Source organism: Rhinopithecus roxellana, chromosome 4, assembly GCF_007565055.1.
Source record: "Rhinopithecus roxellana isolate Shanxi Qingling chromosome 4, ASM756505v1, whole genome shotgun sequence".
NCBI lineage: Eukaryota > Metazoa > Chordata > Mammalia > Primates > Cercopithecidae > Rhinopithecus > Rhinopithecus roxellana.
In genome coordinates this window covers 66,583,613-66,727,791 of record NC_044552.1, presented here as the reverse complement: position 1 = coordinate 66,727,791, position 144,179 = coordinate 66,583,613, and the positions used below count along the sequence as shown (strand labels likewise).

At 42.6% G+C, this 144,179-nt stretch overlaps 1 protein-coding gene across 2 annotated transcripts; it reads left to right on the top strand.

Annotated features, from left to right (window-relative positions):
- The first annotated feature begins 36,222 nt into the window (after nt 1-36,222).
- On the top strand, nt 36,223-142,372 carry CNKSR3 (CNKSR family member 3). 2 transcript variants are annotated; one of them, XM_010357553.2, is made up of 13 exons: nt 36,223-36,394; nt 96,546-96,709; nt 104,511-104,713; nt 105,711-105,798; nt 113,764-113,805; nt 116,635-116,754; nt 119,046-119,105; nt 124,561-124,629; nt 124,890-125,036; nt 133,252-133,376; nt 136,812-137,020; nt 137,515-137,604; nt 141,520-142,372. In XM_010357553.2, the coding sequence occupies exons 1-13, from the start codon at nt 36,343-36,345 to the stop codon at nt 141,816-141,818; spliced, it is 1,668 nt and encodes a 555-aa protein (XP_010355855.1). In that variant the 5' UTR covers nt 36,223-36,342; the 3' UTR covers nt 141,819-142,372. The 2 variants fall into 2 exon arrangements, with proteins under 2 accessions (XP_010355855.1, XP_030784199.1); XM_030928339.1 differs by lacking the exon at nt 36,223-36,394 and adding an exon at nt 36,523-36,592.
- The last annotated feature ends 1,807 nt before the right edge of the window (nt 142,373-144,179 follow it).

The following is a 144,179-nucleotide window of genomic DNA, read 5'->3' as shown; positions in this document are numbered from 1 at the left end:
TGGCAGTGAAGATGCTGGGCAGTGGTAGAGCTGAGGACGGTTTGTGAGTGGAATTCCATCAGGACTTGATGGGTTTGGATGTGGCATTAAAGGGGAGCCTGGTTCAGAATAAAAGTGAAGTTGCAAGAGGACTGAATGATTGATAAAGAAGTCCCCAGAAAAGGAGGGAAAATGGGATTCAGCATTGGGGTGTGTGTGTGTGTGTGTGTGTGTGTGTATGTGTGTGTGTAGGGAGGTTAAGACTTGATCAAAGCCTGGGCAACAAAGCAAGACCTTGTCTCTGCAAAACATTTTTAAAATATTAGCTTGGCGCAGTGGTGTGCTCCTATAGTCCCAGCTACAGGAGGCTGAGGCAGGAGGATTGCTTGAGCCCACGAGTTCAAGGTTGCACTGAGCTGTGATCGTGCCACTGAACTCTGGCCTGGGCAGTAGAGCAAGATCCTGTCCCCTTCCTGAAAAAAAAAATAAAAAGAAAAAGTGAAGTTGCTAGAGGACTGAATGACCGATAAAGAAGTCCCCAGAAAAGGTGAGAAAATGGGATTCAGCATTGGGGTGTGTGTGTGTGTGTAGGGAGGTTAAGATTTGATCTGATTGGGATGCTTCTTTTTAGGCCCAGACAAGAAGGAATGGAACTTGTAAACAGAGAAACAGTCTATGACTTTGACAAATTCCAGGATCTCTCTGAGCCTTTTCTGTAAAACAGAGGCTTGGTGTTGGGATTCACACAGCTCATAAGTGCCCAGGGCCTGGCATGATGCCTGGCACGATAGCAGGTAGGGAGAGAAAAAGAGCTTTGCAATGGGGACAGAGGAAGCTTGAGGGAGCCCCTTTCTCTGGATGACGTTCTCTTGGTGAACTAGGAGAGGAAATGATCTGAGGGCAGGGGCCTGGGGCAGGAGTGGCTTTGGAGGCAGGAGAGTGATAATATTTAGAAAGCTGCTGCCGAGGAGGTTGAGGAAGATCAAGGGCTATGACTTCTGAGATCCTTGCTGCGATTCAGTTATGTTTTTTTTCCCCTTGAAGTATTTTTTTAAGCCAACTGTTTCATTGAAAACTGAAAGTCTCTCTGTACAGAGTCCAAAAACAACAAAAGTCATATTACAATGATAAGACTTGACAGGAAAACAGCACTCAAGGGAGCTATTCCCGGGACACCCCGGGTAGGAGGCTTCTTTAGTGACACTGTCTTTCCCCGTCCACTGCAAAGACCGACGTGAGCCTGGTCCAGGCTGGGGACTCTGAATTGACTGTGCTGTGTGAAAGGGACAGAAGGGTTCTGATGCCAATTTACTTCCAATCCATATGTAGGTTTCCTTTACAGAGAGCCATGGGGCTAGGTCACATCCAATAAGAGGGAGTGAGGAATAGGCTGGCATGCAGTATTTTGATATACAATTTATATGGCAGCTGGACACAGTGGTTCAAGTCTACAATCCCGCCCATTTGGGAGGCCAAGGCAGGAGGATCGCTTGAGTCCAGGAATTCAGGACTAGCCTGGGTGACATAGTGAGACCCCATCTCTGTAGAAAAATAAAATAATTATCTGGATATGGTAGCATGTGCCTGTATTCCAAGTTACTTGGGAGTCTTAGGAGGGAGAATCGATTGAACCCAGGAAGTCAAAGTTGCAGTGAGCCATGATTGGGTCACTATACTCTAGTGTGTGTGACAGAGCAAGATCCTGTCTCAAAATAAATGAATGAACGAATGAATTTATAGGCACTGGGTCCCAGTTAGGATTTATTTTGATAGATTTAGTTACCCAGTTCATTCTTTTTCTACCTATTAAGAAAACATATATTGACAGCATTTAGTATGCATAAAATATTCCTGTCCTAAAGAACTGCTTAAAAATCCTAAAGAACTACTTACAAATTTCACTTCTAGGTAGTTTCCTTTGCACAACTAGTATGCATAATAGCACCATTGAAATACTGTGCTTTTATTTTCTCAAAGTCCATGACTTTTGGATGATGTAATTCAGTGAATTAAACATATTTTGTACTTCTTAGTTTCTTTCTACAAGACAACAAAATGGCTGGGAGCCAATTTACTTCCAATCCATATGTAGGTTTCCTTTACAGAGAGCCATGGGGCTAGGTCACATCCAATAAGAGGGAGTGAGGAATACGCTGGCATGCAGTATTTTGATATACAATTTATATGGCAGCTGGGCACAGTGGTTCATGTCTATAATCCCGCCCATTTGGGAGGCCAAGGCAGGAGGATTGCTTGAGTCCTAATGGCTCATGCCTGTAATCCCAACACTTTGGGAGGCTGAGATGGGAGGACTGCTTGAGCTCGGGAGTTCAAGACCAGTCTGGTTAACATAGTGAGACCCCATCTCTATTAAAAAATGATAATAATAAGTAAAAGAAAAGAAAATGTATAGCGTTTTCATGTAGATATTAACAAAAGAAGCTAATATAACCCATTGTGATACTGATTTCAGTTTTTCTTTTCTATAAGTCACTATAGCTTATTTTAATGAAGCAACTTGTGGAATTTCCTGAAGTACTGTTAGTTTCCTTCCCTTTGTTAATTTCACATATTTTCAAATTTAATTTAGAAACTCGAGACTTCATTAACTTATTTCTGTATCTGTTAAAGTTTTTTATCCTTAAAAAAGGTTTGGGCCAGGGGCAGTGGCTCACACCTGTAATCCCAACAGTTTGGAAGGCTGAGGGGGGCAGATCATGAGGTCAGGAGATCGAGACCATCCTGGCCAACATGGTGAAACCCCGTCTCTACTAAAAATACAAAAGTTAGCTGGGTGTGGTGGTGCGTGCCTGTAATCCCAGCTACTCGGGAGGCTGAGGCAGGAGAATCACTTGAACCAGGGAGTCAGAAGTTGCAGTGAGCCAAGATGGCGCCACTGCACTCCAATCTGGCAACAGAGTGAGACACCATCTCAAAAAAACGAAACAAAACAAAACAAAACAAAAAAAGGGTTTGTTCCACAGAAATGAGATATTCAGAATGAATTTATGACTTTAGACTTGTGTTTCAGTTAGGAAGTAATGTCTCTGCTGACAAGTAGAAAAATACATCTTCAACAACACAGCTCTTTTTGGCCTATCTTGGAAAGTGTCCTTTTCCTACTAATAGCAGTTATCAGAAGACTCAGAAGAGGAGATGGAAAGATATTGTGTGAGAGTTTATTAGTGACACTGTCTCCCTGATTTAAGATACAAGAAATGTATCCACAATCCAACTGTTCATGTTCTATCCAGATTCTCGGTTTGAAAATATGATCAGAGAGCAACGTGATTGCAATCCTTGGAATGTATAGTCTTCTCTAACTGTGTTGCTGTGACTCTCTTTGGCAGTCCAGGTGATACTGTTTTCTGTATTATTCCTCTTCAGTTAAAGTGAAGATGTAAGTTATGTAGATGTCACTGACACCTCTGTATTGAGTTCTATGTCTATCAATAAATGATGCCACACAAGCAAGCTGGAAAGCAGCAGACTTTGCCAATTGCCAATGTTTTAACCTATATTAGGACACTATTTGCTTTAAGTGATTAAAAATAATTTCTTGCTGTTTCTTGGACTGTGGTCAAATCCACAGAGTAAACTCTGAGTATATTAATTCAGATCGAACCTCCAAGTATGTTAAATTTCCATTCTTGAGGAAGTTAAAATGTTTATTTTTTGGCAATCTTTATCTCTTGATTAATTTTATGATTCCTTCTTTAAATTCTGCCTTCATAATCACAGCCATATTATGGTTTGACATTTGAAAAACGGTAGCACATCAGCCATTGTATAGAGCATAGGCTGGGGATGGAGAAAAAGTGGGAAAGAAAAGCATTAGGAATCCAGATGTTCCAGTCACCGGAAAATGGACTTATAGTCTCTGACATGGTGACAATGAGAAAACTTGTTTAGCAGTCAGGCTTGGGGAAAATTGAAATTTCTGAGCTCTAGATATTTTTAAAATTTGCATACTGTACAATCTAATACATCTGTTCTATGTTCATAGACGATGTAAGAAGAGGGAGGTGGTGTTGTGGTTAGAGACAGAACCAGAATGGAATCCTCCAGGGTTCAATTCAATACTCTGTTTACTATACAACAAATCCTGTAAATAAAAAGAACTGGGGCAGGATTTTGCAAACAAGTATCACCCAGTTCTCTTTGCTGATTCTCGTTTTGTTTGGAACTTGGAAACTCTGAACCAGGTATGGCTGCTCAGGTAGGGTCAAAGCGGGGAAGGAGTTGAGATTTTCTTTGATGTATTTCACAGTGGTAGAGTCTGCACGCTGGAACTAATTGAAGTTAAGAGACTTGGAATCTAATCCCAATTTTGACGTTAACAATTTTAGGCAAATCACTAACCTGTCAGGGGTTTAGATGCTTCCATTGTAAATGAGTGATTTGGCCTAAATCGGCGGTTCTCAAACTTTCTGGCGTGCATCAGAATCACCTGGAGGCTTGTTAGAAACGACTTGGCTGTGCCCGATGTCCCCTAAGTTTCTGGTTCACCAGATTCAGGTGGGACCTGAGAATTTGCCTTCCTTGTCAGTTTGCGTTTTGTCTGAGCACCCCATGTTGAGAACCAGTGGTCTACATATCATCTCAAAAGTCTTTTCCTGTGTGAAAAATTATTAATCTTTTTACCTCAACCTTTTCAGCAAAGGGAAGTTTATACTTTCATGGTGCTTGGAGTGGGTAGGGCAGGGAGGTGTTTATTTTTATTTTTTTTTTGGTGAGACAGAGTCTCACTCCTTCACCCAGGCTGGAGTGTAGTGGCGCAGTCTCGGCTCACTGCAACCTTGCCTCCCGGGTTCAAGTGATTCTTGTGCCTAAGCCTCCCGAGTAGCTGGGATTACTAGGTATGTGCCACCACACCCGGCTAACTTTTGTATTTTTAGTAGAGTTTTGTGAGATCTTCCAATGAAAGGCACAAGTTATTTGAAGTATTATTTTAATACAGTGTTATGTAGAAAGCCACAAGGTTGTTGTAAGGGGAATGTGAGATATTCTACATATCTGGCGAAAAGAAAATGTGGAGGAACTCTATCATACTGAGTGCATTATCGACTTTAAAGTAGTGTCTTACCATGGAAACTCATCTCAAAACAAATTTTATTTATTTAAGTTGGAGTCAGTGGGAGTTGCCAACAAGAAAAAATAGTTGTGAATCAGAACATTAAGTGAAAAAACATAAAACAAGAATTTGATGTTACTGCTAGCTAAAGAATTCTTCAAGTAAGAATTTTTCAGTTATGTTTTATTGATTGATGTTCTTTCATAGTTAAAATAGCATGAAGCCATGGTTTTAATCCCGCCTTACTCCTTTTTTGACCTTGAATGCAAATATGCTTGGCTTTTTTTTTTTTTTTAATTGCATTAAAGGCAATACTTTAATCATAACAAAGTAAAATGGGGAGTCCAAAGGTATAGTCAGTTCTTTGTTCCTATTAGAGATTAGTTTGGCTTGTAGCAATCTCTCTTCAGGAGTATGTATTGGCTGAGGTTAGCTGTGTATACTGGGAGTTTTAGGGATTACAGTTACTTTATGTACTATATGGTAACTTAGTTGCTAAGTGGACGTACCCCTTGCTTTTTACATACTGCTTATTTGTTTTAGGACCCGTTTTTAATAACAAATATTCCCAAGAGTTGGAAATCATCTTGTAAAACGTAAAAATTGTATTTGAGATAGAAAAAATTCCCTGATATAAAATAATGTATGTTACATTTATTTAATCTAAAAATAACCATAAATCTTATGCAGGTCACTTAAAAAGATATGACTTTTTTCTGGTCAAAGTTCAATGCACTGGTGATCTACCTCTGTCTTAATGAGATATGACCCTTGTAAAATGTAAATTTATAGAAAAGAAAGAAAATGAGCATACACCTCTCAGAGGCTGTCTGTGGGCTGATAACAAAGCTAGTGTTTTACCTTGTTTTCACTGACGCAGCAGGGGGGAAGCCATGGGAGGAAGGGTCTTGCCATGAAAAGGAGCCTGGTTGATCATTTAAAGACCATCTGGGAAACTTGTTTGCAAAGAGCTGGTGGGTGCCCTGGACATGAAGTGCCTGGTAGGGCACAACCATTGTCCTCACAGAAACACAAAGAGGAGCTCTGCAGCCTGCGTCGAGGTTCATCAGAGCTTCAAGTTAAGACTTTCTCTTTTGTTTTAAGTCAGCTCGATTTGACATGATTTGATGGTTTTGTTTTAGAAATAATCGTATCAGAAATTTAAAATGCATCTCATCATGGCTACAACCAAAATATCAGAGAAGTGTTGTCAAGGATGTAGAGAAATTGCACCCCACACACTTGGTTGGTGAAATACAAAATGGTGCAGCTGCTTTTGGGAAACAGCCTCGCACTTCCTCAAATGGTTCAATACAGAGTTCCCATAGAGTGGATCGGCCGTTCCACTCCGCTTTCTTCCTCTCTCCCTCTTCCCACATACTTTCGGACCAGAGTGTAGGCTCTGTGAGAACCAGGTCTGGTCCTTTGCGTCACTGTCTCTCTCCAACACCTGGAATGAGTTCAGCACACAGCAGTGACTCAACATATTTTTAATGGAATAAATCAATAAGGAAGAGGCATCCAAGTGAGGTCATTAAGAGCATGGGCTCAGCCAAGCGCGGTGGCTCACGCTTGTAATCCCAGCACTTTGGGAGGCCAAGGCGGGCGGAACACCTGAGGTCAGGAGTTCAAGACCAGCCTGGTCAACATGGTGAAACTCCATCTCTACTAACAATACAAAAATTAGCCAGACGTTGTGGCACATGCCTGTAATCCCAGCTACTCAGGAGGCTAAAGGAGGAGAATTGCTTGAACCCAGGAGGCAAAGGATGCAGTGAGTTGAGATCCCGCAACTGCACTCCAGCTTGGGCAACACAGAGACTCTGTCTCCAAAAAAAAAAAAAAAAAAAAAAGAGTATGGGCTCTGGAGTTACCCTGCCTCAGTATGAATTCCGGCTCAACTTTTAACTGCAGGGCCTTGCATTAGTTTACTAGGCCTCTTTGAGCCTCAGTTTGTTCATCTGTGAAATGGAATGCAAACAACACTTGGATTTTTGAATGACAAGCACTCAGCAAAAGCTTATTAAAAGTAAAGAAAATTCATTTCACAAAGGGTTAATAAGAATTGACTGCATGACCCTTTTTACCATGTAATATGGGGCATCATCTCTATAGATGAATAAGATGTGGTCCCTGGCTACAAGATTATAAGAAACTTTCACCCTAGTAGGAGAGAAATCTATAAAAACCAAAACGACCTAGGTTTGTGAAGAATACACCAAGGCAAATGTACCACATTAGAAATCACACATTCCAATGTTCCCAAAAATGAACCCAAAGGGAGACATAGTAATTTTGAAATAAATTTCTCTCTCAAAAATATTGTGTCACCAGTGAAAATGTTGATTTCTGTAAGTTTCAAGTGGATAGGGTTTGGTCATCATGAAAATTTTATTTCATGCCTGCCTAATGTATCTCATTAAAAAACAATAAAAATTAGTACGTTGAACTTAATGTGTCAGAATGAATTCAAAAATACAATGCATTTTTGTCTTCCACTCTTCCTTTACAATGCATTCAGTGGGAGTATTTCCCCCCACCACCGCCATCCCTAGATCATAACTTGGGCCGGTCCTATGATTATGGGGTTCACTGTTAGATAATTGCAGTCCTAGTAGATTGCGACTCCAGCATCTCTACTAGGTTGTCTTGTTCCTCCTAGACTTAGGCTATAGAAAACACTATAGTGGGCTGGGCAAGAGTGGCTCATGCCTGTAATTCCAGCACTTTGGGAGGCCGAGGTGGGTGGATCACAAGGTTAGGAGTTTGAGACAGCCTGGCCAGCATGGTAAAACCCCGTCTCTACTGAAAAAATACAAAAAATTAGCTGGGCGTGGTGGAGGGCGCCTGTAATCCCAGCTATTCAGGAGGCTGAGGCAGGAGAATCACTTGAACTCGGGAGGCGGAGGTTGCAGTGAGCCACGACCATGCCACTGCACTCCAGCCCAGGCAACAGAGTGAGACTCCGTCTTGAAAAAAGAAAAGAAAAGAAAACACTACAGTAAAGAATTCACAGCTAAGAAACTTAACACCGTATGGGAAAACAAAATACGGATGGGAGACTGGGGCTATGACTTAATATATTGTATCCTTAGATTTACTAACTGTAGCTAATGACAACCAAATTAGGAAGAGTAGTTGGTACGAAAACTTCACAAGCTTCTGCAGGAGTTGAAAGATCAGTTATAGTTTGAGAATTGCAAAGTTTCTCAGAAGATTCTGAAACTCTACAGATGTTTTTGAATATGTGGAAAATGGAATCATTGCGAGATTTGCTAGTTAGGATGCTCCTGATGTGGCTGTCTAACCACAGAGAAGTGTATCACCAACATCCTTAAAGGAGAGGAGATTCCCATGGGAAGAAGGGGTGGAGGCATGGGAGGTGGCGTATTCTAACTCTCAAAAGATTGATATAGGAACTTTTGTAAGGAAATCATGGCTATATCTTTACAAATAGTTTTAAATATTTTAATTTTTTTTTTTGGGACAGAGTCTCACTGTGTCCCCCAGGCTGGAGTGCAGTGGTGCGATCTCAGCTCACTGCAACCTCTGCCTCCCAGGTTCAAGTAATTCTCGTGCCTCAGCCTCCTGAGTGGCGGGGATTACAGGCGTGCATTACCACACCCGGCAAATTTTTTGTAATTCTAGTAGAGACCGAGTTTCACCATGTTGCCTCCTGAGCTCAGGAGGTTGGTCTCAAACTCCTGAGCTCAGGTGATCCTCCCATCCTCGGCCTCCCAAAGTGCTTGGATTACAGGTGTGAGTCACCGTCCCCAGCCACCAACAATTTTTAAAAGATCCTTTGAACGAAATAGCTAAAGCAAAAGTTGACTGTTGTTAAGAAAATCACTATAACCATAGGCTGTCTAAATAATGGTTTACTGTTGTCATGATCAAAGTATATATATATATGTGGCTCCTTTGTGTGTATGTGTGTATATATATATGGTGTATGTGTGTGTGCGTGCTTATCTTTCTATAGTCCTAATATTGGGCAAAGGAGCCAATTATCAACATTCTTCTCTCCACTTAAATAGTGGAGGTATTTTCACCACTCTTCTGTTAAGACTGGAATTTCAATGCTTGCCTTCTCTATAAAAGAGGCTGATAAGAGGTTTTTCTGTATAAAGCAAGTCTAATTCTGTGCAAATCCAAGAGAGATTCAGTTAAGTAAAAACCTTTGTGTGATAAAAAGTTATTTAGTATTTATATAAAACATCTCTTTACATATTTTTACATTTAATAAGAGTACACCAAATAAAAACGTTTTTGTTAACATCTTATCCATTTTCAACTAATAAAGAGTAATGAACCATTTCTTGCCATCAGATGCACTTTCTCTCCTCCTTTCCTAAGATCTCAAATAAATTAGTTTTACTTAATTTAAAAAAATAGATCCTATAGTATTTTTTCCCCTTTCTGGTCCTCCCTGCATTTGTTCAATTGCCTCTCTGGCTTCATGACCCAGAGCTGTTACGGTCTCTTAGATTTCCAGCATGGTCCCCGGAGAGGCAGACCTGAATGCCTGAGATGGAAAAAGTTCTGAGAAATATTTACTTCAGCTATTTCATACAGTTAGGCATTGCTCAGTTTCCCAATCCCTGTGTTTAGCTGCTCCCAGGACACAAGGTTGTGTAGCCTTAGCTCTGCCCGTGATACCTTCATGCCAGCATGCACAAAGCTCTGTAGTCCATCTCAGTTCCTGCCCTCCTAACATGCAGAAAGACAGCTTTCAGTATTAGGTTTGCTTTCCCGTGTTCTCTAACATTATGTCCATGATCTATACAAGGCTTTATTACAAAAACCTCAGCTTCTGTTTTATCTATGTTTTCTCTCCCTAACTCACAATATCTATTTTTCCAATTATTCCCCAAAAGATGTTTTATAATTCTTGTGCAGTGCACCCATGTTTTTTGCCACCATATAAAAGTAAATCCACTGTACCAGAATCTAGCATAAAGAAACTTGTGGTTGGGGAAAGAATTTAATATTTAAAAGCTAAAAGCAAACAAACAAACATACAAAACCAAACAAAGAACTCTTATTTCACTGATGAGCTTCTGAAATGTAGGATTTGCTATTTTAAAATTATTAGTGGTTATGGCTAAATCTGTTCAGCAGAATTTAATAACATATGATATAAGCATTCTCTGTCCTCCTTTCCTTTTTTAACCTAAAATTTTAATGAAAATACAAAACTTTTTGTTCTGCAATGTCACAGTGCGTTGTTAAACGGGCAAAGGCCCTAACATCTCCTTATATCACAGCTACAGTGCTTGCGCTGCCTGACCCTTGGACTATGTTGTAATGCCTTTGAAATCTGGGCTGGATTTTATTTATTTTTGTATTTCCCCCAGCTTTTAACTTGTCATAAAATGTATTAGGGGGAAAAAAAACCCTTTCTTATTGCTTCTGTAGTTTTCCCCTGCTGGAAGATGATTTATAAAAGTAGTAAGGTCATTGTCTGCATATACTCCAAAAAGAAATAAAATTTAATTTGTGCCATTAGTTGTTTATTTCAATAACATGTAAGATTGGGAAAAATAAGAAATGTGGTACCAAGACGGTCTTTCTAGACCCCTTTGTTACTAAAAATCACACAAAGGCCCTTTTGTTTAAATGGTTTAGTTTGCTGCTGATGTTAAAAGAACTCTGAAATCACTACTCCAGATGCAGTTACTGTGGGCAAGTATTCAACACCCACCAACCTTTGGTCTTCTTTTAACTGCAGCAGCTCAATAAAAGGGGGAGATAGAAGACACAGAGAAGGGGAAACACACATGCACTCACACACCTCCCAAACACATTAACACAGGCTGTGCGGCCTCTGTGAGCCTTGCAGGCTCAGCTGGGGTTTTATAGCCTTTGCTGGTCTTGCTGGGGACAGGGAACCGATGAGCACGGGTAAGAGGAGCATGCAGATGCAGCTCTTTGCTATTGTTGTCAAAGAAAACAATACGGTTGAGCTCACGCATCTCTAGTGAGCAGCATAATCATCACAGGGACACATGGTCATTAGGCATCTATGTTTAACATTTCATGTAAATTGCTGTAATTAATACCATTGTAAAAAAATCTCACACACACAGGTTCTTGCTTTGGCATATTTGTAACCAGTCCAGAATGTTCCCTGTGAAACCTACCATTCCTTTCTGTCATTATCATCACCACCAGTACCATCTCCCCCATGTCACATGATCTAACTGCATTTACTCACAGAAGATTCGAGATCCCCTTGCCTTCTGTGGCATGCCCAAGCTTAAATTCTGCCCATGAGCTCCTCCCACAGTTTGCCTCCCCCATCCTCCCGCACTGCCCTGGCCACCGGAGCCCTTACACTGTGCTCTGGTCCCCAGAACTACAGAATGGAAGGCTGCTGGCTGCAGAAATTCGAAGTGTTGGGCTGTAGAACTCAACACTGTGTAGGTAAGAGGATAACAATTCAATGGTGAAAAAGGGAAGGGAAGTCAAAGTTCAAGGACGGTCCTACAGGAATAAGAGGATCTATGTAGATAAAGGGCTGGCTCCCCTAGTCCTTGAGTGGTGATCAGGTATGTTGACGAAGACGAGTGAGGAAGAAAGAAGAGCCTGGCAAAGCCCAGAATAACCCTCTGGCCCGGCTTTTTCACCCACCCACACAAAGCCACTGGGCTTCTGAACTGGTTCCCTTTCAGGACATCCAGGATGCCAGGGGCATTTCTGACACCATCTCCTAGTGTGGGGTCTGCCTCACATAAATATTCTATGTGGATATAAATGTTAGGGGGTTAATAATTTGACAGTTTTGTCTGGAGCTATATACTTTACAAAAAGTGTTTTCATTTAATCCTAATAACCTGGGGTGGCAGGCAGATTATCATTCCCATCTTAAAAATGAGTAAACTGAGGCTCAGGGGAGATGTGGCATGGCTTAGGTCCTGCCGACAGCCAGTGGTTAAGACAGAACCCAACTCAGGTCAAGAAAGCAGAGACTGCTAGGGATTAGGAAGGTGGTGAACTCAGGGATAGAAACAGGGTGGCAATGGAAGGAGGAGCTGCTGAAGGTGAGGGAAAGGGAAAGGAAAGACAGGAAACCCCCGAGACAAACCTGCATCCTTCCCCATTTTGTTGCGTTAGACAGTTTATCTCCATCTCTGCAGTCAGTGAAAAGCTATGCACCAAGGTAATGTGGGCTCTTTGAGTGACTACTTCTTCATCTCAGCAAGAATTACTAGCTGCAAATTTTAAAACCTGGAAATAAAAAGTCTATCCTATTTTTGGGAACCCTTTCCTTTGGTTTCATTCTAGTCATATCATCAATTTCTGTTTATAAATGAATTTGAAGGGATCACGTAAATCCTTCAACTGCACGAACATCTGGCGTCCAATGTTGCTTCTCTGGGAAATCTTGGAAGACTCTCTTTCTCTTGGAATAGCTGAGTTCTGTTGTTCTTATATTAAATCATCTATAAAATATTCTGCCATAAATTATTAAATATTGGACTGCTTTTCTGTTAATCTTGCTCTTTTCTAATTTTAAAATAAAAAAAGTTCATTTAAAAATAGGATAAAACAATCTGTTGTTTTTAGCTAATAAAAGCTTCTTGCCCTACTCTTAGCAGTTAGAGAATAGTTGTTCTTCTTTGGGACTTTTTTCTTGCTTCTTGCTCTTCCCTTGTGACTGCCAAGTTTAGATCATTCTTCTATAAGTAGGGCCAAGATTATGCTATTTATAATGTATAAACTAGACCTCTAAGTCACTACATCAGTGGTCCTCAAACTTTTTAGTCTTAGAATCTCATTACACTCTTGAAAAATATCAAGGACTCCAAAGAGCCCTTATGTGGGTTTATGCGGGTTACATCTACCAATATCTACCCATAATAGAAATTAAAACTGAGAGAGTTGTGAAATATTTATTTATAATTCATTTCCAATAGCAGTAATAATGTCAACTGAAATAACATATGTTTTAAAATAAAAGGTACTATACTAAACAAAAAGAATGTATGAGAAGAATGGCATTGTTTTGCATGTTTGCAAATGTCTTCTGTCAGGCTTAATGGAAACAGCTGAATTCTCATATCTGTTTTACATTCAGTCTGTTGCAACATCACACGTCATGTAGGCTCTGGAAAACTCCATTGCAAAAAAGACAAATACCATCTTAGTATTATTATGAAAATAGTTTTTACCTTATTGCTCCTGAGAAGGGCTTGGGAACCATCATGAGCCTCCAAACTATATACCCTTTGATAATTGCTACATTAAATCATGATAAGACTCAAAGGAACCTGAAGAGAGCACTCTAATAGTATGAAATAGTGTCAGTATTAAATCAGGTTTTGATTTTGTGTGTATTCTTGTACTGAATGTATCACTCACTTCCTCCTTAGCCTAATATCCATATGATTATTTGCTGCCTGCTTTCTGTCCCATTGTTCAGGTTTGATCCTTGTGGTCATCTCAGAGGTATTCATCTCAGCTTCAACTGAGAAAGTAGAATAATATATTGTTCCTGGCCCACAGAAGCACATGTTTTACTTATTATTATTTCTTTTTTTTTTTTGAGACGGAGTCTCGCTCTGTCGCCCAGGCTGGAGTGCAGTGGCTGGATCTCAGCTCACTGCAAGCTCCGCCTCCCGGGTTTACGCCATTTTCCTGCCTCAGCCTCCCAAGTAGCTGGGACTACAGGCGCCCGCCACCTCGCCCGGCTAGTTTTTTGTATTTTTTTAGTAGAGACGGGGTTTCACCATGTTAGTCAGGATGGTCTCGACCTCCTGACCTCATGATCCGCCCGTCTCGGCCTCCCTTATTATTATTTCTAATTATAATTATCATTACTTTATAAATCAAAGGTTTATTTTGAAAGTCAATAATTTTTAAATTTTCCTTTTAGTGGGTGATTATGAATGTTCATTAGAGTATTCAATTACAATCATGATCTGCTTGTTGAAGGTCATTCAAACAGTCTAGACTACTCTACCAGTTTTTGACTGCATTTTCTGTTCACTCTGATGATAGTTTTTGCAATTGCTTTTGATGTTTTTGTCATGAAATCTTTGCCTGTGCCTATGTCCCAAATGGTATTGACTAGATTTTCTTCTAGGGTTTCTATAGTTTTGGGTTTTACATTTAAGTCTTTAATCCATCTTGAGTTAATTTTTGTATAAGGTGTAAGGAAGGGGTTCAGTTTCAATTTTCTGCATATGGCTAGTCCGTTTCCCAGTACCATTTATTAAATAGGAGATCCTTTCCCCATTGCTTGTTTTTGTCAGGTTTGTCAAAGATCAGATGGTTGTAGACGTGTGGTCTTATTTCCGAGATCTCTGTTCTGTTCCATTGGTCTATGTGTTTGACTGTGTCTTCTTATTTTTCTGCCTAATGTTGTTTGTGCTAGACTTCTACAATCACACTTCTCCACCTTGCACCTGTCCACAGTCAGCCTTAACACGGGGTCTGGCTCCTAAATCTGTGGTTTCTTTGCCACGAGGCAGGATACCTAGCTCAAGGTCAGCCAGTTTGAATTGGCCATGTGCCTTATCTTTTTATGCTTGATCCATCTGCCCTGTCATTCCTATACCAGATTCGGAATCATCTGTTTTTATGAAACTTCTTATCTCTTGATTCTTCTGCTCAGCTGGGATAATGGTGTAAGTTCTGATCCCCCTGGTTTTGATTTTGTGTATTTTCTTGTACTGAATGTATCACTTACTTCCTCTTTAACCTAATATCCATATGATTATTTGCTGCCTGCTTTCTGTCCCGTTGTTCAGGTTTGATCCTTGTGGTCATCTCAGAGGCATTCGTCTCAGCTTCAACTATTTATTCTTGGTGCCTAACAAATCTAAAAATTCTCACGTCAATAACGTATAGGTTTATATAAGAAGCCACTGATGGCTAGGTGCAGTGGCTCATGCCTGTAATCCAAGCACTTTAGGTGGCCAAGGTGGAAAGATCAACTGAGGTCAGTTTTAAGACTAGCCTGGTCAACATGGTGAAACCCTGTCTCTACTAAAAACACAAAAATTAGCTGGGTGTGGTGGCAGGCACCTGTAATCCCAGCTACTTGGGAGGCTGAGGCAGGAGAATCACTTGAACCCTGGAGGTGGAGGTTGCCGTAAGCCGAGATTGCACCACTGCACTCCAGCCTGGGCGACAGAGTGAGACTCTGTCTCAGGGGGAAAAAAAAAAAAAACAAAAAAAAACCATTGATGAACAATGGAGAACATAGAAACATCAGTCTCTGACATATGTGAAATGTATAGTGTACTCTAGCAGAAATGGGTCTGGTTAAGGCAGCATTATATAAAGGTATTGTTAATTAGATTTTCCAGGATCTTGATAGCGATCGTCATGAGTTCACTTAGTACAGATATCAGTGTAAGATAATGGCTATGACATTATTCAGAAGACTAAAGGATTTGTTGAGTATGGAATGAGAAATAAGTGTACTTTTCTACAGACCTGCAGTAAACAAATTCTAGTGGATTTACAGTGGTTTAGATATCAAGCTTCAAGTCCTTTTCAATAAGGAAGTGGTGATAAAACTAAGGAGTACAGTTTAAAAAATGCCTCTATTTAGTCTAGTTCAGTGTAACCTGGGCACTATTGACATTCTGAGTGGATAATTCTACATTGCTGAGTTTGTCTTGTTTATTGTAGGATAGTTAGTAGTATCTCTGGCCTCTACCTGCTAGATAGCACTCCCTTCGACAATCACAAATGTCTCCAGACTTTGCCAGATGTTTTCTTGGGGGCAAAATCTCCCCTATTAAGAACTACTGGTCTAATCTTTATACATTTATTACAGTGTAGCCTAATTTTTGATTTATTTGTGAAATGGCTACAAGGACATTGCACTTAATTTTATTTTTTTCATTTTTATGAAAATATTTTATTACTGTAACTTATTTTCATTCTTTTATTTTTTCATCCCCTTTACCAGAATATGAACTTATCATATTTGCTATATATTCTTGTGTAGTTATTTTATTGTTATTAATTATTAATGTTAATGAGTATCCATTTTTCCCAGTAGACTTTTTTTTAATTTAAAAAAATTTTTTTTTGAGACAGAGTCTTACTCTCACCCAGGATGGAGTGCAGTATTGTGATCTTGGCTCACTGCAACCTCCGCCTCCTGGGTTCAAGCAATTCTTCTGCCTCAGCCTCCCGAATAGCTGGGATTACAGACGCCTGCCACCATGCCTGGCTAATTTTTGTATTTTTAGTAGAGACGAGCTTTCACCATGTTGGCCAGGCTGGTCTCAAACTCCTGACCTCAGGTGATCTGTTCGCCTCGGCTTCCCAAAGTGCTGGGATTACAGGTGTGAACCACTGCGCTTGGCCGTTCCCCAGTAGATTCTAAGTACCATGAAGGAAAAAAACTTTTTCCAGACCAATGTATCTCTTTGTCTATATTAGTGACTGCCAACTGGTGAATATTTAATGCATATTTGTAAAGAGAGTGAAAGAATTAATTTTTATGCTTGGATCAAGAGGCAATCAATATGTTATTGTTTATGGAAAACTGGAATAAGAGTCAGGTCTGGATTCAAGTGTTGGCTGTACTGTGAGGACTTTGGCAAATCTTTTTACTTCACTGGCTGTTTTTGTTTGTTTTTGTGTTTGAGACAGGGTCTTGCTCTGCCACCCAGGCTGGAGTGCAGTGGTGCAGTCATGGCTTACTTCAGCCTTGATCTCCCAGGTTCAAGTGATCCTCCCACCTCAGCCTCCTGAGTAGCTGGGACTACAGACTTGCGCCACCATGCTCAGCTAATTTTTTAGAAATTTTTATAAAGATGGGGTCTCTCTATATTGCCCAGGTTGGTCTCAAACTATTAGGCTCAAGCTGTCCTCCTGCTTTGGCCTCCTAAAGCACTGGGATTACAGGTGTGAGCCACTGGCCAGCTTCACTGGCTCTTGATCCTCTCATAGGTAAAATTAGGACCCATTAAAGGTACCGTCTTAGTTTCCTAGGGCTGCTGTAACAAAGTACCAAAGTACTGGATGGCTTAAAACAGGAGTGTACTGTCTCACAGTTCTGGAGGCTGGAAGTTTGAAATTAAAGTGTCTGCAGGGTCACACTCTCTCTGAAGGCTGCAGGGGAGAATTTTTCCTGGCCTCTTCCAGCTCCAGGTGTTTGCCAGCAATCCCTGGAGTTCCTTAGTTACAGATGCATCACTCCAAGCTCTGCTTCCAATATCGCATGACCATCTTCCCCTTGTGTGTCTGTCTCCTCGTCTAAAGACATCAGTCATATTGGATTAGCATCCACCCTAATGATCTCATTTTAGTTTGGTTACATCTGCAATCTGTTCCCAAATAAGGTCACATTCACAGATACTGGGAGTTAGGACTTCAACATATCTTTTGGGGGGACACAATTCAACCCATAACAGCTCTCATTCAGCCTTTTTTTTTTTTTTTTTTTTTTTTTTTTGAGATCGAGTCTCCCTCTGTCACCCAGTCTGGAGTGCAATGGCGCAATCTCGGCTCACTGCAAGCTCCGCCTCCTAGGTTCACGCCATTCTCCTGCCTCAGCCTCCTAAGTGGCTGGGATTACAGGCGCCCACGACCACGCCTGGCTAATTTTTTGTATTTTTAGTAGAGACGGGGTTTCACCATGTTAACTAGGATGGTCTTGATCTCCTGACCTCGTGGTCCGCCCGCCTCAGCCTCCCAAAGTGCTGGGATTACAGATGTGAGCCACCACGCTGGGCTTCATTCAGCCTTTGACTGTTTGAATATTGCTATTATGATTTTCTGTCTTTGCTCATTGTTCTTAAGTTATAGACCACCATCAATGTGTAGAACAGAATAATAGTTTAAATCTAGTTTAGTATTTAGGTTCCTGTGAAATGAACAGCTCAAATCTAATGGTGCTAGGGGAATGTCTGGAGACTGACTTTGTTGAACTGTCACCTACACTTCAACGCTGTGTATGCCACATTGCTTTGCCTCTGTATATGGCCAACACCAAACCATGACCATCCATAAAACTTCTTCTGACAGTGATTCTGGCCAGTGGCAAAATCTATGCTCATTGCCTGACTGCACTACAGTCTGCAACAAGTTCACTTAAACATTAATTACAAAAGAAGATTGCATGGTTAATTTTATGTGTCAGTTTGACTGAGTAACAAAGTCCTAGATATTGGTTAAACATTCTGCGTGTGTCTGTGAGAGTATTTCTGGAAAAAATTGGTTTAAAGCCTGAATAGTACAAAAGGCAGGATAAGGAAGAATGTGCTCTCTCTGCCTGACTGCCTGGGTTAGAACATTGGTCTTTTCCTCTTCTCAGACTGGAACTTACACCATCAGTGTTCCTGGTTGCCAGGCCTTTGGACTCAGACTGGAACTGTACCACTGGCTTTCTTGGGCATCCAGCTTGCCAGCTGCAGAGATTAGACTATTCAGTTTTGATATGGTTTGGATGTGTCTCCACCCAAATATCATCTTGAATTGTAGTTGCCATACTCCCCACGTGTCATAGGAGGGCCCTGGCAGAAGGCAGTTGAATCATGGGGGCAGTTACCACCTTGCTGTTCTCGTGATAGTGCGTGAGTTCTCATGAGATCTGATGGTTTTATAAGGGACTTCTCCCTTTTGCTTGGTACTTCTCCTTGCTGCTGCCATATGAAGAAGGATCTGTTTGCTTTCCCTTCTGCCATGATTGTAAGTTTCCTGAGGCCTCTGCAGCCATGCAAAACTGTGAGTCAATTAAACCTCTTTCCTTTACAAATTACCCAGTCTCAGATATGTCTTTATTAGCAGAGTGAGAATGGGCTAACACAAGCCTTCATCCCACAAGTTAATCCTTTTTTTTTTTTTTTTTTGAGACGGAGTCTCGCTCTGTCGCCCAGCCTGGAGTGCAGTGGCCGGATCTCAGCTCACTGCAAGCTCCGCCTCCCGGGTTTACGCCATTCTCCTGCCTCAGCCTCCCGAGTAGCTGGGACTACAGGCGCCCGCCACCTCGCCCGGCTAGCTTTTTGTATTTTTTAGTAGAGACGGGGTTTCACCGTGTTAGCCAGGATGGTCTCGATCTCCTGACCTCGTGATTCGCCCGTCTCGGCCTCCCAAAGTGCTGGGATTACAGGCTTGAGCCACCGCGCCTGGCCAAGTTAATCCTTATAGTAAATTTCTCTCTCTCTTTCTCTCCACACACACACACACATACACACACACACACACACACACACACACACACACACAAATTATATATAGATGTAAAAATATTATCTCCTATTCATTCTGTTTCTCTGGAGAACCCAAACCAATACAAGCATATATGTAATATTATCTGACACAGTTAAGACTTGTAAAGCTAAAGCTGGACGTATTCTTGTCAATAGTGAGTTATCGTAGTGTTGAAGAGGTCAAGTTTTGTAAAAAAGCTGCCTAGACTTTAATTCCATTTCCATCATTTACTGTGTAGCTGTGGGCAAAGCACTTAACTGCAGTAAACCCACCTGTAAAATGGAGATAAAAATATCTACATCAAAGAATTGCTTTGAGGATTAAATGGCACAGACACAATGTCAAATAGGACTTGGCGAGACAATCTGAAGCTCTCACTGGCCAAAGATGGGAAAATTTGAACTTCTATAAGCATAAGAATTTCAATGGATTGAAACCTATCAAATATGTTTAAAACCATAACTTTGAAAATGAGTATAATGAATATAAAAAGTAAGAAACTCATCACCTTCTAAGGATAATAAAGACCCAACTTATTATCATGAAAACCACATTAAGGGGAACACTTGTCCTGCTTTTCCCATGTGAACTACACCACTGGTAACCAAATAGGTGACAGGAAGAATCATCTTATAAAATTATTCCATTGCATAAATAAAAACAAAGTAGTAGAATTAGAACATTACTAGTATGCAAACCTAATTAATTGATGGATCTAGGCATTGAGCACCAGTAACTGCTACCATAAAAAAAACAGTGAAAACCAGATATTGCTGCTGATAGGAAACCAATACACCCGTATAGATTTCCAAAGAGCTCCTACCTGCCTCTGAGGCTTCCTAGGGCTGCCATGACAAAGTACCACAAGCTGGGCCGCTTAAACCATGGAAGTTGACTGTTGCACCGTTCTGGAGGTGAAAGTCCAAACCAAGATACCAGCAGGGTTGGTTTCTTCTGAATGCGATGAGGACTCCTTCCTCATTTCGTGGATGGCCATCTTCTCCTGTGTCTCTTCACACAATCTTCCCACATCTGTCTCCACGTCCAATTTCTCCTTTTTATGAGGACACTGGTCATATTGGATTCGGGCCCACCCTAATGAGCTCATTTAAAATTTTTTTTCTTTCCTTCTTTTTTTTTTTGAGACAGGGTCTCACTCTCTCACCCAGGTTGGAGTGCAGTCACAGCTCACTGCAGCCTTGAACTCCTGGGCTCAAGTGAGTCTCCCGCTGCAGCCTCTTGATTAGCTGGGAACACAGGCGTGCATCACCAGGTCTGGCTAAATTTTTTTGTATTTTTTTGTAGAGACGGGATTTTGCCATGTCATCCAGGCTGGTCTCGAAATCCTAAGCTCAAATGATCCACCTATCTTGGCCTCCCAAAGTGCTGGGATTACAGGCATGAGTCACAGTGCCCAGCCTTAATGTTTTTTTCTTTTTCTTTCTTTCTTTTTTTTTTTCTGAGACAAGGTCTTGCTTTCTCACCCAGGCTGGAGTGCAGTGGTATGATCACAGCTCACTGCAGTCTCTAACTCCCTGGGCTCAAGTTAGCCTCCCACCTCAGCCTCCTGAGTAGCTGGAACCACAGATGAGCACCACTGTGCCCAGCTAACTTATTTTTAATTTTTTTGTAGAGATAGAGTCTTGCTGTGTTGTCCAAGTTGGTCTTGAGCTCCTGGACTCAAGTGATCCTTCTGCCTTGGCCTCCCAAAGTACTGGGATTGCAGGCATGAGCCACCATGCCCAGTCTTATTTTTAACTTGATTATGTCTGTAAAGATCCTATTTCCAAATAAGGTCACATTCTGAGCTACTAGGGGTTGGACTCCAATGTATTTTCTGCTGGGGGAAAAAATTCAACCCTTAACAGGAAGGAATTTTGGGATTCCAGCTCCTTGAAGCATGGTCTAGAAGGGGTTGCATGGGATCCAGGTGGCCATGTCCTCTTACCTCCCCTGTAGGGAGGGCCATGGCAGAGGAAAGCCATAGGCACCGTCGCTAGTGTGCCTGTGGATAAGGCACTCTGTAACGTAGCATGTATAATTATAAACTGTGGCAAACTCTGCCCAGTCCTTTCCTCTGAGCCCTCACCATTTGAGAGCAAGCTGGCTCTATAACCTACTGCTGAGGCTACAACCCTTTGCCTGAGGGCTTTCTCTGGCCAAAACAGTTGCTCTAATTCAGGAAATTAACAATTCCCTGGAAGCAACTCTCAATCAATGACTGTAGGGAGTTGATGCATAAATACCCCAGCTTCCTCACTCCTTGAAAAGGATAATTCTGAGGAAAGGCAAACATGTGGACCAGTATCAAAGGCTTTCCCCTGTCCTTTTAAAGTTTCATTAGAAGATATTTGTTTAATGTGAGAAAAATTAATGTTGAGCTGCTATAGATAAACTCAACATTAATTTTATGTGTGTATATATACACATATATCTATAAGTATGTGTATATACACATATATCTATATGTATATACACATATATGTATATATACATATTTGCACACATGTATGTATATATACATATACACACACATATGTATATATAAAAAACAACTCCTGGACCTTGCTTTTTAAGGTGGTAGAGGCAGACAATAAATGAAATACATGAAGAAGGGGAATATCCATGAGGACAGCGATTCTTGCCTGTTTGGTGCACCACTGTGTCCCCCAGCCAACACAAGGCCTGGTGCATGTGTGCATGAGTGATGCCTATTGAAGATGTTAACAGTAACAGAGCAGGGAACTGCAGCACCCATGGGGTGGGAAGGGGGATGAGGTGGTGCTGTGGTTTGGCTATTTTTCCCCTCCAAATCTCATGTTGAAATGTGATCCCCAATGTTGGAGGTGGAACTTGGTGGGAGGTGTTTTGGTCATGGGGATGGGTCCCTCCTGAATAGCTTGGTGCTTTCCCCATGGTCATGAGTGAATTCTCACTCAGTGTTCAAGTGAGTGCTGGTTGTTTAAAAAAGCCTGGCACCTCCTTCTCCTCTCTCTCTCTCCCTTCCTCTCTCCCCATGTCATCACATGCTGGCTTCCTGTCCATCCTGCCATGACTAAAAGCTTCCTGAGGCCTCACCAGAAGCTGAGCAGATGCTAGTGAAATGCTTGTACAGCCTGCAGATTTGTGAGACAAATAAACCTCTTTTCCTTTATAAATTACCTAGTCTTGAGTATTCCTTTATAGCAACACAAAACGGACTAACACAGGCAGCAGAGTCAAGATTACTTATGATGCTGTACTTCATTATCTTATTTTGTTCTTACCATGATTTTCCTTTCTCTCAATATTATGATTCTTTGAAAGCTGTCTATACCTGGCACGTGATGTTTCTCTGCATTTATTTTTTAAAACAACTGAGCAAGGGAGAAAAGTGAATGTCACCTGACTAGACCCAGGCCAGTGACAACATATCTCACAAGCTCCAGCTTGCCATTGCCTCTTAAACAGAAGAGTGTCAGACAATTATTATTTTCATTGTGCCAGGCATCAATAATTCATAAAACATTCAACTGTCATTTTTTCTATTAAAGGTGGAATCCCATTATTAAGTTAGTTATTATGTCCCTGATTTATTCATGCACTATTATTTTCTCTGTTCATTCTCTTTTTCTCTTTTTATTTTCTGGGATTGCTTTCTTTAGGACATGGAAGTCAATCTGCTTTTAGCTCAAGCAACCCATACAGACCTGGTGTTAACTTTGCTTCTGAAATCTTTACCTATTTCTGATTTCACTGAACTTCCATAGTTTCCATCTCTGGGACACAATTCAGCCAGGAAGCTGAACTCATACATAGTTTTACCAATTGCCTAATATAAGACTAGTGTGATAATCTTGTTCACTACAGTGCCATCTTTTTGTGGTGAATTATATTTTCTTTTGGAAAAGATTATCTAATTTTCAAAAATGTTATCTCATTTACATCACCTAGAATAGTAGGAGCTGGTGGTAGACATTCAACTCCTTGTTGGATTGATCAGGAGATAACTACAGGCTTTTTAAGGGTGTTTTAGACCTGAATGGTAAAATACAGAATAGCCATTTACTAGGCACTTCTTTAATGTCCAGTGAATGCAAAGAAAGTAAAAGATACAATGACGACCGTGGAAGAACACAGAGGAAATTGTACAGCTTGAATAAAGAAGCAATTTAGTAGAGAAGGATTCAATTGGACATGGTGGAAAATAATTAGATTGATTAGATGGGTCTTTAGATGCAAATAGGAACGCTACTGAAAGAAAGAAAATGTACTGACCTGTCTGCTCCATGGCACACATAGGAAAGCAACAGCTTTGTGAGTGTTGAAAATGAACACTGCACTATTTATTTTGGCTCGTAGAAGACTTACCACATTGTACTCATGTTACAGCTCCTTAGCATTTTGAAGTTGTTGATAGAGTTCATCACGTAGAGACCTTATAGTACGCTTCCACACCAGACTCTGGGGTGTTTGTGTGTGTGTGTTACGTGTGTGCGCTTGGTAATTGTTTTTCTATAGTACTTTCTCTTCTCATACTTGTTTGTTAAACACTATGTGTAGAAATTGTAGAATTTTATCTACACTCGAACCTTTTCCTTTTGTCAACAAATAGATTTCACTGGTACTGTATCTAAATAATAAAATCAACAGTAGAAAAGTTATTCCAGCTTTCAACTATAAATATGATGACCTTTTAACCCCTTTGCTGAAGTTTATTTAGCTTACCACTGATGAAGCACTAGTTCAAAAAGTTTTTCATTCTCCACTTTTTAATCTGATACAAAGTAGGCTGAACTCATCGAGTGATTCATACATTCAAGAAATATTTGATTTATCAACACTGTAAGTCTATGGCACTGAACAAAACAAACTTTCTGCTTTCATGCAGCTTACATTCTAATGGGATGGGATTGACAATGAATATATTAACACATAGTGTTTGATAAATACAGTATTGTATATTTATGTGACAGAAATCTTCATTTAGGGCCGGGAGCGGTGGCTCACGTCTGTAATCCCAGCACTTTGGAAGGCTGAGGCGGGCAGATCACGAGGTCAGGAGATTGAGACCATCCTGATTAACATGGTGAAACCCCATCTCTACTAAAAAAAAATACAAAAAAATTAGCTGGGCGTGGTGGCGGGCGTCTGTAGTCCCAGCTACTCAGGAGGCTGAGGCAGGAGAATGGCGTGAACCTGGGAGGCGGAGGTTGCAGTGAGCTGAGATCACACCACTGCACTCCAGCCTGGGTGACAGAGTGAGACTCTGTCTCCAAAAAAGGAAAAGAAATCTTCATGTAGAAATGAGTGAAATATTCTATATTAGTTATCTCTTGCTGTGTAACATACTCCCAAACTTAATAGATTGAAACAATAAATGTTACTTATCTCACCCCATTTCTGTGAGCCAGGAGTGGCTTAGCTGGACAGTTCTGCTCAGGGTTGTTCATAGGTTGCAGTCAAGATGTTGGCCAGGGCTGCAGTCATCTGAGTGCTTGACTGGGGATGAAGCATTGCTTCCAAGGTAGCTGACTCCCATGGCTAGCAAGTTAGCATGAGTCATCGGCCAGGAGGCCTCAATTCCTCACCATGTGGACCTCCAGGAAGGGCTGCTTGAGTGTCCTCACAACATGGAGGATGTCTTTCTCCACTGGGGTGTGATCCAGAAGAAAGACAGGCAGAAGCCACAATGTCCTTCATGACATAGTCTCATAGTCACATAGCTTTACTTCTCCCATATTCTGTTGAAGCAAGTCACAGCTTCACGGGGAGGGGAATTAGGCTTTACCTCTGAAAAGGGAAATATCAAAGAATTTGTGGACATATTCAAAAATTACCATAATTACCCTAATGCATTAAAAAACAAATGGTGTGCTTCAGAGACCTTTAAATTAGCCATGCCTTGTTTTATTCATATTGTTTGTTAGCATAAAATACCTTGTTATGCCTTGTTTTACATCTATTGCTTATTATTGATTAATATTATTGTTGGACAAAGAACTATTGACAATTTCAATTTCTTGAGCCTCATTCTTCTTACTACTTTGGTCACTTCTAAGCTGCCACTATCATTTAACATCTCCTTAATAAAAACATTTGAGATTTTTCTTTTTCATTTCTGAAATTGTGGATGAATTTAAGATCACTTGTTATTACTTTACATTTGTATCAAAGACTATTTGCCTAAATGACAGCTATACTGGAATTACATGGTCAAGGGTAAAATAAAATCCCCTCTTAGTTTGATTTAGCCATTCCACAATGTGTGCATATATCAAAATATCATATTGTACACCATAATATTTACAACTTTCATTTGTCAATTTGAAAAAATCTCCTGATCCCAAATAAGTTAATTTTGTGGTGCATATATTATCTGTAGAAGTGCAGCTCCTATGTGGAGACCACTCAGGATTGTTTGTACAAAAATACTGTAAGATGAAATGAAAGTTTCCATTTTTAGTCAGCTACATTTTAGCCCAAAAACCTGGTGGGAGGTTGTGCATGGTTGTTCTGAGGATATCAATAACATCTAAAGAAATGTGGGTGAAGGAGTAATTTTTTGGCTACTTGGCTATAATATTTGCATACTTGACCGGAAAAAATAAGAGACTCTTCTTTTGTGGCCCGTATGTGATGACAGTTACAAGGTTTATCTCTAAGTGACTGAAATGCTGAATTTGGAATTCATCAAGCTCGACTTTTCTCCATGACTGGACTTCTTCTTTGAGCAGTCTTCCATGAGAAGCCCTTAGGGAGTCTTTAAAAGTATGGCAGCTCTACTGGAGGTTGACAATGATTAAGCCTTTGGACATTTTAGGATAAAGGACTTTTGTTAACTACATAAGGCTCCCTTTCCCCAGAAGGGAATGCTTTTAAGTTTCTTAGTGGATTAATTAGTAACTGAAGAAAACACCATTCCTTGAATTGTTGCCACTTTTCCAACAAATAAAACAGCAGAAAAAAATGCTATCAGAAGAAGAAATTTTAAAAACCATATAAAAGATAATCAGTCAAATTTCAGACCTTGTCAATTATGTAGAGATTTCATTTGTACTAGATTCCACACTCAATAGAAGAAGCTGCTGATGGAGCCAGATGTTAAAGAGAGGAGGAGTAGGAAAAGCACTGGTGAGGGAATTAGCATCCTAGTTTTACAGTGACATAGATTGAAGAGGATGGAAGCTCTTTGTCTTAGAAACATCTAATATTTTACACAAAGAACCTTAAATAAACAAAGGCCAAGTGCTGATTAAAGCAATACTTACATTTGAGAATCCTTTTGGGTGAGAGGATGCATACCTAAGATGTATTTATGTTGATGTTAAGCAGCATTGCATTGGTTAAATTTATGATGACAGGGCTGAGAAAGACATCGTAGATGATTTAATTATAGATGAAATGATTTGGTGGATCATTACTTGATGAAGGGATATGGGAGAGCTAGTAGAACCTTCCAGTACACCATTCTGGGGGGGGGGGGGGGGGAAGCCTCCACTGGTTTTGGATATTCAGTCTTTGTAAAATAATAACTTCATTAGAGGTCATTTTGTAGTTGTGTTTTCATTATGAGAAAAAAAGAAATGAGAACCACAGAACTAAACAGAATACAAACTGTAAAAATCCAGTGAAATTAAAGCTCAAACTACATTTGCCTGTGAGGTTTGTAGGGAAGACAGAGCAAAGGGGGCCGGAGACCGATAGTGTTTTGGTCCTAAGTGAAATTGGAGCCCCTCTGTTAACACCAGGTATATTAGGGGTCTTCAGAGAAAAAAAAACAATAGGATACATATATACATATATGTATGTGTGTGTGTATATATATGTATGCGTGTATATATATGTATGTGTATATATATGTATGTGTGTGTATATATATGTGTGTGTGTATATATATAAACACTGTGCAAAATATTAGGTGTTTCTGAGACAAACAGCTTCCAACATATTCAGTCTGTGTCACTGTAAAACTAGAGATGTCTCAAATATCCAAGATGCTAACTCTTCCCTATATATATACACACACGTATCACACATATACATACATATATATACACACATACATACATATACACACATATACATACATGTACACACACAGACATATATAAGTATATATTAGTATGCTTAATAATTTTTTAATTTGTTATGGGAATTGGCTCACACGATTATGAAGGGTGAGAAGTCCCACCATCTGTCCTCTGCAAGTTGGAAAAGCAGAAAGACCAACGGTGTAATTTAGTCTGAATGCCTGAGAACCTGTGTGTGTGGAGGTGGAGGGGGTGGTGGGGGATGGGGGTGTGGGCTACTAGTGTAAGTACTGGAGTCTGAATGCCAGAGAACCAGGAGCGTTGATGTCTAGGATGGGATTTGACAGGTGCTCTGGCTCAAGGAGACAGAGACAAAATCTACCCCTTTCTCTGCCTTTGGTTTTATTTGGGCCCTCAGTGGTTGAACGATGGTAGCCCACATTAGTACAGGTGATCTTTACTCAGTCTACTGATTCAAATGCTGATTTCATCCAGAAACACTCTCACAGACACACCCAGAAATAACGTGTTACCGGCTCTCTGGGCATCCCTTAGCCCAGTCAAACTGACACATAAAATTAAACCATCACACCAGATGGTGTCTCTTTCTTGGGGAGCCAGACCCTCAAGTGGAGCCTAAGTTGGCATCTGATGACCAATAATGGCAACAAGTATTTCTCTGTGGATGTAATATTTTTATTTTAATACTGACAGAAATGCCTCAGTTTGACATGCAAAGTATGATTTGCTATCATTGCATTATTGATAGCTTTTGATAAATTGCATATCTTCATTCTCTATTAAAATATACAAACTATATACAGAACCCTGAATCTCCTTTCTATCCCATTGTCACCATGCCCTCCCTCCCTCCCTCCCTCCCTTTCTCCCCTTCCCTCCTTCCTCTCTCTCTCTTTTTTTTTTGGAGTCTCACTCTGTCACCCAGGCTGGAGTGCAGTGGTGCAATCTCAGCTCACTGCAACCTCTGCCTCCTGGGTTCAAGTGATTCTCTTGTCTCAGTCTCCCAAATAGCCGGGACTACAGGCACCCGCCACCATGTCCAGCTATTTTTTTTTTTTTAATTTTTTTTCTTAGTAGAGATGGGATTTCACTATATGTTGGCCAGGCTGGTCTCGAACTCCTGACTTTGTGATCCGCCCACCTTGGCCTTCCAAAGTGCTGGGATTACAGGTGTGAGCCACTGCGCCCGGTTTGCATCTCTTCCCTCCTCCCCTCCTGCCACCTCCCTCCTCTCCCCTCCCCTCCCTCCCTCCCTCCCTCCCTCCCTTCCTTCCCTGTTTTCTTTTCTTTTCATTTCTCTCTTCTCTTCTCTTCTCTTCTCTTCTCTTCTCTTCTCTTCTCTTCTCTTCTCTTCTCTTCTCTTTCTTTTTGGAGAACAAGGTCTCACTCTGTTACCCAGGCTGGAGTACAGTGGCACAATCACGGCTCACCACAGCCTCAACCTCCTGAGCTCAAGTGAGCCTCCTGCCTCAGCCTCCTGAGTAGCTGGGACCACAGGCACACACCACCACATCTGGCTCATTATATTTGTTTGTTTGTTTGTTTATTTTGTAGAGACAGGGTTCCACCATGTTGACTCAGCTTGTCTCGAACTCCTGGCTCCAGTGATCCACCTGCCTCAGCCTCCCAAATTGCTAGGATTACAAGCATGAGCCACCACACCTGACCATTTCCAATTTTCAAACCTAATGTCTCCAAAACCAGTTCAGCAAGTGAGTTTATACAACCACAGTAAGCCATGTGAACTCACGGCAGACAGGAAGGGATTCATTCGTTCTCTCATTCAAAAATGCCTTCTTGGTCAGGCAGGGTGGCTCACACCTCCCAGCACTTTGGGAGGTCAAGGCAGGAGTATTGTTTGAATTTAGGAGTCTGCGACCAGCCTGGGCAACATAGTAAGACTCTGTCTCTATAAAAACAAAACAAAAAAGCTTAGCCAGGCATGGTAGCACGTGCCTAAAGTCCCAGCTACTCAGGAGGTGGAGGTGGGAGGATTGCTTGATGCCAGGAGTTTGAGACTGCAGTGAGCCGTGATCATGCCACTGCACTCCAGCCTGGGTGACAGAGCCCTCTCGAAAAAATGAAAAAATAAAAGCCCCTTCCTTAGCTGCCCTCAACAACTGATATCTCAATATTAGAAAAGAGAATGTTACAGCTAGAAGGATCCTTAATGTTCCTTTCCACCCAAAGAAGCTAGCTTGCTCAAGGTTACAGGGCCAGTTATGGACTGGGTAAGAGATCAGGGTAATAAAGTTAGTTGGGAATCTCAAAGTGTTCCTCTTGGAAACATGAATTTTCCAAGAAAAGGGAAATCTTTAGGCCAGCACTTTAGTGGAAATAAAGTTATCTCACAAGAAGACATGGACGCAAAGGCAGAGGAGGTGATTCTGGAAAAGAAGTGACACAGTCGGCACACTTGGCCCCCTCGATGGCACTGCCTGGTCCTCCCTGGTGAGACCAGCATTGCATTTGTATTCCTGTCCTTCAGTGACACTGCCTGGTCCTCCCAGGTGAGACCAGCATTGCATTTGTATTCCTGTCCTTCAATGACACTGCCTGGTCCTCCCAGGTGAGACCAGCATTGCATTTGTATTCCTGTCCTTCAATGACACTGCCTGGTCCTCCCAGGTGAGACCAGCATTGCATTTGTATTCCTATCCTTCTTAAACCTTAAGAAGGCGTTTTATGAAGTGGGTCCTATTTCTCTTGTCCTTTCGTACTAGGAGAAATATTAAATAGACAGAAACCCCATACCCCATCTGGCTGGTCACTGAGTGGCACACCCAGGGGATGTAACTTGGAGCAGGACAGAAGCGAAGGCTGTGGCCTTCACTTCCCGGTGTTATTCAGGTTCTCCCTTGGGTTCTCGCCACTAGCAGCAGAGATTTCCTCCGACTCAGGTAGAACTGGTTTAACCACCCAAGGGTTTTCTGTGGCTCCCTAAACTGAGGTTCCTCCAGCTCCTGAAATCCCTCCCGCCACCTGCCCATTACCCCACCTGCCGTTTCTCTAGGACTAGGCCCAGGAGAAGGGGAAAATTAGTGGAAAAGAATGGATAGAAGCCCATTCCTCTGTAACCAAAAGCGAAAGTTCTATGGAACTCAAAAGGAAAAAAAGATTTGATCTGGGAGTTTTCCCAGAATGGAATGCGAATGTATTAAAACAATTACTGTAAAACAATGACTGTCGCTATCATTTGTGAGCTGGTTGTGGATTTCAATAATCGTTTTGCTGACTTTTTGGCAGCAAGTGTGAGTCTTCCTGTTCTATGAGACCTTTGGGAGTGCTCTCAAAATCCTACGGAATCACCTGACTGCCTACAGGAAACCCTGATGGGTATTAATTTTCATCCTTTTCCTTTTGATGTCGAAGTAGACTGAAACACTTCCTGCTTTTCTACGTTCTTTTTCTTTCCACTGCTCTCCCATCCCAAATGGTTATAGGATTTCCAAATGCAAGGAGCTAGTTGTGGAAAATTAAGGCATAGTCTCCTGTTACAGGCTCAAATGTCTAAGGATCCCAAAGGGGAAACATGTATGTGCCTCTAGTAAAAATCTGGATGTGTTGATTAGCAGTGGCTGCAGAATTTAAATACCTTTGGTAGGTTGAAACTAGAAGAAAGTCTCCTCCTCTGTATGGAATGGTAGTTAAGTAATGGAAGAGCAGACAACTTTTAGACTGAGTTCAAAGTTAATTGAAGTTGCTTAATTATAGTCTGGGGCATTTGCGTATATATTTCTATTTTATTTGAAAGAGGATTATTAAATATTTGTTATGCCAAACTGAAGTTAGAAAAATACAAAACAAAACGTTTTTAATTTTTTATTTTTTTTACTAGAAGTGTCTTGCCTACATAAAACAATACATAAACAATTATTTTTATGTTCTTCTTGTTAACATTGTAGAGATTTTTTGAAATTTTAGCTTAGTGTGTTTAGGATACTCAAATCTACATCTCCTTCCTCCCTCCCTCCCTCCCTCCCTCTCCCTTTTTCTGTCTTTCAACAGTTTCACTCGTCACCCAGGCTGGAGTGCAGTGGCATGATCTCGACTCACTGCAACTTCTGCCTCCTGAGTTCAAGGGATTCTCCTGCCTCAGATTCCCAGGTAGCTGGGACTACAGGTGCCTGCCACCACACCCGGCTAATTTTTGTATTTTTAATAGAGATGTGGTTTCACCATGTTGGTCAGGCTGGTCTCGAACACCGGGCCTCAAGTTATCCACCTGCCTCGGCCTCCCAAAGTGCTAGGATTACAAGCGTGAGCCACGGCACCAGGCCAAATCTGTGTTTTATTTCCAAATGTTACATTTTTACATTGCCTAACTTAATTATTGGTTTATTTTTAGGTTTAGAGTGATGTTCATTAATCTTTTTTCACCCTGAGACTTTGTCCTTATCAACATAAAAATTATGATTGAAACAAAAATCATTCAGTCTGAAACTCTTGGTATTATATTGACTTCTTCTGAGATTATGAGTCCATAAAGTTAAATTGGAACTGTAAGAATAGCTGGTGCAAATGGCATTCTGTTCTTTTGGGATACTCCGCAACTTCATAGGGGGTACAAAAAGTAACAAAAATCCACAGGAAAAAAATGTAGGCTTGATTGTTCCCTCTTTGTTTGTAGCACCCTCCTTTGTTAGTAGCTTCTGCACTTCAGGGCAAGGACATCCAGTTCTTTTGTGGGTACTGGCTCATCTATCAACTCTTCCAAGGTACAACGATAAGGCCTTGAAAATAGAATTCAGTAACGTCAATGTTTCTCTTTTTATTAGAAAAGATTAATCAACTTTTCCAAGTATGATTTAAAGTAGGTGATGTTTTTGAATATTTATCTAATTGACATTGATCTTTGAGTTAGAGATAGGGCTCAGTAAAAGAAAGCCAAATACCAGCTTTCCAACTGTAGAATGACTTAATGTTCCTGAATGATCAGAAGAATTTGAATAAATAAGGCAGCACTTGAAAAATAAAAAATAATAAAGCTTGAAGTCTTTACTACCTGAATTACCTGATAGGGAACCTGGCATGTTTAGGAAGATAACTACATTACTATGGTGTGAAGAATTCAGACCAAATGGAATTAAATGAAAGACAAGAACATGAGCAGTCTGGATAATTTAGTTAACCAGTGATGACTTCGTAGTGATGTAATGTCATAGATAAGAATGCTTAGCTCTGACTGTAGGATATTTTCCAGGCAGAAAACTACAGGTTTTTTTGGTATCTCTCAAGATAAAAGATAACTTAAGAACATACACGAGACCATTATATGTGAAAAAATTAAATAATTTTGAATATTCTGAAAATAGTTAAAAAGAAATGTGAGGGAAAGAAAATAAGAGAAGAACCTCAGATTGTGAAATAATGTTGAATATTTAGAGCAATTTGATTTTTTTTTCTTTTATTCTGGAAAACATTGTTTTTAACTGGGGAAGGAGACTGGCTTTTTACAGATTAATAATTTGCTTAAAAGTTTGCTTAATTTGCTCCTCTGTGTTTATCAAATTATAGTTATAACCACTAATCCAAAATACTCTATCCCTTGTTCTCACATAAAGAAGTAATAAATTTTGAACAAGCTTAAAATGTTAATATCACATTGGTCCTCGAACTCCCTTGTTTGGGTTTATTTACCAGGTCACTTTCCTTGGATGAAAGACTACAGAAGAAATCCACCCTTACAAAGTCAAATGGTGTTTTTGATCTAAAAGGTTACTCATCATTTCTGAATCCTCCTGGTGCTTAGTTTAGTGCCTAATAAGTACCTAATACGTGTTTCATCAACTGAATAAATGACTTAAACATGCAAGAAGGAGAAGAGTCTGAAAAATGAAAGAGCTGGAAAGAAATCTAGAAGATCTGGGTTCTAGTATCAGTTCTACATATTAATTCAATTTTAAAAAGGCTTATTATGTATGTGTGAGGAATTGTAGTAAACATCAAGGCACAAATGAAGAGTTCTTATCTGGAAGATGGCATAGCTGCAGTTTGGTGTCGTCTGTGAACATATGGTGTAATAGCTACAGATTTTAGCTAGCAGAGAAGAAAAGTTAGCAAATTTACAAATTATCCTTTTATATGTACTTAATTTTTAAAGCCATTTACTTAAGGTTCTGCCTTTATTAGCTTTGTATGCCATTAATAGCTTTGTATGTCCTCAAGTTTGCATTTCAGCTAGGAAGGCAGGCCTCCCTGAAACTTTCACAGGCTAACAGCTGTAATTAAGGTAGAAGGCTTTATTTAAATAGTAATTAGCCTCCAGGTGTTGAAGTGTAAACAGAATGCTAATTCATTTAGATAGTTAATTGGTCTTCCGGGTTAGAGATCTTAGCGTGGCCTTCCTCTTTAGCTATGCTGTATTTATGTACCAAGTGTAGATAGTATGTTGGCTCCATGGGATGTTTTGCAAACTCTTGCTTGACTCGCAGAATTTTAGTGTTTTAGCTCTTCTGGTAAAGACTACTGCCAATGAATCTGAAGACGTGAAAACATCAAGTAAAATTCCATGGCAAAATCATTAATATTTGACCTTTCTTTATAATTGTGCGGACCATATGGCCCAGTTTATTCCTGTTATTCCAATGGAATTCTTGATAGTCTCTTCTTTCATGCTCAAGAATATTTTGATTTGGAGGTAAGTTATGTGGTCACCCTAATCATAATCAGAAATGACACAACAGGCAGTGATTGCTGAAACCAAAGGTGTGCATCACGTTGGTGTCATTTTCCAGTGAACCAATGTCAAGGTCCTTCTCCCTGCTGACTGCTGTAAAGATGGTTAATGCCAGATGTCATTAAGTTTAAAGGTCATTTTTTTTGTTGTTGTTTCCACAGGACAACTACTGTATCGGGAATTTTGTCATTGCCTTTGCCAACTTTCGTGGTCTCCCAGTCACTTTCGCTAGATGAAAAAAAAAAATCACTATATTTGATAGTTGTGTGTCTCTGTGTTGCCCAGTCCTTTAGGGGAGTTGAATGGGAGTGGGTCTGATGTTTTGCTGTTTAAAAATGTTTCTTTTGCTTGGTTGCTCCAGCTCATCAGATGCTAGGCTGGCTGCTAGCCATTTTTCCACATGTGCGTCCAACCAGACCTGTGTAAGCAGCACATATCACACGACTTCAACAAATACTGAATACAGTGGCTGGCACATAGGAAGCAGTCCCAGATATTTATTGAATGAATACATACCAACCTTGCCTTTGGTCCCGTGCTGGGTGCTACAAGTTAGGTGGTAGGAAGAAAGGGAGGAAAGAAAATTCTATATGAGATCAAGTAGGTTCTGCCCTCAAGGGGTTAATAGTCTCCAAGAGGAAGATGTAAATAAATAACCGTAATTGAAAGTAAGAATCATTCAGTGCCAAAAAGAGTGGGAAGTAGAGGTTGCGGGGGGGGGGCGGGGGGGTTGGGGTGGGGTGTTGGGGGGTGAGGGGAGGGGTGGTGGCGAGGGTGGCAGGGGTGGGGGGGGGGGCGGGGGGGCGGTTAGGATGCAGGGAGAACTGGAAGGACAGGCAGGCATTCAAATTAGATTTTCCCCCAGTTTAGCGTTAACTGTGGCCCCAGTTGGAGCCATGAATATGGAAGGGCCCTCCCCCTGCCAGGCGCTGAAATTGTGCACGAGCTATTTTTTTGTTGTTGTTGGCTAACAACTTTCCTCTCACGGTTAATGACTAATCCAAAGGAGCATTAGCTCACGCTGCAAATATGAAATTATAATATAGCAAAATATAACGCTAAAAGCCATCAATCTAATTTTAGTCGCAAAGTTGAAATTTCATAGCAATAGCATTAAAAGAGTTACATTGTTACGATTTCAGTCAACATATAAATGAAAAAAAATTGTTCTGGCCTGGCGCGGTGGCTCAGGCCTGTAATCTCAGCACTTCGGGAGGCCGATGCGGGCGGATCACCTCAGGTCAGGATTTCGAGACCAGTCTGGCCAACATGGTGAAACCCCGTCTCTACTAAAAATACAAAAATTAGCCGGGCGTGGTGGCGGGGGCCTGTAATCCCAGCTACTCGGGATGCTGAGGCGGGAGAATCGCTGGAACCTGGGAGGCAGAGGCTGCAGTGAGCCGAGATCGTGCCACTGCACTCCAGCCTGGGCGACAGAGGGAGACTCCATCTAAAAAAAAAATTGTTCTACTTTAATAAATTTAGAATGACGGCTTAATGGCAGAGTAGTATTACGACATAAAGCATTTGAAATGAACAGAACATGCAGATCTTACTTTTTTTTTTTTTTTTTTTAGTGTATTGTTGCTCACAGCGAGACAGAGTGTTCTGCTACCCACAGGGCCAGGGCCTCACACAAGCCAGCGGGCTCTCCAGGGTGCGCGCGCGATCTACAACCCGCCCCTTGAAAAGGAAAGCAGGGCCCAGGACGCTGCGGGTGTGAGCCAGACCGGCTTAGAGAGGGAAAGTAACCGGAGTCGGCCGCTTTGGGCGGACCCGCCCCCTCCCACGAGTTTCCCTGGCCCCTGGGCCCCGCCCTCTCTTTTATTCGGTTTGCAGTGACCGGAGCTGAAACTTTGCAACCCCAGCGCGCACGCTCTGCGCTCTTCCCTGCCAGTGCGGCACGGGAGGGCGGCGCAGGAGGTGGGACCTGCGCCGGGAAGGCTCGGGGACGCCAGCGCACGCGGAGCGGGGACCCCGGGGAACCAGCCGGCGAGAAGACGGGCCGAGGGAGAGACGATCGCGCCTCAGGAGAACTAAGGAAGTGGTCACGGGCCGGGAGGCTCCCGTGCCGAGCCGAGGCCAGGGGTCTGGGGTCGCAGCCCGGCGTGCCTGCAGCTGCCGTCGCCCAGGAGCAGCAGCTGTGCCCGGGATCCCGGCGGCGGCGGGGGAAGGAGGAGCTGCAGCTGGACTGTGGCAGCTGGAGGGAGAGGGCCAGGCTCCCCTGGCGGAGCTGCGCTGGGACGACCCGCTGACCGCGGCCATGCAGCCTTGACGAAGTCGCTTGGGCGCAGGGAGCAGCCGCGGGCGCGCCCTCCCGGGAAGGGGCACCGGAGCACAGGCAGCAACACTTTATCTCCTACTCTCCAACCCAGCGAGAGGCGAAGCCGTTTACCATGGAACCCGTGACCAAGTGGAGCCCCAAACAAGTGGTGGACTGGACTAGAGGTGCGCGGGCCTTGCGGGGGGAGTATCCGGAGTCCTCCAGCCTCGGGGATGGTTGGGCGGGGAACTGGGGAAGGGGGTGCTTGGCCCTTCCTCCCGGCGAGAAGCGGTGAGGGCACAGCCCGGTGACAATGCAAACTTCTGCCGAGTGGCCTGTGCGCCCGTATCTCTCATACCTGCTCCGAGCTCTTCCTTTCCGGGGTGCGGATTGTGGCAAGCCGAGGGGAGCCCCATCCTTAAACCAGGGAGTAGGGGTGGCCTTTCTGTGGAGGTTGAGGTCTGGTGATGTCGATCTCGGGACTCGGCACTCGGTCCGGGGGGCGCTCTCCCTGCCTGGCCCGGGTGCGGTGCCGGGCGACTCGGGGACCCGAGCGCAGAGGCACAAGGCGCCTTTGTGTGGGTGACTCCTGCCGGACCTCGTCCATGCCGCCTGCCCAGAGCCGTCCGCAGGCGTGACGGGGCGGTCGGACAGGTAGAGGGAGACTCCGGCGGGTCGCCAAGCCTGTCTGTTTTTGTTGGAGAAGGCGAGAGGGCCGCGCAAGAGCCAACACCGTGGCATTTGCGCCGGAGAGAAACCTCCAGCCAGGACTCCCGGGGAGGCGGTGACTTTTGCTGCGGGAGGCGCCAGTATCCCCGGTGGCGCTGCATTTTCAGGCCACAGGGAAGCCCTGGGAAGGAGAAATCTAATTGTTTGGAATCACTGTCTTGATTCATACAGTATTTGGGATGAGGAAGGCAGTGGGACTGAGGCGGTGGGGGGAGGGTGGGGTGGGGGGAATGAGCAGAGGTAGAAGCTTGTCCTTCTAGCTGGCTCGCTTACTTTTCAGTGTCTCCCACGATTTCGAGGGAAAGGTACTAGAGTTTACTCAACCTTTTTCTGTACTTGCAAGAGAACAAAGTCCACCAAGAACAATCTGTATTTTCATGGTTTCCCCCCATCCCCAACGACATCTCTGTTTCGAGGTAGTATTTGTTTTTCTATCTGCTCTTCCAGGTGAGGAATGCTGTTCTTTCTCAGTAATAAGTAGAATTTTATAGCGCTTTACAGTTTGCTAAGAGCTCTCTCTGTTACTGCCCTTGGTCATCACAGTAAGCCTGCGAGGTAGGTAATACTGGTAAGACCAGGTCAGCTTTCAAACCGTCCCACCCATAGCTGCAGCATAATGAAAGCTGATCGCTGCTACATCTCATTTCTCATGCCTGTGACTTACACATAGACCACGTGGAATAGGATGTCCGAGGTGTGTGGGGTGTGTCAGCGGGTATGTCTGACCATTTCCTGCTCCTCTGGGAGAATTCCTTGAGAACGGGTTTGTCAAGTGAGCAGAATTTCCTGGACTCCTATGTAAAATGAAGCTAAAAACAACACATGCTTTTGCATTGGTGACTAGGTTTCCCTGGGTAAAGAGTAAGTGGCATTGCCAGTACTTGGTAGGAAGCATTAGCTTAAAAGCCATCCATGCCCACACTAGTTTGAAATGAGGTGTGTTCCTTCATTTAAGATGCTACCAAATTCCCTAGGCTGGCAACTTGCTGAAACTGAGTTGATATCTATTTTATCTGTATGTCCCTCATAAAATCAACTTGAGACACTGCAAATTTCAGCTACTATTGACTTCTAGAGCCGCTCTGTCCAACTTAGTAACCAGTACCACTTGTGGCTCTCCAGCCCTTGAAATGTGGCTGGTTAGAATTGCAATGTGCTGTGAGTCTAAAATACACATGGCATTGAAGACTTGGTATGAAAAAAAGAACATGAAATATCTTAATACTTTTTATTATATGTGGAAATGATAGTATTTTGATAGGTTAAATAAAATATATTACTAAAATAAACTTCACCTGTTTATTTTTACCTTCTTACATATGTTTCCTAGAAAATCTAAAATTACACGTGGCTCATATTTGTGGCTTCCGCAATATTTCTGTTGGACAGTTCTGCTGTAGAGGAAAGAAAGGGTTACATCTTACCACCCTGGCTTTTCTGAGCCTCTGCCAGCTTAGCTGATAATGTACAACCAGGAAAATGGTAACAGGCACACAGGAAGATGATGGAGTGAGATCTTCACACCCTCAAGACTTTGTCTTTTTTTTTTTTTTTGTCCCTCTTGGGATTGGAAAAGGAGAAGTGTAAAATCACATCCTGTTATGTTTGTTGAGTATTTAAAAGGGAGAGTAGATTAAAGCATGTTTTTGTTATCCAGTTGCCTTGATGTTATGAGTTAGTTGAGATTACTTTCATCTGGTAAAAGTTTTCTCCTGACCTGAAAGAATATCTATGGCTGGCTCAATACCTACGATACTTACTAGGTTACATACCTGTGGTTGGCACTTGGCTACATTACACATTTGCCTGTGCCCTTTTGGACTCTGAAATACAGCCTTGTAGAAAGATCTGGATACTTTCTGTGTTCCAATCTAAAAAAGATGGCTAAGATGATAAGAGGCTGCAATCTTCCAAGTTGCATGAGCCATTACTTGAATATTTCTCATAATAATGATGCTCAAGTATTGACTTTTTAATGAACTGTCGACTTACAAAAGCTTGTTTGCTTATAGGACTATTTTTAGTGCTCTTTGCTAATCTCTTTACCCAACCTTTATTTTATAAATACATGCTACTGATAAGCAGCCCTTCATGTAGACTTTGTGACTCTTGGTATTGCATGAATCTGGGTAGGGCGATTATGAGAACCATTGAAGGCCTTAGATTTAAAACTGTCTAAACCTGGCCACAGTTGACAGCTGGATCTCATGTCCTTGTTGTTTGACAGATGTGTGCCTTCGGAAATAAGTTTTGTCTACAGAATGAATTAATCTGTCTGGCTTTTATTATTAGTGTTTAACTACACTGTCACCAATTTTACCATAATGTTAGTGGATCCTCAGTAATTATTAAGCAGTGTGTCAGGCACATGTCTAAGCATTGTACAAATATCAGCTCATTTAATAGGCACAACCACCTTTGAGGTAGAAACAGTTATTTCCATTTTGCAGTTGAGGAAACTGAGTCACAGAGTGATTGACCGATGTCACCCAGCAGAGCAGGTGGTTTGGCTTCACTTCACTCCATTTTCTCATGAGTTTCTTCCCAAGGCCACACCTAGACCACACCGAGAATCTTTACATTTATGAATAGATCTTCAGGATTCGGTCTGAATAGCATATGTTAGTGGAGGAGACTCATCCAGTATATGTCTGTGTTATTCTCTGTCTTTAGTTCATGTCAGAAAGTTATTTGTAAATCAAATTTATTCCTAGTTCATGGCACCTTGCCAGTCAATTCAGTAAACGCCTTTGCAAAGCAAATGATCTTTTACAACATGCAGGGGGTTCCATGGCGCTGCCATCTTGTTCAGCCATTTGTAGCACATGGCTTAGGGTATGGCCTGGCACATAGTGTTCATTTTCATACTTAGTGCTTCAGTGCAAGGTGGCGGCTCCTGCATGATTGTCTTCCTATTCCAGGCAGAAGGGAGACTCATGGAAGACAGAAGACAGATAGCAACCAAGTATTCCCCTTTAAAGAGTTCTTTGAAAAACTATCAAGTGACCTCTGGCTCACATCTCAGGTGCCAGAAATGTGACATGGCCACCTCATGCAGCAGGGAAGGCTGGTCACTGTAATTTTTCTTTTTCCTTCTTTTGTTTGTTTTCTTCTTTCTCTTTCTCCTTCCTTCCTTCCTTCCTTCCTTCCTTCCTTCCTTCCTTCCTTCCTTCCTTCCTTCCTTCCTTCCTTCCTTCCTTCCTTCCTTCCTTCCTTCCTTCCTTCCTTCCTTCCTTCCTTCCTTCCTTCCTTCCTTCCTTCCTTCCTTCCTTCCTTCCTTCCTTCCTTCCTTCCTTCCTTCCTTCCTTCCTTCCTTCCTTCCTTCCTTCCTTCCTTCCTTCCTTCCTTCCTTCCTTCCTTCCTTCCTTCCTTCCTTCCTTCCTTCCTTCCTTCCTTCCTTCCTTCCTTCCCTTTGCTCCTCTTTCTTTTTCTTTCCTTTCTTTTTTTTTTAAGTTTGGTACATTGTGACCCTGAAAAAAAACTTGGAGTTTGGTCAGAGAGGAAAAAGGGGAGAATAGATATTGGTAGGCAGGCAACAGGGATTTACATGCACTGATTTTCATAGCTCAGTTCTCAGAGTAGACATGTGCCACATTCCCTGCTTATATCCAGCCGTGTTTTAGAAATAGCGTTATGTCTTCATTCCTGTTCAATCTTCTTAGGTCAAAATCTGAACTTACATGAGGTCCTTTTCTCTAAGCTTGATTTAAATATGAGAAATTTCATTGTCGAATGCAGCTACCACACACAAGTCACGTTTCTGCTTTAAGGCCACTGGGGAGTGCCTTTGACGAGGAAGAAGTGGGACTGGCTGTCCCAGCAGAACTGTCCTAGCCTTGGCCATTGATCAGCCTAGAGTGGGTAGGCTCTCAATGATTGTGTAGTTGGCCGGGCGCGGTGGCTCACGCCTGTAGTCCCAGCACTTTGGGAGGCCGAGGCGGGCGGATCATGAGGTCAGGATATCGAGGCCATTCTGGCTAACACGGTGAAACCCCATCTCTACTAAAAAGTACAAAAAAAGTAGCTGGGTGTGGTGGAGGTCGCCTGTAGTCCCAGCTACTCGGGAGGCTGAGGCAGGAGAATGGCGTGAACCCGGGAGGCTGAGCTTGCAGTGAGGTGAGATCGCGCCACTGCACTCCAGCCTGGGCGACAGAGCGAGACTCCGTCTCAAAAAAAAAATAAATAATAATAATAAAAATAAAAAAATAATAATAGTAATAATAATAATAAAATTGTGTGGTTGAGTCAGCACATCTATAAAACCCAGCTTTGGTTCCAGGAGAGAAGGCTCTCTGGCCAGCTTCTGGTGCTGCTAGTTTTGGTAGCAGTCCCCATCACCAACAAGAGAAAAGGGGGCTTGCTTGCTGAAGGTGTAGGCCTCCGGCCCTGCTCTTTCCCTGTCATGTCTATTTGTTTATGATGCATAGCAATCTTAAGGTGCTTCACTATTTGGTCGTGGAAAGGCCGGAATTTCCAAGTTAACTATAGCGATCTGATACATCATAGGTCAACTGCAATGTACTACCTTGCACGGTTAGGCCCTTCTTGCCGTCGTCCAGACAGAGGCAGTTCTTTTTGTTACCTTGATTCCAGTTTAGGTTATACCTTTTCTTTTAGCCTCTGTGGTCCCTGGGAAAGGGAGGCCTTTTTCTTTTAGCAGCTGTAGGTCTACCATTTGGCCATAGTTCAGAAAAGCTCTTCATTCCACCCTCTCCTTGGTTCCATTCTCTCTCCTGCACTCCAGTGATAAAATTCTCTTAATAACAGAAAAACATTGATTGATGCATTTATTATCTTGGCAGATGCTGTTCTAAGTGCTTTATTTAGGCTCCCTTATTATAAAAATTCTTTACTTATTATTATTATTTTTTAATGCTGGATGGGGTCTCACTCTGTTGCCCAGGCTGATCTTGTCCTGAGCTCAAGTGATCCTCCCACCTCGGCCTCTCAGAGTGCTGGGATTACAAATGTGAGGCACTGTCCCTGTCCGGCCTCTTTCATTTCATCCTTAGAAAACCCAGTGAGGTGTATGAATAATTTCCAGCCCATATTAAAGAAACTGAAGCAGAGAGAGAGAATTTGCTTAGGGTCCCCTAATTATTAGTGGTGGTCTCTCTGGGGCTCTCCCGAACTCCATCACTTTGTCACTTTGATTACTTGTACCAGGTGGTGGAGCTGAGTGGTTCAGAGCATGGGTTCTGGAGCCGGACTCAGTTTGTGTCCCAGTTCTGCTTTTGACTGTGTGATCTTATGTAAGCTCTCCATAAATTTCTACTCCTTGTTTTTATTGCTTCCTCTCTTCCTTTTTCCTATAGCTCCAGGACACAAACTGTTCTCTCTGAGCAGTCAAGTCTTTCATAAGGTGCATTCTTATCATCCAGGGGCACCTGTCAGTGTCAAAGAGATTTCTCCGCCGTTTGCCAGCTGGTCAGAGGATCCAGGGCAGAACTTGCAGCTGATCAGGAAGGTTCTTGATTACTGGAGTGATAAATACCTCTTGCAAATATCATGAACTTTCCTTGGGTAAATTAGTTTGAGCCATATTTCCTCACTTCTAAAAAATTGTACCTGGGCTTGCAGTGAGGATGGCATAGGATGGTTTTTGCTGTCAACTGTTGGCCCCTGTCTGGCACCTGGTCTGTGACCAGCAACTTCAGTATCACCTGGGAGCTTGTTAGAGATGCAGAAGCTTGGGCCTGGTGAATCAGAATCTGCATTTTAATAAGATCCCCTGGCAATTCATGCACCCATCACAGTTAGAGAAGCACTGTTCTAGCATGTAGCTGCAGACGTGTTTTCAAACTTTGCTGGAGTCCTGCTACTGTAGTATTGGGCTATCTGGTCTAGTATGTACTCCAGCTGTTTCATTTACATTCTGGAATGATGACACTTAATTTGAGGATGCTTGACTTGGCCACTAATTAAGGCAAAAAACCAGTCTTACCGTGTGTGCTTATATTTACAAGCACCACCTAGCAACAGCAGCAGGCAATTCTTAGTAAAATAAAGGAGACATTTCCCTTGAGATTTCTTCCTTATTCCTTGAAGAGTTCTTATAACAACCTTAAAAGAAGAAGAAGAAGAAAAAAAAAGGGCCGGGTGCAGTGGCTCACGCCTGTAATCCCAGCACTTTGGGAGGCCGAGGCAAGCAGATCACGACGTCAGGAGATCGAGACCATCCTGGCTAACGTGGTGAAACCCCCATCTCTACTAAAAAATACAAAAAACTAGCCAGGCATGGTGGCGGGCGCCTGTAGTCCCAGCTACTTGGGAGGCTGAGGCAGGAGAATGGCGTGAACGCGGGAGGCGGAGCTTGCAGTGAGCCGAGATCGCACTACTGCATTCCAGCCTGGGCCACAGAACCAGACTCCGTCTTGAAAAAAAAAAGAAAATAAGGGCAGAGTCTTGCTCTGTTGCCCAGGCTAGAATGCGGTGGCACGGTCATAGCTCATTGTGGCCTCAATCTCCAGGGCTTGAGGCTTGAGTGATCATCCTGTGTCAACCTCCCAAGTAGCTGGGACCACAGGCACATGCCACTACACCTGGCTAATTAAAAAAAAAATCTTTGTAGAGCTGGGTCTTGTGGTATTGCCCAGGCTGATCTCTGGAACTCCTGGTCTGCAGTGATCCTCCCTGCTCGGTCTCCCAAAGTGTTGGAATTACAGGTGGGAGCCACCATGCTCAGATTGCCGCCTGCCCCCCCTTTAAAAAAATCTTTTTTTTTTTTTGAGACGGAGTCTTGCTGTGTCGCCCAGGCTGGAGTGCAGTGGCTGGATCTCAGCTCACTGCAAGCTGCGCCTCCTGGGTTTATGCCATTCTCCTGCCTCAGCCTCCCGAGTAGCTAAGACTACAGGTGCCCGCCACCTCGCCCGGCTAGTTTTTTGTATTTTTTAGTAGAGACGGGGTTTCACCAGGTTAGCCAGGATGGTCTTGATCTCCTGACCTCGTGATCCGCCCGTCTTGGCCTCCCAAAGTGCTGGGATTACAGGCTTGAGCCACCGCGCCCGGCCTAAAAATATCTTTAATACAAGTAGCAAGAAGGGAGTTGTGGGGTGGTCAGTGGTCACTGTGGTTGAAGTTTGTTCTCAGGATCCTCAGTAGGACCTGGGAGGATGAGATGGGCTTTTGGCTAGTCACACCATCCTATAGTTGGTGACCACATGGCGTTTACCACACTTAGCTGACTTTTGGTGGAGATTTTATTGTTGATGGGAAATGACACCAAATGTCATTTCAGGAATATTGAATAACCATGGCAGGTCTCAACATTTGGCACAAATCTATGTGTTGTGCTGAGGCTGGGGTGTCTCCATCCTTTATCCATGGGATTGGCGAGTGACAGCTCCTGCTTCAGCTCCTTTGTGCATTCCCCTTGATGTGAGGAACCGAGAGGGGCCCTCCCGTCTGTGTCCCCATGCCTGTGTCACTGCCTCTCTTTTCACCCAGACTGTCGTCTTCTAGCTCCCGGACCTGAGTGTTCTTGCTTTGCTTTCCCTCTTTCCTCTCATTTATGTTATTTCTGGCGTGTCATCACTGGCTTACCCATTATGTAGGCTTTAAGTGAAAAAATCAGATGTTATTTTCATGAGCTCTGCAGGGCACTTCTGCATTTGTTCTCATTTGACTCTTCCCAAGCCTGGAGATGCACAGGAAGGCAGTTTCCACTGCAGATGAGCAGCATGGAGGAGGCTTTTGGAAGTGAAATGAGTTGTCCAAGGTCCAGAGGTGAAGAGCTGGGACCAGGCTTCACAGAAGGCTTCTGTTCTGTGGTCCTGTCCCGTCCCTGGTTCCTCCTCTATCCAGATGGTGCCTTCTAGTTCCTTCCTAACCAACAAGTGTCGGAGGCCGGGTTTGGTGGCTCACGCCTGTAATCCCAGCACTTTGGGAGGCCGAGGCGTGTGGATCACCTGAGGTTAGGAGTTTGAGACCAGCCTGGCCAACATGGTGAAACCCCGTTTCTACTAAAAAAAAAAAAAAAAAAAAAAAAAAAAATTTGCTGGGCACGGTGCCGGGCGCCTGTAATCCTAGCTACTCAGGAGACTGATGCAGGAGAATCTCTTGAACCCGGGAGGCAGAGGTTGCGGTGAGCTGAGATCGTGCCATTGCACTCCAGCCTGGGCGACAAGAGCGAGATTCCATCTCCAAAAAAAAGGGAAAGCCCTTTGTATAACGTATGGCATATGTGTGGAATTAAAAGAGGAAATAAATACAGGGAAAGCCTCTTGCATAACGTATGGCGTATGTGTTCACCCACTTATTATTCATAATCAATAATAACTCAAGTTAACTGGTAGTGTAATTGGGGTATTTTTATTTAAATATTTAATATTGTTGTGGCTGACTGTCACCCTTCATGTGCTTACTAATAATTTATGACAATTCTATTCACCCTTTTGTTGTTATACAGTGGTAAGTTAAATTAAGTCCGTCTTCCGTTTTCTCATTGTTTGCTTGGACGCCTTCCCCCTGTTCTTAGGAGGACCTTCTCGGTTTTCGGTATTGTTCTAAGTGCTGGGAATCCATAGTCCCTGCTTTAGTGTGGTAGATGTGTGGGTGACAAACGCCACCACCAACCACAAAACAGATGAATAAGAAAATTTCTACTGATAAGCATGAATCAGAAAATAAAGCAGAGAGGTGAGGGAGAGGGACTGGGTGGGGGACTCCTTTGGATGAAGTCATCAGGGAAGCCTTTCAGAGGTGACATGTAGGCATGAAAGGTAGGAAGGAACCAGCGATCAGAAAATTAGGGAGAAGGCATTGTAGGAGAGGGAATAACTCATGCACAGGCCCTGAGGTGGGAATGGGCTTGGAGGGTTTGAGAAAAGGAAGTTGTGGTGGGGTCATGAGAGCGAGGGTGGGGGTGGCGGATGAAGAGCAGATGAGAGAGAGACACACAGGAGCCAGATCATGTAGGGGCTTACAAGTCGTGGTCAGGAAGGTGCAATATTTTTTATAGTTGTGTTGGAAAGCAGAGAGTGACAGTATTTGATCTGTGTGTTGAAAGATCAGTCAGGCTTTTGGTGCAGAAGTGAATTCAGGAAATCCAGCTGGAAGGCATTGCAGTATTCTGGAGGCAATGGTGTCTTGGATTCAGGTGTTGGTGGTTCCAGTCTTTGTGAAACAAAGTTCTAGTTACAGCTGGGTCATTGACAACTTCCAATCTCAGTCATATAAACATTAGATTTGAAGTTGGGATGTCTGCCCATTCTTTCCCCTCCTGCCAGGGCTAAGGTAGGTAGATGCTTTCCTTTCCCGCTGGCTCCTCTCTGGCCGTGTATGATGGTCATTTAGAATAGAGAGCGCCCTCTGTCTTTCTGCCTTGTTCATATCATTGTTGTTTTCTGGCACTTTTTGCTGGGGCTACAGTTTCTGAAGCTGTTTATTCATCTATGAATAGGGTTTTTGTGAAATTGGACTTAGCCTACTTTGTTTTCTTTGACATCAAATGGCTGATGGAACATTTTTAAACCTGGGATCAGAAGGGCAAATGCGGTTGTGTTTATTAAGGCAAAGCAGCTCCTTAGAATGTGAGTCAATAAGATGGAGAAATTAGAAAGCTTTCTATGTGGTAACTTTTAAAGTATTTGAGTAAAGAAACTGGTATATCTGACTTAAAATATTTTGCTCTACTGACAGACTATCCTAATTTTTGCTACAGAAACTATAGCTTCCATACTGTTGGTGGAATAGATGGTATTTTGATAAATTTTCAACAAGAGCTGGGCATAGTTTTAAACACATAATATATCACTTCTCCATAGCGGGGAAGGAGTGGGAGAGGCAGCTGAGGGAGGGGAGGCTGATATTAGAATAACCCGGAAGGCTTAATCCCTTGGTCACACCCAGCTGTGAGTCCCCCGAAAGGAGCCAGTCTGTCAGTTCCATCAGAGGAAAACCCCTACGTGCTTTCTATCAGAAAAGGCGGCGATTATGATAATCTGAATCATGCTTTCCTGAGGATAACCTTTTAGTGAAAGGAAGCATTCTATTTCCTATTTTCAGAGATTTGCAGAGAGGGGAAATTCAGTGCTTTGGGTTTGGGAGTGGATGTGTGTGTGTATGTGTGTGTGTTTCTAATTTTACTTACATATGCATTAATTGAACAATTTTGCATGTTCTTGCAGTAATTTTACATTACAATGTCTTCAGGAGAATCAAGTCAAAATACTAGTTGGAATATGATCTTTGAAATAGAGGAAAACTAGCTTAATTTGTAGGGTGGATCAGACTTCATGTAACACCTGTTAAAGTTGTCAGCACCATCTTAACAGGGATTCCAACTGGAGTCTTAAACTAACCATGAGCAGATGACACAACTGTGGGTGGCATTTAGGAAACAACTCTGTACACTAAAGCCTTAAATTGTTACTAATAAGTATTTAAAAAAACATAAATACTCTTTGCTAGTAAGATGCCTAGAGACACATGGTTTGAAGTGGTTTGATTCTAAGCACCTCTAGGCCAATTTGAAGAATTTGAAGAATTTTACATAAAGCTGAATAAAGAAAAACCCTTCTTGGAGCTGGAGAAATTCTTTTTTTTTTTTTTTTTTGAGACGGAGTCTTGTTCTGTCGCACAGGCTGGAGTGCAGTGGCCGGATCTCAGCTCACTGCAAGCTCCGCCTCCCGGGTTTACACCATTCTCCTGCCTCAGCCTCCCAAGTAGCTGGGACTACAGGTGCCCGCCACCTCGTCTGGCTAGTTTTTTGTATTTTTTAGTAGAGACGGGGTTTCACCATGTTAGCCAGGATGGTCTCGATCTCCTGACCTCGTGATCCGCCCATCTCGGCCTCCCAAAGTACTGGGATTACAGGCTTGAGCCACCGCGCCCGGCCTGGAGCTGGAGAAATTCTTCATTCTTTCTTGGATCAAATCAGAGATGGACAGGCCAGGCATAGTGGCTCACGCCTATAATCCCAGCACTTTGGGAGGCTGAGGCAGGAGGATGGCTTGGGCTCAGGAGTTCAAGATCAACTTGGGCAACATAGTGAGACCCTGTCTCTACTAAAAGAACCCCCCAAATAAAAAAAAAAAAAAACCCAGCAGAGATTGGCACCATGGAATGGAGAAACTTAATGATATAGGTACTTAAAGTACCTATAAATATAAGACGGTTGTACCTGACTCCTGAAGTATTTAAACCGAGCTTTTGAAGAGACTTCCAGGCACGTATATGTGGGGCTTCTCAACATCCTGTCACCATTGTTATTAAACTCACTTCTTCAATACCAGCCTCACCTGGGAATATAGACATGTAAATTCCTGGGCCCCACCCCAGACCTGCAGAATCGGAAACTCTGGGGGTGGGATCCAGGAAGCTAACAGACTCCTCAGGGAATTCTGGTACAGGCTAAAATGGGAGAAGCAGTGGTCTCCACCACTCATGTGGACTCTGTGGAAATAGGTGATATAAACCAGACTCTTCCTCATAATGCCTGTCGACAGTTTTTTGTAATACGTCATGACTGATTAAGAAAGACAATGTTTCCAGTAAGGACAGTGGTGACATATTTAAGTGGATGAGTAATGCACCTTGGCTTGTAAGTGTCCTTTCTGCAGAATAGACAGGGAAGAGTTAAAGCTGGTATCCCCTTGGTCTCTTAGCCACCTGCTAAACCCCAAGCCCTGGGCATCCTTCTGTTGTGTCCCTGTGAGTGCTCAGCCCAGGAACACACAGGAGGGGCATGTTTCATGGGTCTGAAAGGACCTGTTTAGCTTTCATGTGGAATTTCCAGACCCGACTCGAATAGGGGAGCAGAATGTAACACCCTCCCCTGCCAACCCCATTGCAAGAAGATAGTTGTGCTTCCTCACTTAGCACTCAGAATTTGGCTTTGAACAAAGCATGGAGATGAGAAGTGAGGGAAAGAAAAATCAGAAAAGAGAAATACTGAGTCACAAACATGTTGCATTTCAAAGCGAAAAGCTCTTTTGTCTTAGTAGGTGGACGTTGTGAACGTTGAATCAGTGTACATGGAATTTGAACCTGTAGTTTTGGCAAAACCCACGAGAGTCCAGAATAAAAAAGACACTATAGAAGTGAACACCAAAGACATGGAATGGCCCTGAGACTTGTAACAGGAATTGCAAACACGGATGCCTACAGGGGCCAGGAGGCAATGTCAGAAGTTGCAGTCTGGGGGCGTGTGACAGTAGGGAGTGGTGGAGACTGAGGCAAACCCAAAGCCATGTGTTGTCTGGTTTCTGCTGATTGTGGATGTAAAGTTTCCAGAGCTTCTGATTTTTGTCGTTTTTTTTTTTTGTTGTTGTTCTTGTCAAATGAAGCTGTAAATCTGGGTTTCTATGTGACATTTCCCAGTGTTCACAAAATTGTCTATAGCTTTTATTTTGACATAGACCAAACAAAACATATCTGGCAGTTTGCAATTTCCTCTGTGGACAGCAATGGTCAGGTGTTAATTGTCCAGTGAGAAACATACCTGTAAGATGTGAGTAAAATTGGCTACATGGTAATTCATCAGCTATTTAGTAAACCTTTTTTTAATGTGTAATTTGTTTTTCCTATTTACCTAATTCTGTTTTTCCTAAAATTGCAACGTGTAATTCCATGCAGGTATTATTTAGCCAGAAACACTCATGTCCTGATGTACTCAGCAAACCACTTAATAGTTACTCTTCAGGGTAAAAACAGGAATTTGGCTTCTCTTGGTTGAGTTTACCTCCCCACAGTGGCTGTATAATATTGGCCTCTGACAGGAGCTGTTCGTGTTTGCACAGAAAGTTTTCACATATCACCTAAAATAGGAAGTGTGCCCCCCCCCATCTCCATGCTGGTTAATGGGGTCCTGTGTAAATTAGTAAGTTATCTGTTGACTCAAGGTTCTTTCCATCTTCAAGGTGCTCTGCATCTGGAAATGAAACAAACAAGAAACACACCAGCTTCAGTTCTTAATCCAGGATAGTACTCACCCCAAAACACAATTTACAAAACTTCTTAAACACTAGGGAATATTGTAGCCTTTCAGTTTGCATTGTAAGTATACAGACTATATATATACATAAGTCTATGTACACACATATACAGATAAGCATACCATGCGTATTTATTGTGGATGACATTTTGATAAACCTTCATTAGGTTTTTATTTCAACCATTAACTCCCTTTCTAAAAGCTAAAATCAAGAAAGTACAGATTTCCTTTTTTGTACCAATTACTCTGCTTTATGCTAGGGACAGGCAGGTGAGTAGATGTAAATGAAATCCGTGTCCAGGAAGCTGGCAATTTAGTAGGGAGGCAGCGGTGAACAGCTGAGATGTGTAGCATTTTTTTCTCTCTCTCTGTTTTGCTTTTGAGACAGGTCTTCCTCTGTCACCCAGGCTGGAGTGCACTGGCACAATCAGGGCTCACTGCAGCTTTGACCTCCAGGGCTCAAGAGATCCTCCTGCCTCAGCCCCCTAAGTAGCAGGAACCACAAGCAGCATCACCACACCCGGCTAATTTTTTTTGAACTTTATTAGAAACGAGGTCTCATTATGTTTCCCAGGCTGGTTTCAAATTCCTGAGCTCAAAATGATCCTCCTGCCTCAGTCTCCCAAAGTGCTGGGATTGTAGGAGTGAGCCGCTGCGCCCGGCCTTGATCACGATTCTTTAAGGGCCAGGCTCTTGCTAAGGCTTCTCATGCATTATCTCATTTCGCCTTCACAATGCTTATTTGATATCGGGTGCTTTTATCATCTTCATCTTAGAGTTAAGGAAACCAAACCCTGATGTGTCTGAGCTTGCGTAGATAGCAAATAGGGTTTGAATCAAGAGGCATTTGATTCCAGAGCCTGACCTCTCCCCTAGAGGCACTTAGGAGGCACCAACGTAAGTTTGGCCTGATAAAAGATTTTGAGGACGAGGGAGAAACATTTACATCATTAGCATTATGAATCAAATCGATCTACTTAATTTTAACCTGTAGTCTTACCACTCAAAAATTCTAGGGAATAGTGTATCTACTTCTTTTCTCTTTTTGATATACGATTGGGCTCTTGTAAATGGGACAAGGTGGATTTTAAAATATATTTAATGGGGACTGTTTGACCTTTGGGTAGTCACTTAATGTTTTTAGGTTCTAATGCTCTCATATGTTAAAATTCTGAGATCATGTGACTCTATGTTTAAAAAAGACTAGAAGGAAATACATCAAAATGCCCACATTGGTTATCTATAGAGGACAGAATGAAAGATGGCTTTATTCTCTTGTTTGCTCCTATTAAAGCAATCAGATGGTGCTTCTCTTGTACTCACAGCCCTGGCTGCTTCCTGCCTGACCTCTCCTCCGGGCTGCTGTGGAACCAGAAAAGCCTTAAAGGGAAATGTGGGAGAAAAGGTTGGATTCACTTTCATGTCTTTCCAGGGTTGTGACCCCTCAAGTCCTGGCTGCCTTAGCTGTTCTCTGTTACCTTCAAACAGCCAGCTCATCTTTATTTCTTTTTTAGTTTTGTCGGGGTTGGCTTGATAGCTATTAGTCCATCATAGCCAGATGTGTCTAGCCATGTCTTTTGAATGCTAGATTTAGGGTGTGGGTACTTAGCTCTTAGTGGACATCAGAGTCATTAGTCAGGATGAAACAGTTCTTGGCTTTAACTGCCAGAAATTCTGGTAATGTCATGTATAGTGAGGGCTGCATGTCTATCAGGTGGCCAGGTAAGTCTTTTGGGGTGATCTGTGAATCACACTTTGTGAGACACTGACTTTTAGCGAGTTTGTTCTGAATTCACTAGATAATAGGGATATAGTACAGAGCTTTGAAAGGTGGTGTCTTGATGACAGAGCTGTGGCAATGGGGAGGGTTGAGGAGGTGGCTGTTGGACCTGTCTCCTGGTGAGAGTTGAAAGGGCCTGAACTCAAGCAGAGGCTTCGGAATCGAAAGGTGGGGAAGGATGCAGAGAGAGGCGCCACATAGGAGTCCTCTGTGTGCCCTGGCAGGGTCTGAATGCACGTGGGAGTGGTGAGAGGGAGAACTGTAACTCCAGGTTTTGTGCCTCAGTGACTTAGTGTGGCCATATCATTAGAAATGCGTTGAGGCTGGACACAGTGGCTCAGGCCTGTAATCCCAGCACTTTGAGAGGCTGAGGCAGGAGAATAGCTTGAGGTCAGGAGTTTAAAACCAGCCTGGACAACACAGTGAGACTCTGTCTCTACAAAAAAAAATTGAAAGATGAGTGGGTGTGGTTGTGCACACCTATAGTTCCAGCTACTTGAGAGGTAGAGGCAGGAGGATTGTTTGAGCCTAGGAGTTTGAGGATACAGTAAGCTATGATCACATCACTGTACTACAGCTTGGGTGACAGAAAAGCCCAAAAGCTATCTCTAAAAAAAAAAAAAAAAAAAAAAAAGGGTTGAATTCTGGGAAGGAACTGCTATGTGGGTTTAAGAGTGAGGACAATTTACAGATACCAATCTCAAAAGCTGTTCTAGTTTGTAGATGATACATCTTCCTTGATAGCAACAAGGACACTTCCATGATTCAAACATTTAAGAAAATGCAATGCCCTCTCTTACTACAGCATTCTAATTGTGTCATGTTTTAATGAGGTGCAAGTATCATGAAGCCTGGCACATGAAATGTGTTAGAATAGGGCAGTGTTAGTTGAAATTCAAGTCCTCAAGCTTGAGTGTGAAATGATGCAATATACATGACTATGACACCCAGAATTATTTCTGTATAGTGCATCCTAAGTCATAGACTACAAAATAAAATCAGAGGATTAGAGACCTACAGGACAGCATGTCAATGGAGATCTAAAATCAGTGCTGATCAATGCAAAATGCATCTTGGCATAATCCCTGAAGTCTTGTCCAGTGCTTGGTGAGATAAGCAGTTCTGGCTAACATAACTGGCTGCAGTTGCTGTTTGGGTGGGTGATTTGTGCCTGGAATTTGTGCCTCCTTAGGATTGCCAAGGCAAGAGGGTGAATAGAATACTGATGGGAGGATCAGGGGTATGTAGGGCTCTTCAAGGTTTGGTGCTGAAGGAAGAGGGTGGAAGAGGGTGAAAGGGTGGCCTGTTTTCTTATTCATCATTGGCCCAACAAGCCCTTAGAAGTAGAGGTGATTTCTTCTATGCCTTCTCTCAGGTTAGGTTAATAAATCCTTTGCTTAATAGGATTAGCTATAAAATGATAGATTATTTTTCTTATAAATTATTTTTCTTATAAATTATTTTTCTTATATTTCTCTCCCCCATGTTCTGTTTCCTTGACAGTTCTGTTAAAACTTGCTAATTTCTCATGTCTGATTTTAAAATTAAAACAAACCCCATTGATGCAGTTTGGATGTGTCCCCAACCAAATCTCATCTTGAATTGTAGCTCCCATAATCCCCACGTGTCATGGGAGGGACCTGGCGGGAGGTTATTGAATCATGGGGGCGGTTTCCCCCATGCTATTCTCGTGATAGTGGGTGAGTTCTCATGAGATCTGATGGTTTCATAAGGGGCTTCCTGCTTCACTTACCTCTTATTCTTCTCCTTCCTGACATAATGTGAAGAAGGACGTGTTTGCTTCCTCTTCTGCCATGATTGTAAGTTTCTGGAGGCCTCCCCAGCCATGTGGAACTGCGAATCAATTAAACCTCTTTCCTTTACAAATTACCCAGTCTCAGGTATGTTGTCATAGCTGTGTGAGAATGGACTGATATACTAATTTACCTGGTATTCTGAAATGATTTCTTATTAGTCCTAGCTAGCTCTGGAAGTGAAGCTTTCAGTGGAGTTCAGTGTCACTGGAACACATTAGGGGCTGTGATATGGTTTGGCTCTGTGTCTCCGCTCCAATCTCATCTTGAGGTGTGATCCTTAGTGTTGGAGGAGGGACCTGGTAGGAGGTGATTGGATCATGGGGGGCACATTTCCCCCAGGTGTTCTCATGATAGTGAGTGAGTTCTCACGAGATCTGATTGATTGACAGAGTGTAACACTTTCCCCTTGGTGCTCTCTCCCCGTTGCTGCCATGTGTGCCTGCCTCCTCTTCACCTTCTGACATGATTGTCAGTTTCCTGAGGCTTCCCAGCCATGCCTCCTGTACAGCCTGCAGAACTATGAGTCAACTAAACTTTTCTCTATAAATTACCCAGTCTCAGGTAGTTTTTTATAACCATGTGAGAATGGATGAATGCAGGCTAACTCCAACTCCCCTCACCCATTGCCCGTTAACTAAAGTGCCCAATTAATTCGCACTCCCACTAAGGCTGGAGAAGGTTGCTATTCATTGTGCATTCATTAAACACATCTATTGAGTGCCTGCTGTGTGCCATGCACTGTCTGAGAGCTAAGGATGTGGCAATGAATGAAAGAGACAGCAGTTCCTGTCTTCTCGGAGCTGATATTCTGGTAGGGTAGAAAGATGATTGTAAAATTCATAGTGCGTGGATGTGATAGATGCCATTGGGAAGGGCCACAGGTGGATTTGGAGGAGTGGGGATGCAGTTTTAACTAGGGTGACGAGGGAAAGATTTCACAGAGCAATGTGGCTAATGGGGGAAGAATGTTCTTGACAAAGGGAACAGCGAGTGCATGTGTCCTGAGACAGCCAGTGTTCCTGAGGCATCGTGACCAAGGGGAAGCTGAGAGTGTGGAGCCCTAGAGACCTGATCAGTACTTCGGCTTACAGTCAGTGTTTGGGGAGCTACTGGGGGACTTTGAGCCAAGAAGTGTTATCAGATTTACATTTAAAAATGATAACGGTGGCTGTGCAAGGGTGGGATCAGGGAACCAGTTCAGATGCCATGGCAATAGTCACATGAAAGAGATTGAGAGGTGGCCAGGTTCTGGGTATTCTGAAAGGCCAGTAGGATTTACTGGGAGATCGAATTTGAGTGTAAGAGGATACCCTTGAAGTGTTTGATCCGAGGAATTGGAAGGATAAGAGTTGCCATCTCCTGAGAGGTGGGAGAAGCAAGCAGGTTAAGGAAAGATATGTGTTGTTGTTGTTGTTGTTGTTTTTTTTTGAGACAGTTCCACTCTGTCACCCAGGCTGGAGTGCAGTGGCACAATCCCTGATCACTGCAGTCTCCGTCTCCTGGGTTCGAGAGATTCTCCTGCCTCAGCTACCCTAGTAGCTGGGATTACAGGCATGCACCATCACGCTAGGCTAATTTTTGTATTTTTAGTAGAGATGGGGTTTCACCATGTTGGCATGCTGGTCCCAGACTCCTGAGCTCATCAAGTGATCTGCCTCCCTCAGCCTCACAAAGTGCTGGGAAGATCTGGCTTTTAATTTTGCAGTGCCCATTCACCCACCAAGTGAGGGAGATGGTGGGACATATGTGTTGGGATTAACCAGAAAGGTTGATATTGGAGACAAATTTGCTGGCCATTGGGGTGCAGATGGTATTAAATCTTTCAGACTGGATGACCTCACCAAGTGAGTGAGAGTAGGGAGACAAGGAAAGGAATCTAGGGCATTGCAGTCTTTAGAAATCTGGGAGCTGAGCAACCAGCAAGGATTGCAGTGAAGTTGCTGCCAGTTAAGTAGGAAGAGAACTAGAGGAGGGTGATGGCCAGAGGCAAGCAAAGGAGGTGTTCCCAGAAGGAGGTAGTGATCAACTGGGGCAAATACTGCTGTGAGGTCAGTGGGAGGATGACTGAGAATTGACTATTGGATCTAGTTAGTTGTGTGCAGGTTGGTGAACTTGACAGGGTGGTTTTGGTGGGTTGGTGGGACAGGGACACCCAGCTGATGAGTAAATTCAAGAACAAACAGGAGGAGAGGAATTGATGTCCTAAGAAACCACCTGCTCGTGAAGCAGCTCCCTGAATGCACATTGCTCTTTGTATTCTCAGGATGACATTCGTGCTGAATGCCTTTTAATTCCTTTAAAATCTGTAATCAACTGTTTGGTAACTAGATGTCTGATAAATGGGGACATGTTATGCCCTCCCTGAACTGGGTAACAGGACACTGTAGATTATACAATCCCTTATTTTAATACTAACAGTGCCATTCATTTAGTGAATGACTATGTACTGGTGGCTTCTACAGAGAAGAGTTATTCAGCAGAAATTTTCTCTTCATTTTTTTTTTTCACATCATTTTGGAAATGAAGAGCAGGAAATGAGTAAATAGCTCTCTCTCTGAGTTTGATGTTAGTCTATACCTTACCCATGTAAGCAGAAAAGATTTGTTATGGACAGATCCAAAACCTTGGAAGAATTCCTTGTTACTAATGATTTACCTTTATATCTTTCAAGATTTATCTGACACATTCAGAATGCCATGAAATCATATATATGTCATGTTTGGTACAGACTCTAGGTGGAAGGCATTTGTTAGCAGGAAAACTGGTGCGACTGGAGAGAAACCAATCAACTTGAAATAGAATTTACCAACTGTTTTTATTGAGTACCTACCGTTTATCAAGTTCTTTTCTAGGTGCAATGAATAAGACAGGGGCCCTCTTTGTTTGGTGCCTTCAGTTAAGTGGAGTACAGAGAAATCAACAGGCATTTAGGCTACAGGGCATCATAGAAGTGCAGAGGAGGAGTATCTCACGCATATATGAATGGGCGCTGCAAGAGAAGGCTTCCTGGAGGAAGAGACATTTAATTGAGACCTGGGCCAGGTACAGTGGCTCACGCCTGTAATCCCAGCACTTTGGGAGGCCAAGGTGGGCGGATCACCTGAGGTCAGGAGTTCAAGACCAGCCTGACCAACATGGAGAAACCTCATCTCTACCAAAAATACAAAATTAGCCGGGCATGGTGGCAGGCGCCTGTAATGCCAGCTACTCGGGAGGCTGAGGCAGGAGAATCGCTTGAACCTGGGAGGCGGAGGTTGCAGTGAGCCAAGATCATGCCACTGCGCTCCAGCCTGGGCAACAGAGTGAAACTCTGTCTCAAGAAAAATAAAAATAAAATAAATAGAGACCTGTGGGATGAGCAGGAGGTAGCTAGGTCTAGGGCAGGAGAATGTTCTTGGCAGAAACCTGGGAGGCAAGAGACAGCATGGTATTTTGACATTTGTTAGCCACTGAAAGAAGCCGATGTGCTGGATCTGTTGTGAGTTGAATGGAAACAGATGAGGCTGGAGAGTCGGGAGTCGCGTGTTAGATCACCAAGCCCGTCTGTAAGCCTCCAAGCAGGTGGGATGCAAGGAAGGAATGAAGATCTTTTCGTGGCCTTCCTTTGTAGAGGAACTGTGTATTAGTATATATGTATTGTGTGTGCACACATATAATAGATACATTATACATATTAAATACATTGTACACATATACACACACAATACACACATACATATATGTATGTATCATAATATGTGCATAATACATAAATACATATGATATATATGCATGTAAACATATACTTAGATATATACATATAAATATGCATATATGTGTATTTATTTTTTAGGGCTCATTATTTGATTCAGAATTCTATCAGGCACTGTCTTCTCTTTAATGGGATGTAGCACTAAATGGGTTTTAGACCTGGAGTGGCCCAGTCACCCTACTGTAGGGGAAGCTCCTGGATCTCCAAAGGAAAAGTCACTTAAAGGCTCTGTGCAAAAAGGAACTTGACTGACTGGGTATTTATTTCCTTTGATCTGTGAAATGTAAAACTGAGCTAACTTTAAGCATAAGAAAACATAAAAAACTCTTCATTAAAGAAAGAAGGAACTACTAACACATTGACCTAGGCTAAAAAAAAGAGATGGGAGTTTGAACTGACAGGGAGTGGGAGAGGAAAGGGGAGCCGTGATGAATGGAGAGGAGGGAGACTGGGGCGGGGAAGGCGGAGGAGCCCAGATGTCGGAAGTTTGGAGGGAAGTGTTCCCTGGAGGTCACACCTTGAGCTGTGGGTGTTTTCTGTGTTATAACCTGTGATCCACTGCCCATTGCTGATGCATGGTTAGTAATTGTTTCTAACTGAGGATGTCATTTAGTCTTTATATGTTCAGAGACTTCACTCTAGTGGGAGAAGCCAAAGCATAGCATTAGTTGGTATTTTTTCTCTGGAAGTGGTCAGAAATATCAATCATCTAAGGGTTAGGATTCCCCCATCCCATGCCCTCAAAGAAGGGTACACTTAAGATAAACAACATAGTCCAGTATTTCCAACACAACACTGCCCACCCCCCCATTTCACTATACCTAGTATTTATTAGTATTTATACCCATATACTAATAATATAGAATACAGTGACTTTTTTTTTTTTTTTTGAAATGGACTCTCGCTCGGTCACCCAGGGGGAGTGCGGTGGTAGGATGTCGGCTTACTGCAACCTCCACCTCTCAGGTTCAAGCGATTCTTGTGCCTCAGCCTCCCAAGTAGCTGGGACTACGGGCGTGCGCCACCACGCCAGGCTAATTTTTGTATTTTTAGTCGAGATGGGATTTCACCATGTTACCCAGACTAGTCTTGAACTCCTGACCTCAAGTGATCTGCCCACCTTGGCCTCCCAAAGTGCTGGAATTATAGGTGTGAGTCATTGTGCCCAGCAGCAGCAATAGGGTGACTTTACATGGAAATCTTGAAAATACTGAGTGAGCATCTCAGACACAAACCCAGGGGAATCATATATTTGTTGTACCAGATCCAGAAGCAGCCATGTAGGTATTTATTTCTGAGTTCCTGAACCCTGTAAGAACACACAGGTTATACTTGAAATGAATGGGAATTGATTAGGCAGAATGACAAAAAACCCCAAACCCACAAGACCCCACCTCTGAAGGGTGCGGCCGCTCGCCCTCCCCTTTATGTCGTTTTCCAGATTGTTCACGTGGTCGGGGTTGTCGCATCATTCCCGGGGTTAAACGTACACTCAATTCTGGGACAACTTCCATTTTCAACAGTGCAAAGTTAGAATTCAGTGGGATGTGATTTGAAAGTAATTTCACAAGGCACATTTTAAGTTTTTAATAGTTACCTTTTAAAAAAACAGTCCCAATTTTTCTGCTCCTGTCACCCCCGACCCCAGTCATGATTTCTGAATATATGATCTCTTGGAGGACATGGATAGCTGTTATTTTAACTTTGAATTTAGCATCCTCATCTGTATATTTTAGCAATTTGAAATTCTGTTTTGTAACTTTTTTTTGGTATCAGTGGCCTTGTTTTCACATCCTGAGGGTGTTCTTCTTTCTCCTCTTTTATCTTTTAAAAAGATCCATCCTTAGAATGAATATTGAAAAAATATTTCCCTAAGATAGCATGTGTATTAGTATCTTTTTCATATTTTCATATTTTAAAATGAAGTTTTAACTTCATATGTAATGTTCCAGTCGTGCTGTAGAAATCCCATCTCCTAAAATCATGGTCTAATGAATTAAAGAGAAAAAGACTATTTCCTAAGAGTAACTAATAACAAAGAAATAAAAAAGTACAAATGTCCATAAGCAACCTTAGGAATTCAGGAAGAAATCTAAGAAGAATCTGCCTTTTAAAATAGAACTGTGGTAGACTTCCTGGGAGTGGTAAATGATGTGGAATCAATCTGTTATAATGACTTAATTGTCATCAAAAGATCTCACACCAATTTTGTGGGTTAAGGTTGGTAATTATCGTCTTTGGTGGTAATTATGTAACTACAACATTATAAAAACATTTTGAGACTACCTTACTTTTCTTATAAAAGCAGATTGCATAGTTTAGATCTTATCGTTGTTATTGCTGGTTTTGTTTGTGCTTTACAGATCTAAAGTTGTAGTGAAAGTGACATACTGTTGATAAGATGTTTAGATTAGAGTTGTTTGGTTTGTTTTTTGTTTCATGTGGTAACATGTAGTTAACATTCTTTCTCTCTTTTAAAAATGATTATTTTCATCTCAAAGCCAAGTGATAGTAGTGTTAACTTTGTCCTTTAGATGGTCAAGGATGGCATCTGTTTATTCAAATTAAGGCCCTCGTAATAAAGGTCTTTAGTAAATATTTGATAGGGAACAAGGTAAAACCCTAAAGTCTCTTTGTCCAACAAAGGTGGAATCAGCCTATGAAAACCATGGCTCCGGCTTCAGCATGTCTGTTTTGGGTGAAGGTGGGAGCCCATGCCTGTAGTTAATTGCCTGCAATAGAGAATAATTGTTTTACTTTTAGGGATTTTGCCTGGAGAGAAAATGTATTCATGTATCCATTCATTCATAGTCTCTTCCTGTCTCTGTTGGGGCTGGATAAATCAGTGTGTTTGTGGGTGGGCCGTTCCTCATTCTGAAACATTGTGGCTGCTGCAGGTGACACAGTACTGGAGAACCAGGGCTCTTCAGGAGCTGCCCAAGTTTGGATCCTTTGCTGCCTGTCACGGTTGCCTGATGTTGGCCAATTTATGTACATTGTTTAGTCAACTAGCTCATCTTTAAACCTGGAATCGTGCTGTTACTAAACTTTCAGGGTTTGTTTTCAGGGCTAAATGAGATAATGTGAGTGAAGCCTTTATCATAATATCAGCCATATTTGAAGGCTTAATAAAGCACTGGGTGCTACTTTTGTTGCTTAGAACTCAGGCATATCCTGGAAAAAAAATTCACATCTTCCAACAGGGTAGTTTCAATCTCAAATCAAACAAGGATACTCTGCCTTTTATAAATAGTAAATTGCCCATCGGTGAGAGGAATAGTAAAGAGAAAACTAGATCCCACATCCTTTATGCAGTGGTGTTGAAACTAAAAATACAAAAATTAGCTGGGTGTGGTGGCACGTGCCTGTAGTCCCAGCTACTCAGGAGACTGAGGCAGGTGAACTGGTTGAAATGGCCTCCCGCCTCCCTCAAAAAAGAGAAGGCTGGGCACAGTGGCTCACGCCTGTAATCCCAACACTTTGAGAGGCTGAGGCAGGAAGACTGCTTGAGCCCATGAGTTCGAGACCAACCTGGGTAACAAAGTGGGATCCCTGTCTCTATTTTAACTTAAAAAAGTAAAACTTTTTCATTAGAAAATATTTTTAAAAGATGGCCAGGTATAGTGGCTCACGTCTGTAATCCTAGCACTTTGGGAGGCCGAGGCAAGCAGATCACTTGAGGTCAGGAGTTCGAGACCAGTCTGGCCAACATAGTGAAACCCTGTCTCTACTAAAAATACAAAAGATTAGCTGGGTGTGGTGGTAGGTGCCTGTAATCTCAGCTACTCAGGAGGCTGAGGCAGGAGAATCGCTGGAACCTGGGAGGGGGAGATTGTGGTGAACCAAGATCGTGCCATTGCATTCCAGCCTAGGTGACAGTGCAAGACTCCATCTCAAAAAATAAAATAAAATAAAATAGAATGAAATAAAATAAAATAAAATAAAAATTAGCTGGGCATGGTGGCCCGTGCCTGTAATCCCAGCTACCCAGGAGGCCGAGGCAGGAGAAATCACTGGAACCCAGGAGGCAGAGGCTGCCATGAGCCGAGATCGCACCACTGTACTCCAGTCTGGGAGATGGAGTGAGACTCCGTCTAAAAAAAAGAGAGAGAGAAGAGAAGACAGTTGTACCTTTTTAAATGTCATGCTGTGGAGGGGTGATGGTAAATGAGTTCTTAAATGTCTTTCCTCAGTTCTTCTACTAGCATAAAGAGACCTGAGGGCTGGTGATATTGACATGTAGAGTAGGCATTACGTGGCAGAGGCGAGGCATCCACAAAGGCACGCCCTTGAAGTCCATATCTATTGTTTTATCACAGTTAATGGCCAACACTTACTACATTTCCTGCTTTACTGCTGCTTTTGATAACTGGTGGGTGTGACAGTAATACATGGGTGTGTCCACGATGTAGTGTGTATGACACTGAGTTATTGTCCTGGCAGAACAACCCCAGATGGAAGGTGTCCCGTCATGCCAAGCCCAGTTAAGGAAACCAGCCCAGTTCTTCTTGGGAGCCAAGAGGTTATTTCGAAAGATCTGCTCCTATCAGTGTTGTGGGAGTAACTTATGGGAGCAGATCTTACAGAAGCAACCATCAGAAGGGTGATTACCCCTGTTCCTTAGTCACCAGAGTTGCTTCCTCTGTTTCCAAATCACAGAAGGTCTCAAACTTCTCAAGGGACTTTTAGATTGCCTGTGTGACGAGGAGAAATAATGATGCCCACTGTGTCAAACAGGCACCTTGCAGATAGTAACCTGGAGCGACGTGAATCACGCTGTTAGTGTTAAGAGGAGATTTGGGCTTATGGTGAGCAGGACTCATACCTGATGCATTTTGGGAAATGCAGGGTGTTAAATAAAAAACTTGAAAGTTGACCTGATTTGCCTTTTTATAGATGAAGGAGACTTTTTGTAAGGCATCTTTGAGCCAGGGGAAAAAACTGTTTCTATATTTTATTCAGTGTGTGCCTGTTTCCGCAACAGAGCTTTAGTAAGTGATTAATGTAGAAAAGTTCTTTTAAAACTGGAAAAATCTGTATGCGCCAAAGAAGCCCCTTTCCAACCCTTTAGAAACACATATAATTTCTATTGGATCAGTTTCCAAGTTAATATTTGTCTAATTTTTGTGTGTTGAGTAACACTTTTCAAAAGATATTTGTAAGATACCTAGACCAATCCTCCTCCTCTCAAACATTATAGGTTTGGAACTCTGTGTAGGGAGATGATTGGTAATTGATGGATTCATGTACAGCATATTTTAGATGCTGTCAGTTTTCAAACTTGTACGTTGAACTTAAAAGTTGAAAAAATTCACCAAAAATTCGCATATAGAGAAGTTAAAATCCAAGCTAATTGGCAACTCTGCCTTCAGTGGAATTGGCAGTCTTGCTGTCTGAGAAAGCAGTGATGATGAATCAAGCTAAAAACCACCTCTCCAAAGGCCTGAGACAGGGAGGTCAGTAGCAGCTACCAGACCTGTGTGGCTATTCAAGCTTTCAAGCCTTAAAGATCCAGCGTGGGCTGTCAGTGTTCCTGTGCTGGTTAAACTTTCAAAGAAGCTTTGCCTCCATCCAGATGGTAACAATTGATTTTTATTTTCAAGTATTTATTCATTTTCTTTGGGGGAGGAGGGAGGGAATAATCATATTTAGGTTTGAGATGATGATGGAGACAAGGAGTATCTTTTTTTTTTTTTTAAGACAGTCTCACTCTGTTGCCCAGGCTGGAGTGCAATGGTACGATCTCAGTTCACTGCAACCTCCACTTCCCGGGTTGCAGCAATTCTCCTGCCTCAGCCTCCTGAGTAGCTGAGATTACAGGCACACACCACCACGCCCCACTAATTTTTGTATTTATTAGAGATGGGGTTACACCATGTTGATCAGGCTGGTCTGGAACTCCTGACCTTGTGATCTGCCTGCCTCAGCCTCCCAAAGTGCTGGGATTACAGGTGTGAGCCACTGGGCCTGGCCAGGAGTATCCTTATAGTGAACAAATACTGGGTATGAGGCAGTGCTCAGATACAAATCCTGTTCACGTCGGTGAACCGGACGACAGCCTGTGTATTAGGCATATTGAGATGTTTCTTGACTTCGGTTGGTTATATAACAAGAGCAGGCATTTTTCCTAGGACTGTGGTTTCAGCACTATGGAATCCATGTTTTTTCTTCCATCATTAACTCTAATTTTGAGGGTTGATAATGACCTTCAATCATTCAGTCCAAATACATATTCTTTTGTGTGAATAAATTATTTTGTCATAAATGACATTGTGGCCCAGAGATTTAAGTGGCAGGACCTAGACCAGAACCAAATTCTCTAGACCCCCAGTTCAGAAGGTTTGTGATTATACTATTTTCCCACCTTGCCCTAATTGGCCCCCTTTCCCCAAATCCCATAAAACCTATGGCTTTGTAGGTCCCATCCACCAGCAATCATGTGGCACATCCTAGCAGTGTTCCTGTTCTGTAATACACTCCCAATCAAGAAGCCTTGTGAACCTTCTGTGTGATGGACTAGACTCGACTCAGTGTTGGGTTTCGAGGATCCACTGGTGAGGACATTCCGTCTAACAGGAGAAATGCCAGCACTGTTTATTACACAATATGATCTGATGCATTCAGATGTACTTACAGGTCTAGGAGCTGTTCAGAGGAGCACAGATGAATTGGGGGCGGGGGGGTGCGGAGAGAGAGAGAGAGAGAGAGTTGTTTGTTCCACAAGGAGCAGTAAAGTATTTTAAAAATAAAAAATAATAAGGCTGACTCTCTGTCCTGCCTAGGAGTTGGCCATGCTCCACAAAAAGCAGTGAAGTTTTTTTTTGTTTGTTTTTGTTTTTTTTTTTTTTAAAGACAGTTGCTTGAGAATGGTTTTAGAGGATAAATGTCAGCCAGATGAGGGGTGAGGGTAGGGGACTTCTAGGTGAAGTGATTTAGAAAACTAAGATGATTCTGCCCATTGGTAGTACTGGGCAGTGAAGTTGGTCGTGCGTGGCAAGTTGCAGAATCACTGGCAAGTTGCAGAAATCACTAGTTGTACTCCCACTGTTCCTCTTCTCCAGCCTGATTCAGAATGGAAAGAGGCTGCTGAGAGTGCATCAGTGATCTTCTGTTTTCTTATAGGTTGAAGAATGCTAAATGTCTGCATATGATGGCTGACGTGACGATGAATAGGCCGTGACTAGTGTGGATTATTGGATACCTAGAGGCTCAGTGGCCTAGATGTGATCAGGAGGAAGGGTTAGGGAGAATGCTTTGGTCAGACTCAGAAGTAGAAAGACAGCAGGCTGTGTTTGGAGACTTCCTGTCCTTCGTCCAAGATGCCATTGGGGTAAAGGTGTGGATGCAGCTTTGCATGTTCAGCTTCTGGAACCAGACAGAACTGCCTTTCAGTTTTCACGGCCTTGGAGGAAACAGATAATGAATGATAGGAAACAGCTGCTTCTAACGTGGCAGGCAGAAATGCATCTTCATGGAGCAATGTGGTCATCATAGGAATATTAGTGGAAAATCGTCTCTGATTAAACATTCAGGAGCTATGGAATGTGATTTACTTTCATATATTCATCCTTCCCCCCATTGTCTTTCCATTGCCTGTAGATTTTATTTTTATTTGTCAAATAATACAGAAATACTTCTTGTAAAAAAAAATTTAAACAACAGAACTCTAGATAGGTTGGAAAAGATAATCCCCTTTCTGCTATACCCTTCTCCTTTCCCAGAGTTGGAGGTCAGCACCTTCTGGAACCCTTCCTAGACATTTTCATACATGTTTATTCTTATTTACACATAATCATTGTCTTTTTATAAATGGATTTCTGCACAGTTTGAATCTGTTTCTTTTTACATTTAATACTGTCTTAACGATTTCTCTGAATCACTGTATTTAGATAAACCTCAAATTTTTAGAAGTAGTGCTTATGCAATCAAACTTAATTAACTTTATTAATCTAAAAATTAATCTAAAAATCTCAGTGCCTCTTAGGAACAGAAAGGTGTCATGGCCCACCCACGTTGGGACTGGACGGTGGATTTAGGATGTTTTGTGGCAGGCTGGCTTGCACCTGGCAAAATATCTTCGGTCAGTCTAACAAGGGAGAACTGATCTCCTGCCCTGAAAGTTTATTACTGTGGCACCAGTTCTGCTTAAAACAAACATTTAGTCTTCTTTTTAAGGCCAGGATTATATTAAAGTGAGAGGTGGCCTGATAAACAGTCTTTGAGATCTCTTAAGCATAGGGAGAATGTGGGATTTGTATCTTTCTCCAAAGCTTGTTTCATAATTTGACAAAGCCTATTTGAGAGAAGTTGGTAAGGTTGACCCAAATGGCAAGGTAACTTCTTTGGATTTTAGTGCCGAGAAGGAGGACACAGAATTAATAAGCGGGAACCTTTTGGAGGGGGTCATGGGGCAGATCATTGTTTTGTTACATTCATGGGCTGATGACATCATTGGAAAGTACTTGATGACAGATTGGTAGAACTGTACTGTGCATTAGAGCTGGCCACCCCAGCAAACCCACCGATGGGACTTGGTGTTTTGGTTACTCCCTGAAGTGCAGTGGCAGTTGTTCTGGGAGCAGAAGATGCTCTTGGAATGCTGTCATTATTACCTTGGCTCATGTTATTTAGAAAAAGAGGAAGATGCCTTCTTGGCCTGACAATGTGACAGCCACCTGCTGTCAGTCATTTTCTTCAGTGCTCTGAAGGTAACCAGAACCTGGTCTTCAGGTCTCCTTTAAAAATAACAAAACACAGACATGCATAAAATCATACAGCATAAAAGGATGATGTCATTCTCAGGGAGACAGGGCAGCATGTCCCTATTTTCCTCATCCACTCTTGAAGGCGTCAGGTCTCTGATATTTCACACTGCCAGTTGCTACCTAAAAGAGGGAACTTCTTGAGGAGAGATGGACTTTCATGCTGAGTGACTTAGAAACTGTATTAGAACTGACTGCTATCAAATAAGCTTAAGACTGCTATAAATAAAATAAATATCAAACAAGCATAAATAAATAAGGAAATAAATACATAAGCAAAATAAATATCAAATAAGCATAAGACTGCTATCAAATAAAATAAACATCAAATAAGCATAAATAAATAAGTAAATAAATATTAAATAAGCATAAGACTGCTATCAAATAAATTAGAACTGACTGCTATCAAATAAGCGTAAGACTGCTATCAAATAAATTTCTTAAAAATATGGGATCACGCCTGCCTTTAAAAGAAATCGTAATTGCGAGACATGGTGGCACATGCTCAGTGAACTGTTTTAATCCAGGTTTCAAAGAAACTGGGCTTTATGGGATCATAAGGAGGTCAAGAACATGGTATATCTTCTGTTGGATGTAAAATTGATGTTTATAGTTCAGTAGTGCCACTTTGACAGTGGGCAACCAGGGACATGCTCACACAATGGTTAATAAAGCCTCTTCAGACACTAGATTTAAATTCTGCATTCATCCATGTAGTAAGCATTGACTAATTTAATCGCGTGGAGAATGAGCCAGGGAGACAGCTTTGTTTCCCTGTATCCGTCCTGTTCATGAGACTCTGCTGCGCTCACAGGCTTTACTTGCCTGGGGAAGTCACATGCCAGAACAGGTGCCCCACCTGCTGTAGGGAGAAAGCAGAGCCAGACTGGGGCAGAGTAAAATAACCCGTGTTGAATCCTCACTCTAGCACTCAGTGGTAGTATGACCTTCAGCATTTAGCCCTTCGGAGCTTGCTTTCACATCTGCAAAATAGGCATGATAATATATCATATGGTTGTTATGAGCATGAATGAAACACCAGGAGAGAGTGCCCAGCTCATGTTGTGGAATACAGAAAGGCTCAGGAAATGGTACTTGTTGTTTAGACATTTTTTAAAAAAACATTCCTTTTCATGAAATGAGACGGCCCCAGCACCAGATATCTGGTGCCTGGTTCTCAACACTGTACACCATAGATAACTTTCCGTTCCTGACAGCCAACAACGAGAAAGTTTACTTCCCCCAAAATTATTCTTCTAGAATTACAGCCATTCTGTGATTTATTTGCCTCTTTTCCTGCCTCACAATAACCACTGCAGTACAGTTAAACCCCCAGTCTGTTCAAGGGCAGAACGAATATTAACCACCGTGTGAGGGAATCTGGGGACTGGGAGAAAACAGTAATGTACAGTTACAGTAAGTTGCAAGAATAAAATCTCACATGACTTTGGGACAAGTTTTACATTTTAAAGTCTCTTCCAGGTGCTTTCTCTGGAAGAACAACAACGAAAAAGTTAAAAGCTCACGTAAAAGGACACTTTATTTTTTTAAGAAGCCATTTTGAAATATGTAAGCACAAACATTTCCCAATAGAGACGTCCATAGTTTTCGTTCGGTGTTGCACATTCTCGTCTTGAATTGTAGCTGGGGGCTTGATGTGTGCAGTAATTATTATCAGTCCTGGGTTGACTCATGCATTCCTAACTGTCGCAGTGAGATCTATGTTTATGTGAAATATGGAAACGATTTTTCCCCCCCTCTTCCTTTTGTGCTTGAGTTTGGACGGAGCAGCTGAATTCTCTTTCTTTGTTATTTTTAGGGGGTCTTCAGTTTTGGAGCTCTAGTTTAGGCTTGAGGAGGGCCAGCTGTCAGCGTGGCTTGGGCTGGTCTTTCTGAGATCTGGCTGGTGTTTCTGCAGTTAGAACCTGATTCTGAATCCAGCTCCCTTCCACCGACATGGGAGGCTCTCACTTCTACAACTTTTATTTGCCCCACATTGAAAACAGAATGGAAACTAAAGTAACAATAGTGGAATCTGCACTGGAAGAAGAATTTTTTTTTTTTCTCTGAATTCATCTCCTTTATTGGGAGCTGTATGTCTTGCGTCCTGGCCACTGCCTTTTTTCCTTTTTTCCTCCAACTGACTTTCTCTTTGGGTGTCTTAAGGATGGGGAGATGTAGGCTGTGTTTTTAAAGCTCAGAGTTTAACTACAGAAAAACAAAACCAGAAAAGAGTATGTTCCTCCCCCTTTTTAAACAATTTGTCCTCCTTGGAAAGAAAGTTTTACTATGTAGGATTTAGGAAATGTTTGTGAAAATGATCACAGGCTATAAAGGAGTGTCCAAGCTGCTTTCATTGTATCCAGCATGACATTCTCATGATATCTGTAGCAAGCCTTTTGGTATCTTGGCAGATAGAGTTTCTTCCTTCACAGCATAATGTTTTTCCAACTGCGATGTTTATAGCTGCTTCATGTGCTGTGATACATGGCTAGGTGTCAAGATAGTTTTATAGGGGGAAGAACCCAAAAGACTTTTACAACATGCAGGTTTCAGGGAAAAAGGAGAGTGATTTTTACAAAGGGAGTTTCAAATAAAAAGGCATTTGTTTGTGCTTTCTCCATGGGCAGACCTTTTCAAAGATGGCATTGTAAAAGGAGGATGTGCATTTTATTCCTTTATTAACGGAGGCCCTCGGGGGGCGGCTGTCATGAAGGACCAGGAGCTGCAGCTATGGAGATGAGTGTCACAGCTCCAGGACCTTAAGGAGCTCCACTTTGCTCAGGCGTCAGACACATGAATAAACACGGTGCGGGCCAGAGGGGCAGAAGGGAGAAGTGATGGTTCTTGCTGGTGAGGAAGCTGGTATGTGGTTGGTGTCCAGAGAAGGCCTCAAAAAGGAGGAGAAGCTTCTGGGGAGCCTTGGAGGATCAGGAGGAGTTGGCCAGACCAGATAGGTGTGTGGGTGATGTTGTAGGCAGAAGAAGAGCAAATGCAAACGCATGGAGTGTGAAGCAGTGAGGTGCGTTGGGAGAAGGAATCCCAGCTTCTGAGGCTGGAGTGCAGGTTGCAAGAGGAGGACGGGCGGAGTAGGAGCTTGGCCAGCAGGCCTCAGGCCAGCTTTGGGAGGCCTTTGCTTGTCATGTGGTCATGTCATTTCTTTCAGGCTATACTCACCTTTCTTGAGAGGCCTTCTTGGATGAGTGCCATTCTCTAGCCCCTGTGCCTGCCTTAGCCTTCTTCCTAGCACTTACTGCCTGCCCTGTTCTGGGTTGGGTGTTCGCTGCCTGTCTTCCGTCGTAAGGACGGAAGCCCCAGCAGAGCAGGGACGTTCTTCTGTGATGGCTCCCCTGGTGCCTGACAGTGAGTGATGTTAGGGGATTTGGACTCATCTTCGTAGTGAATGATGGGAGGATCACTGAAGGTCTAAATCAGGGGAGTCACCTGAGTGCATTTGGGTGTTTGAAGAGCAGTGTGGATGGCAGGAAAGCTGAAGACAAGTATTTAGGAAGAGCCTCCATGCACATTGAGGGGAAGGGAGTCTGTTAGCGGTCATGCTCTTCAGGCTACCTTGGGTGGGCCCAAGCTTTGCTGGCCTAGTTAATTACCAATAGCTAGTATCAATGTCATTCCATCAGTGACATTCTGAAACTACTAAAAATTACAGAGAAGCAGCTGGGCGCCGTGGCTCACTTCTGTAATCCCAGCACTTTGGGAGGCTGAGGCAGGTGGATCACCTGAGGTCAGGAGTTCAAGACCAGCCTGACCAATATGGTGAAACCCTGTCTCTACTAAAAATCCAAAAAAAAAAAAAAAAAAAAAAAAAAAAAAAAAAAAAAGTTGGGCTTGGTGGTGTGCGCCTGCAGTCCTAGCCACTCAGGAGACTGAGACAGGAGAATTGCTTTAACATGGGAGGCAGAGGTTGCAGTGAGCCAAGATTGTGCCACTGCACTCCAGCCTGGGCGACTCCATCTCAAAAATAAATAAATAAATAAATAATAAAAATAAAAATTACAACAAAGCTCAGAATTTTTTTTTTTTTCACTCTGCAAAGCTGAAAGCTGCCCAGGGATTCCAATAAAAGTCATGATGTTATAATGTTACAATCGTTTTTGATAGTTCAGTGATTGAAAAATCCGAAGGAATTGTCTTTTTTTAAAATGCTTTGAAATAAAGTTGGTTCTTTATGTAAAAATAGGTTTTATTAGGTTCTTAAATTGGCTTCAGGACAGCCTGACCCCACAGCCATGTACACTTCATAGTTGGGCTATTTGCAAAGTTAAAAAAAGATAATAAAGTAGGCATTCTGCAGTTCTTCTGAGAGAAATGGTATGAGGTCTCCTCCTGTTTGCTGGACCCATGAGGGAATGAACTGTTTCATATATAGGAATTTTCCTGATAACTAATCCTTAAGACCTGGTTTAAGGTCTTTAAACCTGGATATTTTTAAGACCTGGGTATATTTAAATTTTCCCTGTAGTTTTGGATGGAAATCTTTCTAAAATAAATTTTTATTTTTGGGGGCTTACAGAGTGCATTCAACATAAGTTAATGATTCCTTGCTTATGAAAGAATGAATTATTCAGAATCACTGAAGTGTGTGGTTACTATAATGATAGGGCCTACCGATACTTGTATGACTATTTTGCCAAGTTACCCCAGCATGCCCTGTTTTCTCGGTTACTGTCCTTGGCTTTTAGGTAACCAGTGCTCCAAGCAGCATACACACTGGCTACTCTTGTGGATTTACTCAGCTTGTCTCTCTTGAAGGCTGGGAAACAAAAGAACTTTTCTGCTTTCTAAAATGAGAACAGATGGGCCTTGGGTAAAGGTCTGTCTTAGAAGGCCTTAAGTCAAGCCAGTGTACTTTACCGCATAGGTTTTATCACATCTTTAACATTTCAAAGAAAGAGGCCTCATTTTGGTTTTCAAGTCTTTCTAACACTGAACCATCCATATCTGAAAAAAAATTGTATTATTACTTTAACTGGCATCACTGCTGGGTTTGCAGGGTAAAAACAACACCCCCAAGCCTTCTTACACTGTTTGCCTAGAGGGCCCCTGGCTTGCCTTTTGGTTCCAACATGTGTGAGGTGAGGTGTTACTGTCCTAAACGTTTTTTTCCATCAGCTTTGACAATGGTGGCTATTTATTGATTGTCTACCACGTGTAAGGCACTACAAACAGCACAGTGAAGTGACTTCTTTCTAGAAACTTAAATTCTAGTTTGGAGGAGGACGTAGTAGAGCAGAGCTAGCCACAGTACTTGGAATTTGTCAGAGGTGCAGCAGTAGCTCAGCCCCAGGAAGGCCTAGGGCTGGGGAGTCTTCCTCTCCCCAGAAGGCTGGCATTTGACTGAGAGTGCAGCTTTCAAGGGGACTTGATGGAACTAAGAGGGAGCAAGAGGCCCCAGAAAGTGCACAATAGCAGAATCAGCCCCGTCTGTCAGCGGGTGGCATAAGGTGGCCAGAACACCACACCTGAGTTGAAGCTTGTCTACACATGCCAGGTGGGTGGGGAGGACAGCAAGGGCTGCAGCAGATGGAGGAGGTGACCATTTCCCTTGGGGAGGGGGCGTGAAAACTTCATGGATGAGGGTGGATTGATGCTGGGTCCTATCTAATGAGCACAGTGCTGGGTTGGAGAAGGGGAGGGAAGGGCGACCAAGGGGAGAGATGGTGGCCAAGAGGGGCGAGGTGGAGAAGGGCCGGGTGTGTGTTGTAACTCTGAGGCGCTGGCTTCTCAGCAGAGCTTGTTTTACCTCCTGGCTTCTCTGGCTGAGCCTGGCAGTGGGAAGACAATGGGTTCTGGAATCAGATAGGCCTGGACCTCAAGACCAGTTCTACCACTTTTTAGCTGTGTCATCCTCAGCAATGACCCCAGTCCCTCTCCATCAACTTCCTCATGTGTACAAGGGTGATCAGGAGTGATCTTGTAGACTCTTCAGAAGGAAAAAACAAGACTTAGATTTAACCATGAACATGTAAACATAGTATATGTTCAGTAAATGGTAGTTTCCTTGGGCCAGCCCTTCCACAGGGCCCTGGTCTGGAGCCTCCTGAGACCCACAGTCTCTGCCCACTTTCTGACTCACTCACAGCCACTGTCAAGTCAGCAGGCACAGGAGGAAAGGCATGACCGCATCTTCTTCCCACACGTCTCCTCTCTCTTTTGTGCCACGTTTTCTGTCTGGTATAGAGTTTGAACCTGGTCCAAACCCTTGGCACCCTCTTTGGCTAGTTTTTGCCTCTCACGTGATGTCGCAGTCCATCATCTCATCCTGTCCATTTCTTTCTCCTGTGACACTATAGTCTGTGGCTGTGCCAGGTGCACCTCACTCCACATCCAGAGGGCCCCACTGCCTTCCCGAGGGCATCTCTGACTTTAGCAAGCCCTCATCCATCTTGCACATTCTTCAGACCCTGCTGAACTCAATCCTTCCACAGTCCTTTGGCCATATTTTTCCCATCTAACTTTGTTTTCTATTAGTTCCAAGAACAATAATAGCTAATATTGATGTGCGCCGGGTATGCTTTAAGGACTTTATATTGGCCCCCCTTTTATTTTTTGAGATGGAGTCTTGCTTTGTCACCCAGGCTGGAGTGTAGTGGCGCGATCTCAACTTACTGCAACCTCCGCCTCCTGGGTTCAAGCGGTTCCCCTGCCTCAGCCTCCTGAGTAGCTGGGACTACGGGCACCCGCCACCACACCTGGCTAATTTTTTGTATTTTTAGTAGAGACGGGGTTTCACCGTGTTAGCCAGGATGGTCTCCATCTCCTGACCTCGTGATCTGCTCACCTCGGCCTCTCGAAGTGCTGGGATTGTAGGCGTGAGCCACCGCGCCCAGCCAGCCCCTTTTTTTTTTTTTTTTTTTTTTTTAATAACCTCATGAGGTAGGTATGATGGCTATTGCCATTCCCCGTGGCTCACGCCTGTAATCCCAGCACTTTGGGAGGCCGAGGCGGGCAGATCACGAGGTCAGGAGATCGAGACCATCCTGGCCAACATGGTGAAACCCCGTCTCTACTAAAAAAAATACAAAAATTAGCTGGATGCGGTGGCGTGTACCTGTAATCCCAGCTACTCGGGAGGCTGAATCAGAAGAATCGCTTGAATCTGGAAGTCGGAGGTTGCAGTGAGCCGAGATCATGCCACTGCACTCCAGTCTGGGCGACAGACTGAGACTCTGTCTCAAAAAAAAAAAAAAAAAAAAGTAGAGGGAACTGAGGGCTGGGAAAATTACGTGGTTGTCTAAGTTGCACAGCTAGTCAGTGTTTGAATCCAGGCAACCCGACTCCAGACCCTATACTTCAGATCCACTCTGACTTTACTGTCTTCTAGACGCTCTAGAAGAGCAGGGCTCTGTCGTTCACCTCTGCTCGTTACCCTGTGCCATCTGGACATAGAGTAGACACTCTCTAAATGCACGCGCTGCAGAACGCCCTCATTCCCTGTTCTGTGCCTCGTTTATGTCACTCTCGCGCAGCATCGTGGCAGGAGGTGGAGGCAGGGGTCAGTGCTCTGAATGTGAACTCAGACAGCTTGGGCTTCAGATTTCAGCCACTTTCCAGCCATCAATTACCTTGTCTAGGTCACTCTCTTAAGCCACAATTTCACCCTAAAAAAATGGCGATAAATCATTGTGCCCACCTCCTGGAGCTCATATGGTGAATACATAAAATTTTGTGAGTCAATGCTTTAGTCCTATGCTTAATGCATAGAAAATGGTAAACTAACAATAACACCCCCCCCACCCACGCCATTGGCTCTATCATCTAACTTTGTCCATTCTTTCTGGCCCCTTTCCAGCTGTATGTGCCCTCTGGCATTTGTGTAACGTCATCGGCTTATAACGAACTAGATACTTGTTCCTGTTTGACCATAGATTAGCTGTGTGACTTTGAGCAAGTTACTACATTTTACAAGCCTAAGATGTGTCATGGTGATCACGGAGGGTTCTTTTGGGACTGAAGAAGGAGTATGTGTATCATGGTAAGCACTGAATCCATTCTAGTTTCTTTGCCTTCTTCCTTCCCTCATCACCAGCTTCCCTCCACTGACACACGGGCCCTCCATAAAAGCTCATTGATAGACTCAATACCTCACTTAGTCTAGAAGAAAGGGAGGTTCCTATCTTATGGGATAGCCTGGGTTGTAGTCAGTTCACAGGAACTCTAGAAAGTTGTAGAGTCCTGCCCTGTATGTTTTGTTGTTGTTGTTGTTTTGCTTTGTTTTTTGTTTGTTTGTTTGCCTTTTTGAGATGTACTCTTAGTGGTAGTTCTAAACATGGCCAGACCTTATAAAATTCATACAATTTTGACATCCTCTGAACTCATCCATTCAGCAAATAATTCTTGAATTATCTCCTCTGTCCCAAGAACTGTTGTAGCTGTTGGTGGCATGATGGGGACCAAAACAGTCCTGGTTTTTGTTTACATGGGGCTTTGTTGTTGGGAGACAGACACCAGCCATCCATAGAGTAAACTACATAGCGAGATGTACTAGGAAGGGAAATGAAAGGTATCCCGAGATATGAAATAAGGGGGATTTAGAGTTGAGGGCCAGGGAAGTATTCCCAGTGAAAAGGACATGTGAGCAGAGATCTGAGGGCCCAGGAGGAGTACCCAGGTACAGAGACAGTGGAATACCTTCAGATTTAATCATCACTCCTTTTCTTTTAATGTAATATACTATTTAGTATTTTATTAAGCTTGGATGATGACAGATGATAATTATTCTTAAAATCTGGAGGCACCCAAATATGCTGTCACTGGCTGCTTTTATCTCACTATAAATAGTACGTGCGTTGGGCTGGGTGAGGGAGGCTGAATTGTATTTAAGCACAACCGGTGCATTGTGTTTTTTTTTTTAATTATACTTGGGGCCAGTTCTGTCAGTAAAGCCCATCCAGGCACTTTGTCACATTATGGATAACATTGCCTGGGCTTGCCTGCCCAGGGCAGGTGCTCTTTATTTTAATTTGTATTACGTATATTTGCTCTGAAAGTTGTTTTTGTTGAAACTTGAAAAGCCAGGTGCTTGCAGCTAGAGAATGGGCAGACTTATTGGAAATTTGCTGAACAAGGTTTGTTACCATGAAGTAGTGACACCCTCAGCCAAGTGTAATGAGCTATGTAGAGAACTGTCCATCAAAACCCCCAGTATGATGACCACTATGGAACTGGCCTTCTCTTTTAGGACCGGTATTTCCTAAAGCGTTATAGCAGGGTCTCTCAAAGTGATGCACCTGGGATAGTAAGAAGTTACATTGTAAGAGACACAAACATGACAGGGAACTACTCTGTCACTGATGGTGCCAGCACCTTGCTGTCCAGTCTGTCTGATGAGGTCAAGGGAAGATTCTCTCTGTAGCTGTCATTTTTCCAGCACCTTTTATTTGCAAATTTTTCTTTGAACATGAAGAAGCAGGCCGCGGGAGACAGTTCCATCTAGCTAACTTTGCTTTGCTTTCATATTTATATTCATGTTATTTATTTATTTATCGAGAGGGAGTCTTGCTTTGTTGCCCTGGCTGGAGTGCAATGATGTGATCTTGGCGCACTGCAACCTCCGCCTCCTGGATTCAAGCAATTCTCTTGCCTCAGACTCCCGAGTAGCTGGGGTTCCAGGTGTCCATGCCACCATGCCTGGCTACTTTTTATATTTTTAGTAGAGATGGGGTTTCACCATGTTGGCCAGTCTGGTCTTGAACTCTTGACCACAAGTGATCCACCTGCCTCAGCCTCCCAAAGTGTGTATTCATGATATTTCTATTTATGGCAAGTGACACATATTTATAGCATTGACTTAAAGATTCTTATAAAAATGGAATTAAAAATGAATTGATTTGTTGAATAAGTAAATGATAGTAGACATGACACTCAGATTTGGTAAAATCATGAGGGTAGTACTTGAATGACTGAAGTTTGGAAATACTGCCTTGGCGTAATGTGGATTTTTTTTCTTCCACTGTCTGGTATTTAGTTTCTGTTTCTGAGGACCTACTAAAAATTGGGTTGTTAAAATCTGATAACACAATAATATACTACTTCTTACCCACTATTATGGCTATACTAAAAACGATGGATGATAACTAGTGTTGGTGAAGATGTGAAGAAATTGGAACCTTGATGAATTGCTGGCAGGAATGTAACATGGTGCAGCTCCACCGGGGAACAATTTGGCAATTCCTCAAAATCTTAAAGAGTTACCACGTGACTCAACAGTTCCACTCCTAGATATAACCCCAGGAGAATTGGGAACGTACATTCGCCTAAAAACCTATACATGAGTGTTCATAGCAACATTATTTGTAATAGCCAAAAAGAGGGAACAAACTCAAGTGTCTATCAACTGATGAATAGATAAAAATGTGGTGTATCTATACAATGGAATATTAGTCAGCCATGAAGAGGACTGAAGTACTCGTGCAGGCTGCAACATAGATAAACCTTGATCATCTGATGATATATGAAATAAGACAAAGATAAAAGGTTGCATATTGTTTGAAATGATTTATATGAAATGTTCAGAACAGGCAAATCATAGAGATAGAAAGTAGATTCGTTCTCAGCACTTTGGGAGGCCAAGGCAGGTGAATTTACTGAACTTAGGAGTTTGAGACCAGCCTGGGCAACATGGTGAAACCCCGTCTCTACAAATACAAAAATTAGCTGGGCATGGTGGCACGCATCTGTAGTCCCAGCTACTTGGGAGGCTGAAGGCAGGAGGATTGCTCGAACCTGGGAGGCGGAGGTTGCAGTAAGCTGAGATCGAACCACTGTACTCCATCCAGCCTGGGCAAAGGAGTGAGACCCTGTCTCAAAAAAAAAAAAAAAAAAAACAAAAAAAAAAGAAAAAGAAAGTAGGTTATTGATTACAGGGGTTGGAAGAATAGGAAATAAAGAATGATGGCTCATGGGTAGGGTGTTTCTTTTTGGGGTGATGGAAATGTTCTCAAATTACAATTGACCCTTGAACAACATAGGTTTGAACTTCACAGGTCCACTTATAAGTAGATTTTTTTTCAGTAAATATATTGGAAATGTTTTTGGAGATTTGCAACAATCTGAAAAAACTCTATAGTCTCAAAATATCAAAAACATTAAGAAAAAGATAGGTATGTCATGAATGCATAAAATATATGTAGATATAAATCTGTGTGTTAATAGACTTTATGTTATCCGCAAAACTTCTGGTCAACAGTAGGCTATTAGTAGTTAAGTTTTGGGAAAGTCAAATGTTACACATGGATTTTTTACTATGAGGGGGTTGGCACACCTAACCCCAAGTTAGTTCAAGGGTCAGCTGTAGATAGTGGTGATTGTTGCATAACCTTGTGAAAATACTAAAACTCACTGAATCGTACACTTTACAAGAGCAAATTTTATGGTTTGTGAATTACATCTTAATAAGAAAGATCTGGTAGCAAAAGAACACATGACTGGTGATAGAAGGCTTTTTGTGGAGGTATTGTCTAGCGTTGCCAATGGAATGGGACTGGTGGCATTGTCCCATTGTTTAATAGGATGGTGCTTTTCCCAGTGGTGCCCGTGTAGCTTTTGGTGCCAAAATCCTATTTTAGGCTGACATTAGCAAGCTCCAACGGGCTGGACAAAGCGTAATACTAGGTTTTTATCTTCACAGTAGCACTCTGAGATCTCTGGATTATTCATATATTTATTATTCATATGTGATGATGCTGGGGGAGGAGGGCTTAAAGTTGGGTGGTAGAGTAGGGAGCTGAACCTTGGTCTTTATACTTTCTTTCTACTGTTATTTGTAAACAAACTGTCACACACCTGAGAGGTAGCCAGTCAGTTGCAAAATGGGATTGAAGATGACAAAGTTCATTCTTGCCAGATTAACTCGCTTATTTAAGGATTTATGCTAATGAACTTTTTCTTTGATGCCACTATCAATATTGACTCAAGATGTCACTAACAGCAATAATGAAGTACTCTTTAATTTGCAAAGAATTGTCAAACACAATACTTTGTATTTTCTTACTTTATTTATTTAGAGATGGGGCCTTGCTGTGTTGGCCAGGCTGGAGTGCAGTGGCACAATCTTAGCTCACTGCAGCCTCTAAGTCCTGGGCTCAAGCGATCCTCCCACTTTAGCCTCCCAAAGTGCTGGGATTACAGGCATGAGCCACCATGCCCACCCTATCTTAGTTTAAAGCTGAGGAAACTGAGTTCTAGGGATTAAGCAACTTCTCTACATATACAGGAAATTAAGAAGTCAAGCTCGCTCTCAAGCGCAAGTTGTCTGACTCTGTGTCCGCTGTGTTTGAGTTTTTCCATAATGCCTTCCTTTTGCTTTGGTGCGTGGGGAGGCATTCGTTCTTCATTCATTCGGTAGTTACTTACTAAGTGCCTCCTATCAGCAAGAATCTGTTCTAGGAGCTGGAGATAATACTGCAGGTAATAAGACAGAGGAGATCCCTAATTCTATGGTGCAGACGTTTTAGAGGAGGTGACAGACAGGAAGCCATTATCCTAATAGAGTCGGTAATTTCAAAAAGTGTTGTCTTCAGAAGAAAAAGATTTAAAAGGCAGTATGATAGAAGGGACTGTGATACACAGGTGGACTTTTTTAGGTTAGATGGTCATGGTGTGTGTGTATGTGTGTATAAAATATATATGGGCCAGGTGCTGTGGCTCACGCCTATAATCCCAGCACTTTGGGAGGTCAAGGAGGGTGGATCCTTGAGGCCAAGAGTTTGAGAACAGCCTGGCCAACGTGATGAAACCTTGTTTCTACTAAAAATACAAAAATTAGTTGTGTGTGGTGGTTTGTGCCTGAATCCTGGTGACTCGGGATGCTGAGGCAGGAGAGTCACTTGAACCTGGGAGGCAGAGCCTGCAGTGGGCCAAGATCGAGCCACTGCACTCCAGCCTGGGTGACAGGATGAGACCCTGTCTCAAAACAAAACAAAACAAAAAATGGGTGTGGTGGCTCACACCTGTAATCCCAGCACTTTGGGAGGCCAAGGTGGGTGGATCACCTGAGGTCAGGAGTTTGGGACCAGCCTGGCCAACATGGCGAAACCTCATCTCTACTAAGAGTACAAAAATTAGCCGGGTGTGGTGGCGGGTGCCTGTAATCCCAGCTACTTAGGAGGCTGAGGCAGGATACTTGCTTGAACTTGGGAGGCGGAGGTTGCAGTGAGCTGAGATCACGCCATTGCACTCAAGCCTGGGCAACACGAGTGAGATTCCGTCTCAAAACAAACACACATATATATATACATATATATATATGAATGCATATATATTAATAATGGGCCTAACCACATCACATACTTTACATACTTATATGGTATATGTATATAAGTAAAATATGAAAATAAACTTGAAATTAAAAACTTCTTTTTCAATAGAAGACTGTCATTCTAATGTGTGATTTTCCCATCAAGGCATAACCCTTGTGCAAAATCACTTCAAGGAGTTACCTCTTAGGAGTATGACCTCTGCTTCTTGCTTAAGTCACTAAACAGCTGTGACGATCGTAAGGAGAAGATGGCATCTCCAGTTGTTGGTGCTCTTCAGGACCACCTGTTGACAGTGTGTATCATGAGAACCGCTGAAGGCATCTGTAAGCCCTACACGGGGGAGTGTTACATAGTTGTAGCATCTAGTAGATGCATATGTCCTGGCTAAATAAATATAAGTTGGTTCAGACGGAATGAATTCTTTGTTTTGGGGAAAATGTCATTCTTTTCGGACTCCCAAGCAGAAAGCTTTTATATCGTTGGCAGCGCTATGCCTCTCCAAAACATGAAACGGGTCACGAGGGATGGAGGTGATTTCAGTATCTCTGACTCCTGGTGGGTATCTGGGGAGGATGCGGTGGGTGGTTCCATGGGAAAGGTCTCAGTAGCTGTTGTTTCACTCAAAGACTGCTCTTGGGAATGGCTGTGGAGGCCATTTGAGGGCTCTAACTGGAAACAGAGTGGCCTTCTAATCTGCTTTTCATCTTCCCCAAAGTTTGACCTTCCTCTTTGCTGCCTCCTGCCTGCCTGACCTGTTTGTTTTCTCTTTGCTTAGCTCTTTCCCTTGGAGTGGCACTCCCATATTTTCTTCTCTTCCGTAAAAAAATATAAGTAGGCCGGGCTCACTCCTGTAATCCCAGCACTATGGGAGGCTGAGGTGGGTGGATCACTTGAGGCCAGGAGTTTGAGCTAGCCTGGGCAACATATCGAATCCCTGTCTCTACAGAAAAATACAAAAAAATTATCTGGGTATGATGGTGTGTACCTGTAGTCCCAGCTACTTGGGAGGTTGAGGCAGGAGGATCGTTTGAGCCTGGGAAGTGGAGGCTGCAGTGAGCCATGATTGCGCCACTGCACTCTAGCCTGAGTGGCAGAGCTAGACTCTGTCTCAAAAACAAAACAAACACTGAAAAAGCAATTGGAGGACAATAGCTCAAGAGGTCTTTTTAACTCATCCTTCCGTTCCCCCATCCCCCCATCCCCAACATGTTTTCTGTAAGGGATCACCTAGCTGTTTCCGTAAGGGCCAAGGCTGGCTCCTGGACTCTGGGAGTATGAACCCTCAGGTTTTACAATATTTCCAAAATTTTGCCAGTATTGCTGCTCACGCATGTGCGTGTTTCTGTGGGGCAGGCACTTCCTTTGTTTTTGTGTGGTGAAACACAAGTCAGTACATGAGCTGAGGGAACTGGCCTTTCTCTACTTACGAGCCACTAGACAGGTATTTTGTTTCTGGAGCCCTTAGCATATACGGGTACATGGTGACCTGTGGTGACAACAACTTGACATTTTCTCTTTCTCTGGTAGTGTTTCTCTCTCTCTGCTTTTGTCTATTTCTGAAATGTGAATGGCACACAGAAAACTTGAAGTACACACCTTAAAGTGCCATATTTTTATTTGGTCCCAGAAAGCGATAACTTGCCCTTCTCTGAAGTTTTTTCAAAATAAATTGGAACATATAGGTAGAGAGTTTGTGAATTCCACAAGTGTTTCATCCTTTGGAGGCAGTCAATTGCATATGGCCTCCTAGGTCCCTACTGGCCTGGAGGGCCAGTTTCTAGAGATACATTCAAATACGAAAGAGCTAGAAAAGAATTCCATCCAGATTTCCTGGAAAAAATATACAGAATCCCTCTCAGCTGTATTTTTGAGTGTCATTTAGAAACTTGGGCTACCCAACTCATCACATACTGGCTTTTGATAATGTCTTTAAGTTAAAAGTATTTTCTCATCTGACCCATCCAGGTGGGAGAGCCATTTATATTTACATGGCCATGAAAATTTCTGATGGCAGTCACAGACAGTAAGCTAACTTAGCTTAAATGATGTGTATAATTTCCTGTTATATAAAACTGTACTTTCCAGAGATCAGCTAAAGAGACATCTGTGAACGTTTCTGTGTTGGAGGATGGGGGTAGCATCTGGCAGTGAGGATGTGAGTCCCCCGGTGTGAGCCGGGCTCGGTGAGGCTGTGAGCAAGTCACCTCCCTCTGGGTGCCTCAGTTCCTCAGCTCCAGGTGAGACAGTTATAGTACACATATGAGGGGCTGCTAGGAGACTTAAGGGGTTATATATATATTAAGTCTTAGAGTACCTGCCATACAGAAAGCAGTACCTGTTTTCTGTAATTAGACGTGTAATTTTATATGTTCATTTTCCCAAATGTTTGTTGATCCTTTTGAATATGAGAGGAAATTTGAGTTCTTCTTAACCATAATATTTGGTAAGATAGATCGACCCTATTGTATTTTGCATTGAAGACTTTAGAATTTTATTTAAGCTGTCAATTTTGCAGATCTGAAGATGGAAACTCTTGTATTTATTCACCAAACACAGACCACTTTTTTTTTTTTTGAGACAGAGTCTCACCCAGTCTCCCAGGCTGGAGTGCAGTGGCACAATCTTGGCTCACTGCAACCTCCGCCTCCCAGATTCAAGCGATTCTCCTTCCTCAGCCTCCCGAGTAGCTGGGATTACAGGCGCCTGCCACCATGCCCGGCTAATTTTTTGTATCTTTAGTAGAGACGGGGTTTCACCATGTTGGCCAGGCTGGTCTCGAACTCCTGACCTCTTCATCTGCCCGCCTTGGCTTCCCAAAGTGCTGGGATTACAGGTGTGAGCCACAGCACCTGGCCCATAGACCACTTTGAAGTTTTCCCCTGCTCTCTCCCTCCTGTGCCATGACATCACTCTTGATAGTGCAACTGGTAGCCTGGGTTTTATGGCTCACTAAGGCCTTTGACTTTCTTTTTTTCTTTTTCTGTTTCTTTTCTTTTTTTTTTTTTTTTTTTTTTTGAGACAGAGTCTTGCTCTGTCGCCAGGCTGGAGTGCAGTGGTGTGATCTCGGCTCACTGCAACCTCCACCTCCTGGGTTCAAGTGATTCCCCCGCCTCAGCCTCCTGAACCACCACACATGGCTAATTTTTTGTATTTTCGTAGAGACGGGGTTTCACCATGTTGGCCACGATGGTCTCGATCTCCTGACCTCATGGTATGCCCCACCTCGGCCTCCCAAAGCTCTGGGATTACAGGCGTGAGTTACCGCGCCTGGCCCAGGCCTTTGACTTTCTTTAGCGTGCTTCTTAAATCCACGAAATGTATTGTATGTTAGTGTGAATGTTTCCGAGAGTAGAATTTTTTTTCTTTTGAGAACCTCAGTGGCATTGCCTGCTCTTGCCCTCTGTGGGAAGGACAGCAGAGGGGGCACTGCTGTCCCTGCTGTGACAATGTGCAGTGATCACAGGGAGGCTTTCACCCTCCACCCTAACGTTCAGTCCCAGCTGAGCCAATCCAGGATCTGGTTTTCTGTGTATCAGATGCACGATGCACACAACTCTGTTTTATTAAGCATGAAACAAAACCAAGAAGTGTAACAGTGCTTTACAATTCTTCTCTAATTCTGGCCTTGTATGATCTTATAATATATTAACCTCGGAAACACAACTTTTGCACATGTCAGTTAACTGTACACAAATAGTGCCAATTCCTGCCCTGTTGATGGGAGCTGGCTTTGCTATCAGAGGACTTTCTGCTATCGGGGGTTTGTCATGAAGGTGGTGCCTGATTAGTCTGAAGATGGGAAAAAAGATAGCACTTTAAGACATACAGAATCATAGCAACGCAGGGCCAGTGGGAACCACAGGGTCACCTTCCCAGCCCCTGCATTTTACACAGCAGTGAAAAGGCCAAGTGATCCGATTGAGGTCACTTAGCTCAGGAGAGCCAGAGCCACGGGCCTAGATACTCTTCCTCCAGCATAGCAAAAAGGTGACTCTGTAAGATGAGAGGGCCCTAGAGATTCATGTCACGCAGCATAGGATCTGGGGAATGTTGTCTTGGCCCCTAGAGTGTAGTAAAAACTGGGTTTTCTGGAGAACAAGAGAAAGCTTCAGTTAAGTCGTTCTGGTAACCAGGGCTGATATCCCCTGGTAACCAGGCTCGTGATATCCCACGAGCATAGCAAACTTGTGGGAATTTTGTGTTGAAGAACTTGAAGGATTCTTCCTTCCCCTGCCCTACTGCAGCCTATAGGATTGGGATCTTCTCTTGCTCATGTCCCACGGTGAATAACCCCAGCCCATGTGCCAGGGGGTTGCATAAATATTTGGTGATGTGTGTATGAAAGAAAGGTGAGAAGGTGAGGGTCAGACAGGTTCACCCGAAAGAATACTGATAGGGTGGGGGGAAATTATACAACTTTATTGATTTACACGTTTCCAAACTGCTGTCTTCAACCTCAGCTGAACTTTTCCTTCATTTTTTTCTCTTTCATTCAACCAATCCCGAAGTGCTTCCTTTGTGCTGGGCAATGCAGGTGGCGAAATGGTAAATAATGTGGCCGTGCATGGTCCTGGTCCTCTGTGGCGGGAGGCAGGGGGCTCACTGCAGCATAACAAACACATAAATAGTCACAGGTTTGGAAAGGCTTGTGGAGGGCACAGCGAATAATGGAGTGCTGGGTTCCTTCATATACCGTGGTCAGCTGAAACCTCCCAGCAGATGTGAAGGGAGCTGACACCGAGCCATAGGAGGTGAGAACATTCGAGGTAGACAGAACCTCACAGGGAAAGGCCTCGAGATAGGAGCCCGAGGTGCTTGGCCAGCATCCAGCATAGTGGTTAGGGGAGAATGTGGCCAGAGATGCGTCCAGGAAGATCACACTGGACTTTTTTGGCTGTAGATTTTATCCCAAGTGCAGTGGGAAGCCAGCGGGGCTTGGAGCAAGGGAAGGGCATTGAAGTTGTGTGTTAAGAAGGCTTTAAGGAACCGCAAAAACATGATACTAAGTGAAAGAAGCCAATTACACAAAACCACATACTATATGATTCTGTTTATGTGAAATGTGCAGAATCCATTATGTGAAACATCCAGGCAAATCCATAGAAAATAGATTAGTAGTTGTTCAGGGCTGAGTGTCAGACAGGTTCACCCGAAAGAATACTGAGAGGGTGGGGGGAAATTATACAACTTTATTGTATAATTTCGGGGGGAGGGGACTTCTAATGAGTACAGAATTTTCTTTGGTGGGGGGTGTTAAAAATTCTGAAATTGATTGTGGTTAGGGTTGCACAGCTGTGTGGATATTCTAAAACCCACTGAATTGTTACTTTAAATAGATGAATTGTGTGGTATATGCATTATGTCTCAATAAAGCTGCTATTAAAACATTTTAGAAAGCCTTTAATGCTGCCTGGCAAACCTGCTCCATTGTCCCGGGTGGCTGTCCCCAGCTGTTTCGACCCTTTTCCAGCCTCCTTGTATTGGAGCACCCCCTCCTGCTCCAACTCCTGCCACTTCAGGAAGTAAAAGGCATCGGTTGAGGATAATGTCAGATTCCTGCCATCAAACCTCCAACTCTCCCAAGCCCATGCTGGGTTCATGCTCTCCTTTCACAGTTCTGGGAAATGACTTTAAATCGTGACTCTGCCTATTATTGGTTGTGCGGCTTTAGGCCAGTTACTTACAAGCTGAGCCCCAGTTTCTTTCATTTTTAAAATAATAGCGCTTACTGTATACCTGGCAATTTTTGTAAGTGCTTTAAGAATATTAACTCATTTACACATTTTAACACATTTAATCATCCAGTTAATCCCATGAGGTGTGGGGACTGCTCTCCTCTCCATTTTGTAGATAAGGAAAGTGAGGCACAGAGAGGTTAAGTAACTTGCACAAGGTCACACAGCTGGGAAGTGGTAGAGTTGAATCCAGGCCGTCTGGCTTCACAGGCCATACTGTTTCTCCTGGCCTGTATAGCTGGTGTAGAGCTTCTTCTTGCTTGGTTTACGATTGTTTAATCTTGAGCTATTTGAACAGCAACTGTAAATTATGCCATTTCCACAATGCACTGCACGGTGCCAAAAACATAGTAAGTACTCAGTAATAGAAGGTCTGCACATTAACATACTTAATTGTCTTCCCCTCCACTTATTTCTTCATTGACCACCTCAGAACCCACAGGGATGTACGTTTGCCCAGTTGTGGTCCGGATTCTGCCTTACCTTTGCCTTTTTCCTGATAGTCTCTGGGATTTGTTTTCCTCACCAATAAACTGGAGATGATGATAACCTGAGCCATAGGAGGTGAGGATAACCTGACCCTCCGTGGGGTCACTGCAGGGATCCATGAGCCACTGTGTGGGCGGGGACTTTGTAAATCAAGCCGCCCCCTATTCCTGCAGGGGTTTAATTTGATACAAGACCTGGCTGTTTGGACCATGCACTTTGAAATGATGATGGCAGTGTTGGGAGAGGGTTGGCTGAATGGTTTTTCCATGGAAATCCTGACGGCTCAGATGGAGCAGAAGTAATGGATGCACTCACCTCCATACGGTAGAACTTGCCCAACATGACACTCAAGCAATGGGTGCAGCTGTCACGGCCACTGTATGTCTCTTCTCTGTGCTGAGTTGGTTCTCCCCAGTGCTACAAACGTAAACTTGCTGTGTGGCAGGGGAACTAGTTAATTCTACCCGTCGTTCCGCGTAAGCATGAACTGACAATAGTTTTGTCGGTGTTTGGCTTTTAGACCAAATCAAATTTACAGTTTTGGCAAAAGTAGGCTGCACTAGATGAGGCAAAAAGTACAGCTTCCTGGGTAAAATGCATTCCTTTCTTCTGTTTCACAAGTGGCTTCTCTGTTCCCCTCCCCTCCCCTTGTTTGGTCCAAGGTCTGTTACAAAATTGGATACAATGGTTTGGTTACTGAATTACAACAAACAACCTTGGAAAGTACATGTTTACCAGAATGTTGCGTAGGATTTGTATTCATCCCCACAATTGTGTTTTTGTCTTTAGAATCTCTCATTTTGCATTTTTAATGTCTGCTGTGAGATATAGGTATATACTTATACACACATATGCACACACACACACATAAGTCAGTGATGTATTTCTTCCCTGCCCTTATTATTATCTTTCAAGCTCCTCATACATTGTTTTTCGAGGGAGTAGCGAGGAAGGAGGACTCAAAGGAGAATATTGAGGGCTGCCATTATATTCTGAATTCTGATGATCTCTTCAGTTTACTTAAGATTTGCATATTAGTTCTTTTTTTGTGATTTAGATCAGCATAAACTCCTCCCTCCAAAAATGCTTTCAGACAACACCAACTTCTGTTCTTTCGCCTGTCCCTTCTCTGGGCACTTCTCCCGCCATGGCTAGACTTTGTTCAGCAGCTCAGGGTCCCGGGAGGGAGCCAGGCTGCGTCTGTTTCGCAGTGGTCGGAAGTTGTACAGAATCTGTTGGGGTTGGGGCAGCGTAGGCTTGGGAGCCCTGCAACTTGAGAGCCAGAGGTTCCTGGTTAAAGTTTCCAGCTGGGACACATTACTTACCCATTCAGAAACCTCAAATGAGGGCAGCCCATCTGACTGCTGTTTTCTGGTTAACTTGAATCCTTGAGCTAAGGTAGTCCTTCTATTTTTACTTTCTTAAATTATCCTGGCATGGATGTGTTTGCTAGCTCCAAATTTTGTTTAAATAATATGTCTTCTACTTATGTTGTGAAACTCAAAGTGTGATTGTTCCTTGGTTACGTCTTCTGATGTCTTCAGGGTGACCTAAGTCTCAGAGGACATTGGTTACTAGCAAGAAAGTTGAGTTTGCTTTGGGAGCAGGAAAGTGCTTTAGCGTCGACTGTCCTTCCATTCCACCTGTTTTTTGCCTTTTGTAAGAAATTGAAGCTGTGGGTTCGTTACTACATATTTGGTAGCTCTTCAGCAATGTGTAGATCAGCTTTTTCAAACGGGTAAGAGTCTAAACTTTTATTTTCTCTTCTACATTACTGTTCTTTCAGCTTGGTACCCCCCAAAATGACCAGTGGGGTGTCCCTTGTCCTCCAAATCAGTCATTCCATTTCAGAAACAAAGTGAAAGAACTTTGCTGGTTCTAAATTGGGCTTCCAGAGTTCTTGGTGGCTGGATCTTTATTATGTGTTTGGATTTCACGTGGCCACTGCTTCCAATGGAGCAGCAGTCCCAGCTCACAGCTCTAATCAGGGTCAAAACCCTCACTTACATGCATCATTTTTATATGGTTTTTTTCAACACCAAGTTCATTCATTTGCTAGTCTGTCCCTCCCTCCCTCCCTCCCTCCCTCCCTCCCTCCCTCCCTCCCTCCCTCCCTCCCTCCCTCCCTCCCTTCCTTCCTTCCTTCCTTCCTTCCTTCCTTCCTTCCTTCCTTCCTTCCTTCCTTTCTCTTTATCTCTTTCTTTCTTTCTTTTTCTCTCTTCTTTTTCTTTCTTTTGTAGCTTTGAGGATATTTAGGATTTAAGTTTCTGGGCAGTTTATTTCCTTTTTCATACTCTGCTCTTATAAGTAAAGATAACTTCTGAGTAGCTCAGACATATGTTGGAACCATGGATCTTTAGATCTGTAAGAAACACTGCAGCTTTCCAATCCAGTTTTCAGACATTATGTTTCATCATGGTCCCCATTCTTCAAATTAAATTTAACCACAAACTTCGAAAGATGGCTGATAAAATCAGAGCTGCAATTAGTAGTGTGCGTGGGTGTCAGTTCTAATGGAAGCCTGCTAATCCACCAATGGGAAGTCTGAGAACCAGAACTAAGTGGGTTAGCCAGTGTTACCCAGGCAGGACAGGGAGTACAGCCAGGAGGAGAAATTGGGCCCATTTAGGTAGAAATCAGATTAGTGGCAGCTGGGAATGGGGCTGTGGGGAGGGAGTGGGCAGCAAAGAGGCCCGAGGGAACTCTTTTAGGGGGCGATAGAAATGTTTCTATCATGATCGTAGGGTGGTTGCATGACTGCCTATTTGTCAAAGCTCATTGAGTTGTACACTGGAAATTGGTGCCTTTTAATGTCTGTAAATAATGCCTCAAGAGAACTGACAAAAAGAAAATAATAAAGTGGCTAAAAAGTTGTAAGGAACCTCCTAAAACATTCAGGTCTTTCATTGGGGGAGGGGAGGTAACATTTTCTATGCTTTTAAATTCAGTGTAACTGTATGAAATGATTCCTTAAAAAATACAACAAAAGAAGAAAAACTCACGTTCCCTTAATTCCAGATTAGACTGGTGGAGTCTATTTTTCTGGTCGGCAGAGGTCATCATCACTCTGTACTCATCGCTGCTGTCAGTTATACCAAGGGCCTGTACACCTGGGCCAGGTAGTAAATATTTTAAGCTCTGTGGGCCACACGGTCTCTATCACAGCTATTCAACTCTGCCATTGTAGTATAAAAGCAGCCAGGGGCAATATGTAAACCAAGGAGTTATGGCTGTGTTCCATTCAGACTTTGTTTGCGGAAACAGGCAGCTAGCGGGATTTAGTCTGGGTGCTGTTTTTGCCAATCTGTGAGTGACATTTTTGTTACTTTTGGAGAAACTCAGCAGAACAGGTGCGCTTACTGTGTCCTCACCAGTAGGGTGAGTTACAGGATGATGGGACTGCAGGGAGGTTTGGAAGAGGACAGGTCCCAAAGGGCTTGAGATGCTATGTTGAGCTAATGGACTGGGATCTGTAAAGGACAGGATGGTTTTGCTCAGATGGAAAGATAGAGGATGAATTAAAAGGAAGAAGACAGTGCACATGGCCGCCACTTTCTAGGTTATTGCAGAAATCCGGGAAAGAGATAAGTTCAGCCATGACAGTGACCACGAGCAGAAGGGGACATGGTGAAGGGATACTCTGCAGAGACAAATGACAGAACAGAATGCAGAGAGTGCCTGTAGCTGGGATTACAGGCCACCCTGCTCTGCTGTTTGTAGTTTTAGTAGAGACAGGGTTTCACTCTGTTGGCCAGGCTGGTCTCGAACTCCTGACCTCAGGTGATCCCCCCCCCCCCACCCTGGCCTCCCAAAGTGCTGGAATTACATGTGTGAGCCACTGCATCTGGCCCACTCCTGGGTTTCAAACATAGTATTATTGAACAACCTCAAATTGCTATATTTAAATCAACTCTTTATCAACTAGTCCTGAAAATTAAGGCCTAAAGACATCAACAAAACGAGTGACAGAAGAAAGGCATTTCCAAGTGATGTAATTGGGTGACTCATCTCACAAAAGGGCACTCAGAGGCCTACCAGTAGACCACCTTTCCAGCTTTTGGCGTGCCCTGACATCAGCCTTGCTCGCTCCATTAATACTACTGTGCTCACATAGAAGCCAAAACATGTCACGCTTCTGTTTGAAAACTGTCTTTTTGTTCTTAGCAACATGTCATGTTTGGGGAAAGTTATAATATACTGGACAGTGGTGTCAGTAAGTCGGAAAGGCTAAGGAGCTTTGATGTCAGGTCTTTACCATTTAATGGTTTTCAAAGTATTGGGAATTCTGAGAATATTGTGGTCAGGTGTAAATGTACCACCCAAATCTTGTTTCCTTCCCTCTGGTTCAGATAATAATAAAGTGACCCCTGAACCCCATCTCCTTTGTAGTGGAGGTTGATTCCCAGTAGAGAATATCTTACATGTAGTAGTTGCTTCATAAAGTTTGTTGAATTAAATTGAATTTGTGTGAGTCTATGATGATTCTCCTCGTGGAAGAACATAGTCTACCAAAATCCTGTGGGAGCAAATTTTTGTATCACATGTCACTTTATTATTATTATTATTTTTTGGAGACAGTTTCATCCTTGTCACCTAGGCTGGAGTGCAATGGCGCGATCTCGGCTCACTGCAACTTCTGCCTCCTGGGTTCAACTGATTCTCCTGCCTCAGCCTCCCGAGTAGCTGGGAATACAGGGGCCCACCACCACGTCCAGCTATTTTTTTTTTTTTTTTTTTGTATTTTTAGTAGAGATGGAATTTCACCATGTTGGCCAGGCTGGTCTCAAACTCCTGACCTCAAGTGATCCACCCTCCTTGGCCTCCCAAAGTGCTGGGATTACAGACATGAACCACTGCGCCCAGCACATGTCACTTGTGGTTCTTAAAAGTCTTCAGTGAGATGAGAGTCTGCAAGCTTTAGCTAAACTGATTTCTGAATTTAATCATTAAACAAACAAACAAACAAACAAACAAACAAACACCAGAAAGCAAAAAGCAATCTAAAAGCACAAAAGCCAACTCAAGTGAAAGTACTCAATGCAAAATGCTGGAAGAACCACTCTGGGCTCCTGTATTTGAAGAACTGTAGCTTCTGCCAACTTAAGCTTGCCAAGCTCTTGGAAGCAAAGCCACAGAGGGTATGGTCTGTGGGACACTTCCCACTAAAGTCATGATGACCATTTACTTTTTGGGACCTAGTTCATGATCTGATTTTACTCTTTTACAGAAAATGAGAATAGCCATAGGTTTTTTTTGTTGTTGTTGCTGTTGTTTTCTTTTGTTTTTGTGTGTGTGTGTGTGTTTTTTTTTTTTTTTTGCATTGGGGCATTTACTTTAATTTCTTAGTCTTCAGGTATATAATCCTTTCTACACTTAGGGAAGATTAATTAATTAATAAAAATTCTTAGTACGAGGCGGGTATCTTGTCAAAGACTGATACTGAGAGGCTTGGAGTTTTATTTTGTTTATGATATTTCTCTTTGTGTAGAAATGACCTCCTTTAATCTTGAAATGTTGAGATGTGTAGCAAATATCTGTAACTGATATCACAATCAACAGTTTATCTTTAGTTGCTTATTTATATAAGAAAATAAAAGCAGGCCAGGCATGGTGGCTCATGCCTATAATCCTGGCACTTTGGGAGGTCAAGGCAGTTGGATTGCTTGAGGTCAGGAGTTTGAGACCAGCCTGGCCAACATGGTGAAACCCGATCTAAAAATACAAAAATTAGCTGGGTATGTTGGTGGGTGCCTATAATCCCAGCTACTTGGGAGACTGAGGCAGGAGAATTGACAAGAGTGAAACTGTCTGAAAAAAAAAAAAAAAGGAAAGAAACAAAATAAAAGCAGATGACTTTTGTGCATTGGTGTGATATTAATTTTTATGTGGAGTTCTTTGTCTTTCTTCATGCATCATGTGTTTATTTTACAAATATTTATTGAACACCAGCAATGTTCTCCACACTAGTGGAGGCAGTAGTGAACAAAACAAAGTCACTGCTTTTCTTTTTTTTTTTGTTTTTTGTTTTTTTGAGATGGAGTCTTGTTCTGTTGCCCAGGCTGGAGTGCAATGGCATGATCTCGGCTCAGTGTAACTTCTGTCTCCCGGGTTAAAGTGATTCTTCTGCCTCAGCTTCCCGAGTAGCTGGGATTACAGGCATCCGCCACCAAGCCTGGCTAATTTTTTTTTTTTTGTATTTTTAGTAGAGACGGGGTTTCACCATGCTTGCCAGGCTGCTCTTGAACTCCCGACCTCAGGCGATCCACCCGCCTTGGACTCCCAAAGTGCTGGAATTACAGACGTGAGCCACTGTGCCCGGCCAAGGTCACTACTTTTATGGTGCTTACGTTCTGATATAAATCATAAAATTTTTGTAGGTGAAACCAATGATGATTGCAGGCCCTCACATTTGGGAACACTTTCTGGGGAAGGTAATAACATGGCCACCTAAGCATTTGGGAGTTTCTGTGTCTCTTTAGCAACTTTTATTCTCTTTCAAAAAATTTATTAATTTTTTTTTTTTTTTCTGCCAGGTATAGCGGCTCACACTTGTAATCCTAGCACTTTGGGAGGCTAAGGCAGGAGAACATCTTGAGCCCAGGAGTTCGAGACCAGCCTGGGCAACATAGGGAGCCCACGTTTCTACAAAAAATATAAAATTAGTTGGGTGTGGTGGCACACATCTGTAGTCCCAGCTACGTGGGAGGCTAAGGCAGGAGTATCACTTGAGCCCAGGTGTTCAAGGCTGCAGTGAGCTATGATCGTGCCACTGTCCTGCAGCCTGGGTGACAGAGTGAGACCCCGTCTCAAACAAACAAACAATTTTTTTTTTCTGTTAATAGAGATAGGGTCTTGCTATGTTGTCCAGGCTGGTCTCAAACTTCTGGCTCAGGCAGTCCTTTTGCCTTGGCCTCCCAAAATGCTAGGATTATAGGAGTAAGCCAGCATGCCCAGCCAGCAACTTTTATTCTGAACATTTAGAAAACTGAGGACCTGAATAAATCACATTTTAAAATTTAACCAAGTGTACAGAGTATTTATTATGTGTTCTATGGTGTTTTAAGCTCTTTGTAAACATTAACATTAAATTTTCATTACAGTTCTCTGTAGTGGGTAGTATTAGTATTCTCATTTTACAAATGAGACAGCTGAGTAACTTGCCCCAGGTTATCCAGTCAGTGACAAGGGAGACTGGTATTGGATTGTGGGCTCTTATCCGTGTGTGTGTGTTTGTGTGTGCACATGTGTGTGTGTGTGTGTGTTTGTGTTTTCATCTTGCATTTGGGATTTCCTTGAAGGTTTAGGATTATATACAGCCAGATTTCGTGACAATAGAGTAGGCCTGGGACCTGTGGCTCCCTTTCTGTGAGAATTTCTTCTCCTTTTCCTTCACATTTAATTGCATGTTTAATTTGTATAAATGGAATGTGTTTAATCTAATTTTACTGAATTATGTGTTTCTCTTGGTCCTGCTAGACTTTCTGTAAATTGCTTGAAGCAAGAAACTGGCAGATAGATCCATCTGACAAATAAGTAAAAGAGTATGGTTTATTGCAAATTCTAAGACTATTAGATCAATTTACTAGAAATTGAGGTTTTTCTCTCCTTTGTGGGACTGCGTAATAGTTTAATTTAGCTGTTTATAAATGTTTAATTGTATTCTAAACAATAGGACTGCCGAACAATAGGTCATAATGTATTGGAATAATAAAACTCTGGGAGGCAACACTATTTAAAACCTAGCATATTCAATATATGTGTGCCTTGAGGACAAAGTCTTGAGGCTACAATAGATTCTATTCTTATAGGGGTAGTAACGTGATGTTTCTGCTTGATAATTCTACATCTCAGGGAACTTGTGATTATTTGAGGTTACAATGCTTATATTCTCTCATAATCCTCAAGGAGATTCTGGTTAGTTTCTCAGAGAAATGCTCTGTATTCTTCAGTTCTCAATGTCTAATCATTTGTAGCCTGCACACTGTCTAGAACCCTCACCATTCCTTCCATCTCAACCTTTTCAGTGTTCCAAACATTTCCTTACTATTCTAAAGCTACTTCTGAAATCCTACTTCTTCCATGAATTTTTCAGTTCATTAACAGAGAAATGATCTGGCCTCATCTTTATTTCTCCTTAGCATTCAGGAATGAAGCTTAAGGAACATCCAGTATACTTTTTCACTTTAGTTTTAATGGACTGATTTATTCTGTATATGAAAACGAATGTGAATCTGTCAGTGTTATGCTTTGTATTATGAGCAGTGAGCTTGTTTAGCACAGTAAACATCACCTGTTCCATTGGTCACTGGGCCTTGTTTAAGAGATCACGTGTGGATTAATATGAAAGAAAATGTTATTACATTTATACTGGGTTGCTTGGACTGCCATAACAAAGCCCCATAGACTGGGAGGCTGGAACAACAGAAATTTGTCTCATCACCGTTCTGGAGGCTGGAAGTCTGAGATCAAGGTGTCAGCAGGGTAGGTTTCTTCTGAGGCCTCTCTCCTTGGTTTATAATGACCGTCTTTTATGTGTCTTCACGTATCTTTCTTCTGTGTGTGTCTGTGTTGTAATCTCCTCTTCCAATAAGGACACGAGTCATATGGGTGGAGCCCACCTTAACGATGTCATTTGAGCTTAATTCCTTCTTGAAGGATTCTCTCTCCAAATGCATTCCAGGGTACTGAGGGTTAGGACTGTAACATACGAATTTTGTGGGGACACAGTTTAGCCATAACAGGCTTTAAATATATAACATAGTTGTCCTAAACTTGTATGACAAGCTAAAACAAAAAAATTCTTTTTAAAGCTTAAAAGTAGGCTAGGGAAGACAGCATCCTGAGAGAGAGGAGAAGATCATGATCAGGCTTAGAACTGGCTAAGTGATTCTGGGTAAACTTCACAGTAATTTCTGTTTTGTCTGTGTTTTCTCAATTTTTTGTACTCATTGGGATCTGAAGTGCCTTTTAAGTGACTCTAAGATTCTGTAATTCTATTTAAATAACTGTCTTGGGGTTAGACTTTACTGCTGATTTAAGAAGTTGTTGGAGAAGAATTTTTATAATCCTGGGTTATAATCTCATGTTTGCGAGAAAATGCAGAAGAACGAGGCTGTGTCCAACAGACCCTAACTTGCGTTTGACCTCTTTTCTTCTGCATCAGCCCTTTTCTTGGCATCTGACCAGCTATATGACTGTGGACAGGTTATGTATCCTCCGTGAGCCTTAATTCTTTCATCCACAATATGGGAACAAAATAGGAGGCTGTCCTTCAATCTTGTCCCTTGTTATGGTTGCCTGCTACAGATAGATGCTGCCCCCCCTGCAGACGATTGATTCTGAGTGTCCTGGTGCTGAGGTTGCATTTGCAGCCCAGGTAGGGTGTCGGTCTCAACACCCGCTGACTTGCCTGGCCTCCACTGCCTGCCTGACTCACATGCCACGAAGACCACCTGTAGCTCAAGGCTGTCAGAGCGGGGCTGAGTTTATATCAATATTCCCAACCTCGCTTGCTGTCTAGCCCAGGGGCTAGACAGATGTCATTTCAGGGAGGATGAGTTGGGTTCCAAATGGTTACCATAGATTTTTTTTTATTACTTCCTCTTCCTATATTTAATAGCCCCAAATGGTTATCAGAAAACTACTCTTCTTCCTATATCTTATTAGGAGGAAAATGGTGAACATTTGTAGGGCAGAGATGTAGTTTAGCCTCACACATCAGATTTTAATATCCATAGACTTTAGTATTACAAAAAGTAAGTGCTAGCTCAGAGAGATACCCACATGACACAGGTTTTGTGAGGGTTAAATGAAATAAATGTGTGCGTGTGTGTGCGCGTGTGTGCATGTATGGGCATGTGTGTGTGTGCACGTGTGTGCATGTGCATGCGTTTGGTGGGGAGGGGGCAGCAGTATGCTTTCCTATATACTTTTCCAGTTAAATTGAGTGTTCATTCTTTGTGTTGGGATTGAGTTTATATAACTCAGGTCTTTTAAAACAACAAGGTGACTTTTATTATTAGGCTTGAATAGATCAATTGATTCAGGGTAAAATGTTATTCCAGTAAAACTACTAAAACAAGTTCTCTGTACAGGAATAATAATTCTCAAGTTCTGTTTGGCTTACTCATTTTAGTCATTATATACAAGCATTAAAATATGGCACTTTTGGCCATAGCGTTTGACCTGGAAAAATTGCCATAAGCGAACCCATTTACCATGCCTTTTTATATGGTACCACTGTTGGTACCCGTCTCCTTTAGGGTCTTTTTCAGTTGCGAGGGACAGAGATTCGACACAAACAAGCTTAATCTAAAAAGAAAACTTATTTAAACTTAAGTGAAATATTCTAGGGCTAGAAGTATCTTTATTAAGCAAAGTTATATCCAGGGGTATATAGGATATTATTGGGGCATTTTCTCTCTCTCTTTCTCAAATGGATTTATTCTCAGAAAACGGATGAGAAAAATGACTGCCAGCATTGCCAAGGTTTATCTTTTGACTTCTGACTGGAAAGTAAAAAAGAGCTTCTCAGTTCTTGTGGCCATATATCAAATATCAAGGAAGATTTTGATTGGTTCTGCTTGAGTCACACGTCCATCCCTAAACCTATGACTGGCTGGTGTATAGAGCCCTATGGGAGACCTGGCCATGTGCCACCTACTGTGGCAAGGCGTCTTGAGTGGCAAGCTCCCTGGGATTACATGGGATGGGTGGGATGATGTCCCAAAAGAAGGGTTGCTTAGCAAACAGACAACATGTCTGGTCTAGGTAATTAGAGTTTTAAGTCAGCAGAGGTTTGGCGTTTATTCCTTTAGTTTACAGGGAATGAAAAGGTAACTATCATAAAAGTCTGCTGGATCACTTGAGAATGTTAAGCTGCACTTGAAAACCTGTTTGAGATGTCATGCAAAGGTGCCCATTAGGTGGAATAGGCCTCACATGGATAATCAGATAGTAGCATCACAATTGGTGATTGCTGAGAATGATGTGACATGCGGGCAGTTTGGTGGGGGTAAAGGAACAGAATGACAATAATGGGACTTCTGGTTGTTTTCGGCAGGGTTGGATGACTGCCTGCAACAATATGTCCACAAGTTTGAACGGGAGAAGATCAATGGCGAGCAGCTGCTGCAGATTTCCCATCAGGATCTGGAGGAACTGGGGGTCACACGGATCGGACACCAGGAGCTTGTATTGGAGGCTGTGGACCTTCTCTGTGCACTGGTTAGTTCAGGAGAAGGTGATCTGTACCGTGATGACATTCTTTAGAGCCTTGTTCTCTTAAGCTCTCATTGTTTGTGATTTAGCATATCACTGTTTTCTTAATGCTCCATTGAAATAAAACATGAGCCGAAGATACTATAGGAAGGGGAAAAAATGAATTATTTTCTACTTTAAGGGTTGGCAAACTATGGCCCCTGAGTTAAATCTGGCCCACTATCTATTTTTGTAAATAAAGCTTTATTGGAACACAGCCATGTCCATTCACTTATGTGTTTGTGGCTGCTTTCTTGCTACAGTGAGAATTGAGTAGTTGTACCAGAATCACATGGTTCCCCCAAAGCCTAAAATATTTATTAACTTTTCCTTTACAGAAAGAGTTTGTCTTTTTCAGAAAATCTCTGTATTAGTCTAAGTTAGTCTAGTTTTCTTTTAAAAGGAAAAAACGTCGGAAATAGTCCTGAATGAAATTGTCACCTGGTCAGGCGCAATGGCTCATGCCTATAATCCCAGCACTCTGGGAGGCCAAGGCGGGTGGATTGCTTGAGTCCGGAAGTTTGAGACTAGCCTGGGCAACGTAGCAAAACCCTGTCTCTATTAGAAATACAAAAAAGTTAGCCGGGTGTGGCTAGCACGCACCTATAGTCCCAGATATTCAGGAGGCTGAATTCAGAAAATCATGTGAGCCTGGGAGGTGGAGGCTGCCGTGAGCCAAGATCGCACCACTGCATTCCAGCCTGGGCGACAGAGTGAGACCCTGTCTCAAAAAAGAAAAGAAAGTGTCATCTTCTAAATTGAAGTGAGAAATAGGTTCTGATTTTCATGTCTGGTTTTGTTACTATAAAAAGCGGTTGAGTTTCACAGATATTTGTGATATTTAAATAACTGATATTTGCACTTGACATGACCTATGAAATGGGAAAAAAACGTGGTCTTCATTACATTTTGAAGATGATGGATTTTGGCTTTAACACGAATGAGTAAAATCCTGCTGGGTCCTGACACTAGAATCACATGGGTAGCTTTGTTAGGTGTGGGCCAAAAACACCTGTAAGGACATTTTGTTTATAAATTGGTTAGTGTGGGTGGAATTCAAGTCTGCCTGCCCTGGTGCCAGGCTAAAGATGCAGTTTACTTAACTGTCAGGATTTGGACAAACTCGACAGCATTCAGGCTGGGTTAGTAATGCCCTGAACCCCAGCCAGGGGTATATACAATTACATCACTGAGAATGGTGGGAAAGAATGTGCTGCTGATGATTTTGCCATCGCTGGTCTGCATACTGTTGATTATATAACACTTGCTGCATTGTGTGTATTCTTCTTCTTAAAATGGACAGAGCCTTGTCTTCTGCTCTGAGATGCCCTGCTCTTGTTTAGGAAAGTAATGGGGAAATTATTTGTAGTTGATAAATGAGCTGCCGCCTGGGAGACGCTACAGCCAAGTAGTCTGAGCACGGGTCTGGGAAGCAGGAATTTGCATTCTAACCCCAGCTCTGCTACATGCTACTCCCTCTGTGACCTTCGGGGAAATGGTGGTGTCTGTTTTTCCCATCTGTACAGTAACGCTCACCTTAGATGTGGCTGTGCACTATTGTGTAAGTGCTTTGCACTGCCCAGACGTCTAAGCATCCTGTTTATTACTGAAACTGTATTTTTTTTTTTGTACAAACATGTTTGAGTTTACTTTTATTATCCTTTCTGGGAACATGGCTTTTCCGTCTTTTCTGCTTGATGTTTTGCAAATTGTCTCTTTCACTTTGCAGTAATACTTGGAGGACAGGTAAATTTACTTGCAAATCCAAGGTAAGAGAGGCAGGGTGGAAGGGTCAGCTAGAGATGCATCATGTACGTCGGGTGGGATGACAAACATAACAGCTGCCCCTGGGCATTCTCTTTGCCTTTTCCTCTTGTCTACCTCTTAGAGCATTAGACTAAAATGAACAAAGCTGGACAAATGCCAGAACCTAAAGCTGTGTTTTATCTCCTACAATTTCCTTCTAATTTCCTTTGCAGACCAAGCTTTGACCTCAGACTCATTCTGGACCTGCTCTGTGCCAGTGACTGCATTGGACAGGGGGGTCACGTAGGGGTTCACAAAAGTGTGTGGATTATTTTAGTGAGTTTTACTAAAATGTCTTTAGTCTCGATATAATCTCCTTTTTGAATATTATTATAATTCATATACTAATTATACTATCTTTTTAATCCATTTGTAGCATATAGATCTTTGGATATATAAATTGGTGCTGCTTTGAACAGACCATCTCCAGGGCAGTTGATGTGTAAATGCAGTTGGCCTTGGTGTTATAAAAGAGGTTTCTATGTAAACTTGGTTTAGTGGATGTTGATTTTATGATAGACAGGAAATGAATAGAATTAAAGGTAAGGAAGGGGGAGGGGAGAAACATAACCACTGGAAAGTATCAATGCAAAGAGAGGCGCAGATAGATGGACAGGAACCTAAAATAGGAAACAGCTGTTAATGAAGATTCCAAAACTGGTGAGCAGTGGCTCACAAATTAGCTGGTCGTGGATAGAGAGCAATGAGAGAAACCGCCCTTCGTGAATATTGACTTTGACTGGCAGTCGTGGCTTAGGAGAGTGATTTGTATTGTACGATGAGACCAGGACCACTTTCTAGGATTGAATTAGAATCTGTATCCAGTTTTTCTTCCTCTCTCTGGGTAGAGGGTACCTGAGACCGATTATAGAGCTGCTCTTTTCAGTAGGATAGCTGTTACCCAATGTGACTGTCTAAATGAAAATCAACTAAAATAAAATAAAATTCAGTTCCTTGGTTGTACTAGCAACATTCCAAGTGCTCAGAAGCTCCATGTGGCTAGTGGCTATGATATTGGACAGCACAGAAAAAGAACATTTTCATCTTTGCATAGAGTTCTGTTGGCCAGTACTGGTTGAGAGGGTGTGACTGAGAATAACCAGTAAGCATAACCAATGAGGGTAAGTGTGACTGTGGCCAGGAACGGTGGCTCACGCCTGTAATCCCAGCACTGTGGGAGGCCGAGGCGGGTGGATCACAAGGTCAGGAGATCGAGACCATCCTGGCTAACACGGTGTGAAACCCTGTCTCTACTAAAAATGCAAAAAATTAGCTGGGCATGGTGGCAGGCACCTGTAGTCCCAGCTACTTGGGAGGCTGAGGCAGGAGAATGGTGTGAACCCAGGTGGTGGAGCTTGCTGAGATCACACCACTGTACTCCAGTCTGGGTGACAGAGCGAGACTCCATCTCAAAAAAAAAAAAAAAGGCTAAGTATGACTGTAACCTATGTTCTTTGCCAAGTCAGTGAGGCCCAGTTTACTGAACACCAAGGCATGGGCAGCTGTGTTTTGAAGGTTGAAGGAGGTTGAGAAGTGAACAGTTGGAACTGATACATGTGTTAAGTGATGCTACCTAGACTTGGGGTTAAATGAAGTACCTGTAATGAATCTATGGGCCTAGAGTGCATATGCACACTGGTATACCTGTGAGATTATTCGTTGCTTATTGTTTACCCATGGCAAATCATTTAAACATGTTATATTTTTTATGAGAAGAAATGCAGGAACAGGAATTTTTGCTGGCAAATTATATTTAACTTGATCTTGCTTATGAGCTTATTTAAAAATGCCTTAGGAAGACTGTGAACTATATTTCTTAGGCTATCTCTTAATTGACCCAAGTCAATAAGATGACTTTGATTTTGTGTCTCTGGCACACCTTAATCACACGTGTTAGATCACAAATAGAGCTAGTAGGAATGGAGAAGATGGTAGAGAAGAAGTTGTATAAGGTTTTTCCTTAGCTAAATGTGTATAATTTAGACTCTTTTTGCTTTCCTTTTCTCCCATTTAGTGTATGATTTCTCTAGCCAGATCAGGAAAGGATCCCTGATGGTGAACCCTAGGAAGTGAGATCTCAGTGGAAGGGTTTTAGTATGTGAATAGATTTTCAGAAACTCACTTTGTATCTTAATCTGTATCTTTTTGATGCCTTATCTCGAAAAGGTTTCTGAAGGAGACAGGTTTTGGGGAAAAGACTGGTGAAAATAATTTATCTGGTCTGAGAAATTATTTATTTTTGGTCTTTCTTTGTGGGGCACTTAAGTCAATAATCCTTTCCTGATTATGCTTCTACAGTAGAGGTTCTTTTGAGCTAATATAATCAGTTTCTTGTTCTCTCTTTACTGTGCAATGGGGTCGAAGGGAAGGAACTTTCCTTTCTTCTTTTCCTCCTTCCTTCTTTTAAAAATTCTATTCTAGCTATATTTATTCATCTTTCTAGGCCCATTATTTGTTTTGGGGGAGAAAAAAGAGCAAACTGAGTGGACAATGATGAGAACAGTTACAAGAAGCCACTCTACCCCTTTAGTTCAGTATTAAAAGTGGTACGTTTTTAGAAGATTGAGGTTTAAAGTTTCTTGCAACAATAAAATGCACTTAATCCTCTTTGAGTTCAACAAGTAAACATTATGTATATGGTCATAAAAGTTCCAAGTAATTTATGGTGACATTGGTTGTTGAAAACTGACTTTCCTGCTTTTAGTTCGAAACGCTTCATGTAAGTTGGCAGGCTGAGTAACTGACTGAATGAGGGGGTCTTTCTCTTTCATCATAGTTACAAGTCCTTCAAAACAAGCTCTGTCTTGTGGCCTCTTTATCCATTCAATTGTGAGTCTTTGATTCTTTGAATTTAAAAAGCTATGATGCAGATCCATCTTATTTTTGTCTCTCTATTGGAGGACAAGATTATATTTTAGTCTCTAGAAAATAACATAAAAAATGAATATCACATTTAGATAGAAAAATACTGCCAATATAGAATATTCATTTATATTTTGAAATTCAGTGTTTTTCAAAAGCTTGGAAGAGAAAATTTTCAGCTAATTTTTGCTTCTTTCAAAATTTCTAATTTTTTAAATATTATTTTTTATTTTACTAGGAGGTAACATAAATTTAAACTTCAAGTAAAATCTATTTAAAATTAGAATTGTTTTGTTAAAGTCAAAGCCTTTTATTGTTGTTTTTAACTTACCATTGTTCATCTTGCAAAAAAAAAAAAGTTTCTTAACATACTTCCGAGTATATGCTTTATGTATCTTGATTTTGACACGTGACTTGCCTCTCTCTGGCCCACATGGCCAAAACCAGCTGAAAGAAGTTTCTCCACAGCTGGGTGCAGTGGTTCATGCCTGTAATCCCAGCACTTTGGAAGGCTGCGGCAGGCGAATCATGAGGTCAGGAGATGGAGACCATCCTGGCCAACATGGTGAAACCCCGTCTCTACTAAAATATTCAAAGATTAACTGAGCATGGTGGCACTTGCCTGTAATCCCAGCTACTTGGGAGGCTGAGGCAGGAGAATGGCTTGAACCAGGGAGTCAGAGGTTGCAGTGAGTCGAGATCATGCCACTGCACTCCAGCCTGGTGACAGAGTGAAACTCCGTCTCAAAATAAATAAATAAATAAAGTAAAGTTTCTCCACTTCAGAGGGGATGTGTAGAATTTTGAGAAGCGGAATAGCTATTCAGCTTGTGCTGGATCCAGGATCACTGGACAGTTTTCCTTATCCTTGTCTAATGTCCATCTTGTCATCTGTCTTATCACGTGGCCCTTTTTTGGGCATGTTGTGTGGAAGGTGACATACACAGCAGAGAGAGTAATCAAAAGCTTGTGCCCTAGATGCAGATTGCCTTGGTCAGAAGCCCAGCACTACCGCTGATTAGCTTTGTAACTTTGGAGAATTTATTTACTGTTTTCACGCCTCAGTTTCCTTAGTGGTAAATTAGAGATAAAAACATTTCTACCTTCTTGGGCTGTTTTCCTGAGATAATACACGTCAAACACTGAGTCCAGTTCCTGGCATAAAGTGTTCAAGAATGTTAAGTATTCTGTTAGTCTCACTTTTTAAATGGTACCAGATTCTTGCCTTGGGATGCTATTGAGACGGCATAATCTATCTCAAGAAATATCGTTATGTTTTTTAAAAAAATGATAAAACAATTTAGGACATACAGAGGCAATTGAATACAGAAATTTGTACCCCCACCTCTAATGTTGCAGACTTACGTGTTGTTTCCCAGGATTGGCTCTTTTTTCTGAAAGGGAATCTAGGACAGTATTAGCTCATGAAACTGATTTTTTTGAAGCACCCACGTAAGCTGAACATTGTTCAAAAAGAACACAGGTTAGAAGCACAAGAGCAAGAAATTAATTTTATGATTGATTGAGACAGGGTCTCTCTCTGTCACCCAGGCTGGAGTACAGTGGCACGATCATAGCTCACTGCAGCCTCAACCTCCTGGGCTCAAGCGATCCTCCTACCTCTTGAGTAGCTGGGAGTACAGACAGGAGCCACATCTTCAAGCTCAGGAGATCACGCTTAGTGAATTCGTGTTTAGTTAGTGCTTTGTTTTTTGTTTTTTGTTTTTTTTTGTGTGTTTGTGTGAGTGTCTTGCCTAGTGGAAATCCATGCATTCCATGACTATATGATTGTCCGCTGTGCTGGAAATACCGTAGTGGGCATACTCACAGAGCCCTGCTTCTGTAGTCCTCACATCCCAGTGGAGGAAGAAGGCCGCAAACTCGGTGCTTCAGATGGGGCAGAAGTGGGTGATGGGCTAGAGAGTGAATCGAAGGGGCGATTCTGCCACCAGGGGACACAGGGCGATGTTGGGAGACATTTTTGGTTGTTACACCGGGGGAGGAGGCGCTACTGCCATCTGATGGGTAGAGAGCAGGGATGCTGATAAACATCCTGTAATACATGGGGACCCCCTGCCCCACAAGCATTATCTGGCCCCAAATGTCAGTAGGACTGAGGCTGAGAAACCTTGTTCTAGATTAAATAAGTGATCAGGGAAGCCTTGCAGGGGAGGGGACATTTGGGCCAGCACCTGAGTGATAGCAATGAGCTGTTGGCTGGGCTCGGTGGCTCACGCCTGTGATCCCAGTACTTTGGGAGGCTGAGGCGGGCAGATTGCCTGAGCTCACAAGTTCAAGACTAGCCTGGGCAACACGGTGAAATCCCGTCTCTACTAAAAATACAAAAATTAGCCCAGCGTGGTGTTGCGCCTGTAATCCCAGCTATTCAGGAGGCTGAGGCAGGAGAATCTCTTGAACCCATAAACCCGGGAGGAAGAGGTTGCAGTGATCTGAGTTGGTGCCACTGCACTCCAGCCTGGGTGACACAGTGAGACTCCATCTCAAAAAATAAAATAAAAATGAAAAAAGAATGAGCTGTCCACGACAAGATTTGTAGGAGGAGCATTTGGGGAAGAAGAACTATCAAGAACAAAGTCCCTGAGGCCCCAGTGCCTGTGGAAGGAGCAGAGAGAAGGCTGGTATGGCTGGGATGAATGAAGTGGGCTGGGGATAGATCACACAGGGTTTTGTGGTTGTTGTAAGAGTTTTTCAAGTGACTAACTGGGCTTTTGCGTTATCAGAGAGTTTGAATATTATTTTTTGTTTTTATTTGTTTGTTTTTATTGTGAGACAGAGTCTGGCTATGTTGCCCAGCTGGAGAGCATTGGCACAATCTTGGCTCACTGGTTCATGCTGTTCTCCTGCCTCAGCCTCCGGAGTAGCTGGGACTACAGGCGCCCACCACCACGTCCCGCTAATTTTTTGTATTTTCAGTAGAGACGGGGTTTCATCGTATTAGCCAGGATGGTCTCCATCTCCTGACCTCGTGATCCACCCACCTCAGCCTCCCAAAGTGCTGGGATTACAGGCGTGAGCCACCGCGCTCCCCAAATATTGTTAATTGTTTGGATTTTTTTCCCTTTGATTTTATTTTCCACAGAATTATGGCCTCGAAACTGATAATATGAAGAACTTGGTTCTGAAACTGAGAGCATCCTCCCACAATTTACAGAATTACATAAGTAGCCGGCGGAAAAGTCCCGCTTATGATGGAAACACCTCCCGCAAGGCCCCCAATGAGTTCCTGACCTCCGTGGTGGAGCTCATCGGCGCCGCCAAGGCCCTGCTGGCCTGGCTGGACCGGTAAGTTGGAGATGTGCCTTTTACTGCCCTGCAAGAGTAGAGTCCAAGCTGCATGGTAGCTGTACTTTGTCTTAGGAAAAGGAACCATTGTTCTTTCCGTACCATTTTTGCCGGCTCTTTTTTGAGACGGAGTCTCCCGCTGTCGCCCAGGCTGGAGTGCAGTGGCGCGATCTCGGCTCACTGCAAGCTCTGCCTCCCGGGTTCCTGCCATTCTCCTGCCTCAGCCTCCCGAGTAGCTGGGACTACAGGCACCCGCCACCACGCCCGGCTAATTTTTTTATATTTTTAGTAGAGATGAAGTTTCACCGTGTTAGCCGGGATGGTCTCGATCCTCTGACCTCGTGATCTGCCCGTGTCGGCCTCCCAAAGTGCTGGGATTACAGGCGTGAGCCACCGCGCCCAGCCTTTTACCGACTCTTAAGGAGCCCTCGATCAGTGGTACATTTTAGGATTCCTTTGCCAGTTACTTAAACGGTTAATAGCAGGAACAAATTAACCTCAGCTTAGAGAAGAGTGAAATTGTGCGAAAGGTCGTGTTTTACTGTGATTAAATATTAATGGTTGAGGATTTGATTGGTATGAAAGCTGTTAGTTGACTTCAGAAGGGATGTTAACTGTCATTTTTGATTTTTTTTTATCTAGTCCTTCTCTCCTTCTTTTCAGATCCCTATTTTATGGGTTACTTGAGAGAAACCAGTTAAATAAAAAGTAATTTAATACAAAACTTAGCCAGGCGTGGTAGCGCATGCCTGTAATCTCAGCTACTCCGGAGGCTGAGGCAGGAGAGTTGCTTGAACCCAGAAGGCAAAGGTTGCAGTGAGCCAAGATTATTCCACTGCACTCTAGCCTGGGCAACAGTCTCAAACAAAACAAAACAAAACAAAACAAAACAGAAAAGAATTTAGAGTAGCCCATGGGGTTAGCTATACTTACCAACATACAGTGGGATCCCAGTGTATCCCTACCCCTTTTTAAGAGGATTGTTGTTACCTTCCAGGGCTCCGTTTACAGGGATCACTGATTTCTCAGTCACGAAGAACAAAATTATCCAGCTTTGTTTGGACCTGACCACTACAGTCCAGAAGGTCAGTAGTATGTCATTTTCGCTTTCTAATTTTTTTTTTTCCTGCTCTTCCTCTTCTTGAAAGGATTTTCATGCAGGTGTGAAGTACCACTCTCCTCTCCCCACCTCAGTTTTTTTCCCATCAGAATTGGGGAGAGATGAAAGGCTTTAAAGTAGATCCATTGTAAAGATGGTTTCTGTGAAGACTGACCAGTGGCCTTTGAATTAAAGATTACCTTTTTGTGTGTTTTAAAATAGTCGAACTAATAATCCCTGTACTTCCCCTAAAATGTTAGAACACTTAATTTTTTTAATGAAATTTTTGGAGTAACTAAGTTGCATGATAATATGTAGTCTTTGTTCTGAGTACTTTACTGTATCTGCTTCTTAATTTTCTTTTCATTTTGGCCTCTCGTTTTTGGATTTACCAGTCAGGATGGGCTAGGTTGTGGTGCAGTAACAAACACCCCCCCAAACCTCAAACCTCGGCAGTTTATTCCTTGGTTATTTACATCCAAATGGGTCAGGGGCAGGGGATAGTCAGCTCTGACTTTCCTCATTTCAAGATGTATAGGACATAGGTTGACAGAATCACTGGTATATCATGTTGCTTGCCCCCAAGGCAGAGAGGTAAAAATCATGAAGGTCCACACACTGACTGATGTTCTGAATTGCAAGTGACACATGTCAGTTTCACTCATGGCTGATTGCCCAGACCTAGGTATCTTAGTAAAGGCTCAGGAAGTTTTATATTAGTCAGTCTGTAACTGATTGAGCTTCTGTGATCTTAACGTTAAAAAAAAAATTCTTCTTGTACCATCAGCTCTTAGGACTGCCTTCTGTCCTGTTAGTTGGCATGCAGGAGATGCTTGTCAAATATTTTTGAAATGAATTGAGGCTATGAAATATAAGGAAGAGCTGCTTGTTTTTTCATGTCCCACTTGGTTCTAAAATTCTGTGTTTCCACATTTGTTCCTACTGCTGATTTGGCAAAGCAAAGAACATCCTCCCTTCTGTCCTGACCATGCCATTACAGAGATGCAGTTCTGAAAAGCCATGTGTTTTCTGGTTGTTTCTGGAATGTGAATTGTGAACTTTGTCTCTGCACATGGCAGTTGTTTGCTCTAGTCCTGAGCAGCCATTGTTCTCAAGGCACATGGATTTTTGAGGCCGTGATCTTAGAAAGGTGCTCAGAGCAACTAAAGTAGCTTCTGAGTTTTTGCTCTTTTTTATGATGCATAAAGTAATTTTGACAAAAAAGAGTCTGATACCAGTTGTGATGCTTTAGTCATACAGCCATGAAGGCATGGCATTTGTGGTTGAAGGCATTTCCCTGATACCTACCTTGAGTGTCCTTTTTCTCCCTTGCTGCCCTCTTCCCGTAATCTTTTGCTCATATTTTGATGTTTTTTTTATTTTTGAGAGACAGGGTCTTACTCTGTTGCTTGGGTTGAAGTGCAGGGGTGTAATCATGGTTCACCATAGCCTCAGCCTCCTGGCTCAAGCAATCCTTCCACCTTAGCCTCCTGGATAGCTGGGACTACAGGTGCATGCCACCATGCCCAGCTTGTTTTTAAATTTTTTGTAGAAACAGGGTCTTGCTGTGTTGCCCAGGCTGGTCTCAAATTCCTGGCCTCAAGTAGTTCTCCTGTCTCAACCTCCCAAAGCGCTGAGAGGCATAAGCCACTGCACCTTGCCCTGTTTTGATTTTTTTTTTTGAGACGGAGTCTTGCTCTGTCGCCCAGGCTGGAGTGCAGTGGCCGGATCTCAGCTCACTGCAAGCTCCGCCTCCTGGGTTCACACCATTCTCCTGCCTCAGCCTCCCGAGTAGCTGGGACTACAGGCGCCCGCCAGGTCGCCCGGCTAGCTTTTTGTATTTTTAATAGAGACGGGGTTTCACCATGTTAGCCAGGATGGTCTCGATCTCCTGACCTCGTGATCCGCCCGTCTCGGCCTCCCAAAGTGCTGGGATTACAGGCTTGAGCCACCGCGCCCGGTCCCTGTTTTGATTTTTAACTGAGTTTACTAGCAATCAATTAAATGAAATAGTTAAATATTGTGATTAGCAAATGGGAAAGTTTTGCTTGTTGGTACATTTGTGTTTTATTGTGAAGAGTCCTTGACTGTGTGGCTGATTGAGGCTGTCCCCACTGCAGTGTAGGGAGAGGAGAGAAAGGGATGAAAGTGAAGACAGAGGGGGTCATGTTTGTTTCACGGGGTGAACTTCTGTCTCTAAGCAAGTTGATGTTGGCTTTCTAGGTATTTGGACACTTCTTTCAATACATTTTTATTTAGCACTTATTCTGTGTCTGCTGCCCTGGGATACCAGAGTGAATAAACAGATAAAAAGTCCCTGACCTTCTAGATCTTACAGTCTCTGGGAGAGAGAAAATGAATGGATAAGCAGACTTTTATATATGAATATATGTGGTTATATAAAGGTAAAGCAATGCTAGGGAGGGAAGGTGCACAGGAAGGAGTGAGGATACAGTTTGAGATATGTGCCTGGAATCACCTCCTTGAGAAGGTGACGCTTGAGTAATTCAGCCAGGAGAAGTCTATGCTTGTCTGATGGGATGGGCTTATGCATCATCTCAAGTGCTACTTTTCCTGGTAATTGTAGAGAGGGGTCGATCGTTAGGAACTGATGATTACAAAAAAAAAAAAAAAAAGTCTCCCCATAGGAGGTACACGTCCTGATCTGGTCACATCAGAAGGGTACCTGTGAGCATCCACATTGCGCCTGCCCAGCTTATTGGGGCTTAAGAATGCCTGGGACATGATGAATGGTGATTTTTTAAATGTGTGTTGTATGAATGAAATAACGCTTTGGAAAGTTAGGCCACTGAGAATGACTTTTATCAGAACTCAAGGGACACAAGAGGTATTAGTTTTGTTTCTGCATTCATTTTCTGTTTCTCTTTTTCCCGTGGTGCTCACTGAGGGAGGTTAGTCTAGTGGTTAAGAGCGTGTTCTTCACAGAGAGACAGCTATCGGTTCAAATCCTACCTCTACACATTAATTAGCCCTGGGGCCTTGGACAAGTCACTTATAAGTTTTGAACCTCAATTTTCTCATTTGCAAAATGAGAATACAAATATTTACCTTACCAGATAATTTGGTGGGATTTCTACAAGTTAATGTTGAGTAAAAAAAAAAAAAAAAAGGCAAGAAAGTAAGTGTGGTATGAAGATAAATGGTTACCATAAATACCTACAATGCATGTGTGTGTGTTTGTGTATGTATATATAAAACATACATCCTATACAAACTTGTACATAAGTTAATATGTAAATACAGTGGACAGTTTGGAAGAAAAGTTGTATTTACTCTGGCAGGGGGAGAGATAGGGAGGGAATGTAGGAGTCAAGCCAAAAAAGAGAACAAAAGTTTTTTATTTACAAAAATCATGTATATGACCACATTTATGTAAAAATTAGATACAGATAAATAATATAAAATACTTAAAATAATACCTACTCCAAAAGATTGTTATGAAGATTAAATGAGATATAACATGTGGGCCGGGCGCAGTGGTTCATGCCTGTAATCCCAGCACTTTGGGAGGCCGAGGCGGGCGGATCACGAGGTCAGGAGATCGAGATACAACATGTGAAAAGCACAGTGCCTGCTTCAGAAGGAGTAGACTGTGGGAGGAAATATAAAAATCTTGCCTTGTACTTGTTTTCTGAAATCAAATTTGATAGTTTGAGGAGAAGAACTGGACAAATATATTGCCCTCATCCTGTCGTATTTTTTTATTTTAAATTTGAACAGTTTTGAAGGAGTAAGACTGATATGTAAATATGTATCAGGATATCATTTTCTGAACTTAGATTGAAAAATGTTTCTTAACAAGTGCTGTTGACAAGCGCTTGTTCTGTAGTAATTGAAGAGCATAGCCGGGCGTGGTGGCTCACGTCTGTAATCCCAGAACTTTGGGAGGCTGGGGCGGGTAGATCACCTGAGGTCAGGAGTTCGAGACTAGCCTGGCCAACATGGCGAAAACCCATCTGTACTAAAAATACAAAAATTAGCTGGGCGTGGTGGCAGGCACCTATATGTCCCAGCTACTTGGGAGGCTAAGGCAGGAGAATCAATTGAACCTGGGAGGTGGAGGTTGCAGTCAGCTAAGATCGTTCCACTTCACTCTAGCCTGGGCGAAAGAATGAAACTCCGTCTCAAACAAAACAAAACAAAAAAAGAATATAGGTGCTTTGGCAAATGGTGATGTTTGCGCACATGTGTGTTCAGATACACACGAATTAGAAATCACAAACTCGATGAATGATTTGAGTGTGGCTTACCCCAGGTGCATTGTGGTGGTAGCAATGAGACTGAACGTGCCAGGGGACTTCACATTTTCTTGCAGCTGCTTGACAGAAGATCTGTTGACTGGGAAGACATCTGTCTTTGCCATTTACTCCTTTTAACTGGGGAATTGGAGAAATAAAAGTTGTATTTCTTTCCAGACAAAGAACATGTTCTGCCTGAGCCTTTATTCTTGGTATCCCTGTGAAGAGACATTTGCTTGTCCCGTCTCTCTTGTACATCTTGCTGTCCCCCCTTCTTCTTATTGTGGTGACATCCTTTTCCTTCCATCCATCTCTGCATCCTTTCTTCCAATAATAATTTATGAGTCCTCTAATTTGAAGGATACATATTGCTGCTTCTTTTCTCCTGCGAGGAAACCGCACATTTCTTTTAAGAAGTTTCTTCATTTCTTAACATTTCTTTAGCTGTCATCCTATACCAAGTACAAGGATAGATCTTCCCATTCAGTGTTGAGGCTATAATTTGAGATGAAGGACCCCAAGGTGGGAAGGGATTGAGATCTGTATTTCCATTGTAGTCTCCTCATATTGTGAAGCCATGAAAACTGAAATAGGGATGGCAAGAGAGACACAATGGCATTGGCAGGTGCTGAGTTTCAGTCTGGAAAGAAATAGAGAATGAGGCCAGGTGTGGTTGTGCACGCCTGGAGGCCCAGCTACTAGAGGCTGAGATGGGAGGATCTCTTGAGCCCAGGAGTTTGAAACCAACCTGGGCAACATAACAAGATACTATCTTAACAACAACAATAAAAAAGAATTAGGAAAATGAGCAATATTTGTCCCTGAGAAAACTGAATGGAAAGAAAGCAAGCCTGCCAGGCTGAATGTCTCACGCCTTTAATCCCAGCACTTTGGGAGGCCAAGTCGGGAGGATTGCTTGAGACCTGCCTGAGCAATATAGTGAGACCACTATATTAAAAAAAAAAAATTAAAAAGCTAGGCAAGCATGGTGGTGTGTGCCTGTAGTCCCAGCTACTTGGGAGGCTGAGGTGGGAGGATTGCTTGAGCTTTGGAAGTGGAGGCTGCAGTGAGCCATGTTCATGCCATTGCACTGAGGCCTGGGTGACAAAGTGAGACCCTGTGTCACATACACAAAAAGAAAGCAAGCCATGGAAGCAGAAGAGGAAAAGACCACTGAGTGCTGGCTGCGTGTCAGGTGTATATCCACGCTTGACGTGTGTCATCACACCGAATTCTCAGCAGGTGTGCATCCACACTTGATGTGTGTCATCATCACACCGAAATCTCAGCAGATCTCAGAGGTAGGCTTTGTTATCACCCCATTTTAGAAAGAAGGAAACTAAGGCTCAGAGAAGTTGAACCTGCTGCACAAGGCTGCTCAGTTCCTGAGAAGGCAGAATAGGAGGAGAGGCAGGGGGGTGCTGAGAGCCGCCCAGGCTGGGCCTCTGCTGCCAGGTGACCCAGGGCTGTGAGAAGCTCAGCTCACTGTCCAGTCTCTGAGGGGGTGACTTGGTTTCAGCACTCATTTTTCCATTCCATTGCCTTCATGCCAGAAAACAATGTGAAGTCATGCCTGCAGCTGCTTCCTCTCGGCAGGAATGGGTGTGGGAACCATGTTCTCGGTGGCGGGAGGTGAGAGGGAGCCCTTTCACACGCCAGCTGGAACAATTTGGGAGGCGGGAAGCTCCTCGTGCTGCTGGCTCCATCACCACTGCAGTCACCACCGCAGGGAGCCGATATTCTTGCTGACCTCTTGGATCCCTCAAGGAATCAAGTTGTAGGAACCATGCGGTCACAAGTCTGCCTTGTTCTTGAGCTCTGGTATATTGAGAGTTGCTCTCTGCCTCTAGGTGATGGTCTCCCCGAAGTGACAGTGCTTGTATTAATTTAGAGATTTGTGGGCCGGGGATGGTGACCCACACCTGTAATCCTAGCATTTTGGGAGGCCGAGGCGGGTGGATGGCTTGAGTCTAGGAATTCAAGATCAGCCTGGGCAACATGGCGAAACCCCATCTCTACAAAGAATACAAAAATTAGCCAGGCATGGTGGCATACACCTGTGGTCCCCGTTGCTTGAGAGGCTGAGGAAGGAGGATCAGTTGAGCCCGGTAGGTCAAGGCTGCCAGTGAGCTGAGATTGCACCACTGCATTCCCGCTTGGGCGACAGAGTGAGACCTTGTCTAAAAAAAAGAAAAAAAAAAAAAAAGAAATTTGTGATGAAAGATGATAGACACAAAGACAAAGTATTAGTTTTATTTCTAGCACACAATCACATATGTATACTGTGTTTCTAAGGTTGACATTTATTTAACAAATCTATCAGACAGTATTAATGGGGGATGAGCCATATTGGTAGTTGACAGTTTAGTTTTATCTATAAGATAGAATTGGAAAAGCACATTTTAGCTATAATTATTCCTATTTACAGAGGTTGTTCCTGTAGTTTAAGTTAATATCAACTTGACACATGTAAAAATACATTTCTAAATTTTTTTTTAAAGTCTTTTCTCCCTGGGCTGCTCTTTTCCTGAGAGTCAGTATAAATTTTAGGAGCAGTCATTATTATCGTTTCCTACGTTTTTATCTAGTAGAAAAAAGTTTAAACAAATTTAAGAAGACAATAAAAGTCTGATTATTAAATCATATAGAATAGAAACTGGTAGCCATCTTCCTCCTTCAGAAGTAGTAAAAACTAACCTAAAAATGACTTTTTGATTGAAGTGAAAAATCTTCGCCTGACAATTCCAACACAGTTGATTAACATTTTTTCATGTACATAAAAGAATTAGCATTATCTTTAAGATTATCCTAGCTTGGGATTATAGTTAATAGTGCTGAATAAACTCTATAGAATCTAGTTGTATTGACTTTTTTTTTCCTGCATGCATTCTGCAGTATAGGTTGAAATCCTTTGCTACAGATGAGTTCTAGAAGGTTAACTGTGAAAGTTTCACATTGGCAATTTCACTCTGGCAGCTTTGAGACAGGACAATGGTGGTTCCTATAATCAGCTAACCCAGTTCATACAGTGTTCCAAGCCTTTTGTTCTTAAGCTGAATAAATAATGCTTTGCATTCCAGCCCTTTATTTTGTGTCATCAATAGCATACCTCAAGACCACTTTTTTGGCAGTGTGTTAATGAATGTTTTGTTGAACTCTTTTCATCTATCAAGGACTGAAATATCTGATTTAATCTCAGTGGTGCTTAAAATAAACGTTCGTGGCTGAGTTTACTCAAGCCCTTATTTGAAAGCTATTCTTGTAGGCAGGTCCAGAGCTAAAGACTGCCAGCTTGTCGGCCCACTGCTATCTGTTCCTGGGGCACGCTGGGAGCCATCGTCAGGTTTCTTGACTTGGATTTCTGACTTAACTACTCTCTGGACAGTCTGGAGAGTAGGTGGATTTCAGTTCAATGATTTTTGTAAGTTTTCAAATTAAGTAATTGGCCAAATGGGTTCCTTGAATGAGAACTCCTTGGGTCAGGGGAGAGCGGGACCTTCAGAAGGTGAGAACGTCATCTCTGTTCCCACTCTACCCTCCCTTTCCCATCCCAGTCCCGCAGGACTGTGCAGGCTGAGGGCTATGTCAGGGACCACCTTGAGCTGCAGAAAATATCTAGAGAGCTAAGCCAACAGTTCTGAACGTGTTTAACTCTTGTACTTAGTGTTCATTTTCTCCATCCCCTTCTTTAGGATTGCTTTGTAGCAGAAATGGAGGATAAAGTTTTAACTGTGGTAAGTATGCGTTCTAAAAGTTACTGTAAAATTCCTTTTCCAAAGGCAGTGGGAATCACATTAAGTAAATGCACCGTGGCTAATTACTTCAGGAGATACTTTGAAATATTGGCTTTTGGGACATGAGTTTTTAAATTTAAGTGGAAGAGAAAGCATAAAAGTTACTTAACAAGACCAACTACTGTGAAAATTCCTGTGCTTAAATTAGCTACATTGAGTCTCTGTTTTATTATTACTTTTTCTGAACATTTTATCAGGATACAGTTATACGTACATTGCTAGGTAGCCTGCTAATCATGATTGAACTGATGTGCCAATTTCACTTTAGGACCCTTTTGATTTAAGAAAAAAATTCTTGGCAAAAACCTTATGATGGAAGGGGGATGTGCTGTAACTGTTTAAGGAGCATTTTGTAACTATTCATCATCACTTCCTCCTTTTGACATAAGCCAGCCTGTGCTCTTTTGATAAGACCTTCCTCCTACTGATGTTGAGGAATTTAGCAATGAAACTGCTATAAATATATTTTCCATAAATAGGGAGGCCAAACAAATTGGAGGAATGTAAAAAGTATCACTTCTTGGATTCTCCCCCTTGGAAAGAAAAATCACTCTTTGGAATTTCCTGATTTCTTTGGTTGTTTAATTTTGAAACGTTAGATGAGTCTGATTGGGGAAATACCACACGTAACCACTGTGACTTCTACAAGGAGACCACTTAATAGGGATCCTCTCATTGTCTCTTTAGTTTTACCTTGTCGGTGTTTGGCATTCAAAGACTGTGAGTGATCACTAAAAAGATGATAGACCTAAATGTAAAATGCAAAACTATAAACCATCTAAAAGATAACATAGGAGAAAATGTAGGTGACTGTCAGTCAGTTTTGCAATGAGTTTTCAGATAGAATACCAAAAGCATAATTCATGAAAGAAAAATTGATAACGTGGACTTCATTAAAATTAAAAACTGCTATGTGAAACGCACTGGTAAGAGAATGAAAAGACAAGCCACAGACTGGGAGAAAATGTTTTCAAAACACCTATCAGATAAAGGACTTGTATCCAAAATATACAAAGAACTCTTAAAACAAGAATAAGAAGACAAACAATCCAATTATAAAGGAGGCAAAAGATCTGAACAGGTACTTACATACACATGGCAAATAAGCCTATGAAAAGATGTTCAATGTCATTTGTAATTAGGGAATTGCAAATTAAAACAACGAGATACCACTATACACCTGTTATATAGGCTAAAATATAAAACACTGACAACACCAAACGCTGCTGAGGATGTGGAGCAACAGGAATGCTCATTAACTGCTAGTAGAAATGCAAAATGGTGCAGGCAGTTTGGAGGACAATTTGGAAGTTTCTTACAAAATGAAACATATTCTTACCATATGATCCAACAGTTGTGCTCCTAGATATTTACCCAAAGGAGTTGAAAATTTACATCAAAAAATGCGCACAGGATGTTTATAGCAGGTTTACTCAAAATTGCCAAAAAAATTGGAAGCAACCTTAATGTCTCTCAATAAGTAAATGGATAAACTGTTGTACATCTATAAAATAGAATATTATTCAGCAATAAAAAAGAAATAAGCTATTAAGTCCTGAAAATATATGGAGGAAACTTACAAGCATATTGTTAATTGAAATAAGGCAGTCTGAAAAGGCTACATGCTGCATAATTCTGACTATTTGGCATTCTCGAAAATCAAAACCACAGAGGTAGTAAAAAGATCTATGTTTGCCAGGGGTTCATGGTGAGGGATGGGGTGGTGGATACTTAGGTTGCGCACAGGGGATATTTAGGACATTGAAACTATCCTGTATGAGACTGTAATGATGGATACATGACATTAGGCATTTGTCAGAACTTGTAAAATGTACACCACAAAAAGTGAACCCTAATATAAATTAAAGATTTTAGTTAATGTCTGAATATTAGTTCATCATTTTTTAAAAATTTATTTTGGAGACAGAGTCTCGCTCTGTCACCCAAGCTGAAGTAGAGTGCTGTGACTTGGCTCACTGCAGCCTCAGCCTCTGCCTCCGAGGTTCAAGCAATTCTGCAGCCTCAGCCTCCTGAGTAGCTGGGGTTATAGGCACCCGCCACCATGCCCATCTAATTTTTCTATTTTTAGTAGAGATGGGGTTTTGCCATATTGGTCAGGCTGGTCTTGAACTGCTGACTTCAGGTGATCCACCCACCTTGGCCTCCCAAAGTGCTGGGATTACAGTCATGAGCCACTGTGCCCAGCCTAGTTCATCATTTGTAACAAATGCACTGCACTAGTACAAGATGTTAGTAATAGAGGAAGCTGGGAATGGAGAGTGGTGGTGGAGGGGATATATGGGAACTCAATGGACTTTTTGCTCAATTTTTTTTATAAACCTAAAACAACTTAAAAAAGTAAAGTCCATTAAAAAAATGGTTTAGGCCCAAAACAATTTTTTTTTTTTTTTTTTTTTTAACCTTGTCAATATTTGGTGTTCAGAGACTGTGAGCAATCAGGTAGGTGGCCGGGGAGAGATAATTCCACTTCATTGCTGAAAGGGGATTTCTGCCTGGCCTGTGCTCTTCAGTGGTCATAAAGGAGTGAATATAAAAGCTGCCCTTTCTAAACAAAGCTGAAATAGTGACACTATTCCCACGGATGGTAAACATGAAGTCTAAATGCCATGCATTCATTGAGCAGAATTATCAGAATGATTGCCGACCAGAACTAAAGATTATAGGTGAAATGCATTTCTCTAAAAATCACCTTGAGATAAACTTGGTTAATGATTGAACTTTCCTGACTATTTGCTTCTCCAATTCTAGGTCAAGGTTTTAAATGGCATCTGTGACAAAACAATTCGATCTACCACAGATCCTGTGATGAGCCAGTGTGCATGTCTGGAGGAAGTTCACTTACCAAACATTAAACCTGGGGAAGGCCTGGTAAGTTCTAATAACACTTGTTTTATTTTCAGATAACATATATCATCATTTACTAAATTTTTAAAAAAAATTCCTTATTGCTTTCACTATAATTGCTGAAAAGTAGAATTAAGTTAGACCGCCTTCCGTTATGTAGTTAGGAATGTGCTATCTTGAATCCTGTTGATATGTTTTCCATCTTCAAAGTATAAAAATAAATACAATTTAAAAACTGTATACTCATATTTTGAAGATAACACTTTATTTTTAGGACTTAGCAATGCAAGGAAATATAAAACATTTACACAAAGGAAATATGGTCTCTGGCTACAAAAACAACATCTGCTCTGAAAGTCTCTATTAGCACTTAGATGAATGTGAGAAGAGACTGGTTGAAGGCAGTGATTCTTAAGAAGGGTTTAGAAATGTTTCATAAGTAATATATGAGCTATATCACAACAGGCTGTGGGACTACATACAGGTAGTCTCCTAGTACCTAGCGTGCATCCTGTGGGATTAATTTGCTGAAATTTTCGTGAAGAAGCTGTGAAGCCCATTAGTTAGCTTAGAGGCTTTGAGTCAGAGAGAGCTGGGTTTAAATCCTGGCTCTTTAGGGACTTAACCTCTTTACGTGTCAGTTTCCTCATAGGGTTGTTGAAAGTATTGTATTAGATTGTGAATGCCAAGTGCCAGGCCCCAAGCACATAGTACATGTGCATTAATGTGGCTGCAGCTACTGTTGCTGATATTGATGATGATGATGAGAAGGAGGAGGAGGAGAAGGTGGAGGGGGAGAAGTATCTAATGTATAGGTAGCTGTTGGGAGCTATTAAGGTAGTCTCTGCTCTTAGACAGAAAAAAACAAAAATCAACTGACTGTTTTAGGCCCGCATTCTTAGTGAGCAGAACTTTGCATATTGGTACTGCTTGACTTCAAGGCAAATGATGGATCATAACAGATTAAGTTTAAACAAGGAGGACTTCCTGGAGGTAGGTTTATAGTAAAATATTTAAGCAGATAAATGCCCTGAGCAGGCAGAAATGGAGTTGTCATTTCAGATGGTAGAGTTATACAAGCAGTGCCCTGGGAGGGGCAGTACCATGTGTAGGGGTGAAGCTGATATAATCTGTGAGTGAAAGTAACAGGATAGGAGAGGAATGGGGAGAACCTGAAGGCGTTGGTGTTTGATGGGACTCTCATCATAAATTGGTGTAGGTTAATGAGCAGGCTGGGTGCAGCGTAATTTCTGAGGAGGGTCCACATTATTACAGCATAGATACCAGGGTGAGCAACTACTTTTTGCCCGTTCTGCTTTTTGCTCTCTTTTCCCGTCTTGTAACAGTTTAATTAAACAACATTTACATGTGGTGAGTACAACTGCAGAAATAATTCCTCAATGATACATTCGGTGTATCACTTAGTGAGGCATGGCCTCTGACTTTGCCTCTCAGGCCTCTTAGAAGAGAGAATATTCATTCATCTTTACATTTCCCTTAAAAGGAAGGGTGTCTGTTACTAATTTGCTACCTATGCTTTGTTATTTAATAATCTTTGTTCATATATCTTTGTCTGATTATTAGTAGTTTTAATAGTCACTCTGAGGTTATTTCGGTTACCAAATTTAAATGAATATATTGTGTCCCTAGACCAAGAAATGGTCAAGAAAGAACTGTTCTTTGGCTGGGTGTGGTGGCTTACACCTATAATCCCAGCACTTTGGGAGGCCGGGGTGGGAGGATCCCTTGAGCCCAGGAGTTTGAAACCAGCCCGGGTAACATAGTGAGGTCCTTTCTCTATTAAAAAAATAAAAGAATTAGCTGGGTGTGGTGGCACACACCTGTAGTCCTGGCTACTTGGGGAGGCTGAGGTGAGAGGATCACTTGAGCCCAGGAGTTCAAGGTTACAGTGAGCTGTGTTGGCATTGCTACACTCCAGTCTAGGCAACACAGCAAGACCCCGTCTCATCGTCAACATAATAGAACCGTTCTTGTTTGAAGTGCCTCCCTCATTCACTCATTCTGTAGGTCTAAGAAAACGCCCACATCCTCTGAGTTGTGGCAAAATTCTGTGTGCCTGGTACACAGGTTATAGTATCAAAGAGATCACACGTTTTACTGCTTTCACCAGTATTTCAGTTTGCTTAGCTCCCCTTCACCACCCTTTGGATCTTGTTTCTCGATGTTTCAGGAGGCTGAAAAATGAGTATTGTTCTGAAGGGACTGTTGTTAATGTTTTATAAGTTTAAGTCTCGCTTGGGGCGATGTCTCTAAATGTTGGAGTAATGAGTTAATCTGTTTGTGACTCACTCCAGGGCATGTACATCAAATCAACCTACGATGGGTTACATGTGATTACTGGAACCACAGAAAATGTAAGTGTATATTCATTAAGTGTAAAAGCTGTTGTGTGTTTAAACAAATTTGATCCACAGTCTCTATACTTTGAATTTAAATGCGTGCATGCTGTTTGATTATTATGAGAGCATGGGTACCTGCTTTGTTTATTTCTGTTGACAGAGTACTGCTTGTCACCAGCTGTTGTCAATTTATTATTTAAATAGTCCTTTATTGCTCTTGTTCATACACCTTGCCCAGTTTTTACGCTACCCTTGTGTTAATTACTGCTTTTGCACCCTGGAAGTGTTAAGCCATAAATACAAAAGCAATGATCTTTTTGTTTTTGAGAATCACTCTTATAAGAACTGGGATTGGTAGCCATGTGTATAAAATATATATTTTTTGATTTAATGGAATTTTTATGTCTCCAAAGCAGCTATTTCAGGATTTTTTTTACGACATATTTTTATAGTTGTGTTTCATAATATTTGGCATGATACTGAAATTTAGTCCTCTCTCCCCACCCTTTGAATAGGAAAAGCAGGTCTGTTTCTACTGTGAGAGACTTGTGTACACTGTGTACTTCCTTCTGGAAATTCTGCTATGTGTAGGGTTGTCTTTAGCCCCTCAAGCATTTGAATTTGTGAGAAGTAGAGCTAGTTGAATGCTTTCTTCTTGCAGCCTACAATATGGCTTGCTTTTGAAAGACATTGATATGAAACTAAAAATGTTTGAATAGCTTCCCTGGGTCTGTGTAAAAGAACCATGGATTTGGGGGAATTAACCTATTTAATCAGCTAAGACAGGAGGAGATAATTCCTAAAATTAGGGGAAATTTTAGTAGCTGCTTTTCTAATCTGTTTGGTAGAAATATGTGTCTAATTTTGAGCTTCAGCTGCTAGATCTTTCGATAAAGAAAAATGGCATGATCTTTGAGTGTCTGTGATAAGCACTTGATTTTTGTACTGAGAAAATGATACTGCTTAAGGCAGTCAATGAATTATAAATGCGTTGCATGGTTCTGGTAGATAAATGGGTAGGAAATGGTAGTGTCTTTCAGGGTTCTCTGTTGAGCTGCAGCGAGGAAGCCTTGAGAGTCACTAGGAGTTTTTATACCGTATCACCTCCTAGATAATAACAGCACAGGAAGCTTTACTTTTAGGCTGGGGATGGTGCTGAAGAAAAGACACAAGATGCAACACACGATTCTTCCTTCATTCTTGGTTGAGACTCAGTACGTTGCAGCTTAGCCGTGATAAGAACACAGTCATGTCTGTATAGATGAGAAACATGGTGAATGTCATTTCAGTTTTTAGAGTTGAAGTTTTGCAGTCTAGCAATTTGATGATTGCATTGTCTATCTTAACCAGACCAGTGTGTTTTCCAACTCTATTGGGTTTTGAAGCAATTGCCATCTTGGATCTGGAGCACTACAGAATTACTACTGGAAGGCATAGTATTTCCTTCCTCTTGCACCACCCCCCTTTTTAAAGAAAAGAATTCGGGCCCGGCGCAGTGGCTCACACCTGTAATCCCAGCACTTTGGGAGGCTGAGGTGGGCGGATCACAAGGTCAGGAGATCAAGACCATCAGGACTAACATGATGAAACCCCATCTCTTCTAAAAATACAAAATATTAGCCAGGCGTGGTGGTGCGCATCTGTAATCCCAGCTACTTGGGAGGCTGAGGCAGGAGAATTGCTTGAACCTGGGAGGTTGCAGTGAGCCGAGATCGAGCCACTGCAGAGTCCAACCTGGGCGACAGAGCAAGACTCCATTTCAAAAAAAATAAAAAATAAAAAAAAGAAAAGAGTTCAATGACAGACTAAACAAAGCTGCTTTTGAATTAAATGAAATGTCATATGTCATTAATGATATATTCTCTGAATTCCTACCAGAATTGTAACACTGGCTGACAGACTCAGGGTCGGCCCTGGTGTTCCCATGTAAGACTGAATGGAAGTCATCTCAGGGAGTGGTGGCTACCATCTTGTTAGAGATCAAAAAAGAAAACTTGTCTTCTTCCATCTGGTAATCCACTTGAAAATGTCACTCATTCCTTTAGTCATTCAGTTCGCATTTATTGAGGACCTGGAATGTGCTAGATACTAGGCTAAGTAAGTCTAAGTCTTCTAGACAAGTGTGGGAAGTTAGGTGAGAGCCCACTTCTCCCCGACTCAATCTGGATATTTTATTCTTTTTTTTTTTTTTTTTGAGATGGAGTCTCGCTCTGTCCCCCAGGCTGGAGTGCAGTGGCACAATCTCTGCTCACTGCAAGCTCCGCCTCCTGGGTTCACGCCATTCTCCTGCCTCAGCCTCCCAAGTAGCTGGGACTATAGGCGCCCACCACCACGCCCCACTAATTTTCTGTATTTTTTAGTAGAGATGGGATTTCACCGTGTTAGCCAGGGTGGTCTCGATCTCCTGACCTCCCGCCTCGGCCTCCCAAAGTGCTGGGGTTACAGTCGTGAGCCCCCGTGCCTGGCCCCTGGATATTTTATTCTCAATGTTGGGTATTATATACTTGAATGGCAGTAGAAAGTGCCAGCTCCAGGTCAGTTTTTGGCTATCACTTAAGGTTGCTATGACTTCACTGTCAGAATGTTTTAATAGAAGCCTAGTATGGTAGGTAGCAGTGGATGAAAATCACCCATTGTTTTCACAAGTGAATTAAGTTCATATTCTTCAATCTTGGACTTGAGGCTGAAGCAAGCAAGCAAGGCCTTCAGTCCCTTTCTTTGAAGGTAAGTTACCTGAGAGGCCAGGATCATTCCAAAGTCAGACCCAGCAGTGTCTGATGTTTCTCTATCTTAATTCTTTTTTTGATGTTATTTTAGACCTTGACAAGAGTCTTGACACAACCTCATCCATACTTGTATCCTCCACTCCTCAGATCAAGTGGGAGTTAGATTAGCCTCTGAAGAATGGGTGCATTATTCTCTAGGTCATGACCCTTCTGCAGCAAACCAACACAAGCATCATTTTTCAGTTGTCCTCCTCATGGTGAAGCTAGGCAAGAGCTACTGCCCTGGGCAGAATTTTGGTACCGAACTCTCTCTTTACCAGTGTTCTGCCAAACACAACTCTTAATCGCTTGATTGGACATTTGAGAAATGAATGCGAAAGGATCCTTAGGAAGGGAAGTCAGTTCAGGACATCAGAGCATGTTTTTTAAGATTGCACATGTAGAGACAGGGACTTCCTGGCCTTGGGGCTATCTTTTGTAAAGTGAAGCTTATCTTAAATGAATCCCTTGCCCAGGAAGATTAACTGGACTGGACCGATTAGGATCAGAATTACTAAAGTAGGCCTGTAACTGTGGGTTCAGCATCTGACACACGGGACAAAAAGGAGCATAGATAAATTCATTTTTTAAGTGATGTGAGAAACGTGAGATGGGCCAGGCACAGGTGGCTCACGCCTGTAATCTCAGCACTTTGGGAGGCCGAGGCGGGCGGATCAGCTGAGGTCAGTAGTTCAAGATCAGCTTGGCCAATGTGGTGAAACCCCGTCTCTACTAAAAATACAAAAATTAGCTGGGCGTAGTGGCAGGTGCCTATAATCCCAACTACTCAGGAGGTTAAGGCAGGAGAATGGCTGAGCCTCAGAGGCAGAAGTTACTGTGGGCCAAGGTTGTACCACTGTACTCCAGCCTGGGCGACTGAGCATGAGTTAGTCTCAAAAAAAAAAAAAAGACAAAAAACTAGAAACTTGAGATGAACATGGGTTGGTCTCTCAAGTGAGCACTGCCAGGTACGATAGGAGGTTAAATGTTTTCACAAATAACTGTCACAGTTACGAGGGCCTTGTATGGGACCTAGATAAAATCAAAGGGAATGTTTCTACAGTTTAGGGCTGCTTGTTAATTTCCCTTTGAGCCTGTCACAACAATTTAGAGAAACTTCAGCCAGTGTGTCTTGGGTCTCATTGCTATCCCTCTCCTCGTGTTCAAAAGTGCTATTTTTTGGATAGTTGGAAATTGTTTGAAGATTCAGCCAGTGATGTAAGTTAGAAAATTAAATACTCTGTTCTAGATAAGGTTTGATTAGAATTTGAAATCCAAGGTTTGTCCTTTCTTCTTCTCTTAGTCATACGTGAGATACCTTCAACATAGGAGTTCTAGGTGGCTTATATGAACGAGAACACCTTGAGCAAAATATTTGACAAATGGATTATATCCCTTTATATATATTTTTGTTGCAGCGATGGTAAATTAATAACCAGGCATTATTTGAAGGAAAAAAAGTCTGGGTTTTGTTTCGACACTGAAAACTCATTTTTGAATGTAATCTGAAAATGAAAAGAAAACTAAATTCATTTTCTTTAAAGCAATTTCTGTTCCCACCAACTTTCTATTTTAGCAGCATTGCAATAATATGGAAAAGTAGAATAAGAACATTTAGTTTTAATAAGGAAACGAGATGACAGAGTTACAAAGATGATTTTCCGTGTTGAACAGTTGGTCAGCTTTTATGGGATTAATTTTGATAAGGATATGTGTAAGAATTTTTTAGTGAGCCAATAGCTTCTATCAGCCAATCATTTTGACAGTATGTCCAGGCTGGGCCCAGTGGCTCACGCCTGTAATCCCAGCACTTTGGGAGGCCAAGGCCAGCAGATCACCTGAGGTTGGGAGTCTGAGACCAGCCTGGCCAACATGGTGAAACGTCATCTCTACTAAAAAAATTAGCTGGGCGTGGTGGCAGATGCCTGTAATCCCAGCTACTTGAGAGGCTGAGGTTGGGATATCTGCTTGAACCTGGGAAGCAGAAGTTGCGGTGAGCTGAGATCCACCATTGCCCTCCAGCCTGGGTGACAGAGTGAGACTTTGTCTTAAAAGCAAAACAAGGCCGGGCGCGGTGGCTCAAGCCTGTAATCCCAGCACTTTGGGAGGCCGAGACGGGCGAATCACGAGGTCAGGAGATCGAGACCATCCTGGCTAACACGGTGAAACCCCGTCTCTACTAAAAATACAAAAACTAGCTGGGCGAGGTGGCGGGCGCCTGTAGTCCCAGCTACTCGGGAGGCTGAGGCAGGAGAATGGCGTAAACCCGGGAGGCGGAGCTTGCAGTGAGCTGAGATCTGGCCACCGCACTCCAGTCCGGGCGACAGAGCGAGACTCCGCCTCGAAAAAAAAAAAAAAAAAAAAAAAAAAAAAAAAAAAAAAAAAAAAAAAAAGCAAAAAGCAAAACAAAACAAAAGACAGTATGTCCAGTCTCTTCTGGGTAGATTGGATGAACCTGGCTATTCTAACAGACAAATTATCAGTTATAACAGACACTAATAAAATGGGTAACACAGGATTCATGGGGAAGGTCCTATAGACTGTGTAGTCTCAGGGGAATAAAGTGCATTGTTTATTTTTCCTGAGAAAATGTTATTTCAGTTGCTAATTGTCTACGGAAGAAGAAATAAAAGCAGGAAGAAATAAAAGCACAAAGAAATAGAAGGTTTAAAAAAATTAAGGCAGGTTATTTTGTTTCTGTACAGTCTCCTGCAGACAGATCTCAGAAGATTCATGCTGGTGATGAAGTCATTCAAGTTAATCAGCAAACTGTGGTGAGTTTGTTTATTGAGACTCAATTTTCTTCCTTAGAACTTTTAATTAAATCTAAAACCATTTTGTTTAAAGTTTTAAAATTTGCCGCTTATATCCCATTTGTCATTATTTTAGGTTGTGCTAACATGAACATACTTGTGCCTGCCTATTTTGTTTCTATGTATTTGCTCACAACTCACATTGCCTCAAGATAAATTCATAGGTTCAGTTTTTCATTATTCATGAGCAAGTCCTCCCTCTCCATTTTCTTTATTTGAAGGTGGGATGGCAGCTGAAAAATCTGGTGAAGAAATTGAGAGAGAATCCCACAGGAGTTGTGTTACTGCTTAAGAAGCGCCCCACTGGGTCTTTCAACTTTACTCCTGCTCCCCTGAAAAACCTACGGTGGAAGCCACCTCTTGTACAGGTATCTGGGATTGACTGTAAGCCTCCATCTAGCATCAGCACCTGAACAATGTCGAGTATCTCATTAGTCGCCAAACAAAAAGAGATTGAAATTTGAAGGTGATTGATTGGTTTCAGGAGTTTGTATGTAATTATCCTATAATCCTGCCTATGTGAAAATATAAATTCTAGATCTACATGGAACAGTATAGTAGCCAGTAACCATATATGACTATTTAAAGAATGAGGCCAGGCGCGGTGGCTCACGCCTGTAATCCCAGCACTTTGGGAGGCTGGGATAGGCAGAACATGAGGTCAGGAGATCGAGACCATCCTAGTTAACACGGTGAAACCCCGTCTCTACTAAAAATACAAAAAATTAGCCGGACATGGTGGCGGGCACCTGTAGTCTCAGCTGCTCAGGAGGCTGAGGCAGGAGAATGGCATGAACCCGGGAGGCAGAGCTTGCAGTGAGCCAAGATCATGCCACTGCACTCCAGCCTGGGTGACAGAACAAGACTACATTCTCAAAAAAAATAAAAAATAAAAAAATAAAAAAAAATAATAATAATAATAATATGACATTAAAAGTTAATCTCTGCAGGATCGCTGCCTACATTTCAGGTGCAGAATATTCACATATGGCTAGTAACTCCCATATCAGATAGGTGGATACAGACATTTCCATCACTGCAGAAAGCTCCTTTAGTCCTTCTCTCTCATTTCAAACACATACCTACATAACTGTATACTGTTTGAACACGAATGCTGGAGAGACCACATGGGGTTGAGTCTTCAGCAGCACCTTACCAAGGCAGGGTTGGGGGCGGTGAGTGCAGCCCACCCCATGGGGAGCAGTATCACACCATTATTTAGACATTATGTAGTACTGCCAATCTGTGCTGATAATAGAAGACAAACTGACTGAGTTTTATTTAAATTCTTTTCAAACAATATACCTCCTTATTGCTGACACCTGGGTAGATCACACTCACTGGTCACACTCCTTGTTATGCCATTGGTCCTTAGTGTTTGTTTCATAAACCAAGAATGAAAAGCAATAACCTTATAATGTCCTTTTATAACATTGAGATTATAGTTTATTTGTAACTATTTTTGATGTTATTGTACGTCTTCCCTTGGAAGAACAATAGTCTTAAACCATCAATTTTGAAACTTTCTGAGGCAAGGTACTGGAGAGATTATGGAAAGATTATGGTGTCACAGAGGAGAGGTTAAAAATAAATAACTCAGAGGCTGAGTGTGGTGGCTCACGCCTGTAATCCCGGCATCTTGGGAAGCTGAGGTGGGTGGATCACTTGAGGTTAGGAGTTCGAGACCAGCCTGGCCAACATGGCAAAACCCCGTCTGTACTAAAAATACAAAAAGTAGTTGAGTGTGGTGGCATGTGCCTGTAATCCCAGCTACTCGGGAGGTTGAGGCAGGAGAATTGCTTGAACCCAGGAGGCAGAGGTTGCAGTGAGCCAAGATCACACCACTGCACTTCAGCCTGGGTGACAGAGTGATACCCTGTCTGAAAAAAACAAAAACCAACCAACAAACAAAAACTCGCAGAAATAAAGGTAGGGCAAGAGGGGAACATAATTACAGTCAGTTTATAAATAATAACCGAACATATTTTACAATTCACTTTTTAATTGACAGATACGAATTGTATATATTTGTATTGTGCAACACAGTGTTTCAAAATATGTTTACATTTTGGAATGGCTAAATCAAGGTCATTAATACATTTATTACCTCACATGCTTACCATTTATGTTTATTTGTGGCAAGAACACTTAAAATCTACACGTGTTTTAGCAACTTAGCAATTTTCTAGCATGCAATGCATTTTTTAACTATAGTCACCATGCTATACAATAGATCTCTTGAACTTATTCTTCCTGGCTAACTGAAACTTTGTACCCCTTGACCAGGATTCCCCAATCCCACTCCTTCCAACCTCTGGCGGCCGCCATTCTACTCTCTGCTAAGAGTTAGATTTTTTTTTCTTAGATTCCACATATAAGTGAGATCATGTGGTATTTGTCTATATGTACCTGGCTTATTTCACTTAACACAGTGTCCTCCAGGTTCTTCCCTGTTGTCACACATGATAGGATTTCCTTCTTTTCTTCTTTTTTTTGTTTTGTTTTGTTTTGAGATGGAGTTTCGCTCTTGTTGACTAGACTGGAGTGCAGTGCCGCTATCTCGGCTCACTCACTGCAACCTCCTCCTCCTCCTGGGTTCAGGTGATTCTCCTGTCAGCCTCCTCCTGAGTAGCTGGAATTACAAGTGCCCGCCGCTATGCCTGGCTAAGTTTTGTATTTTTAGTAGAGACGGAGTTTCACCATGTTGGCCAGGCTGGTCTCAAACTCCTGACCTCAGGTGTTCCGCCCGCCTTGGCCTCCCAAAGTGCTAGGATTACAGGCGTGAGCCAACCGCACCTGGCCAGGATTTCCTTCTTCTTTTTTTTTTTTGAGAGCGGAGTCTCGCTGTGTCGCCCAGGCTGGAGTGCAGTGGCGCGATCTCGGCTCACTGCAAGCTCCGCCTCCCGGGTTCCCGCCATTCTCCCGCCTCAGCCTCCGAGTAGCTGGGACTACAGGCGTCCGCCACCGCGCCCGGCTAGTTTTTTGTATTTTTAGTAGAGACGGGGTTTCACCGTGTTAGCCAGGAGGGTCTCGATCTCCTGACCTCGTGATCCACCCGCCTCGGCCTCCCAAAGTGCTGGGATTACAGGCTTGAGCCACCGCGCCCGGCAGGATTTCCTTCTTTTTTAAGGGTGAGTAGCATTCCCTTGTGTATATACACCACGTTTTCCTTATCTATTCATCTGTTGATGGACTCTTGGGTTGACTCCATGCCTGGGCTATTTTGAAAAATGCTGCAGTGAACATGAAGGTGCAGATATCTCCTCAGCATACTGATTTCATTTCCTTTAGATGTGTATCCAGTAGTGAGGCTGCTTTTTCATTTTTCAGGGAACCTCCATAATGTTTTCCATAATGACTCTGCTAATTTACATTCCCACCAGCCATGCGCTAGGATTTCTACATCTCCACATCTTTATCACCCTTACCTTTTTTTTTTGATAGTAACCATCCCAACAGGTGCCAGCTGTCATCTCACTGTGGCTTTGATTTGCATTTCCCTGATGATTACTGACGTTGAACATTTTTTCATATCTCTGTTGGCCATTTGTATATCTCCTCTTGAGAAATGTCTATTCGGGGCTGGCTGCAGGGCTCACACCTGTAATCATAGCACTTTGAGAGGCCAAGGCAGGAGGATCATTTGAGCCCAGGAGTTCAAGACCAGTCTGGGCAACAAAGCAAGATCCTGTCTCTACAACAATTTTTTTTTAAAACCAACTAGCTGGGTATGGTGGCACATACCTGTAATCCCAGCTACTTGGGAGGCTGAGGGGGGAGGATTGCTTGAGACTGGGAGGCTGCTGTGAGCCTTGATTGTACCACTACATCTGCCCTGAGTGACAGAGTAGAGACCCTGTCTCCAAAAAAAAAAAAAAAAAAAAGAAAGCAAGAGAGTGATGTGAATTCAGGTCCTTTACCCATTTTAAAATCAGGTTCTTTGTGTGGTTTTTTTTTTTTTTTTTGCTATTGAGTTCTTTGAGTTCCTTATATACTTTGGATATTAACCCCTTATCTGATATATGGTTTGCAGATACTTTCTAGGTTGACTCTTTGTCTTGTCAATTATTTGCTTTGCTATGCAGAAGCTTCTTAATTTGATGTAATCCCACTTGTCTGTTTTTGCTTTTGTCACCTGTGCTTTTGCGGTCAGAGCCAAAAAATCATTGCCCATAACCAAGCCTATTGATTATATCCCAGCTGCTTCTGTTTACATTGGTCAGTGTAAAATTTAAACGTGCTTAGATTTTTTTGGATTTCTCAGAATATGATACTTAACATTACAGAGGTGCTAATTCTGCATAGGTAATTGATGGAGTGCCTGCCAAATGCTTGCTCTGCCTGCTCATTGTTGCATGAGATAAATGTTGGGTTCTGAAGGAGAGAGAGGTATGGACTGTGAGGTGGGAGCCTGGGAGGGTAGGTGGGATTTGCATTGGCAGATGGGAGCATGTATCATAGAGGAGATGAATGCTTTTGTTTAAACACACTCACTCACAAAACATAGATAGACCACCATCAGAGAAGGGCAGTATCTTAGATAAGGTTTCCTAGAGCAGAGTCTGAGATGCACATCCTTGTGAGAGCAATTTTTGAGGGTATGTGCTCCAAATAAAACTGGTAAGGGAGAGAGGAAGGCAGAATGATGACAGGGAAGCAGCAAGGATGCCTCTCAGGGGCAGCGTAGCCTTGACCTACTATGCAGGACGAAGCATCCTGGTGGAGCCACACAGCTCCGGGCTCTGGTGGCCCTGCTTGGGCGAGGCAGCTCTGTCAGCTGAGGGCCATTCTTCCAAGAACGGGCAGCCATGAGCCTTAGTGGCTGGCACCCCCAGCAGCGGGGGGTGGTAGTGGTGGCAGTGAGACTCTAGGTGGGCTCCAGAGCTTCTACCAGAAGGAATGAGTAGCTCAGACTCTCTGGAGCTGAGGCTGGGAGATAAAGTTGGACTGGTTGCCTGAGACTATAATGGCAGGTATGGAGTGTCAGGCTGAGGAGCATGGGCTTTCTCCCACAGGTGACAGGTTGACAGCTGCTTTGACATTAATACCTCTATTACTCTGCTAGGGCTGCCGTACAAGGTGGTAGAAGTTCAAAGTCAAGGTGTCAGTGGAGTTGGCTTCATTCTGAGGACCCTCTCCTTGGCATGCAAATGGTGGTCTTCTTCCTCTGTCCTTGTGTGGTCTTCCCTCCATATGTGTCTGTGTCTTAATCTTATGGGACAGCAGTCATGTCAGATTGAGCCCACCCTGATGACCTCCGTTTTAACTTAACCACCTCTTTAAAGACCCTATCTCCAAATGCTGTCACTTTCTGGGTACTGGGGGTGAGAATTTGAACATAGGAATTTTAGGGGACACAGTTCAGCACATAACAACATCTAAACATAAGAACCACCAGAAGGGAGGCTGCTGTATAAGGGTAGATACAGGGCAATGTGGTCCTGGGCAAGGCTGGTGACGGGTGATTTAGTGAAAGACTAAGAATGCTGGAGGCCACTGGGAAGCACATCAGAAGGGCTCAGGAAGCAGCACAGCCTGGTGGTTACGAATGTGGCCTCTGAGTTGAACCACTTGAGTTCAGGTCCCAGTTCTGCCACTTACTAGCTGTTGTGGGACCCTTAGTCAAGGTATGTAATCTTTCTAAGCCATGCTCTGCTCTTTAATAGTGTTGACTATTAGAAAATGTTTTGGGGTAAGGGTGAGAAAGGCCAGCAAGGCCAGGGAGAAGCAAGTGCCCAATGTGACAGGGAACCTGGGTGGTGACAAAAATTGGAAAATCAAAAAAGAGGCCATTTGGAGGGAAGAGATGTTGGGTATTTTGAGCATAATTGAGTTTGAGGCAATAGAGGAAAATTCACGTGGATCTGTTCAGAACATGAGTGAAAATAATTTTTAAGTACAGGCTAGTGTTGGTCCCTGGAAGTTCACTTAAGAAGGGACACTCTGCAATGTTCTCTGGTTTTGCCTACTTTCCTGCCAAGTCCCACTAACTGTGCAGTTTGAGGAAGAGGTGGTGGTGAGAGATAGAGACACCTAATTTTGCCTGTGACCCAGGGAGATAATTACCATAAAAATGCAGACACCATTTTATAGCTTAGCTACCAAGTGTTCTTGTGATGTGCCCAGGATATTTTCAGAATATAAGCTCTGGTAGACAAATACTCTGTAGAGTTAGCCCCCAGCCCTGGGGGTTTCTCTGTGTTCCATTCTTCATTATTCTTTGTGCCTGGACACCAACCCTTCCCAGAAGAGAGCTCTTAAGTTTTTCAACATCATTTCTGTTGACCTGTCATAGAAAAGGCATTCACCACTCTGTTTTGATGCCACACTCCTGGTAAATGAGAGTTACTGATATAGAAGTAATTATCAATGTATGTATTTTCAGTGAGTATCAATTTTGTGGAAATGTTCTAGTTTACTTTTGCTTCTAAGATTTGTAGAATCTGGATCCTGGCCTCCTGTTTTCAGATATGGTCCAAGATTGACATGTTGAGATGTCAATCAATTACAAATTGAATAGAATTGATAGATTATGCATTAATGACCAAGGTTTAAAATATGGGGTTCTACTCTGGAAGACTGAAAGCTCAGTCCCTGCCCCTGTGACTTGCTATCTCTCCTGAAAATGAGCTGTCCTCTGTGAACCTCCTGGTGGCCATGTCTAGCTCCATCACACTGGCTAGTCAGTCCTTTCAATCCTTAGAATCAGGTCACAGTTTCACTTCAGGGAGCTCTTCCATCACAACCAGTGTTGAAGGGTAGCTTTTTTTTTTTTTTTTTTTTTTTTTTTTTTTTTTTTTTTTTAGTAGAGACAGGGCTTCATTATTTTTTCCAGGCTGATCTTGAATTCTTGAGCTCAAGTGATCCACCTGCCTCAGCCTCCCAAAGTGCTGGGATTATTACAGGTGTGCGCCCACATACCAGGGTAGCTTTTTATGTCTGCCCAGGGCTTAGCACAGTCTCACTGGCCATCACCAAATATTTCCCTGCCTTGACTCCAAGATTTCCTTGCTGTTCTTTACCAACCAGAAAAATCATTGTTGTCATTGTTAGACTGTAGAAAGGTAAGATTGAAGGTCTCACGTGAGATATTAAAAACCATGCCCTTTGAGACCAATATCATAGTTCAAATTCAGCCATGTGGATTTGAAATTAAGATTATATACATATATGAATGCATATATGTATATATAGTACTAAAACAAATGGTATAAGGTTGTGTATTTACTATGGGAAAGCAGTGTCCTAAGCTGTTTACATGTGTGATCTTAATTCTCACAGGCACCCTATGTTGATACTATTCTTGTCCCTATTTATTCTCATGTTATAGATGGGGCACAGAGATATTGTGTGACTTGCTCAACAATAAACAGCTAATAAGGGCCGAGCGTGGTGGCTCACACCTGTAATCCCAGCACTTTGCGAGGCCGAGGTGGGCGGATCACCTGTGGTCAGAAGTTTGAGACCAACCTGGCCAACATGGCAAAACCCTGTCTCTACTAAAAATACAAAAATTAGCTGGGTGTGGTGGTGCACACCTGTAATCCCAGCTACTTGGGAGGCTGAGGTAGGAGAATCACTTGAACCCAGGAGGCACAGGTTGCACTGAGCCGAGATCGCGCCACTGCGCTCCAGCCTGGGAGACAGAGCGAGACTCCATTTGAAAACAAAACAAAACAAACAAAGAAGCAGCTAGTAAGTCTAGCCAGGGTCACATCCAGAGTTCCAAACAATACTTCTAGTCAATAGTAGTGCGGCTACTGATTTGATTTCTTTTTCTTTCCTTTCCTTTCCTTTCCTTTTTCCTTTTTCCTTTTTCCTTTTTTTTCCTTTTTCCTTTTTCCTTTTTCCTTTTTCCTTTTTCCTTTCCTTTCCTTTCCTCCCTCCCTCCCTCCCTTTTTTTTTTTTTTTTTGACAGAGTCTTGCTCTGTTACCCAGGCTGGAGTGCAGTGGTACACTCGTGGCTCACTGCACCTTCTCCCTCCTGGGCTCAAGCAGCCCTCCCATTTCATCATCTCAAGTAGCTGGAACTACAGGCGTGTGTCACCACACCAGGCTAATTTTTATATTTTTTTTGTAGGGATGGGGTTTTGCCACGTTGCCCAGGGTGGTCTCGAAGTCCTGAGCTCAAGCAATCCATCCACCTTGGCCTCCGAAAGTGCTGGGATAACAGGCGTGAACCACCATACCCGACCTTGCTAATAATTTTCATGAACGAACTCATCTAACTCTCACTGCAGCTCTATGCAAGAGATATTATCAGTATCACTCCTTTACAGAGGAGGAAAGGGAGGCCACAGATGTTTAAGTAATTTCCTCAGAGCTAGAATCATAACCCTGGCACCTGGCTGCTAAGCCTCTGCTTCTTGCCACTATACATCGTCTTTCAAATCTCTCAGCTAATTCTAAGGGTTTCAAAGAAGAATGTAAGTTAAATATTGCAAATATCTATAAACACATGAATGACCTCAGTCCCTGTTCAGACACGGGGTTGGTGTTGGTTTGGGGAAGGGGAAATGAACACCAAGAATCATCTCTGAATTGATCTCCACTCTTTGCATTGCTGTGTTACTCCTGTTTCAGACCTCACCTCCACCTACGACAACCCAGTCCCCTGAAAGCACTATGGATACCTCGCTGAAGAAGGAGAAGTCAGCCATCCTGGATCTTTATATTCCTCCTCCGCCAGCTGTTCCCTACTCTCCCCGGTATGTTGCTGTCCATTGTCATGGTAGGCTCGTCTCCTGTTGGTGGTGTTTGTAAATGGTGGTGTGAAAAGAGGATCTTGAGAGAGGAAGTTGCTGAGCCACAGTATGACAGGGATGAATCTTGAACTACCATTAGAAGTATGATCAGCCTTACTTTATAGGAATATAGGGACAGATCTAGGTTCTGTGGGGCTTGAAGCTATACAGTTTGGTGGGGAGGACCCTTTTGAGAAAAGAATATGGCAATACTGGCCAGGTGTGGTGGCTCACACCTGTAATCCCAGCACTTTGGGTGGCTGAGGCAAACAGATCACTTGAGCTCAGGAGTTCAAGACCAGCCTGGGTAACATGGTGAAACATCATCTCTACAAAAAAATACAAAAATTAACCGAGTGTGGTGGCAGATGCCTGTAGTCCTAGCTCAGGAGGCTGAGGCAGAAAAATTGTTTGAGCCCAGGAGGTGGAGGTTGCAGTGAGCAGAGTTTGTGCCATTGCACTCCAGGCTGGGTGACAGAGCGAGACCCTGTCTCAAAAAAGAAACAAAGAAAAGGATATAGCAATACCTTTTGAAAAATGAATGAAAACATGCTCTCCTGGGACCTTGGAAGGGTCTGTTGGAGGCCCTGCAGGTTAAGTTTCATTAACTCCATGGTAAATTCATCTTGAGGGGATAGATGATAAGTATTTCTGTGAGATTAATGAGAGTTGCAGCTTGATTTTGCTGAGAAAGATGTGTTCTTCATAGAACTTGAAAAAAACCTATGTGGCCAGGTATGGTGGCTCACACCGATATTTCCACACTTTGGAAGGCCGGTTCAGGAGGATTGCTTGAGCCCAGAAGTTCAAGACCAGCCTGGGGAATATAGTAAGGCCCCATCTCTACAAAAAATTTTAAAAATTAGCTGGGTGTGGTTGTGTGCACCTGTGGTCTTAGCTACTTAGGAGGTTGAGGTGGTAGGATCACTTGAGCCCAGGAGGTTGAGACTGCAGTACACCCTGCACGCCACTGCACTCCAGCCTGGACAACACAGTGAGACCTAGTCTCAAAAACAAGAAAACGCAAACCCATGTGACTGTAGGTATGAACATTTCATATTTGTGTGTGTGTGTGTGTGTGTGTGTGTGTGTGTACCATAAATTCTTAAAAGATAGTTGCTTTCTTCATGGCTAACTTAAATACTGTATGGTATAATGAGGGTGGTATATAGAGTGTACAGGATGATTTAGGTGTGATCTAGGCTTATTTTAATCAACTCACATATTTATATATGTTGATAAAACTAGACAATCTGGCTCATTTATTCAGCATATCTTTCCTGAGTATTGGGTCTGGGTTACCATCTGACACAAAACAGACTTGGTCCTTGACCCTATAGAACTACCAGGGTCTTATTCAACAATTCAAGCATATATTGAGAAATATATGATTAGGCTATAATATTTCATAAAACAAAGTTCAGGCTGGATTTTATTACAGTGACATTTTACTTTATATCAGAATTTGTTGTTTACTAGTTTTCATTTGAAGCTGAGGTATTTGCTTCATTGTATTTCTTCTGTTTTGGGTGCAGAGATGTTTTCTGTTTCCTTGAGTCTTGGTTTACTCAGAACTTATTACAGCATGTACGAATGTACCTCAGGTGATCGGGGCATTCTGGTTCGCGGGATCTTAAGTGTGTTTAAAGTTACAGGTAGTCTTTGCCTCCGCATATAGAGAGCACAGCATTCCACGATGACTAATGTGTGGATTGTTTTATCAGAAACTGGAGGTGGATGCCCTCCCTTGATCCAGAGTGTTCTTGTCTGGGTTGCTGGAGTAGTGGCAAGAAAAGGAGTGGTGTGTACATAGTGAGAGATAAAGGAACCTGGGGCTAGAAAGAGAACTGGATTAAACTGCTTGGGAGGACGCTTTTGAGAGTGCACAAACACACCACCCATGAAGGATTTTCTGAGGAATGAAAAATGTGAATGGATTACCAAGAAACCAGTCATGAGTCATGGAAACTTTGTGAATGGGGAGTTATATGCCAGGTTTAAAGGTATGGAAGGAGATATATTTGTGGGTGGGAGGGGTAGGTGGGTGCCATCCCACCTGGGAATACCACACACAGGCATGGCTGATTAGTAGATTGCTTTGGGAATCAGTTGATTCTGTATTTTGTCTAGCAGTTTTTGTCCTGATTTGCCTAATGGAATTTACCAAGTGCAGAAAAATCTAATCAGCTGGTAACTTGGACTCAATCCTACACTTTAAACTGACAGGTAGGTAGAATTAGGATGGAATCGGTGTATCCAACTTTTGTTGGTTTTGTAGTATTTGGTTCAGAAAAGAATCACTCTCCATTGGTTACTATAAAGGTTCCTTTGGCTGCGTGGTGGCTCACGCCTGTAATCCCAGCACTTTAGGAGGCTGAGGCGGGCAGATCATGAGGTCAGGAGATTGAGACCATCCTGGCTAACACGGTGAAACCCCATCTCCACTATAAAATACAAAAAAATTAGCCCGGCATGGTGGCGGGCGCCTGTAGTCCCAGCTACTCGGGAGGCTGAGGCAGGAGAATGGTGTGAACCCAGAAGGCAGAGCTTGCAGTGAGCCGAGATCATGCCACTGCAGTCCAGCCTGCGTGGCAGAGCAAGACTCCGTCTCAAAAAAAAAAAAAAAAAGAAAGGTTCCTTTGTATCTTTTGACATGGTTTTCAAATATAATAACTTCATTATATATCAAGAGTCTTTTTTGCTGGATTTTGGCAAAGATACAACTTTTGGCATGAAAAACATGGTTTGCTAGAGCATACCTTAACGTGTGATTGCTGTAGTAAATAGGATATTCAGCTACACACAGAAGCACAGGAAAACCAGAGCTGTCTTTTCAAAGGTATATTTGTTTAGATATATCTATTTTAAAAACCCTGCATTTACTCTTTTTTTTTTCTTTTTTTTTTGAGATGGAGTTTCACTCCATTGCCCAGGATGGCGCTCCATTACCCATAACCTCTGCCTCCTGGGTTCAAGCAATTCTCCTGTCTCAGCCTCCCGAGTAGCTGGGACTATAGGTGCCCGCCACCACGCCCCACTAATTTTTGTATTTTTAGTAGAGATGGAGTTTCACCTTGTTTGTCAGGCTGGTCTTGAACTCCTGACTTCAGGTGATCCACCTGCCTCGGCCTCCCTAAGTGCTGGGATTATAGGCAGGAGCTACCATGTCTGGCCTGCATTTATTCTTATATTTCATCACATCATGGTATTTGGCTCTAGTGTAATAGGATCTGTATGTATTTGAGTGGCAACTGGGGTTGACAAAAGGAACGCTTTTCCCCCAGTGGAAAAGGAGAATTTAAGTTATCTTCTGTGTGTGGAGGTAGCAGGACTGCTGGAATTCTTCAGTATGAGAACATCTTTGTAAACAACTTAAGTATTGCCCATATTATCTTCCAGGGATGAGAATGGCAGTTTTGTTTATGGAGGGTCCAGTAAGTGCAAACAACCACTGCCTGGTCCTAAGGGTTCAGAGTCCCCGAATTCCTTCTTGGACCAGGAAAGCCGGAGACGAAGATTTACCATTGCCGACTCGGATCAGTTGCCTGGTTATTCGGTGGAAACCAACATTCTGCCCACAAAAATGAGAGAGAAAACACCATCTTATGGTAAGTTTCGAGTGTTTGTCTTGTTCTGCCGTCGGCCTTGACTTCTCCTCCCCGCCCCCTGCCTTAGTTGGAACTGTTGGATGAATTTGGCAGACTTTAAGAGTAATCTGAGGAAAACATAAACCTCAATGAAATTCTAAGTATGAGACCTTTATTCATTTCTCTCAAGCGGATCCTTGTTGAGTCATTACTCTGCCTGGCATCAAAGCCCAACTGGGTGAGATCATGTTACAATTTTAACTTTCAGTGCCTGGGTTTTAGCTTTGGAGTTGCTTTGCTCTGTAGACTCACAGGCTCAAGTTTAATGTGCCTCTATCTTAATTGCCTGCTATGGAAATACAGTGCTTTAAAATACTTTTCTTATTTTAAAATTTGTTATTGCTTCTGTCTAAGTGGGTGTGATATTGTGAGGTCTAAGTTATAAATAAAGGCAAGGATTCACTAAAGTTCCAGAACTCATCAAATTTGTCACCTTCTCTCTCGTCCCTCTGAAGGCAAGCCACGGCCTTTGTCCATGCCTGCTGATGGGAACTGGATGGGGATTGTGGACCCTTTTGCCAGACCTCGAGGTCATGGCAGGAAAGGTATGTTTAAGTCAAGCAAACCAAGGAGCAGCAAATGGGGAGTGAACAGACCCAGGCCCTGGTTTCACCTCTGTTTGTAAATGTGTTATAATAAGTAGACTGAATAGTTGGCCTCTCTGAGCCCCATTTTCTCATCTATAAAATCAGGACTGCGGAAGATCTTTAAGATCCTACTTATTTCTAGAATGGCAAAATTACGTCATCCTAGTTAGTGATTGTAAATATCCTAATTAGCATTGAGTGCTGTAAAAAGGCTGTAGACTTTAATGGTCTAATTTTTATGTTTTCATTTATTTTTTAGAGACAGGGTCTTGCTCTGTTGCACAGGCTGGAGTGCAGTGGTATGATCATACCTCACTGTAGCCTTGAGCTCCTGGACTCAAGCAATCCTCCTGCCTCAGCCTCCCAAGTAGCAGGGACTACAGGTCCACACTGCCACTTCTAGCTATTTTTTTTTTTTTGGTAGAGACAGGGTCTCAATATGTTGTCCAGGCTGGTCTCAAACTCCTAACCATAAGTGGTCTTCCTGCCTCAGCCTCCCAAAGTGCTGGAATTACAGGCATGTGCTACCATACCCAGCCAGTGGTCTAATTTTTTAATAAATAGAAATAAATTATTCGTTAGACAATCTTTTTTAAAATTTATTTTTTAAAATTGAGATGGAGTCTTACTATGTTGTCCAAGCTGGCCTTGAACTCCTGGGTTCAAGTGATCTTCCCACTTCAGCTTCCTGTATAGCTGGTGTTATAGACCCACTGTGCCACCATGCCCAGTTTTCATTAAACAATCTTTTTTTTTTTTTTTTTTTTTTTTTTTTTTTTTTTTTTTTTTTGAGACGGAGTCTCGCTCTGTCGCCCAGGCTGGAGTGCAGTGGCCGGATCTCAGCTCACTGCAAGCTCCGCCTCCCGGGTTCACGCCATTCTCCTGCCTCAGCCTCCCGAGTAGCTGGGACTACAGGCGCCCGCCAGGTCGCCCGGCTAGTTTTTTGTATTTTTAGTAGAGACAGGGTTTCACCATGTTAGCCAGGATGGTCTTGATCTCCTGACCTCGTGATCCGCCCGTCTCGGCCTCCCAAAGTGCTGGGATTACAGGCTTGAGCCACCGCGCCCGGCCCTAAACAATCTTATTCTAGATTTTGTTACTTTTATTTTTGGAGTTTGTTTGATTTCTGATGAACAAACATGGATTTTTTTTCTTCCAAATCCTTCTTGTGTTAGAAGGAAATTACTATTTGAAAAGAAATTTGTGTTTAATTCACCCTGTAATCAAAGTCACTGGTTATTACACTAGTCTTGAGTGAAATGTTTTAAAACATTCTCATTTTATTGCCAGATTGCATTTGATTATCATCATTGGCAGAACACTATAACATTGTTTTTGCAGTTGTTGAAACAAAGGGCAGTTGAAAAGTTAAGTACAATAGGCTTTAGATAGTAAAAGGAAGAAGAAAAAATTCTGGAGGCCTAACCTTCCAAAGGGATTGATTGACCCCTCACCCTTTCTAGGGACTTGGTAAAGTTTGTCACCTAAGTATGCATATCACCTCTATTACGCTAAAGTGAAAAAGGGAGAGATGCCTGGGTACCATTCAAGATCACCTTAGTTAACGTGTGAGTATCTGTGGAGCAGTCAGCAGGTGGCAGGGCTGTCCTTTGTTTAGATTTAGACACGTTAACATCTTCCTTACTGTTCTTCTGAGTCTGGGTTGAGCCTTTTATTTATTTTATACATGGAAAGATGAAGTGTCGGGGTTAGGGGGTGTGAAATTGGGAAGTGGAAAAATACTTGTTCCCTCCACACCTCCTTCCATATTTTTCTTGCATGATTGTTTTGGAATAAAGGTATCCATCTACACACAGCCACTTTAAAAATAACAGTTTTATTGGGATATAACTCATTGCATGAAGTTCAGCCTTTTAAAATATACAATCAGGTGGGTTTTAGTATATTCACAGAGTTGTGCACCAGCTGCCACTATTCCAGAACATTTTTGTCACCCCAAAAAGAAACCTTGTGCCTTTTAGCAGTCACTCCCAATTCCGTCCTCCTTCAGCCCCTGACAGGCATTCATCTACTTTGTGGATTTGTCTATTCTGGACATTTCATATAAATAGACTTACACAACATGTGGCTTTTTAAAAATGGGCACGTTTTAGATGTGACTGTTCCCCTTTCATTACAAAAGCAAAGCAAGTACATTGAAAAACGTGGAAGGCATGAGAAAATAAAACTCAGCTGGAATCTGTTTCTCCAGCCTAAGAAATAATCACTGTGAATGTTTCGTGTGATTTCCAGTTGTTCCTGTATTCACATTTATATACTTAGAAAAAAGTGCAAAATGGGAGAAGTTGGCCGGGCACAGTGACTCACACCTGTAATCCCAGCACTTTGGGAGGCCGAGGCAGGTGGATCACGAGGTCAGCAATTCGAGACCAACCTGGCCAACATGGTGAAACCCCATCTGTACTAAAAATACAAAAATTAGCCAGGTGTGGTGGCGGGCACCTGTAATCTCAGCTGTTTGGGAGGCTGAGGCAGGAGAATCACTTGAACCTGGGAGGTGGAGGTTGCAGTGAGCCCAGACCACACCATTGCATTCAAGACCGGGCAACAGAGCGAGACTCCATCTCAAAAAAAAAAAAAAGTGGAGAAGTAAATACTCAATAATACTATGTAAAAATGAATATTATCTAGACATATTTTAAAAGAATATAGCCGTATTAGTATGCCATCTTATGGCTGTAGTGCCTATTTATTCAACATGCCACTCTTAGAAATTTAGGTTATTTTTGTTTGTTTTTTTCAAATTCTAAATGTTTCAGTAGGCTAGGTGTGGTGGCTCATGCCTATAATCCCAACATTTTGGGATGCTGAGCCTAACAGATCGCTTGAGCTCAGGATTTTTGAGACCAGCTGGGTGTGGTTGTGTGCACCTGTAGTCCCAGCTACTTGGGAGGCTGAGGTGGGAGGATCACTTGAGCCTGGGAGATGGAGGCTGCAACTAGCTGAGATGGCACCACTGCACTCCAGCCTGAATGACAGTGTGAGACCCTGTTTCAAAAAATAAAAATAAGCATAAAAATAAATGTTTCAGTAAGCATCCATGCCCGTAGATCTTTGCATATTTTGGGGTGTAGAATTTCTGCTTCACAAGGATGCTACATGTTACCAAAGTGTCCCGTATTTTAACTTTGTATTAAGTTTCTTAACATTCCATCCCCATCCCAGGGGGTCTGCTGGCAGTTAGGGCAGGATCACTCTTTTCCTTGTTCAGGAATGTCCCTGAATGCCTGACTTTAATGTCCTGCATTAAACAATGCATAAACAGTTCTTGTTCAGCCATCGCAGGGCACTACAGTCTCTGATCCCCACCCATTAAAGGAGCCCCGTGTGTTACCTCTCAGGTGCTAAAGCAGCCTGAAGTGTGAGGGATCTTTCCCATTTCTGCTTCCAGAGCACCCATTGGTGGGCTCAGCTACATGTGGGACCTTGTGGCCAATCCAGGGAGGAGAGCAGGGTATGGTGCCCACATTCAGGGTGGTGGCAGAAGTCTGGGCAGGCTGAGGGCCCTCCAAAGAGCACTGTGCAGGGGATTGTGACTTTTATTTCTTTATTTTGAGACAGTCTCACTCTATCACCAGGCTGGAGTGCAGTGGCGCGATCTCGACTCACTGCAACCTCTGCCTCCTGGGTTCAAATGATTCTTTGAATAGCTGGGACTACAGGCGCCCACCACCACACCAGCTAATTTTTGTATTTTTAGTAGAGATGGGGGTTCACCATGTTGGCCAGGATGGTCTTGATCTCTTGACCTCATGATCCACCTGCCTCGACCTCCCAAAGTGCTGAGATTAGAGGCTTGAGCCACCGCGCCCCACCGGGATTGTGATTTTAATGGACTTTATCTGTCAACAGGGGAGGACGCCCTTTGCCGGTATTTCAGTAACGAACGGATTCCCCCGATCATCGAAGAGAGCTCCTCTCACCCATACCGGTTCTCCAGACCCACGACCGAGCGGCATCTGGTCCGGGGTGCGGACTACATCCGAGGAAGCAGGTGCTACGTCAACTCAGATCTCCACAGCAGCGCCACGATTCCGTTCCAGGAGGATGGGACCAAAAAGAAATCGGGCTCCTCAGCTACGAAGTCCTCGTCCACAGAACCGTCCCTCCTGGTCAGCTGGTTTACGCGCCTGAAACTGTTGACTCACTGAGAGGGACCCTGCTCAGGCCACCTGCCTGGCTCCTGCCCCAAGTGCCTTGCTTTTACAGTGGACAGCCTCTTCCCGTTTCAGCCTCAGTATTATGTAGTGACCTTATGTAATTTCTTTTTCTTTTTGAAAAGTTATGTACTGCCCTTCTTGGAAGTTTGCAGGATTGGATGGGAACAAATTCAGAGGATCTTAGGTGCTGGCTTGTGGAGACAAAAGGAGGAAAATGAGTAGAGCCTGTTTGTCTTGCTTCCCCAAAGACAAAATGTGGAGACACACATTAGAAATCGCAGTCCTGGCCAGAGATATTATGGTCATTGTGAGGGACTGGTGGCATTGTTCCTCTCTGAGGGGCTGGGGGGACTAAAATTGGTGGCTATTTTCACACAGATGTGTTGGTTTGTGGTCCAACTTCTTTATCTGAAAAAGCCAGTGAGAAAACATTTTTGATTTGATTTTTCTTTTTTTTTGAGACAGAGTCTGGCTCTGTCGCCCAGGCTGGGGTGCAGTGGCCGGATCTCAGCTCATTGCAAGCTCCGCCTCCCAGGTTTACGCCATTCTCCTGCCTCAGTCTCCCGAGTAGCTGGGACTACAGGTGCCTGCCACCTTGCCCAGCTAGTTTTTTGTATTTTTTTAGTAGAGATGGGGTTTCACCATGTTCGCCAGGATGGTCTCGATCTCCTGACCTCGTGATCCACCCGTCTCGGCCTCCCAAAGTGCTGGGATTACAGGCTTGAGCCACCGCACCCGGCCTTGATTTGATTTTTCTAAACTATGTACCATATTTGTAAGTGTAGCAGCTTTGACTTTGCAATAACGTGGCAAGTATCCGATTTCTCCTTTGAGGCAGAGGTTTAAGTGTAGGCCTGTTACACTTATTTGAGACCTTTTTCATGACAGTCTCAGTATAGATCAGTTGGTACAGAAACACATGAACACATTTTGATAGGGCTTATTTCACACAAAGAAGTTTATGGTTATTTGTGTGGGGTGTTGTTGTTATATATTATTGTCTTTAAGGAAAAGAAGCGATAAGATTCGCTGACAGCCAAAGTATCATTTAGAAAAGTGAAGCAACAAGATTTAGGTTGATGAAAGATACATCAGTTTGCATTTTGACCTGTTCAGTGTCTGTCTTCCAGCACAGTGTGTACAGTTCTTCAAAATTGTACACAGTTTGCTAATTAGAAATATCTTGGAAAGCCTCATGGTCACTAATTTTCAACTAGCATCAGGTATTTTGAAAACGTGTGTCTGGATATTAACTCTTGTTTAAACTGAATGTATGATATTTTGTTAGAATGGAAAAGTACTATCTTGTTAATTTAAGTATTTTAAATATAGTTGTATATTTTTCTTACTCTTAGTCACCTGTAATTGAAATATTTCTGTTTTGCGTCATACACGAAGCTAGTGAAAGAGAAAGTGCAAGGTATCTTCAGATTAGCAAGTGACTGTGGCTGTTACCAGCAGGGCACTATTGTTAAAAAAAAATCAAAATAAACCCTCCCAAGCATTTTGGGATTTTATGGATTAGAAATGGAAGAACAGGAGAAGCATGTGCAAAATGAAATTGCACGAGGGGAATTTTCTGAGGTATCTTCCTAGGCAGAGCTGAAATCCCCTACTCCAAAATGCCCTTTCTCACACCACCGAATTGTTGAGTTTGCTGAACTGCCTGGAATTCAGCCCATGAAAATCACTGGAGTTAGGAAACGTCTTCCCTTTAAAATGCCTCTGGTGTGGTTAAAGGAACTAGCAACCACTCGTGTATTATTACTGTGACTGAATTCAGTCAGGATTTTTTTTTTTTTTTTTTTTTTTTTTTTTTTTTTTTTTTTTTTTTTGAGATGGAGTCTCAATCTGTTGCCCAGGCTTGAGTGCAGTGGCACAATCTCAGCTCACTGCAACCTCCACCTTCCAGGTTCAAGTGATTCTCCTGCCTCAGCCTCCCATGTAGCTGGGATTATAGGTGCCTGCCACCATGCCTGGCTAATTTTTGTATTTTTAGTGGAGATCGAGTTTCACCATGTTGGCCAGGCTGGTCTCGAACTCCCGACCTCAAGTGATCTGCCGGCCTTAGCCTCCCAAAGTGCTGGAATTACAGGCATGAGCCACCATGCCCGGCTCAGTCAGGCAGTTTTCCTCTCCACCTCTAAGAGAACTGCCATGAAGATCTAGTATTTCAGCCTGGCGCAGTGGCTGATGCCTGTAATTCCAGCACTTTTGGAGGCCAAGGTGAGTGGATCACCTGGGGTCAGAAGTTCAAGACCAGCCTGGCCAACATGGTGAAACCCCATCTCTACTAAAAATTAACTGGGTGTGGTGGTGGGCACCTGTAGTCCTAGCTACTTGGGAAGCTGA

Bases quoted from the DNA above. Each gene is read 5' to 3' on its own strand.
- CNKSR3 (XM_030928339.1), top strand. From the start codon at position 36,523: ATGCAAACTTCTGCCGAGTGGCCTGTGCGCCCGTATCTCTCATACCTG. The intron at 104,714-105,710 runs GTAAGTTGGAGA...GTTACCTTCCAG, and splicing joins CTGCTGGCCTGGCTGGACCG to GGCTCCGTTTACAGGGATCA. The intron at 124,630-124,889 runs GTGAGTTTGTTT...CTTTATTTGAAG, and splicing joins AAGTTAATCAGCAAACTGTG to GTGGGATGGCAGCTGAAAAA.